The sequence below is a fragment of the Eulemur rufifrons genome, chromosome 2 (genome assembly GCF_041146395.1).
Source record: "Eulemur rufifrons isolate Redbay chromosome 2, OSU_ERuf_1, whole genome shotgun sequence".
Lineage (NCBI taxonomy): Eukaryota > Metazoa > Chordata > Mammalia > Primates > Lemuridae > Eulemur > Eulemur rufifrons.
Genome location: NC_090984.1, coordinates 14,805,029 through 14,926,924, shown reverse-complemented (window position 1 = coordinate 14,926,924; position 121,896 = coordinate 14,805,029). Strand labels below are relative to the sequence as shown.

Sequence of the window (121,896 nt, the reverse complement as noted above, 5' to 3'; positions counted from 1 at the left end):
CCCTCACCCCCATGGCTGAAATCATAGCTGGGGGGAGGAGACATCTAACCACCGGCTTGAGAGAAGGCAGCCCCCAGCGGGGCCCCACCTCTTCCCCCAACTTGGTCAGGGCACCAGGACTTGAAATGACTCTGAAGTCAGGGGTAGGGACTAGAGGAGCCTCGGATCAAGGTCTGGGGAAGCAGAGGCAACAGGCCTCCAGCCCCAGGGAACGCACCCGAGGGGAGCGGGCCCCATGAGAGTCCCCGGCCCTGGAAGGGTGAGCCGGGGAGGACCGGTCCGGCCCTGGGAGGATCTCGGGTGAACAAGGAGTGAGTCTCAGGCTCGGCACCAGCGTGGGCCGCGGCGGTGGGGGGCCGACTGGCCACGGAGAGAAAGGCAGCCTGGGGGGCCAGTTCAGCCAAGTGACCTGGCCTGCTCGGCCGAGGCCCATGCTCAAAGGGTGGACTCGGAGTCCGATGTGCCTCGGAAAACTCCACAAACTATCCCGTCTTATTTGGCAAAAGCTCGTTTTTTTTTTCAAAGTTCGAAGACTTGTTCAACAAAAGGGAGGAAGAGGGTCCTATGGGAGGAGGATGAGCTCCAGGGTGTTGACTCCGTCCCTGGAGATTGGTGATGCTGGGCAGACACCTGGAGCGGAGCTCTTGGCTCCCTGGCGCCCTGAGGACTCGCCAACCCCACATAGTGTCACCGGCCTGGAAGCCCCGGCAAGGAGATGACGTCCTTGGGACAGCAAAGGAGGACTCCTCCAAGCACCTCGACCACAAGACCCGTGGAGACATCTTAACCTACAAGCCCCACTGTACGCACCCCACCCACCCCACGTGCACTGCTGCCCCGACAGGCACACCCGAACGCTGCTTCTTGCACAGACGGTGCACACACACAAATAATATAGGAGAACTATACAGCACGGAGTCCCAGCGCGGGAGCCGGCGGAGAGGCCTGCGCTCGGTCTACACGGACGACACTCGGACGCACAGGCAGGGCCTTCTGAGGTCCAGGTGGGTGGGGGGCATGTTCTGAACCGTTTGGAGAGCCTAGGGACAGCCCCTAGCAGTCGGCCCGGCTGCGGAGAGAGACCCAGGCAGCGAAACCGTGCCACACAGCCCGCTGTGGGGCAGGGGCTGGTCCCAAGGCTGGGCGAGGGGCCCCCAGCCGCGTCCGCCTCTTCCCCTTTGGGGAACAAGGCCCATAGCTGCCTTCCACAGCAGCCGCTCTCCGAGGGGAGCCCGGGGGGCGGCTCTGTGTGGCAGGGTGCAGCAGTGCCGGCCCAGCCCCCCTCGGCCCCAGGGGCCGGGGAGGCGGGTGGGGAGCCGCCGAGGAAAGTGCAGCTGGCTGTGAGGGCCGAGGACAGGGCGGTCACTAAGGCAGTGCTGCGGGCAGGCGAGTTGACAGAGAGGAGGGCAGGCGGGGCCCAGCCGCAGCCTCCCAGGACCCCGGTGGTGGGGGGCCAGCACCCGGCCCAGGGTCATGTGGCCACAGCCTCCAGGTAGCTCTGCAGCTTACGCACGGTGGTCTCATCCAGGGAGAAGAGGTCGAAGTCGAAGGTGGTGTTGGTGACGTTGAAGTGGCCGGTCTCCTCGATCAGGTTCACGATCTGCAAGGCGGTGGCAGGGTGGCTTCAGGGACTGGGGCGCCACGGACAGGTCCACCGGCGCCCCGCCAGCCCCCAGGAGGGCGGGGCTGCTCGAGGATGCAGCCAGGGCACCCCACCCTCAGGACTCATCCGCCCAGTGCTCAGGGAGGGGCCGGTACCTGCTGCAACACGTTGCGCTCCCGCAGGGCCATCAGCCTGCGGTGCAGCTCCACCAGCTCATCCGTGTAGGCCTGCAGTGGGAGAGGGGGAGCTTGGGAGGGGCCGCGGAGGAGCTTGTCCCAGCTGTCCACCCCCAGGCCCTGCACCACCCCGGGCAGAGGTGGCCAGTTCTACCCCAGGAGGGCCCATGCCACCAGGGTGTATGTCAGCTCGGGGCTGGAGGCACCTTCTCCGGCAGTGCTGGGCAGAGGAGGGAGAGCCACCCTCGCCCAGGACGGTCTGGCTTTGGGGACTCAGGGTACTTGGGGGACTCCCACTGGCTGTGCCCCCACCTTGTCATAGGCGCCCTTCTTGAGGGTCTTCTCGGGCTTGCTGCAGGACTCGGGGCTCCTCCGGCCTGACGCCTGCAGGGGAACCCCAGATGACTGCTGAGCTGACCCATGTCTGGCCCTTGCTGCAGGGATGCCCCCACCCCCAGCCCTCCCAGGACGGTACCAAGGCCCTGTCCAAACCCGTCTGGGGACACTGTGGATGGCCCCACAGGGCAGGTTAGTCAGGGCCTGACCATCCTAGGGCCTGGCCGTGACCCTAGCGTCCCCGTGCCCACCACCCTCAGCCTCTGGGATGGGGACAAGGCCACCTGAGCAGCCCCAATGGTGGGGCACACACACGGCCTCCCGGGCTCACCTTGCTGTTGGATGGGGGTGGCTTCTGGGGGGGTGGGGGCTCACGGCCGGGCAGGCAGGAGTCAGCGCTGTTGTCACTCTCGCTGTCACTGAAGCTCAACCTGAATACCGACACTGCTTGTCAGGTCCCCGCCACCCCACCCAGCCCCCTCCTGTGTGCCAAGCTGGGTCCCCCAGACAACCCCCCTTGGTTCTGCGCAGCTACTGCTGATGAAAAGGAAAGGAAGGAAGGAAGGAAGGAAGGGAAAGGAAAGGAACGTGCCAAGCCTCCGCCGAGGAGAAAGCAGCCCAGGAGCACTGAGGCTCTGAGAGGCTCTGGGGCTGCCTCGAGCCCGGCCCAGAAAGGCCCAGAACCTGCCAGGTGCAAAGCCACTGGCCCCCAGCGAGGCTGGCTGGGTGTGTTCCTCTAACGTGGTCCGAGACTGCCTGCGGAAAACCGCCCTTCCCCTCCGCCCTGCTCTAACCCTCCCGCCAGCCGACCCGCCCACCCGTGCACTCGGGAACGCAGGCCTCCTGGGTTCCATTGGGGGGTGGGGGGATCCTAAACACAGGTGTCAGTGATGGCAACAAGCCCCGGCTCTCAGCCTCCCACCTCCTGGGAGGCGGGCCCTGCATCCCTGCCTCGATTTCCTCATCTGTGAGAGGCTGCCAGGGGAACTGCATGGGACAAACATCCACGACTACCGACGGGGAAGCGTTTGGTCACTCCACATCCAGAAACCCCCCAGCCTGAACCTGCAAAGCTCTGCTCAGAAGCCGCTTCTCTCGCTGGCCGCCTGGGACCTCACTCCGTCAGGGACGTTCTAGGCTGGATCCAGCGAGAGGCAGCCCTCACATCTGTCATCCCACAACACATTTAAAACAGGGCACATTCCAGGCCTCACTGCTGAACAAAGTACCAGAAGGCGCTGGAGGCCATGATGCTCCGGCCTGTTTCTCCCATGCCTCTCCCGTGATGAGCATCGGGGAGCATGGCTGCCTCCTGGACTCGAGGACTCTGATTGTGGCAGCTGCAGGTCTCGCCCCAGGTCTGGCTCTAGTTGCCCAGATGACGCTCCCTGCCCGCTGCTCCTGCCCGCCTCTGCCCTGTGTCCCACAGGTGGCAGCTGGGTGCCGGTGTAGACTCAGGGCCTCTCAGGGACAGAGCAGGGCGGGTGAGTGGGGCCTCTGCCAGTACTGGCTCCGACGCCACAGCCTGCGTGGCCCCTTCCCTGGCAATGGCAGCCACTGCCCTGCCCGGGGCCTTGCAGCTGCCCCTGGAGGACCTAAAGAGGCGCTTCCTTTCCTAGGCCCCTGTGCCCTGCTGTGAGCCCCTCAAGAACGGGACCATCAGCCTGTTCCCGCTCATGGCTCTCGGCGCAAGCAGAATCAGCACTGAACATCACCAAAGGAGGCAGAAGCCAGCAGCCACCACCCATCCCAGGGAAGTCACCACCCTCCTTTGGGGCCTCAGGCCTGAAGGCCAAGAGCCCCTGTGTGTGTGCCGGCATGCAGACCGCTGCCCATAGGGAGGCCTAGTCAGGGCATCACAGCCACAGCTCTCGGGAAGGCGTTTTAACCAGCATGGACACCTCCAAGGCTCCTGTGCGCCTTGCTGGGCGCAGACTGAAGAGGAGCCACTGAGGCTTGGGGGCCTCGGCCTGGCAGGGAGGAGGGCTGTACGCGCACTGGGCCACTGCCCTGGATACCCCCAGACCTCTCCCAACGCCCGTATGTCTGGGGCCAAGGTTCCTCCCCGATGGGACCATGGCAAGGGGCCAGAGTATCCAAAGGACATGCCCCAGCCCACCCTGCACCGTGCAGAGGAAAGGCCCGTGGGCAGCGAAAGCTGCTCCCCACACCAGGCGTCTGCAAGCCCCAGGCCAGGGTTCCTGGTGGGTTCTCATCTTGTGGAACACACACAGGAAACTTGGGGGTCCCCTAGCCTGAAAGCAGAAGAAGCGCTTGCTCCCTGCCCCTGCCCTCCACACAGGGCTGCCTTGGGCTGCAGGGCACAGCCTCACTCTCCCAGCCCCCTTCTCTGACGATGACTGGGCTCCTCTCTCATAACCCCCCAACCCTCACTGCCGGGCAGCCCACACCTGCTGGCACCCACCAGTTAGGATGCACCTGAGGTCCCCTACTTGGGTAACCAGGACAGAACACACGGCTCCAGCCCACCCTGATGCCTAGGCTGCCCTGAGGCTGCCTGGGGACCCCCCTAATCCTCCCATGGGACCCTCCAGCCCTGGCCCTGCCCCCTGCCTGCTGATTCCATGGCTGGTGCCAGGCCCCACACCACCACAGCAGACCCAGAGGGTCTCCCTGGGCCCCCACCCGTGCCTGCTGGCTCCCCGCTGGGCCCAGTCACCTGGAGTCCCTCCCCGGGTTTGTCTTGACGGCAGCCTCCTCGCCTGAAGAAGAGTCATCCTCGTCGGACTCCTCCGACTGCAGGTCCTCCACCATGGAGCGCAGGGGTCCTGGGGTGGGGAGGGTGGGGGAGGGGTAGAGAAGGGAGGGCTCGGCTGAGCCTGCGGCCCCTCCCCCGCAGGGCCACACCAAGGTTCCTGACACTGACGACCCCGGTGCACACACCAGCCGCTGGGAGGTGGCTCTGCCGGGGCCTGCCCACCCACTGCAAGCACTGCCCCGTGCCCATGGCCGCCCCCTTCCTGAAGCACCACCTGGATCTCCTCCGCTCCCTACCTTCCTGACCCTGCTCGCAGGCCTCGGGCCCCTGTCCTGCAGCAGGGCCGTGGGGCCCCTCCATTGCCACAGCCAGGGTAGACCCCCTCTTCTGCTCCCAGGCGCAGAGATCACCAGCTTTGCCGAGAGCCCAGGACGAACCAGCCCTCGCTGGGGAGGGCTCAGGAGCTGGAGCCAGGGCCGCAGACGTTCTGCCCGGGGACCACGGGATCCCCCTGCCCAGCCTGCACCCTGACTTGGGCCAGCCCACCCCCTCGGCAGTACCCTCTGCTGCGCCCGGCCCCCCGTCCGCCCCTTTCTCCAGAGGCCCAGGGTTCCAGTCCCCTACAGACGGCATCTTGGTTTATATTCCTGTTACCAAGGCAACAGAGGGACACAAAGCCCTCAATTACCTTGGTCACGTGATCCTGCTTCCGCAGGTTTTCGCCCCCCCCCCTTCCCAGCAGATAAGAGCACTTGGAGGGAGTGCGGCTCCAGGGCCCCATCCCCCAGCCCCCTCGCGACTGCTCGGCTGAATTCCAGGCCAGACCCCCCCACACGCCTGTCCCCCGCCCCCCCAGGACTGCAGCCTCGTGGGGAGGAGACTCTCAGTCCATCCCACTAGGAGGGAAGCTTGCCACTGGCTGACGTTGGGTGCTGGGGTCTGGGCCAGGGCTGGTGGGCTCCAGGTGGCTCGCCCAGGGCCCTCCCAATTCGGGGCAGGCTGACACAGCCAACCAGGCCTTATGCCTTCTCCCCAGAAAGCACCCTCCCCACCCCACCCAGGCAGCCTGCAGGGAGAGGGCAGAGATGCAGACAGCCTGCCTGCAGAACATCTCTGCCCCACCCACAGTCACCCAGCATCTCCAGGGCCCTAGGGAGGGGTGGGATGGGCAAAGGAGGGGACACCCCATGGAGCAAGGAGGGGCTGGAACCCAGGGTCTCTGGCAGTTGGCAGGGTCCCCATCAGAAGGGCACCAGCCCCTCATCAGCACAAGGATGGGCCCAAGGACGGACACCAATGGCCACCAGGAGGAGCAACACGCCCCAGACCCCACTGAAGGCCCAGCGACCTGGTCTTGTTTTGCTTTTATTTTTATTTATTTATTTATCTTCCCCCGATGGAGTCTCACTGTCGCCCAGGCTGGAGTGCAATGGTGCAATCACAGCTCACTGCAGCCTCCTGGGCTCAAGCAATCCTCCTGCCTCAGCCTCCCAAGTAGCTGGGACTACAGATGCACACCACCACACCCAGCTAATTTTTCTATTTTTTTGTACAGATGGGATCTTGCTATATTGCTCAGGCTGGTCTGAAACTCCCAGCCTCAAGCAATCCTCCCGCCTCAGCCTCCTAAAGTGCTGGGATTACAGGCGTAAGCCACCGAGCCGGCCTGTTTTGCTTTTAAATACAGACCCCATCAAGCCACTAAAAAGCCTATGGGCAGGGATCTGTGGGGGCCCAGCCTGGACAGATGTCAGAATGCTAAGGAACCCACATTCAGCCCAGGGGAGCCCAGCTTGGCCTGCGGCCTGCTCTCCACTGCCGCCAGCAAATTGTTAACAAGTCTTTCTGGTGGCAGCAGCAGCTTCCAGACTTGGGGTGTGCTGCTGGCCAAAACTCGGCATGGAACAGGCCCTGCTGCCAGTCAACCACGTGCAGGGGGTGGGGAGTCCTCCGACTCCTATCAGATCCCCACCCGCTGGCCTCCAGGTGGAGCGGGGCTCTCCCGTGGGTCCCCCCCTCCAGCAGCTCTCATTACACACCTTGACTGTGGTTCTGAGATGGCTCAAAGTCCGAATCTGAGCTGGAGTCTGAACTGGAGCTGGAGTTGGACGGGCTCGACTGGGCGGACTTCACCCCACGGAGGGGCGGGGGCCGGAAGGGGAGAAAGGGAAGATCCATCACCTTACAGCTGAGAAAGCAGCACTGCAAATGTCCTCTGGTAGCACTGACACCCAGCCGGTCTGTCCCAAGACACCCCCAGGGTCCTGAAGGCACCTACTCGTGCCACTCCTGAGAACCTGCAGGAAGCCCGCACCCAGGGCCACGCGCAGCCCGCAACCCACCTCCCCAGCCCCAGGACACCACCAGACTTCCTCATTGAGGGACTTCTAGGTTTCCAGTAGCGCCAGGAGACAGCTCAGAGTATCTCTGAGCTTTCCCACCTGCCTGGGCAGGAGCACAGGGGACTACACAGCTCTCAAGGAGAGAGACTGGGGCAAGGTCTGAGGTCTCAAAGGTGTATGGGTCCTGCTCCCATCCAGGGAGGTATCCCAGAAAGGTCTGGAACAGGAGAACTGGGTGTGAAAGCCTCTCTTTCAGACCCAGATGCTGTCCTGGGGCTCAGGGATGACAGACGGCTCCATCTCCCTGCCCAGGTGCTGCAACCACCCCTGGCTGCCCGAGGTGCTGATGAGCGTGTGCATACTCTGTGACAGATGCCGTGGACCAGCCTGGCCTGTCCCTCCTCCTGCAGCCATCCATCTGGGCTCAGCCACCAGGGGGCAGTAAAGGCCAAAACAATCATAACAAGGACACAGGTGCACACACGTGCATGCATGCGTGTTTGTGCACAGGAGGCCTGGGGCTGCATCTCCCCGGTGGACAGGAATCAGTCACTGAGTGCTGAGGCTGGGCCAGAATGGAGCTGCCCCACAGGTGTGTGCGCCAGGGGACTCGGCGGGCCCAGGGACCCGACGGGCTCTAGAAGGGAAGACTCTTCTGAGTCTGCAGCTGCCCTGGCTCAGAGCCTCCCAGGCCCCAGGAAGGCTGTCTCAGACCCAGCAGGTCTGGCCGCGGGCTGGGGGATGCGCAGCCCCCTCTCCTCAGGGGACCCATCTGGGGGAACTCAGTGGCTTGAGCGCCCTCATTAGGAGGAGCGAGGGGCCAGAGGAGGGAGCCAGTGGGCCTGAGGGAAGACCCTGGGAAAGGAGCCCCTCCCCACGGCATCTGGGCACAGGCAGCCCTACACTTCAGGAGCAGACACAGAGGGCTCAGCAGGTGGCTGGAGCGTGGGAGGGGTCTTCTCCAGGCTTTACTGCACCTGACCCCGCCCATGCCAGTCCCTTCCTACCAGCACCCCCACTGGCAAATGGAGTTCCCTGGGGAACCCTCCCTGGCAAATCCCATGCAGGGTTCCCACCACTCGGGGAGATGCCACACAGACCCGCCTGACTCCCCAACACATGCCGAGATGGCCAGGCCCACACACATGCACACCGGAGCGCTTGTTCTAGGGGAGGGGCAGAATAAGGTACAAGGTGACTGCCTCAGGGGCCCTGTCCTAAGCAACCCCAGCCTCCTCACCAACTGGCCTCACTACTCGGGGCAACGTGGTCCCGTGTTAAGCCTCGGTTTCCCCATCTAGAAAGGAGCTGCCAGCTGCCTGCATAGTCCTCCCTCCGCCCGCTGGAAACTTGGGGAGGGGGCACTCGTGTGGGGAGGTGGGCTGGGGGAGGGTCCTAGACCCCCTACCCCGTGCACGCTCTCACTCCCACCACCCAGGGTCAGCAGGGACAGGATGTGGGGAGGGCCCCAGACGAGATTCTCAGCTGCATGTGCCCTTTTCCTTCCACACAAACCCAAGAGGAAGGGAGAAGAAGAATCCAGAAATAGTCTCAGCCAAGGGCCTGGAGGTGGTGTGGCCAGAAGAGCTACCAGAGCACACACGGGTGCTCAGGCCACACAGAGCGCCCAGGGCCCATGACGGGCCCGTGCGTGCATAGTACTGACTGGCTCAGGAAGCCCAAGGGACAAGGAGACTCCAAAGCCACAGCTGGAGGAAGTGGGGGGCTGGGCCAGTCACAGCATGGCGGGGAGGAGGTGACTCTGATTGTGTGTGGCGGCCACAGCTCCCCAGTGGCGCAGCCTCGCACCCCCTCCAGGGAGGGATTGGCCCAGCCAGTCGCCAGGGCCCCATGGGCTAGGAAATGTCAGAGACCTCTCAGAAGTCCCTCAGCGGGTGGGATGGGCCTCTTTGGCCAAGAGGAAACCCCCAAATGTCCCCCAGCACCTCCAGCCCCGAGCACAGACACCACACATCCAGCCCCCACCTGGAGTGGCGGCCCCGAGGTAGTAGGAAGTTCCCCAAGGAACACAGGTGTCCCAGCATAGAGCAGCAACACTGCCGGGGCCAGTCCACAGGGCAGGGCCCGTGGTGCCCCAGAGACGCCACGCCTGGAGATGCCTGGTCGTGGGACAGGATGTCCCCCAGCACCTGCCCAGAGCTGTGGCTGCTGCACACATGGAGGACAGAGCAGACTCAGGCGCCACCGAGGGACCCACAGAACCTCGAGCAGCTGGGAGGGCCCATGAGGCCTGGGATTTCTGGGAGGCAGCACCAGGCCTCAGGGTCACGGGCAGGTGACACCGTGTCTTCAGGCAGCCCCGGCATGAGAAGCACTGGACACTCAGCCTCACCAGCGCTGTGGATGTCCGTGAGCCGGTCACCCCCCAGCCAGTGCTGTCACCTCCAACAAGGTGCCCACAAATCAGCGCTGACAATATAAACTCCCTCTGGCTTCGTCTCTGGGAACCACTTTCAAAGTCCCAGCAGAGCCCCAACAGCAGCCTGGGAAGTAAAGCATCCACTGGAGAGCAACTAAGGACATGGAAGCCACACAAGGCTGTCGGGGGCAGGGGCTGGGGCTGGCAGTAAAGGCGAGGGGCTTGATCCCTCACATTCACTCATTCACTCATGCATTCATTCGCACATGCACTGAGCACCAGATGCCAGACGTAGCGCTGGAAGACACCACCACCATCTGAGGCCCACACAAAGGCTGGCTCCAAGGCCGACTCTAGCCACTGGCTCTTGTGGCTCAAGTCGTCTCTGGACAGGCTACTGCAGGACAAGCCCAGAGCTCTCGTGCTGACAGGCTGCCCTCTGAGAGGGCTCCTGGCCCCGTGCTTAGAAAACCAGTGCCCAACATGTGTGTGGCAGCCAAGGGAGGGAGAGAAGGGCCGATGCTGCCCGACCCCACCAGCCTCCTGGGCAGGAGGAGCTGGGCACAGCTCAGGTGCCATCAGGAAACCTCCAGACAGAGGGCAGGATGAGTTGCCGATGCCCAGTCAGCAGAGGGAGGGACTCCTGCCAGGCTGACGCTGCCGTGGCCGGGCAAGGCACAACTGTGAGACACGCTCACCCCATGGCGGCCACCGAGACCCTGCCCGTGCAGGGGGCTGCATGAGGAGGCAGCTCAGACCCTGCACACCTGAAGGCTGTGCTTCACCAGGCCCGTCAACAGAGGAGCTCTCCCAGGGCAGGCTCCACCACCCTGGCAGAGGGGAAACTGAGGCGCGACAAGGCACAGAGGCTCACCCAGAGCTACAGAGAGCAAGTGGGATGCCCCTCCCGCCACATGCCCGCCAGCCAACGCCCCCTTTCCCTGCCCCCCGCCCCCACTCTCACCTCCGACTTGAAGGAGGCCTCGTCCTCCGAGTTGGACTCCTCCACCTCCAGGGGCTTCCTGGCCTCCCTGGGCTCGCTCTCGGCCTTCCCCTTCTCCCCACGAGTGCCGCTCTTGTCCTTGGCCGGCTTCTTGTCTGAGAAGGATGAGGAGGTGCGGGGCGAGGTGCCCGGGGCGCTCCGGGACCCCTTGGAGCTGCTCTTCTTCTGCTTCTTCGCGCTAGGCTTTGGCGAGTCCGAGGTGGCCGGCCGCTTGCTGGAAGCCTTGGGCGGGGGTGGGGGCGGTGGCCCCCCCTTGGGGGACATGCTCTCCAGCTTCGTCTCCTTCAGGGCCATCTTGGGCTCCTTGAAGGCAGCCTTGGGTGGCGGTGCCTTCTCCTCCTTGGGCAGGCGGCCCTCGCCCAGCTTCCGCGCGGCGTCCTTGGAGCCCTTGGCCTGCTCGCGCTCCAGCTCCTTGGAGGAGCTCTTGCTCTCTGAGTCCTTGCGGGGCCGCTCACGGTGCTCCTTGGTCACCTTGTGTGGCTTGGAGGCCTTGCTGCTCTCCTTGTTGGCGTCCTGCAAGGCCAAGGGTGGGGGGCAAGGGGAGAGACACGGTCACACGGCATCTCAGGGCCACTCTGCTCTGCCACCCCTGACCCCTACAAAGTATAATCCACCTGGTTCAGCCTCAGCTAGAGAAACTCTTCCATAAAGCGAAAAAATAAGGCAGCAGGTGAGTGTTTTAAATGGAGCTGTCCCTTTAAACTACTAGGAAGTGTCAGCAGGTCCCAGGCGACTGCAGACTAAGAGTCCCCTCTGAATTGAACTGACATTCCCTAAGGGGTTCAAGAAGAGCACACGTGAGTCAGACAGAGCACGGCCAGCCACAATCGCCCTGCTCCTGCCAATGCTCGCAGCTGCCCGCTGGGCCAGGGGGCCCTGGCGGCAGGCCCGCCCCTCGCTGCAGCCTCCTCTTGCCCCAGCACACAGGCTAGCTGCCCCCGCTCCGTCACTCTGGCCTGGCCCTTCTCCCCACGTCTCCACACTCCCGCTGCGCAGCCAGCTCCGCCATCCTTGGGGAGAGCTGCTCACTGGAGTCATGCAGTCAGCATTTATTGAGTGCCTACTGGGTTCCCAGGCACTGCACAGAAATAGCTCGTAGACCTCTCGGAATGGAAATTCCCTGGCTAGCCATCCTAAAGCAGGAAGGATACTCCTGGTCTCTGTCTCAGGAGGGTTTAGGGTGGAGCCTGGACTCTAGGGCTTCCCACTGGGGACAGAAGTGGGACAAAGACAGAGAGCAGCTGGAACACAGGCCCAGGGGATGACATCGCAGGACCCCAGTCAGGCGTCTCCTCTGAACGAGGGCAGGAGCACCTACCTCCCCAGTGATGGCGCAGGCCTGGCAATGAGTGCTCAACCGAGGGGGCTGCATCCAGCAATGGCGACTGACAGTAGCATAGCCCACACGCCAGCCTGAGCTTTGCTATTCGTACGTGTCCATCTTGTCCTTCCCCTCCATACCCCACCAGTGCTCCCCACAGCCGGGGCCATGTCTTCCCTACCGACACCCTGTGTCACCACACACATCCAGGACTGTGGAACAGCGGCTGGCCAGGTGCACAGGGGGCCCCAGAAGCTCTCTGGGTAAATGCTCGCCTGGCCTCCCCGGCAGGGAAACCAGCAGCAGCCAGACCCCGAGGGCGGCCCACACAGCCCTGGGCAGGGGCTCCCAGGGACCAGTGAGAGCACCAGGGAGGATGCAGGCGGCCACACTTCATCATCAGCTCAGCCCCAGATGTGCAGGAGGGGCAGGCTGATCAGGGGGCCTCTGCTACCTGCTCCCAAAGCCACCTGAGTGGTCAGGGACAGACTACTTCCAGCAAAGAACCACAGGGGCAGACAAAGCAGCCGCCACATGTCTGGTCGACTCGGTTTGCGTCTTCTTGTTACAAATCCACAAAACTTAAAGGCTTAGGGACAGCCCCAGTGGCTGTAGGGCCTCTACCACCCCCTTACCCCTGCCTGGCCTGGCTCTTACTCCCTGGGCAGTGGGCAGGGCTGCTCACACCACAAGCTCCCGTGGCCGGCCTGGCCCTGGCAGCACTCTCAAGGGCTGTGTCCCCCTTGGGGATGGCGTGGGGAATGCGGCTCCACTCCCCAGCAGGCTGCTCCCCGGAGGAGGGAGGCATGAAGCAGGGGGTGCCATATGCCTCCTGGCCCCTTCTCACAGTGGACACATGCCTGTCTGTGTCGAAGGAGCTCGGCTGATGTCACAGCCACCAAGGGTGGAACGAGAGCAAATGCACAGAGCACACCACCGGCCTCTGATGCAGTCCCCACCACGGGCTCCTGGCCGGGGGGTCAGCCAAGCCGCCACTGCCACCAGGGCCTGCCCAGCCAGGAGCCTTCCCAGGGGCATGCACAGGCCCCCAAGGCCATGGGCTCTTTGAAATTATGTGCTGAATTCTGAGCACAATGTGCACGTTCCCAGGGGTGACGATCCGTCAAAGTTATGTTCTTATTAAAGTTGTCCATGACCCCTAAATGGTTAAGAACAGAGATTTAAAGAAAGAGCAACCAGGCCAAGTGCCTGACATCAAACAGGGTGACATGGGTGTCACAGCAGCTGCACATATGCAGGTCTGGGCGTGCCGGGGGCAGGGAACTGAAGGGAGCAACTGTCCTCACAGCACGAGCCTAGGCAAGGCGGTCAGAGGAACACACTCCTCCCAGGAGGCCACGATGCCACCCCTGGGTGGGGGCAGTGAGGTGGGGACAGACGCCAGGGACCAAGTTACCTACAGCTGCAGCAGCCAGACTCACCAGCAGTCCCCAGCCCGAGGGATTCCGATCAGCAAAGCCCCAAAAGGCCCATCCCGTCCCCTCCCTCCAGGCCTCAGTAAGCTGGGCTTAGGCCTCTCTGCGACTGTCCAGGCAAAAGGTGGCGCCCAAAGGAAGGTCTCGGCCAGGGAAGAGGCGGCTCACGGGCTCACACAGCAAGGCTGATGGCTCCAACGCCGTGACTATGAGAGTAAGGCCCAGGGACTTTGTTGGACACAAGCAGCTCAGCAGGACCTCATGCTGCCTGAAAACCTACACAGACCCTCCTAAGTGTCCCCACCAGGTGGCTGGAGAAGGCTCCCAAACGCAGAGAGGGTAGAGCCGGGGGACCCTGACCACAGCTTCCTGAGCCCGGCAGACACACAGCCCTGGCCCGGGGCTCCCAAGGGTCTCAGAGACACTCCTGAAAGAGATGCCACGAGCAGCCCCGGCTGATGAAGCCCTGCTGGCTGCAGGGAGGACATCTCTTCACAGGGTTCCAGGTGACTTTCGAATGACCAGGACAGAAGAAATAGCAATGCCTTCTCTTCCTGTTTTGCATGGACTTCCAAAGAACCCTGTGTGGCTGAGAAGGAAGCAGCCAAGACCCCTAGCAAGAACTTTCATTTCACCTCCATTAGGCGCAGGGAAAACTGGCCTGGGCAGACCCCAGGGCCACGTCCCCTACTCCAAGACACTGACAGATCTGACGATTTCCGAGACCTGCTGGCCTTGTTGAAAGGGCCCAAAGCCCCTGCCTGGGCCCATGCAGAAGGCAGTAAGATAGCCGAGAGCTTTGCCTGTCCCTCCTGGGGTGCCCCAGGCCTGCAACACCCCCAGCCCCAGGCAAGTGAAGCAAGAAGAACACAGAGAGAAGTGGAGAGATGCGTGGGTTCAGGGACGTGGTGCCCAGGAGTGGCCCGAGGGCCCCTAGGGACAGCGGCACTAAGTGGGCGGCTGCCAAGGAATGGAATGCACGCTCTCGGGTTTATAGGGACAAGGTGATACCATCCGAGGGGCTTTCTAGCTCGTCCTTTGAGCAGCTGCTCTGGAACGGTTCAGAGAGAGAGAAAGGCCTCGGGAAGGCCAAGTGCCAGCTGCCTGACTGGGTCAAGATGAGCCGATAAATTGCTTCTTCCTCCTTGGAATCCGGATGGCTGGCCCCCACGCACCCCTGCCCTGCCCCCAGGAAAGCCACTGCCGGAGAGGCAAAGCCTGGCACGGCCGCACAGGGGCAGCCCAATGGCACGCGGGAGAGCCACGAAGGCAGCAGCCGTGGCCCAGGATGGAAGCGCTCTGCCCAGCAGCCCCCGGCCAGCCATCTGCAGCGCTCTTGGGGCTTTGGCCGAGCAGTCCCCAGGCCCAGCCCGAGCTCAAGGGGGAGGGGACTGGGCAGGTCTCTGGCCTCAAGACCGACGGGGCAATAGAGCCCACAATCACTTGGTTTATTCCTGAAATCATGAGGAAGCGGCAGTGAGCAGCAAGGGAGAGCACAGAGAGCTCGAAGAGGAAGACACCAAGGGAGCGAGTGCAGGTGCGGAAGGCCCAGCTCGGTGCGGGGAGGGCGCCCGGAGCCCCCACGCGACTGGGCCTTCCGCCTCACTAACCTTGGAGCCGTGGGACGGTTTGGTCTTCTTGGGGTCAGAGAAGGCAGAGAGTGGAATTGTGGGTAACATGGGATAGTCGGGGCTGGGCCTGGACACCGTGTCTGCTCCTTCGGGCATTACCATCACCTAGTGACAGAGAAGAGACAGGCGTTATCGACGGGCAGGGGCCACCCGGACAGGAGGAAGGAGGCCGAGTGGGCCAAGGCAGGGGCTTCCCCTCTTGGGGCAAGGGGAGAAGGGAGCGCCTGAGCTCCACTTCCTGGAAGAATCACAGGCGCTTCCCCTGCGGGGGCTGCGTGCTGAGCGCTCTTGGGTGAAGCAGGCTCAGTGGCAGAGAGCAAAGAGAAGCTCGGGGTCCCAGGATGGCTGGGCAGCGCCAGACCCAGGGCACAGTGGACCAGAAGGCCGGCTGAGAAGACTGGCAGAGCACGCCAAGAAGCATGAGGAGGCAACTGCTGCCAAAGTCGGATCTACACGCCGAGGCTCAGAGAGACCACAGGCACGGACTGGAAGGGCCAGAAGCCAGAGGGCAGCTGAGGCAGGCGGCTGTGGGACAGAGACCAATCTCCAAAGGGCTTGCACGGATGCAACTTTGGCGGGTCCCACATGCCCGGCGGGATGAGCCCTCCCGCTCTTGCAGGTGACTGAAGCTGACCCAGAGTGTGAGTGGCAAGGCCGAGGCTGAGACCACGGCAGGAGCAGGCCTTCATGGGGTGGGGAGCCAACATTCTCTGCAGAAGCGGCGGTGCACAAGCGAGGCGGCCAGCCTGTAGGGGGAGGCGCTCGCTCCTGGCTATGTCAGAAAGCCACAGTCCTTCCAGGAGGTACTCCCAGGAAACACCTGCCCAGGTCCAACAAGACCCTTAGGACACCGGCTGCAGGGAGAGGAAGCCCGGGGCAAGGTCTCAAAATCCCAACACTGCAGATTAACGTGACCACCGGGGCCAGTCACGCAGAGAGTCCTTCCATGTGGCCTTGAGACGGGACAAAAGCAGAAAATGCACTTAACAAAAAGTACCGAATTCAGCCAAAGCAGTGCCACAAATGCCCATGAGCACCTATGATTCCTCGGAAGCCAACCCCTTCATCTGAGGACACCGACATAACATGGTCACGGGGACATGGGTGCCCCCAGGCTACTGGGTCAGGGCTGCTCCTCAGAGCCTGTCTGCCCACACCACCATGGAATGCCAGACCCGAGGCACATCTGCCCCCGGCTGTGCCTGGACAGTACCAGTTCCCTGAACATACGCCACAGGAGACCCGCTGTGCTTTGGGGAGAGCCGCGGCCCAGCCGATGGGCTGCTCTCCGGGAGGCGCGGGCTTGCTCTCGCACGGGGCCTTCCTCCTGCTCCCGCGTTAACCCACCCTCAGTTGTTCGCAATCAATGCCCGAGACTGGCAACGACATCAGGGTAATGCAGAGCCTCTCTCTCCACTGTAACAAAGCCCCTCGGCAAAAAGAACAGGTACAGCGAACCAACGATCTGTTCCTACCTAGGACAGGGTGCTGCGTGGGGACCCGTCTCCCCGATGGAAACACAGACCCTCGAACAACGACCGACGACGGGGCAGGGACAAGAGATAGTCCTGAGGGCGCAGAGCTGGGAGAGCGGGAAGTCCCACCCTAGACACTCTGGAGGGAGCGCCTGGAGCTGTGAGGGGAGTGAGGAGGGCCGCCTCCTCCAGCTCTCCCAACACCGACAGCCATGTGGGCAGGAGCTGCGGCCACTCACTACCAGACAGACACTCTGGGCTTCAGGACGGCGAACACAGAAGCACGGTCACCTGGTCCTGGGAAGCACCTGACAAGAACCACCGTCCCATGGAGGCCTCAGGCTGCTCCTGAGGCTAGAGAGCGCCTTGACCGTCAGCCCAGGGCAAGCCCCAAAGGCCCAGAAAGTTCCTGACCGGCTGCCAGCTCCTCTGGGCAGCCCTCTGTGAGGGCGAATGGCGCCAGGGGCAGAGACCACCCACGGTGCCTGCACACCTCGCTCTGCCCGCCAGGGCCAAGGCCACTCCCTCCCCCCCTTTCCCCAGCCCTGCACACGCTGAGCCAGACCTTCCTGCCAGCCTCCTCCTCCTCCCCACCCCTCGGTGGCTGCTTTGCCCTCAGAGCCTTCCTCTCCTGTGAACAAAGGGAACCTCCGCTCACAGGAGCGAGGGCCTGGCTGCAGCCCAAGAGGCCCGGAATGCTACCTCCCAAAGAAATGCGACTACGGAGGCTTCAGGAGGCCCAGAAACACCCGGGCGAACGTGATGGGAAGTCCAGGACGCGAGAAGCAGGTGGAGAGGCAGAGGCGGGAAGGCATTGGGCCCGCGCTGTCCACGCAGGCCCGCCCAGCGCCTCCCTCACCTGCCGATTAGGATCACGAGGCGTCTTTACTAGGAACACGGCAGGACGTGCTCAAACCTCCCACCATGGACACACTACTCTTCACTCCTTCACTGAAAAGGGGCAAAGTTCATTGCAGACCCAACCGTACTCAGCGGAGAGCAAAGGGCTGCTCCGAGACAGCCCCACAGCCCCCACTCCCTCGGGACGTGGGCCTGTCCCCACCGCACCCGCAACATGTCACACACCACACACGAACACCGCACGTGACATGTCACAGACCACACACATGACACATACTGCACACATGCTGCACACATGCCAACACCACGCATAAACATGCCATGCACAACACATACCACACGTGACATGTTAACACACCACACACGACATGCCACACACACCCCTCAGGCAACACACGTCACACACGCCACACACTTTATACAACCCACGTCACACAGCACATACACATGACACAGGCGACACATGCCATACACATATGTAACACACGCCTCTCCCACATACCCCCAGATACACCACACACATACATATCACACACACACACCCACACAACCCTGGCCCCACGCCATCAGAGACGCAGGCTGACATCTAAGCAAATGCTCTGTGACCCTGGGTCACTCAAGGTGGTTGTGCTGTGCCGTGACCAAGCCTGCACACACCTCCACACGACGCCCAACTGCAGCCAGGCACCCCGTCCTCCACAAGCCGCCCCCGGCTCCCGCACCACACCCAGCCTACAAGGCCCCAGAGGCTCCACTCAGGCCACCACACGGGCATCCCACCACACAACTCACTGGAGAGCCCTAGTTCTCAGCTGACACTGGCGTCTGGCCTCACGGGACAAAGGGGACAGGCAACGCACACGTCAGGGCAGGGCCCTCCGCAGAGGAGCCCCTGCCACCTCCCCGGGTGGCCCTGCCAGGCTGGTTATGAGCCGGCTCCAGGCCTGGCCACGCGGACAGACCGGCCTCACGCCCATTCCTTCCCCGGCCACTTCCTGCAGGAAGATGCTAATTAACCTCAGCCACCCGGGAGGCCGCGGGATAACCAGCAACTCATCCACAGCCATCCACGCCCCACTCGGATATCAAGCACCTGGCCCCTTCCAGCTCCACCAGGCCCTACCTGTGCGACCTGCACCTGCGCCCGGGAGATCCCAAGGCGCCCCCCAACAGCAACGCCTCCAGCACGGGAGCCAGGCCAGGACAGCCTCAGCCAGCACAGCAGCCACTGGGCCGGGCGGGGCAGGGGCCCGCCCGCCCGCTCGGGGCACACTCACCCCGCCAGCCCTCAGGAGCTTGTACCGGAACTCAGTGGTGGGGTTGTTGAAGGTGAGCTTCTCGCAGCGCAGGTGGTTCACGGGCGGGTTGCCCTCCAGGTTCAGGAACAGGTCATAGGTGAAGCAAACCTTCCGTGGCTCCTCCTTGAACAAAGAAAACAGGGAAGTCCATGTCAGAGGGGCAGGGGGCAGGAAGCCCTGGCCGAGGGACAGGGACGGAGCTCCCTCCTCCCTCCTTCACCTGCCTCCACTCCTCCTCCCCCCAGACCCTCCTCTGCTCTGCCCTTGGTGCCTCCTCTTCCTCAAAACAACTCAACCTACAGAAGCAAAGATCATTAATAACAGTGTGCTCAGACGCTTAGCAGGAACATTCCTCCTGCTGGCAGAAGCAGCCACGAACACGCATTGCCCTTTCAACCCTCAAGGGACCCACTGACAAATGGGGAAACTGAGGTTCGAAGACACATAACTAACAAGTGGCAGTGCTGAGACCTCACCCCAGCCTCTGATCTCACCATCTCAACCCCCTTCTCCTTCCCAGCAAGAGCCACGCCCAACAGGGAGCCTAAGACACAGACACAAATGACAGGGACCAGAACGCAAGGCGTCAAGAGAACACAGAGGCAAGATCTCGACCCAGTTTCCAGCTGGCTCTGCCCCCACCAGGAGCCATCCTGCACCCTGGCCGCCCCACAAGACAGGGACCTTCATTCTGGTTGCTGCCCTACATCGCGGACAGCACCTGGCGTGGGGCAGGCGCTCGACGGATTTTTGGGACAAGCGAGTGAGGAGTAGCTGTGAGTGAACAAGGCTCTGACCAAGCGGCGTGGCGTCCACAGAAAAGGCTGGGGGCTCAGGGCACAGGCTGGCCTGCTGGGAAGGGGCTGTCTGCACCGGTTCCTCCCGGGGCCCCAGAGGGAATGCACAGGGTCAAGTTTCTGTGAACCTCGACAAAGCAAGAGACTTTCATGTAAAGAGTCCGCCTCGGGCCCCACAAAACGGAGATGTGCTCCTGGAGCAGCAATACCAGGCCAGTAAGGAAAACGGGGTGGGGAGAATGTGAGAGACTGCACTGAGACAAGCCCAAGTGTTGCACTGAGGAACCCAAGTTTGAATAGTGGGTGTTCACGTTTACGGGCAACCGGTGTTCAACGAGGGCGCCAAGACCATCCAATGGGGACCAAATCCTCTCTTCAACAAATGGTGCTGGGATGACTAGACATTCACATGCCAAAGAATGAAGATGGACCCCACCTCACACAAAAAAACAACTCATCTAGGATCAAACACCTAGATGTAAGAGCTAAGACTATAAAACTCTCAGAAGAAAACATAGGTATACATTGTGACATTGGATCGGGCAAATCTTTTTTAGACAGAGTCTCACTCTGTCGCCCAGGCTGGAGCACAGTGGCACAATCATAGCTCACTGCGGCCTCCAACTCCTGGACTCAAGCAATCCTCCTCCTGCCTCAGCCTCTCAAAAGTAACTGGGACTACAAAGTATTTGCCACCATGCTTGGCTAATGTTTTTCTTTAAATATTTTTGTAGAGAGGGGGTCTCATTCTATTGCCCAGGGTGATCTTGAACTTGCCTCAGCCTCCCAAAGTGCTAGGATTATGGCCAGCAATTGTTTCTTAGATATGACACCAAAGCCACAAGCAACTAAAGAAAATTAGACAAATCAAACTTCATCAAAATTTTAAAAGTTTGTGCTGTAAAACAGGACACCATCAAGACAGTGAAAAAGACAAGCTACAAGAAGAAGTGAACATATTTTCAAGTCATTACTCCAATAAGGTTTAGTATCCAGAACATTCAAAAAAATTTTTACGACAATAAAAAGACAAATTACAAGATTTAAAAATGGGCAACGAATGTGAATACACATTCCTCCAAAGACATTCAAATGGCCAAAAAGTGCATGAAAAAATGCTTAACGTCACCAGTCACTAAGGAAATGCAAATCAAAACCACAATGACACCACTGCACATCCACTAGGATGGCTACGATAAAAAAAACCAAAAAACAGAAAAGTGTTGTCTATGTGGAGAAAATAGAACCTTTCTGCACTCTAGAGAGAATGTGAAATGGCACGGCCACTTTGGAAAACTGCCTGGCAGCTAGCACGTCAAATACAGACTAAGCATATGAACCACACGCCCACTCCTAGATATATCCCCAAGAGCAATGAAGACGTGTTCACACAAAACTTGACACCTATGTTCATATACAGTGTTTTTTTATTTTGTTTCAGGCATTGTTTTATTTTTTTTAATTTTTTTTATTTCAGCATATTATGGGGGTACAAATGATTAGGTTATGTATATTGCCCTTGCCCCACCCAAGTCAGAGCTTCAAGCATGTCCATCCCCCAGATGGTGCACCCATTAGGTATGAATATACCATCCCTTCCTCCCCACTCCCACCTGCCCAACACCCGATGAATGTTACCACTACGTGTACACTTAAGTGTTGGTCAGTTAATACCAATGTGATGGTGAGTGCAGTGTTATAACAGTCAAAAAGTGGAAACGGGCCAGGCTTGGTGGCTCATGCCTGTAATCCTAGCACTCTGGGAGGCCGAGGCGGGAGGATCGCTCAAGGTCAGGAGTTCAAGACCAGCTTGAGCAAGAGCAAGACCCCATCTCTACTAAATATAGAAAGAAATTAGCTGGACAACTAAAAATATATATAGAAAAAATTAGCCGGGCATGGTGGCGCATGCCTGTAGTCCCAGCTACTCGAGAGGCTGAGGCAGGAGGATCGCTTGAGCCCAGGAGTTTGAGGTTGCTGTGAGCTAGGCTGACGCCACAGCACTCTAGCTAGGGCAACAGAGTGAGACTCTGTCTCAAAAAAACAAAACAAAACAAAACAAAACAAACGTGGAAACGACACAAATGTCCATGGACAGATGAATGGTGTGGTCTGGCCACCGGTGGAATATTACTCTGCCCTGAAAAGGAAGGATGCTCTGACACAGGCTACAATGTGGATGAACCTCAAAAACACTGCACTAAGGAAAGACGACAGACACAAAAGGCCACAAATTATATGACTGTGTTCACATGAAATGTCCAGAACAGGCAAATCTACAGAGACATGACGTGGATTAGTGGGTGCCAGGGGCTGGGGCAGGGGGGCATAGGAAGTGATTGCTCATGGGTATGGGGTTTCCTTTAGGGGTGACAAAAATATTCTGGAATTAGAAAAGTGTGACAATGGCACAACACTGTGAATATGCTAAAAACCACCAGATTGTACACTTTTAAAGGGTGAATTCTTTGGTGCCTATCTCGTGTTCACAGCAGTGACCAGGACCGAGGAGGGGTCTTTAACTTTATGGACAGTCAGGGCACAAAGGTGAAACAGCCACGGCAGCAGCAACAATGTGACACGTGACTGACCGTACTGTGTCACACAGCATTTGAGGAGCCTCAACCATAGCCAGGCGCGTTTCTAAGCACTTCATACATGTGAATGCTTCACAGCCCCCAACACAGAGCTCCTAGTGTCCCCATGTCACAGATGAAGAAACCGAAACAGAGGGCGGAGATCTGGTCAGCAGCAGAGCCAGGACTCGCCCCAGGCAGGTGCCCTCAGGACACCCTGGTTCTTGGAGAGGTTCCTTGTGCCCACACACATGGACGGACGAGGGAGCACAGCAGGAGGAGATCAGGCCATGCTCCTTACGGCTCCCCGGAGGGCAGGGCACCTGCAGCCCTGAAGCAGCCCATGCGCACTCTGCCGCCAGCAACGCTGCTGTGTGAGTCACAGCACGCTGAGGATGGCTGCTAATTGGTGCTCCCTCTGGGTGAGACCTGGGATCTGTGATGCTTAGGAACTCCCAAGAGGGCTGCGATTCTCTCCCTGGATGCCCCTCTGGAAAACCAGCTTCCCGAGAGGCTGGGACGTGGCAGCACCTCCCTCCAAGGCCCAGGAGCAGCTCTGTGAGGACAGGCAGAGTCACAGGTGGGCTGTCAGCTGGAAGGCCTGGGGTAACAGCCGTAGCTACTCCAGCTGGACCCCAGTGTGGCCCCACTCTAAGCACTGGCAGCCACCTGCTGGACTCAAGCATTCTCAGGCCAGGTCAGGAGGAGCCACCCACTCCCAGACCACTGGCCACAAGCCAACATCTCTCCAGCTTTGGCAAACTAAGATGCAGAGGAACTGGCCCAACTGGTGCCAGTGCCAAAAGCCGCCGCGTGCACACCCATCCACAGCGCCAAAGGGCGGGGAGTCCAGGCCATGCGCCCGGCACGCCTGCCTGCACTCCTTATGGCAAGGGGCGTGGGACCCGAGGGGCCAGGCTGGCCCCGGCGCAGGGCACACCAAGGCCAAGGCCACAGCCCCGTGGCTGCTGACCACACTCAGAGTTCCTGTCGGGAGAGGCCATCACTCCCTCCTCCCCACACCCAGAGTTACCTCCCTGCCTGGGTGTGAGAGCAGAGGAACCCGCCCTCCTGTGAGGTCTCCCGGCTCCTGACAACCCCAAGCTGTCACCCAGTCATCTCTGCCCTGACGAGGTTTGTCCCCAGGCTATCTGACATGCCCTTGTGAGGCCCTGGGGTTCACAGACATACACTGGGCTTAATAAAGTTAAACCTGAATGTGATAGTGGCTCTAGATCCAAGTGCCAGTTTATAGGAAATGCCAGGAAACACCAAAACATCACCACGGGCTGCAATCAACATCCCTGCGGGACAAACATTATAGCTTCTTCTCAAAATCGCAAGGGAGGGAGGAAAGAGAGGGAGAGAAAAAAGATTTAAAGAGGCTTAAGAGACAGCAATCAAGAGTGATACACCGACCTCACTGGAACCCTGATTTGAATAGATTATTTTAAAAAATATATGTACATATACACACACACACAGTCATCCCCCAGTACTGGCAGGAGAGCCAGTGTGTGTGTGTGTGTGTGTGTGTGTGTGTGTGAGACAACAGAAGAAATTGACATTATTGAATGTGATGATATTAAGGAACTATTGACCAGTTTCTAGGCATGATGGCATCATGGGTACGGTTTTGTTTAAAGAGTCCTCTCTCTTGCAGGCATGTGCTGATATATTTATAGATGACAAGATACGATGTCCAGGACTTGATTCAAAACACCCCCGGGGGCAGAGAAGAGAAAACATGGCACGCAAGTCGGCAACTGCTGAAGCTGCATCGGGGATGGGGGTTGCTCTGCCATTCTCTCTACTTCTACATACATACATATAGATATATATATATTTTTTTAAGATCCTTATGTTAAGAGAATTAAATACATATGCTGGGCTCTGCCCCACCTGCTTTACAGCTCAATGTCAGTTCAACATTCTGCGTCCCCCCGAGCCTGCCTGGGAAGAGGGTGAACGTGTCCTCCCCTTCCCCACCAAGGAACCCTCTGCTCCTGACCCCCCTGGAGTCCTCCTGGGCCACCAGGCTTCGCTCTGCTTCAGGAGGCCGCCCCAGCAGCAGGCACTGAGCTACGCAGCGCCTTACTCAATCCATACAATCGTTCTAGGAGTGAGTCACTGCTCTCACGAGCCGTCAGGAGAAGAAACCGAGGTTTTGTGGGGTTTGATCATTTGCCAAAGCCACGCAGAAGCAATAAAAGCCAAACACACCAGTCTACTCATCAGAAGCCGCCGCACCCTTCCTTTAGATAAAGCTCTGACGCGCTCATCTCGGGATTCCCCAGCCCACGGCAAACGGGGGCGGGTAGGGCGGGCCGACCTCAGTAGAAAGCAAGGCAAGAAACGTGGAAAAGCACAGTCCGAGAAGCACATGGCCTGTACTGAAATCCCACCCCCAGTGCGCGGCCTGGCTGGGACGCCAGCGAGAGTGCAAGCACATGGATGAGGCCACCGAGGCCCTCGTGCCGCGGGGGGGTGCCGGGCGTGCCCGAATGCCCTCAGCAGGAACAGGCCGGCAAACCGCAGCTGAGCCACGTGGCAAGGTGCACTCCACAGACAGCTCGGAGGACAAAGGAGAGCTACCTATGCCGACACGGGGACGGCCAAGGACAGCAAGTTTAAAGCTGCACATCGCTCACACCCCCACTCACATACCCACGCTCATATAGACAAAAAAAAAATGTTTTCTAAGGACAGACAACTAACTGCATACGGTGGTTACTTCAAGGAAGTGGGCTGGAGAGGATTCCAATTCCTTGCAACCTGCACAGACCCACCTTTGTAATCAGGAGAAGAAAAACTTCAGAAAAAAAAAAAAAAAGACTTAGAAAAACACCACAAAATGGGCTGAAAATTGTGGGCTTCGTTTGGGGTCAGAGACCTCCTGGGTGCTGAAGCAGCACGTCACCAACTTGCTATGTGACCCTGGCTGTGCGGCTGCACCTCTCTGAGCGTCCGTGAGAAGAAGGAATCAAACCAAAAAGAGGGAGAACGGACAATGGTGGCTCTGGCCAGCAGGACCCCTACCACGTCTGCCTTCCCGCGCTGCGGATGCGGCAGAGACTCCTGCAGGTGCACTCGGGGCCCGCCCAGGACAGGTACAGGATGGACAGTCACCACAGCCCTGTGTGAGACAGCAGCAGCAAGGTACTCACATGCCTGTCAGGAAGGGGCTGGCCCTGGTCAGGGAAGGACGGGATGTTCTCTTTTTGTTCCTCTGAACTGTGAACTCCGCTGTGGAGTCCTCTGCCGCCCCTGAGAGAAACTCGACAGGCACAGCAGGTGGCTCTGAGGGCAGGCTCTCGAGCCGAGCTGGCTCGTCCACTTCCTGTGCAGCCCTGGACAGGTCACGTCACTTGCTTGTACCTTGGCTTCCTCACCTGCACAGCGGGACTACAAGAACCCAGCCACGCGCAGGTGCCCAGACGCGCTGCGCATCTCACACATGGACTTCAACTCCCCAAGACATGCTGCCAGGACAGAGCAAACTGCAGAGCAGTGAGTGCACCCAGCCCCACTGGTGCCTCAAAGGCAGGCTTTCGATGCGAATGCAGAATACTCGGGGCATGAGATGGATGGGACAGAGTTCCGGTTTTTACTCTGCACGCTCCAATGTGACCTGAGATTTTGATAAGCCGAATACATCCTGCATCGATAAGCAATTAGACACCCAGACCAGAAAGCAGACAGGCAAGCGCTACATTGTAAGGAGCTTCCCATGGAAAACAGCCAGACAACTTTAGGCTTTAAGGTGGCTTCTCTCATCTGGAAACCTAACTGAATGATTTTTCCCCAAGCTAACACCAAAAATGGGGAGAAAGCAGCTTGAAAAAGCAGTTTGAAAAAGAAACCCAGGCCAGGTGTGGTGGCACACACCCCCAGACCCAGCATTTTGGGGGCTGAGGCAGGAGGATCACCTGGGACCAGGAGTTGGAGGCTGCAGTGAGCTGTGATAGCAGCACTGCACTCCAGCCTGGGCGACAGAGCAAGACCCCATCTCTTAAAAAAAAGAAATAAAGAAAAGAAAAGAAAGAAAGACAGACCAGAAGAAATGGACTAGAAGAAATGAAACGGAAGACAGGAGGTAGCGTCCCCAGGACGAGCCCATGATATTTGGGGAACATAACACGTGCTTCCAACCCCAAACCAATTCTTCCAGCCCCTTCTCCAGGGCCCAGGAGTTGGCATTCCAGGGGGGAAGCGCCTGTCCCTGCCATGGGGGGGCCTTGGGTGACTGTGATGAGCTGTGGCTGGGGTCTCTTGAGGGGCTTCTCCACCCGGCTGCAGACCCCACCCTCTAGGAAATCCAGCAGAGACTGGGGTCCCACATGGAGGAACAGAAAGATGCCATGGGGAAAGACAAATCGAGCCGCACGGCCGGTGCACATTCACGCGGCTTGTCACAACTCGGCAGCCTCCTGACCTTCCCTATGTGTCCTCACACAATGTCCCTTCTGTTCTGGCTCCTCACAGTCCACTAGCGAGGGCCTTCGCCCTCGGCTGCAGCACCCGGCCAATTGTCCCTGGAGGGGAGCTCCGAAGGCTGGCGGAGGGGCTGCTACCTCCTGAACTTTGCAAAGCCCTGGAGGGCCTGGGAGCCAGGCAGCAGGGGCGCGGGGAGGAGAGGGCACAGTGGGGCCCCAGAGGGCTCCCGCCCACGCCACTGGGATCAGCTCCCCTACTCTCCGTTTAAACACAGGGCAGGCAGGGGAAGCCTGGCAGCAAGTGCCATTTCCACCGTAAAGGGGGTGGGGGGATCAGGATCTGGTGACCCTGGTACCTCCCCCAGCATGTCCCCAGCCCTGCCAAACTGCCTGTGCAGCTGCCCAGGGCCCCCCAACACCAGGAACCTAGGATGTGTCCAAGAAGATGCCTTAGAGGGTTTTAAGGCTCTGAAGCCAGCGCTGTTTCACTTCTAAGAACCTTCACGCATAAAACCATGCAAACTTCCAAAAAAAAAAAGTACCACATGTACAAGACGCCCTCCCCGTGCCTTCAGATAACTGCTGTGAGCAGAGCTACGGAATGCTGACAGCTCCTGTCCAGTAACAGCTTGGTGCAGGGTGGGGGAGGATGTTTAATACTAGTGGCAAATAACCAAAATACACTTCTTTTTCACATTTTGCCATTTCTGAGCATGGGACTGTCTCTTAACATCAGTGTGTAGCCTTAACATGTTTCTTTTCCTCCTTCTAAAATGCGTCATTAAATTGATGGTGAAGGGAGGCGTAGGGCAGAGGAGGTGGAGCCACAGCAGGGCGAGTTTTCATGCCTTGAACCTCTGCTGTGGCCGCTGGGGTTGAGTTCCACGCGTGCAAGAGCCTGGCGGCCAATCGGTCACGTTGCAAACACCCACAGGGCACCGGCCGGGGCCGCAGGCCTGACGCCAGACACAGGAGTGACGGAGTAGGTCACTCTGAACTCAGACAACCTCTCTCCCGTCTCTGACGACTGATTCCCCAGCTCCTCTCGGCTTTGCCACGCACTCCAAGCCAGGAACTCACGACTGAGCGGCAACCAGCTTCGCTTTGAAAAAGACAAAAGTGGGATCTAAGAAGATTGCCCGGGAAGATTAAGTCACATCAAACGATGCCTTGGAGGAGAGCTCCTGAGGCCAACTGCTGATCTTGGCTAATGACTCAAAATGAAACAACAACAAAAAATCAACTGCGCAGAAGTCAGTCTTCTACGAACACGAAGCAGGTCCACGGTGGGGTCACCAAGTGACAAGGCTAAGGGCCCTCAAGAGGCGCACCTGGCTCAAGCTGCGAGGTGATCGTGGGTGTGGGCCACCGTGTACAGCTGCCAGGCCCCTGCCCCACCCAAGACTGAGCCCCGGACCTGTACGCCCTCCAGGTCAGCCCTGGAGCCTCTGTGGACCCTCCCAAGGCCCAGACCCTGCTCCTCACGGACCCCGGGGCACAGACGAGCACTTCCTATTTGGCAGTCACTGGACTATTTCTGGAAAAGACTGAGCCAGTCTGCTTTATAATGTGACTGATCTACTCCACAACAATGGGGGGGCAGGTGAGAGGCAGGCACCTGGATGGGGATTCTGAAGCCACGGCTACAAGAGCTCAAAGAGGCAGATGAACCCAGAGGGCTCAGAGGGCGCCCCCTGTGATCACACCCTGGCAACCCCCCACAGTGCTGAGGCTGAGCAGCCCTGTCCACCGGCACTCACCTCCCCACACCTGCCCCAGCCCGCTTCTTGGCACCCTGACTCTGCCATGGCATAGCTGTCCTTCCACCTGGAAGGGGCCTCCTCGTCTTCTCGGCTTCACGTGGTCTATAGTCAGCCTGGCTTCCTAAGAGAAACTCCTCCAACCCTTGCTAACCGCACTCGGCACCCAGCGCTGCAGCTTCCATGAGCCTATGACTTGCTCTGAGGCCGTCACTTCCTCTGCTGGATGTCTGCTCTTCCCCGCCCCGTGAGCCTGAGAGAGAGCTCCATGGGAAATGGGGCTATGTCCACTCTGGTCCTCACTGGGCCCTAGGCCTAGTGCGTATTTGTTGCGTGGATAAACCAATGAAACTCCAGCAAGTGACAGAAGAAAAGCAATTCCTCCTCCTCACTGTAAACAAACATTTTAAAACCCTCAACTGCAAAGAATAAATGAGAACAGCCTCCCGTGCTAGGTGCCATCTCCCCATCGGGGGTCCCCTCCGCTTCTCTAGGCAGCAGTCTTGTGCACGCCGCCGCTGGGCAGCGAGAGGAACAGTGTGGGCCTTGGCTGTGGCAGAGGGTGGGTAATGTTAGACACAATACCCAAAGCACAATCCACAGAAGAGAAAACAACAATAAACTAGCAAAATCTAAAACTTACGCCAGGCAAAAGATACTAGTGAGAGAACAGAAAGCCATAGACTCAGAGAAAATATATGCAAATCACACACCACACAAAAGACCTGTATCTGGAGTATATAAAGAACTCCTGAAACTCAGTAATAAGAAAATAAATCCAATTTTTAAAAAAGGGAGGAGTAAAATTCTGAAGAGATACTTGAACAAAGAAAACATATGAACTGCACATAAGCACGTGAAAAGATAATCGTCGTCAGCCACCGGGGAGACGAGATGTGAGGCAAAGCCTAATTGGGTAGCGCTTCACACCCGCCAGGGCGGCTGTCATCAAAGAGACAGAAAAAAAGTGTCAGCGAGGATGTGGGGAAACTGGAGCCCTCCTGGGCTGCTGGTGGGGATGTGAAATGGTGCAGTCATTGTGGGAAACAGTCTGGCAGTTACTCAAAAAGTTAATCACAGAACGACCAAAAGACCCAGCAATTCCACTGGAATTCGGGTGGAGAAGGTGTGATGGCTGCATACCTTGGAATACGCAAAAACCATCGGACAGCAGGCTTGAAACGGATGAACTGCAGGTTAAGGGAACTATATCACAATAAAGCTGTTTGAGAGAGAGAAACAGACACAACACACCCCATAAGCTACTGGAATAGAACACAGATGAGGTGGCTGCAAGGGACTGAGGCTAGGAGAGGGGGCTGACCTCAAAAAGGGAGCTCCCATCCCCTGGCCAACTCGAGAACAATTTGAACAAAGTAACAATGGCATTGGATTATAACCCAAAGAAAAAAACAGATATCCATGAATCCATATTGATATAAATAAATGACTGAACAAATAAATAAATAAATGGAGAAGGGACAACTCTTACACCAAAAAATTCCCATTTTTTGGAATGAAGGAACTGAATGTCACCACCAGAACACCACTGAGGAGGGCTCAATGCACGGAACTACAGGTTGAGTATCCCTCGTCTGAAACGCTCAGGACCAGAAACGTTTCGGATTTCAGAGTTTTCACATTTTGGAATATTTGCATTATACTTCCAGGCTCAGCATCCCTAATCCAAAAAGTGGAAATTCAAATACCCTAATGAGCGTTTCCTTTGAGCGTCACATTGGCACTCCAGAAGTTTCAAATTTTGGAGCATTTCGGACTTTGGGATTGGGGATACGCAGCCTGTATGAAAAGAAACAGGTCATCCGCATAGCTTCTAAGTATCCCTCCCCCCGCCAAATAAGTATTAGTTACCTGGTCGTTTTAACCTGTGCTCCTGGGCACAAGATGGAGGCCTTAATTCCTCCTCCTTGAGCATGGGCTGGACTTAGTGACTCGGTTCTAACTCACAGAGAGTGGAAAGGCACAGACAGCACCTGGGCAGTGGAGCAACCTGGCAGGCACTGCCTTAACCGGGAGATCGAGGTCAGCATCACCTGTTAACCATAAGCCACGTGAAAATCTGCCACCTCCTCCTATGACATGCAGAGAATAGCACTTCTCCTCTGTGGTCTTCTTACCAAAATCTATAACCGCAGACTAGTCGTGAAAAAATATCAGACAAATGCAAGCTCAGGGAGATTCTACAAAATACCTTCCTGATACACTTCAAAATTATCAAGGCCATGAAAGACAAGGAAAGGCTGAGAAGAGAGACGTGACAGCTTAATACAATCTAGCAACCGGGAGTAGATTCCAAAACAGGGAAAGGAAACAGTGGAAAATGGCAGAATCCCAATGGTCTGCAGTTCAGTTGCTGGTATCGCACCAACGTTAACCACTCGGTGCTGATCACCGTCAAGGGAATCAGGGTGTGCGGTCTGTGGGAACTCTCCGTACTATCCTTGCAAGTCTTCTGTTTCTGTGTCTAAGATTATTTCAAAATTTGTTAATTTAAAAAAACCATAACTATGAGACATTCCCTGTCAGGAACCATACTTGGCTTAGTTACTGGAAGATGTTTATGTATGTTTGGAGCGACTTGGGTATGTGATTCTACTTTGTGAATTTTATGGAATCTAAATACAGATCAAGTCTTTCTGATGAAACTTTTGTGTGCAAATTGACATGTACAGTAAGTACAATACACAGACCAGATCTGTAAGACTTAGTATGAAAAAAAAGGAATGTAAAATACCACATTAATAATTTTAAAACACCGATTACATGTTGAAATTGTAATATTTTAGATATACTGGGTTAAATAAATTATATTAAGATTAATTTCACCTGTTTCTTTTGACCTTTTTCATTGTGGCTATTTAAAAAAAGAAAAATTAAGTTATATGCACTGACAGCCCAGGGTCCGAGATGTAACTTACTCATTGGAACAGGAAGGGCATAAAATACCTGGGACCACTTCTGGGACAACCACCAGATGTAAAGGGAGCATTTCAGCAAGACCCCTGCACCTGACTGGCCGAAGTATACACAGGAACCAATTTATCCACCCTGGGTACCACTGCCGTGTCCCAGGCAGCACCAACGGGCTCTCGCAACCCCCTGTCAAGGTCCCAGCCCACTTTCCAAAGGAACAACTCAGCCACAGCACACAGAGGCCTCTGGTCCACGTGTGATAGGAGAGAGACCACCTGGACACCCCTTGGAGAACTGGTGCCCCCAACTCAGGGATGCTCATGTCACACATTCAGTCTGCCCAGCAATGTGCTTTGCTGGCAACGTTGAAAAGTGGCCACTTATCCAGAACAGATAAAGAACTCTTATAACTCAACAACAAAAAGAAAAACAACCCAATTCAAAAATGGGCAAAGGGCTTGAATAGACATGTCTTCAAAGAAAAGAAGTTGTACAAATTGCCAACAAGCACAGAAAAAGATGCTTAACATCGTGAGTCATGAGGGAAATGCAAATCAAAACCACTGTGAGATAGCACTTCACACCCACTAGGATGGCTATGATTAAAAACAAACAAACAGAAAACGGAAGAAAACCAATGCTGGCCAGGATGTGGAGAAATTGAAATGCCTTGCAAGGCTGGTGGCTATGCAGAACTGTTTGGCTACCGTGGAAAACTGTTTGGAGGGCTCCCAAAAAGTTAAACACAGAATTACCACAGGGCCCAGCAATTTCACTCAGGGATGCAGTCAGCCCCTGGTGTCCATGGAGGATTGGATCCAGGATGTCCCTCGGATACCAAAATCTGCAGAGGCTCAAGTCTCTTACATAAAAGGGCACAGTATTTGAACAAACACTAAGAACATTCTCCAGCGTACTTTAAATCACCTCTGGATTACCTGATACAACACCTACGCGTCATTCATTCACCTGGAATCAACGCAGTACTCTGTGTGCGGCAAATTCAAGTTTTGCTTTGGGAACTTTGTGGAATTCTTTTTCCAAATATTTTTTATCTGCAGTTGGTTGAATTCACGGATGTGGAAACCATGGATACGGAAGGCTGACTGTACACACCCCCAAAGAAGTGAAAACTGGTACTCGAGTAAATGCATGTACACCGCATCCACAGTGGCACTAGTCCCAACAGCCAGAAGGTGGGAACAGCCCTGATGTTCATCGATGGACAAAGTGTGGTTTATCCACACAGTGGGATAGTGCTTGGCCATGAAAAGGAATGAGGTTCTTATCCGTGCCGCAACATGGAAGAACTCATACATAACAGTACTCAGGAAAGAAACCGGACTCGAAGGTCACATACTGTGTTTACATGAAACTTCCAGAAGCAGCACATCCACTGAGACAGAACACAGATGGGTGGCTGCCAGGGGCTGGGGAGAGGGGGAGATAGGAAACAATTGCTTACTGGACATGGGGTTTCCTTTTTGGGGTGATGACAATGTTTTGGAACTAGAGAGAGATGGTGGTTGCACAACACTGTGAATGTACTAAATGTCACTGAATTGTTTACTTAAAATGGTCAATTTCACGTTATATGAATTTCACCTCAATTTTTTAAAAGGTGGGGGGGTGCCACAAGGTTTTTGACACATGGACATATAACAGCTACTGCCTCTGGAATGAATCTGGTTCATCCATCTGGACACTCGTTCAACAAACGTCCACCAAGTGCCACTCTGATGGTTAATTTTAGGTGTCAACTTGATTGGATTAAGGAATACCCGGAGAACTGGTAATGCACCAGTTCTGGGCGTGTCTGCAGAGGTGTTCCCAGAGGAGATGGCATGCCAGTTAGTGGATGGAGCGGGGAACGATCTGCCTCAGTGTGGGCGGGCACCAACTGACTGGCTAGGGGCCCAGAGAGAACAAGAAAAGGAGAGAATAGGGTGATTTCCCCTCTCTCCTCCTGCCCCTGCACATCAGAACTCCAGGCCCCCCGGGTCCTCATGCCTTTGGCCTTGGACTGAAAATTATACCATTGGCACCCCCGGTTTGGGGCTTTTGGACATGGAATGAATGAGTCACACTACTGACAAGCCAGGGTCTCCAGCTTGCAGATGGCCTGGTGTGGGACTTCTCAGCCTCTACGGTCACGTGAGCCGATTCCCCTATACAAAGACACACACACACACACACACACACACACGCGCGCGCGCGCGTATCTCCTGTTGGTTCTGTCTCTCTAGAGACCTCTAATAAAACCATCAATGCGTCAAGGAAGAAATCACTAGGGCAATTAGAAAATACCTTGAGATCATGAAAACAAAACCCAATATACCAAAACGTATGGACTGCAATGCAAGCAGTGCTCAGAGGGAAATTTAGAGGCATAAATCCCTACAACATGAAAAAGTAAAAATGATGTCAAATCAACAACTTTACACCCTGAAGAACTAGAAAAAGAACAAACAAAACCCAAAGGCAGCAGAAGGAAACACAGAACAGAGATAAATGAAACAGAGAATAAAAGAGTGATTCAATAAAATCCAAAGTTTGTTCTTTGAAGAGACCAACTAAATTGACAAATCTGGAACTAGATTAAGAAAAGAGAGAACATACAAATAACCACAATCAGAAATAAAAGTGTAAACTACCAACTTTACAGAAATTAAAGGAATTATAATACTATGAACAATGATATACCAACAAACTAGGTAATCTAGATAAAACTGGCACAGTCCTAGAAATGAATTACTAAAACTCACTCAAGAAGAGGTAGAAAATCTCAACAGATCTAGAACAAGAGATTGAATCAATAATCAAAAACTTCCCACAGAGAAGTTCAGGACCAGCTGGCTTCACTGATGGACTCTATCACATTCAACATGGAAAGAATGGACACCAATCCTACTCAAACTCTACTAAAATCAGAAGAGGAGGGAATACTTCCTAACACATCCTATGCGGCATTACCCTGGTACCACAAGCCAAAGAAACCACAAGAAAAATACAGACCAACATTCCTTATGAATACATATCCAAACATCCTCAACAAAATACCAGCACTCCCAATCCAACAGCACATTAAAAAGATTATACACAATAACCAAAAGAAACTTATCCCAGGAAAGGAAGGATGGTTCTACATAAAATCAATTAATATAATACATCACATTAATAAAAGGAAGGAAAAAACCTACACAACATTCTCGAGAGGCAGATAAAACCATCTGACAAAATTCAATACCTGTTAATGATTTTAAAAAACCACACAGTCAGCAAATCAGGAATAAAAGGTGTGGCATAATAAGAAATATATATTTGGTTTCCCCTGGCCCCAGCACAGAGCTTCTAAAAACCCTTGTAACTTTCTGAGGGACAGGGGTGATAGGAGCATCTTTTGTTTTAACATCTGGTCTTAGTCCTGGGTTCCTGACACAAGAGCTTCTAAGACCCTTGAGATCTCTGAAGTGATTAGAGCATCCTTTTGTAGGGCTGGTGGCCAAAAGCTCCTGACAGCTTTAGGATGGGGGCTGGTTGCCGGAGGAACCAACCACGTGACTAAAGGGTTGGAATTTTCAGCCCCACCCCTGGCCTCCTGGGCCCAATCGCCCATGGCCAGTAATTTCATCAATCATGCCCACATAATGGGGCTCCGTGAAAACCTCAAACAAAGGGGTTCAGAGAGCTCCCACGTCAGTGAGTACATAAAGGTGGTGGGACAGTGGTGCATCCAGGGGGCATGGAAGGGAAGTTCTGTGCCCCTTCCCTGGTACCCTGCTCTGTGCATCACTTCCGTATGGCCATTACTGAATTGTATCCTTCACAATAAACCAGTAACGAAGTCAAATGTCTCCCTAAGCTCTGTGAACCATTATAGAAAATTAATGAACATACAGAGGGGGAACCCCCAATTTATGGCCAGTTAGGCACGGGTGGCAACCTGGGACTTGGAACTGGCATCTGAAGTGGGGGCCGTCTTGTGAGAATGAGCCCTTAACCTGGGGGTCTGTGCTAACTCCAGGTAGTTAGTACCACAATCGAATTAAATTGCAGGGCACCCAGGTGGTGTCCAGAGAACTGGAGAATTGCAATGTGAGGAAAATCCACACACTTGATGTCAGAAATGTTATGAGTACAGAAAACAGAATTGGTCTTTCTTTTCCTCTCCACCCTTTTTAGAAGGGGAATTCCTTAACCTGATAAAGGGCATCTATGAAAAACCCACAGCTGACATCACACTAATGGTAAAAGACTGAAAGCTTTTCCCCCTGAAGATCAGAAACAGCACCGGATTCCCACTATCACCACTGCTATACAACATTGTACCGGAAGTCCTAACCAAAGCGATGAAGCGACAAGAAGAAACAAAAGACATCCAGATTGGAAAGTAAGAAGTAAAACTATCTCTACTTGCAGAGGACACGATTCTACATACAGAAAATCCCAAAGGGGCCACAAAAAAACTACTAAAGCTAATGAACAAATTCAGTAAAGATGCAAGGTAGAGGCGGGCGTGGTGGCTCACGCCTGTAATCCTAGCACTCTGGGGGGCAGAGGCAGGTGGATCGTTTGAGCTCAGGAGTTCAAGACCAGCCTGAGCAAGAGTGAGACCCCGTCTCTACTAAAAATAGAAAGAAATTATCTGGCCAACTAAAAATATATAGAGAAAAAATCAGCTGGGCATGGTGGTGCATGCCTGTAGTCCCAGCTACTCGGTAGGCTGAGGCAGAAGGATCGCTTAAGCCCAGGAGTTTGAGGTTGCTGTGAGCTATGCTGACGCCACGGCACTCACTCTAGCCTGGGCAACAAAGTAAGACTCTGTCTCAAAAAAAAAAAAAAAAAAAAAGGACGCAAAGTAGAATATCAACACATAAAAGTCAGTTGGTAATTAAAGCAATTCCATTTTACAACAGCATTCAAAAGAATAAAATATCTGGGAATAAATTTAACTAAGCAGGTGAAATACTCACTGAAAACTATAAAACACTGCTGAAAAAAATTAAAGAGGGCCTAATTAAATGGAAAGACATCCTATGTTCATGGACTGGAAGACTTCATATTGCTAAGACGTCTCAAAAGTGATACACAGAGTCAATGCAATCCTTATCAAAATTCCAATGGGATTTTTTGAAAAAAGGGAAAAGCCAAACCTTACACTCATATAAAATCACAAGGGGCCCAGAATAACCAAACTCATACTGAACGGGGGAAAAAAACCAAAACACGAAGTTGGACGATTCTAAACTTCCTACAAAGCTACAATAATCGAAACAGTATGGTACTAGCATAAGAACAGACATATAGACCAATGGAAAACAATTAAGAGTCCAGTTTTAAACCCAAAAATCTGTGGCCGACTGATTTTCAACAAGGGCACTAAGACCACTCAATGGGAAAAGAAGAGTCTCGTCAACAAATGGTGCTGGGACACCTGGAAAACCACATGCAACAAAACGAAAGCTGGGCCCTCACCCTCACTCCACATACAAACGTCAACTCAGAACGGATCAATTACCTAACCATCAGAACTAAAACTATTAAACTAGTATAAGTAAACATATTTGCCAACAGAGCCACAGATGTGACACCAAAAGTCTGAGCAATTAAAGAAAAAATAAACCAAACTTCATAAAAATTTAACACTTTTGTGCATCAAAGGACATGATCAAGAAGGTGAAAAAAACCTAGAGATAAAATATTTGCAAATTACACATCTGGCAAGGGTTTAATAGCCGAAACATACAAAGAACTTCTATAATCAACAAAACAGACAACCCAATTCAAAAATGGGCAATGCATGTATGAAGATGTTTCTCCAAAGATATACAAATAGCCAACAAGCACGTGAAAAGACGTGGAATATCTCTGGTCACTAAGGAAATGCAAATGAAAACCTCAATATGTGACCGCTTCACACCCAGTAGGATGGCTGTAACTTTAAAAAACAGAAAGTAGGCCGGGCGCGGTGGCTCACGCCTGTAATCCTAGCACTCTGGGAGGCCGAGGTGGGCGGATCGTTTGAGCTCAGGAGTTCGAGACCAGCCTGAGCAAGAGCGAGACCCCACCTCTACTAAAAATAGAAAGAAATTATATGGACAGCTAAAAATATATATAGAAAAAATTAGCCGGGCATGGTGGCGCATGCCTGTAGTCCCAGCTACTCGGGAGGCTGAGACAGGAGGATCGCTTGAGCTCAGGAGTTTGAGGTTGCTGTGAGCTAGGCTGATGCCACGGCACTCACTCTAGCCTGGGCAACAGAGTGAGACTCTGTCTCAAAAAAAAAAAAAAAAAAAAAAAAAACACAAAACCAGAAAGCAAGCATTGCTGAGGATGCAGAGAAATGGGAACCCTCACACATTGCTGGTGGAAACATAAAATGGTGCAGCCCCTGTGGAAAACCGTTTGGCAGTTCCTCAAAAAATTAGACACAAAATCTCTGTATAACCCAGCAAGTCCATCCCTAGGTATCTACCCAAAGGAACGGAAAACTGGTGTTGAAACAAGTCCAAGCACATGAATGTTCACAGCAGCACTATTCACAACAGCAAACAAGCAGAAACAGCCCAAATGTCTACCAACAGGTGAATGGATGCACAAACTTTGGTACAGCAAAGCCTCATTATCTGTGGATGCCGCATTTTCGAATTCACCTACTCGCGGAAGTTTATTTGTAAACCGCAAATCAATACTCTCAGCTTTCAGTCATTTGCAGACACGCACAGAACAGCAAAAAATCCGACTTGCCCAATGCACACATCCCCAGATGCAGAACAAGGCAATGCCATCTTCTTGTTTCAGAAAAGTTTCTTTACAACACACATATATTACTTCTGTAATCAGACGAAGCCCTCCAATTTTTTTTTCCTTGAGAGAAAGGAGTGATTTATCTGTAAAAGAGCATCCCACCAACACGTCAAACAAAACGTGGCTGCGGTTAGGTTCTAGTGCGTGAACACCACATAAAACACAGTTCCCTCATTTTGCAGACAATGCCACGTTCGAGGTCAAGCATGCTACACGCCTGAACAAGAAGAGGTGCTGTGTTTGAAAAAGCACCTTTGCTGCTCTGGTTATAGACCCAGCCCACTCACTAGAGAAGCTGGACAACATCTCTCTCCTGGCTGGACCCTCAACCCCTACACTAGGCAGTCTGAAGTCTCTGGGGCTCCCCCCTCCACCCTGCTGTCCTGCCCAGGAAACGGGAAAGAAGCCGACATCAGCTCAACAGTAACAACGACAAACACTTGGGAAATGGTTAACACGTGCCGGGTCCGGGGCCAAGTGCTTTATCTCGTGTCTCTCTCTGCAGCTTCCCGGCAGCCCTGAGAAGCAGATACAATCATGAACCCATTTTATGGATGGAGAAAGTGAAGCCCTGAGGAGTAACCTGCCCACAGCCATGCCAGGGCCTGGGATTTGCACCCAGCATGCTCCTCACTGCTCTCTCCCTCCCAGTCTAGACACCACCCCCTCCCGGACCCAGCCCGACCTGTCACTGCCCTAGTGCCTCACTACCTTAAAGTTCCACTCACCTTATCTACCGCCGACAAACACGTGGCAAACAACCAAATGCAAGCCTTGCCCACGTCACAGTAGAACAACCATCGTAAATCCACTCACTACAACCCTGTTCCAAATAGCATGCCGTATTCTCTGATCTGTACCAGCTGCTTTTACAATTAACCAACTTTTCTACAATTGTCTGAGCTTTACAAAACGTCTAAAGTAGGGACTCACATGTAAACAATCTTTGCAGAACACAATACATAAATAAAACTGTCCCTGGCACTAGGTGTAAGTAAATGCCGGAAATCATTAGGAACTATCATTGTAGGGCGTGCCTGTTTCAGGGAGGTTTTTTTTTTTTTTTTTTTTGGTCAGCTTTTGCAAACCATGTCTCAGGTATTTAAGCAACAGGTGTGTGTTTGTGCACAGCTGGTTCCAATCCCGGCTCCGCCAATTACTATGTGGCCCTAACCAAGTGACTCAGTACCCAGGGGCTCCTCCATCCAGATTGCGGCAATTACCTTCCTCCAGGGCTTGTTTGGAGACTAAGTAAGGACGTGCTTAGCACACACACGCCCACAGCTGTGATGAGCACTGTCTCTCCAGGCCTTGCCTGTGGTGGCCGTACCTCCCGGGTTCTCTGAGTGCAGGGCCCTCTAAGCTCTGTGGCACAGACGCCATCAGGGAGAGAGGAGTCCAGTGAACTGGGCGCAGAGCACAAGGAGGCAGCCAGCCTTTGTCCTGGGAGAGGCAACACTGTAATTCTCAGAACAGACTCATAGCGGAGCTCCAGCTCCAGCCACAAAGCCTCTGCAGGAATTGTTCAAAGAAATAAACACCGAGCAATGTGCCCTTTTTTTTTTTTTTTCAACAGAAAACCTGGCCTTCCTCCAACAGAGTTCAAATGAAAACACATGCTGAGATCTGAAAAACTTGCTATACCTAAAATGGGAGAATTTTACTGTATGTAAATTACCCCTCAATAAACCAGACTTAAAACATCTTCACCTGAAACCTGATGTTGCTGGGAGTAGCTGGACGCGCGGAGCCTGCGCACACGCTCTCCCTGAAGGGGCTCCTGGAGAAGTGGAAACGTGCTCGGGGCAGCGTCTAGCGCCTTCCAAAGGAACAAGGCAACAAACAGGCTCTCTGGAGGACCATGGGGTCCGTACAGCGCAGGTAAAGCCCCAAGAACCCCCAAAGAGCAGGCAGGGATACAGAGGACAGCCGCAGAAAGGGCGCACTGCCCCTCGCCATGCAGCACAGGGGAGGTGCTGAGCCCAGCAGCGTCAATCCCATGACCAGAGGGCTGCCCACTTCCTTTCCCTACCAGGGGCAGAAGAACACAGTGGAACCTCAGGGAACTAGGTCCGGAAACGGCACTGAAGTCTGGACTTCAGGCTCAGGTGAGCGCTGCAGGACACAACACATGCTCAGAATGTGCTTCCGCAACACCCAGCCTGAGGTTACCCCACTGCGTGTGGATGAGAAGCAGGAGACAAACTGCACTGTCTGCCTCAGGAAGGGAGGCCCCAAAAGTCACGAGCAGACAACTCCCTGCTGCTGAGCCAGGCGCTGGCCGGAGCCTCTTGGCAGACCCCTAAGAGCACCAGGAAGTGGAGCAGCCGCCGCCACTGCCTGTGTGGCTGACAGGCCATGTCAGGACCCAGACAGGTGTCAGGGGACACAAAAGGCCTAACTGGCCTGTGGGGCCCCAAACTGCTTCTGAACTCCAAGGAACTTGATCCAAGTCACCCTGGGGTGAGTTCAGACTGGCCACGAGGACTCTGGTACCTCAGCTGCTATAATCACTCCCCTTCCACACGCTCACCAACGGGAGCTTGGAGAACCCAGCTGCTCACCTGCTCCGGGGCTCGCCCTGGGAGGTGTCCCGGCAGACAGGCTTGGCTCTTTTCCCAGTGGGGCCTCAGCTCCCAAAAGGCCCTAGGGTGACCTGGGTTTCAGCGAACAGGCCCCGGAAGGCCTAGCACCTGAAATCCGGTCACACGTGCTGAAAGGTCACTCGGCTCCCTGCGGGGCAGCACATCCGAGCGCCACTCCTAGAGGCCTTTACCGCCAGGTGGTTTGCGGATCAGTGCGATTCCTGTCGCGCGTCTCGCATGGCCAGTGTACACCACGCACTCGGTAAGCAAGCGGGGCGCTCCGCAGGCCTCCCGGGAAGCCTCCTTCCCCAGAGACGGCGGTGTGGCCACCACGCCAGTCTTGCTGCATTTGTGGGAAAGCAGCCGGCCGTGGCCAAGCCGCCCGGAGCCAGGAAATGCCACTGCCAGCCCCTTGGTGATGGGAAGAGGAGCAGGGGCAGGCCCTTTAGTTATTTTAATTACCGGACCAAAAAAAAAAGTTTAGAAAATGCAGAGAGAAGAAAATAAAAATCTCTTGCAATCCTACCACTCAGATTACCCTTGTTAACATTTTTGATGTATGTAATTCCTTTTTCCTATAAATATCATTTGTGTAATTTGCTTCTTTCATTCAACAATATTAAGAACTTGGCCGGGTGCGGTGGCTCATGCCTGTAATCCCAGCACTCTGGGAGGCTGAGGTGGGAGGGTCACTTGAGGCCAGGAGTTCAAGACGAGCCTGGGCAACATAGTGAGGCTTCGTCTCTACAAAAAATAGAAAACTTAGCCAGGCATGGTGGTGCATGTGCCTGTAGTCTCAGCTACTAGGGAGGCTGAGGCGGGAGGATCACTTGAACCCAGGAGTCTGAGGTTGCAGTGAACTATGATGACACCACTGCACTCTAGCCCAGGCGACAGAGCAGACTCTGTCTCAAAAAAAAAAAAAAAAAAAAAGAACTCTCTCTCCCCACAGGTCATCAAAGATTCTGCCCGTAAGTTTATCTAACCAGCTGCCCACTGTTGGACATTTAAGTTATTTCCAGATCTCTGTCACTTCGTACAGCCCAGTGACTAACCTCTAGGACCATGGAGGAACCTATGTCGCTGTAGACGTGTTCTCTAGGAGACTAGACTGGCTGTGGCCGGCTGTTCCCCTGGAGAAGCGGCACCCTGGGGCACAGCCACCTGCGTCAAGAGGTCAAGAGCAATTGGATGGCAACCAACATACTTCCCGCAGCGCTCACTGGTGCGTCTGTGCGCACTGGGGACCAGAGCACTCCCTCACACGGGACAGCCAGTTCTACTGCCTCCTTTGAGCTGCTGTTGGTGTCCCTGGCCCAGGGCCTCCACTGGGGTGTGCGTCCTGCCTGCTGCTGCTCAAGGATCCTACCTTGTTCTTGAAGTGCACCTCGATGGGCATGATGAAGCCAGCGTACCCCGACTCCTCCACTTTGTAGGGGGGCTCCTTGCACACTAAAAAGAAAAGGAAAAAATGCATCCATCAGTTTCCTGCCCCATTCAAGGCCCAGCCCCAGCAGCAGCTTGCACCCCCTACCGCCACCCCACCCCACCCCTGCCACCTCCTAGCTGGGGCTCTCAGGAGGGCGGCTGTTCTGGAGGCTGAGCTCCCCAGGGAGAGTCACTGAAGGGGCCCTGGGGAGTGAAAGGGGCAGAGGAGGGAAAAGGTGACCTAGCCACTGGAGCGGTCAGCAGAGGGAGAGCAGGAAGGGGCATTATTTACCCTCTGCACCCAGGGCACCTGCTCCTGCAGCAGACAAGGAAGCTGAGGCCAGAGAAGGCCATGCAGGGGGTCAGTAAGCACGACCTGAGTGAGGTGTGAGACCCAGTGGGGCTCCATCTCCCAGGCAGGGCCGCACACCCCACCGCGACAGCCTCCGACATGGGAGCTGAGCCCCGCTCTGTGCCAGGGATGCGCACACTGGGAGATGGAGGAGGATCTTCCACCTGGGTTCTATTTTAGTGCATAATGAGAACACTCCCAAGTGATGCGAATAGAACCTTGTTAACCCCAGAGATTTAAAAAAAAAAAAAAAAGCAAACTGAAACGAAGAACAGCAAAGTGCACACAAAATAATCTCCTGTAATTTCACCCTCCAGAATAAACCATCGAAGTTTTGACACGCATGTTCTTGCTATGTGAGTGCCATGGAAACACTGTTCTTCTGCTTTTAAGAAAACAATTAGAGCAGCAGAGATCAAATCCCTTGGCCCCCACCCCTTCCTCTGCAGAAGCAACCACAACTGGGAGGTGGGAAGAAATCCTACCCATGGTCTGTAGGTGTCTTTACCCGCTCTACTGAGGTGTGACTGACACGTCGGAAGCTGCACATATTTAATATCTACGTCTCCATGAGTTTGGGGATACGCAGACACCCATGAAACCATCACCACCACCAAGGCCGTGAACAAGTCCATCGCTCCTGAAGTCTCCTTTCACCCCGTCACTGCTGTTTTTGTTTTCTAAGAACATTTAACGTTCTTAGAAATGCTCTGCACTGAGCATGCACTGCGGTACTGCTGGCTGCAGGCGCTACACCGTATAGCACATCCAGAACTCATCTCGCAGAACCGCACTCTATCATCTCCCCGCTGCCCCCTCCCCCCACGCCAGCAACCCCCACCCTGCTCTCAGCTTCTCTGCGTCTGACTGTTTTAAATTCTCCATGTGAGACCGCGCAGTGTCTGTTTTCTGTGTCTGGCTTACTTCACCTAACGTGGTGCCAATTGCTAAAACCTTTATACATATACGTCTGCACTAGTAAGGTAATTCTTAAGTGGGCCAGAAATTGCTGGAAAACAGTTAATGGAACATAATGAAACATGCTTTTTTAAATTCAGACTGTAAGATTTTTCTTTTAAATAAAAAAAAGACTCTCAAATATCTAACCTTGTGTATGTCACGTATCTATCCAAACAAAACTGGCAAGCAGCTAGGTCTGGGGTAAGTAGGGACCCTTGAAGGCAGGGCTGGCTAGACAGCTTTGCACGGGGCCCCAGTCTGCAAACTGCAGGGGAGCAGGGAAGGGGCTCCCAAGGTCTGCCTCCCCCCACCCACCCCTACCCACCTGGCCCCAGAGACTGGAGCTGCAGGGGTGGACGCCAGGCTATAAGCTGGCCCAGGACCCCAGGTCCTGCTCCCAGGGCTCCCTCCATCCCACCTCCCCTCCCCAATCCCTACCTTCCCTGAAAGCCCAGCTCAAGCCCTCCTCCCCCCACTGGCTGCCTGCCCAACTGCCTGCCTGCCCAACTGAGAGGTAAGTTCCTGGAGGGCAAGGCCTTGCACATAACTGGTGGCCTGAGTTCCTTGCTGGGGGAGGGGGCATACCCCAAACAGCCATAGGACCATGTGGCACAGCCTCCCCAAAGGCCAGCAGTAGCCCTGGCTGCCCATGCTGGGCAATCCGAATGCCATCGTCACCTGGATATCAGGGTCTGCACATGAATCATTGCTGCTACCAAACAGCAGCAAGGACCACACCCGTTCACTCATCCATTCACTCACTCCAACACTATCTGTGTCTGACAGAGTCAGGGGCAGGGATGACAATAGAGGCCCAGAGGACACCTCTGGCCCCTTGGTGCTGACTCCTGGGGGAGTTGTTACCCTCAGACTGCTGGTCAGCCCCCCCTGGAGGGAAGGAGCAGCCTGCCTGCAGAGCAACTCTGGGTCCACAGAGAGAACCCACAGCCTGCAGAAAGCTGTCCCACTGGCCTCAGCCCAGATCTCTATTTCAGCCACCTCTTTCTGCTCCTCCAATGTCCTGATCCTACCAGGGATGCTGGACAGGGATCTCCAATGAGGCCCTCCCCAAACCAACTCATCCTGCCCCTTGAACCTGCACCACCCCTAGCGTCCTCCAGCTCAGGTCCCATCACTCATCCAAGGACGAGGCCATCTGACTCCCTCTCCCACGGCTCACCTGTCACCAAGGGCTACCACGTCCACCTCCAAACCCCTCTGGAATGCAGCCCACTGTCCTGGAGCCACGCCTCTCACGTCCTGCCTCAGGCTCCCGCTGGGGTAACCAGAATGTGCCCCGCCCCCCAACTGCCCTTGGCAACCCCCAAGGAGCTTCACTGCCTTCTGCCCCGGCCCTGAGCAGCCCAGCCTCGGGTCCAGCAAGCCAGCCATGGTGAGCCTCTCAGATCACAGATCACTTCCTCTGGGACCCCTGCTTTGAGCCCCTCACCCCACCAGGTCACAGTTCCCTCCCACAGGATCCCCAGCAGCCTGCATCACTCAGCTGTAGGACTCTTTTTTTTTTTTTTTTTTTTTAAAGAGATAAAATCTCGGCTGGGTGCAGTGGCTCACGCTTGTAATCCTAGCACTCTGGGAGGCCGAGGCGGGAGGATCGCTCGAGGTCAGGAGTTCAAGACCAGCCTGAGCAAGAGTGAGACCCCCCCCGTCTCTACTAAAAATAGAAAGAAATGATTTGGACAGCTAAAAATATGTATATATAAAAATTAGCCGGGCATAGTGGCACGTGGCTGTAGTCCCAGCTACTCGGGAGGCTGAGGCAGGAGGATCGCTTGAGCCCAGGAGTTTGAGGTTGCTGTGAGCTAGGCTGATGCCACGGCACTCTAGCCTGGGCAACAGAATGAGACTGTCTCAAAAAAAAAATAAATAAAATAATCTTGGCCGGGCGCGGTGGCTCACGCCTGTAATCCTAGCACTCTGGGAGGCCGAGGCGGGTGGATCGCTCGAGGTCAGGAGTTCGAGACCAGCCTGAGCAAGAGTGAGACCCCGTCTCTACTAAAAATAGAAAGAAATTATATGGACAACTAAAATATATACATACAAAAAATTAGCCGGGCATGGTGGTGCATGCCTGTAGTCCCAGCTACTCGGGAGGCTGAGGCAGGAGGATCGCTTGAGCCCAGGAGTTTGAGGTTGCTGTGAGTTAGGCTGAAGCCACGGCACTCACTCTAGCCCGGGCAACAGAGTGAGACTCTGTCTCAAAATAAAATAAAATAAAATAAAATAATCTTGCTCTGTTGCCCAGGCTGGAGCACAGTCCTGTGATCAGAGCTCACTGCAGCCTCCTGGGTTCAAGTGATCCTCCTGCCTCAGACTCCCAAAGTGATGGGATTACAGGTGCCACCACGCCCGGCCTGCTGCAGGACTTCTGCATCATTCCTGATCCACACCTCCAGGCTGTAAGCTCTGTCTCACTCAGGTCCCCAGGGCCTGGAGCTGGGACGTGAGACTAGAAGCATTCCATAAGTACCCGTCAAACACTGCCCAGCAGACCACCTGCCACGCCTCCCTCAGGTGGTGCAGGGACAGAAAGTACTCAAATACTCCTAAACAGGGAGGCCAGGATATGGCTGTAGTCTCCATGGGGTCCCTCGATCCTGTCTGAGCAGGCGGAGAGAGGCCGTGGCATCCCTGCAGCTGCAGAGAGCTGCCTGCTTGGTGCTTCGCCCAACCACACTGGCTGGAGCACTCTACAGCCTGCCTTCCACCCCTGAAGTCTCACACAGGGTCAGGCAGCCGACAGGCACCCCAATACTCAACCTGAACCCAGGAAGGAAAGCAGAGGCAGGACAGAGAGGAAGGGTGGGCTGCTCCCACCTGTGACCCCCCGGCAGGGGAGGCCTAGACAAGGGAAGGGCCTGGGGTTTGTTCGCAGACCCCACCCTATGCCCCGTCTCCTGCCCACGCCCCCACCCCCATCAGAACCCCATCCAACCACAAGCAAAGGCCCACATCAGGACCTGTTATCCTTCCAAATCTACTCTCTCTCCCCATCCCTTCAGAGTAGGGCCCTTGCCCTGCGTTTCTCTCTCCAAAGGCCTCTCACGTGAACGGGCACTTCCAGGCTGGAAAAACATCTGTCCCTCCTGAGATAAGGAAAGGGTATGGGCGTCTAGCGCAGGGCTGGAGAGCAGGCAGACGCACTGGCCCACCCTCTGGCCTGGGTGCCCACGGGAACCAACACAGCATGAAACAAAGCCCTGAGGGGGAAGAGGGGACAGAGGAGATGCCTGCAGCCAGCACGGTTCTGGAAGGCAGAAAGGGGACAAGGGCAGGCTGGGCAAGGGGACAGGAAGCTGTGGCAGAGAGTCTGCCATGGGGTGCTGCAGGGTGGGGACAGCCTGGGCCTGGACAGGCTGGGGGGACGGCGGGAGTGAGGGTGAGAGCTAGAGGGGGAGAGGGTGACTGCTGGGGGCTGCGCTCCTTCTGGGGCGAGGGAGATGCTCTGCAATTAGAGCTGATGGAATCGGCAGTGATGGCTGTACAACTATGTGCACACACTAAAAGCACTAATTGTACACATTAAAAAGGTGAATTTTATGGTGTGTGAATTATGTCTCAATAAAGCAGTTATTTAAAAAAACAAAAAGGAAACCAAAAAGGCAAACTGCAAGGCTGTGTTTGGAACAACAGGCGTGGGGATTCCTCCCTCCCGCCTGCCCCCACCAAGAGCACAGGCAGTGTCGAGTTTCCCTGCGGGGAAACCCAGGCGGCTCCGTCTCCAGAGGAGAGCTGGCTGTTGGGGGGAGCACGGAAACTGGACTCCTGAGCAAAGCCCTCCTCATTTAGGAAACTAGGAGGCCCTCAGACCATCAAGCCTGTTGGGTAATGGAACACACCGTCCCATGAAAGAGCGCTCAGAAGGAATCCCCACCTGGGAGAAAGAGGCCAAGGAGATGGAAATAAGTTGCAGACCATAAAGGAACTTGAGAAAAAGAAAAAAGAAAAAATAAAGAAATAAATAACCTAGGAGTCAATGCCCTCGGATTCAAGGAGATACACCCAACAAATAAAACAAAGAAAGGGCTCGTAGATATTACAGATTTTTTACTTACAATTTTTTAATTCAGCAGCAAGACTAGGAAATAAAGGCAATCTCCCTGATAGTAGAGCAAAAAGATGCTTTTTTTAAAAAAGGTGAGACAAGAAGAAACAATTTGGCAGATTAGACAGACAGACAATGGCTACCATATTTAAGCACCCACCGAGCGTCAAGCGTGGGTCTCACCTTGGTTCACAGAATCTTCATGATCTTACACAGCAGAGACGATCCCTCTTGCTTTACAGGTGAAAAGACTCAGGCATAGAGAAGTTAAGTGACAAGCATCCCAGAAAGACAGAGGAAATAAACAGATGTGAGGAAACTGTCAAAGAAATAAAAAGACACTTTCCAGAGCTAACATGAAGGAACCAAATGTCACAAAACACAAAAAACAACGACAATAAAAATCCCACCACGTCATAAAGCAATGCCCTAACAAACACCCTAAATGCTTCTAGAGAAAAAAAATAGGTCCTGTGTAATGGAATGAGAACCCAGTGGCATCAGACTTTTCAGAGAGAATGAAGCAACGTTTGCAGAGCCCTAGGTGACAGCACAGGTGGACTAGTCCTCATCCCAAACGCTTGCGACCAGAAGTGTTCTGGATTTTGGATTTTTTCAGACTTGTGAATATTTGCATTCAGCTGGTTCAACATCCCTAACATGAAAAATCCTAAATCCAAAATGCCCAAATGAGCAGTTCCTCGGTAACGAGTCAGCAGCTCAAAAAGCTGTAGATTTCGGAGCATTTCCGATTTCGGATTTTCGGATTAGGGATACCCTACCTGTAATTCTCAAATCAGAAAATCACACCTGGCCAAACAATTCCTGAGTTGTGAGAAGAGAACACTGGCATTTTCAAACACGCTAGGATTCAGAGAGTTTGCTGCCCACACATCTTTCTTAGGAAATTTCTTAAGTAATTAATCTCTTGGGATATTACTTGAGAAACTGCTCTAGCAAAATGAGAAAATAAACCAAAACATAGGGCAATAAATCCCTCCAGGAGAGCAGTAGAGAAAACGTCCAGGGCAATGGCTAGAGGTGGCCTGGAGAAGGGTCCGTTGTGATTAGAGAAGTCAAAGGCAACCAGAGTGAAATACTCAGGGGGCAAGAAAAAAAAAGCCGTAATCCCAGCACTTTGGGAGGCCGAGGCGGAAGGATCACTTGAGCCCAGGAGTCGGAGGCTGCAGTGAGATGTGATGACGCCACTGCACTCCTGCCCGGGCAACAGCGGGAGACCCTGTCTCTTAAAAAAGAAAGTGGGGGTGGGCATAGCAGGGTCAAGGACACATAGGGGTACTTGTATCCTAATCTTCCTCCGTGGAGAGTCAGAAGACATTGACAAAAGCTGACAGTAGAAGAATCCATTAATTCATTCACTAAACACTTAGTAAGCACCTACTATATCTCCACAGGCACCAAGAATGTAGCTGCAAACAAACAGACACAACTCTTTTCCTTGGAGAGAGATGGGCAAGATAAATAAGTAATACACATAATATGCAAAGATGGTGCTAAAGAGAAAAATAAACCAAAACCAGAAAAAAAGGCTAAGAGGCATGTGGCTGTGTAGGCGTACTGGGCGAAGAAACTGCGATTTAGCCCCAGCAGCCAGAGGACTCCCTAAAAAGGGTGCCGTGGGACTGTGAGGGACCTCAAAGGTAAACAGGCTCACGTCATCATTCAAAGTCACAGAGACACACAATGTAAGAGCGAGTCACTGCACTATAAAAAACTTAGAGGAGAGGGTGGGGAAAGGGGTAGTTTGAGATAAATTACAACCTTTCAAGCTGGCAAGTCAATAAACATTATTTACATTTGAAAAATCAAGAAATAAGAAATAAATTAGCTAATGTTAAAAACACGATCCAGGCCGGGCGAGGTGGCTCACACCTGTAATCCTAGCACTCTGGGAGGCCGAGGCGGGTGGATCGCTCAAGGTCAGGAGTTCAAGACCAGCCTGAGCAAGAGCGAGACCCCGTCTCTACTAAAAATAGAAAAAAATTATATGGACAACTAAAAATATATATATATAGAAAAAAAATTAGCCGGGCATAGTGGTGCATGCCTATAGTCCCAGCTACTCGGGAGGCTGAGGCAGGAGGATCGCTTGAGCCCAGGAGTTTGAGGTTGCTGTGAGCTAGGCTGACGCCACGCACTCACTCTAGCCTGGGCAACAAAGTGAAACTCTGTCTCAAAAAAAAAAAAAAAAAAAAAAAAACCACAATCCAGGCCAGGTGTGGTGGCTCATACCTGTAGTCCCAGCTCTCTGGGAGGCTGAGGCGGGAGGATTGCTTGAGGCCAGGAGTTTAAGACCAGCCTGGGCAACATAGCAAGACCCTCACCTCTACAAAAAATGGAAAAATTATCCAGGCGTGGTGGTGTGCACCTGTAGTCCCAACTACTCAGGAGGATCACTTGAGCCCAAGAGCTGGAGGCTGCAGTGAGCTGTGATCACATCACTGTACTCCAGCCTGGGCACTCTAGAGCAAAAACCTGTTTCAAAAAAATAAAATAACATAAAATAAAATAAAAACACGATCCAGAAAGGGCTAGAAAGATTGCCCCTGGGTGGTAGGACCAAGGAGCACATGGGGAATGGCAACTTTGTACGTTACATGTTTCTGTTGTTTGATTTGTGATAATGTGGAACATTTGATATATAAAAGATACTTTTTCAGTACATCAAGTATCATTCCAGAGGCTGCAGCCCTGCAGTCAGTTCACTGGCTCTGAGTCCAGCAGAGTTTTACTCAATGCAACAAATAGCAAACTGGGTGTTTACTCCGATGCATCCAATGCAGGCACCCTCTGCACACTGGCTGCAGGGACAGACTTTGCAACCAGCAGGGTCCAGCTACTAATCTAAAGGCTGCCCACAAACTGCCACTTGGGGAGAAGGAGCCTCAGCCATCACCCCATTTCCAGGGACTTGGGGCTCGGAGAACGTGCTGCTTCTGCGTGACCTCAAGCAGACGACTGGGCTGCTCTGTGACCTCTGCTTCCACACCCACCTCCCAGGGATTCTGAGAGGCCCCACAAGGCAGGGTAGTCAACAGGAACACAAAGCTTGGAGCAGAGAGAAAGTGTGAGGGACGCAGACCGCCATCAATGTTACCTCAAGGAGTTGCTTGGTTACTGACAAGGCAGGGAATGAAGCTGAAATAAACAGTTTCAAAGTGGACAGAAACCACCGTCCAAGGCCCATCCCTGTGCTCCGGGGACAGAGGGAAGGGGAGGAGACGAGAGAGGGACACAGTGAGGAAGAGCTGAAGTGGGTGCTGCAGGAGACAGCCAGGCGCCCGGCCCAGGGGAGGAGGGCAGCCCCGGTTTCTGCTCCATGAAAGCAACCTCCTCGAATGGGTGTGGCCGTGGCCAATAAAAACAGACAGCCTCAGACCCGCCCACGGGCCAGCTTGCGGACCCCTTCAAAGCACAGGCAGGCAGCCTGCCCCCTGAGCCTGTTTCCCCATCTGCAACAGAGGGCTGTGGTGAGAATGAAACGCGATCCTGCATACGAAAAGAGCTTAGCAGGAAGTGCTCCGGAGATGGCATGTGTTCTCATTACTGAGGTGCTTTATAAATATCTGCGTCCTCAGGAGCCATAGCTGCCATCCTCTAAGAGGCCGAGGAAGGAAGGAAGGAAAAGAGGAGAAGGTGAAGCCTTAGGAAAGGGGAAACGAGATGGAAAGGAATAGCCAAAGACTGATGGAAGGAACCAGAAGAAAAAGAAATGGCTCCTGCGTCACTAGGAATCTTGGGTGGACGTCCCTTTGGAAGCACAAGTTTCCGCTTCTGTAACATCTGGCACTTCTACACTAGACTGTAAGCCACTTGTAAGCACAGGGCCGGGGTCCCCAGGGCTTCAGCCCAAGAACGTCACACTTGTGCCCAGCTCAGCCTGTGACCCCCCGGAACCACCTGGACCCTCGTGCTGCCAGGCAGAGGGGTCGGCAGCCCGCAGCGGCTCTCCCACTGTGAACCCCTTTGTTAAGGAAAGTCCTTCGTTCCCTTACTAATACGTCCACTCAAAGAGCACCTACTGGGCCTCTGCGACATGCCATGCTCTGGGCTCCACACTGGGGACTCAATGGTCTGAAAACCAGACATGGCCCCGGCCCCCACGGAGCTCCCAAGACCATCAACCTCAAATTCCCCACCCCGCCTTCCCCCAGGGTCACTTCCCCGGGAAGTCCCTCTGATCATAAACTGGGTGAGTTCCCGCCTCGCTGCCCCATCAGATTGTGCCCTCTAGGGAGGCTCAGGCCACCACACCACGGCTGGAGATGCTGGCGGAATACATGACTGCAGTATCTGTGTTTAACCAATGGCAGCCTGATGCCTGAAGCGGAGCAGGGGACATATAAGAGACAAGACAGCAGTGATATGAGCTGCTTGGATTCTTTCTGCCCCAAATATTATGCATTCTTAAAATGGCACCCCAACCAAACTCAGGCCCAGTAAGCAGTTTCCTGATTACTCACAGCTGGGTTAGGTCACCTTCCCATGCACTAGCAACCGGTTACATTCTCCAGCTCCTTCTCAGAGCCCGGGTCTAACTGATGACACGACAGACAGCCACCACCTCCCTTCAGAGTTTCCTACAACTGAGTCAACAGCAGGAGGAGGAGTGGCTCGGATGCCCTCACACTGTGGGATGAGCCAGAAGCTCCCTGCATGGGGGTCCTGCTGCTCCCGGAGGGCCGGATGGGGACAGGACTCTGCAGGAGTGAAGTCACATGGGTCAGTGCCACAGGGACTCAAGGCTGGGAGCCACTCACCGCGTCTGGGCTTGGGGAAGCTGTCGTGCAGCCAGAAGACCACCTTCTCCACGAAGTGCTGGATCTCACATTGCTCGGGGCCGCGGACAAACACCATCCAGTCGTGGGTGAACCCCTCCGTGGTGGGCTTCTTGCGCAGTTGGGCACGGTGCCCCAGCTCTAACCTGACCTGGACAGTGCACTGGAGGGAGAGAGAGGCGGGAACGGGGTCAGCACAAGGCCCAGAGCAGGGGTTGCCGGCTGTCCTGCCGCCTCACCTATCGGGCACTTTCAAAGCTGGGCACATTCAATAGAAAGACTCCGAGAGAGGCGATACGCTCCCAAACCAGCACAGAGAACGGGCACAGCTGCGCCCTCTCCCCTCGGCAAGCCCACGCAGGCCCTGAGTGTCCTTCCCCTCCCCCCTCCTCCGTCCCACCCGCACAGCCTCCTGGCTGGTGCTCGAATCAGCCCAGCTCATGCCTGCCTCTGGGCCACAGCACTGCAGTTCCCTCTGCCTGGACTTCCCACGCTGGCGTTTCTCTTGTCCCTGAGCTCTCAGCTTGAGCGTCACCTCCCTGACCACCCTATCCGAAAGCACCCACCACAAACCGCGTCATCTCATCACGGCGAAGTCCTTCCTTCTTAGCATTCCTCACCATCAGAAACCACCTTGCTAATGGCTGCGCCTGCTCGGCTCTCACAGGGGACTCCGTCTGGAGCTGGAACCCCCACCAAGATCTCCCTGAATACGACAGTGCAACCGCAGGGCAGTCATCTCACATCACAGATGCGGAAACCGAGGCTCCAAGAGCGAGCTGCTAAGCAGGACGCATGAGGTCGCAGGGACCAGTGAGGAGCAGGGACCAGATCCGAGCCTGGGTCTGCGTAACCCGAGGGCGGGCTCACTTGCCCACTCCATCTCCTTCCTGGCCAAGCCACCTGAGCACTTTGAGCCAAGCACTTTCATCCCCACCCATCCTGGAGGACCCTTGAGATCCCCTAAGTTGTCAGCTCAAACCGTGGCAGGACGGATGGTTCTAGTGAGAACAGAGAGGCGAGCCCATAGCCACCTGGTGACAGGTCCCCACAGCAGTCAAGCTCCCTTCACCACGCACGAGAGTGAGTTTCTGCCCTGAAATGTAAGGCAGCGCAGGCCCGTTCCACTCCACCAAGCACAAAGCCACAAGCCTTCGAAGCACTCTGAATACCTGGGTTGGCCAAAACCACTGACAGGGAACCTACGGCAAACATCCACCCTGGTCTGTGACAACCTCCCCAGGCTTTTAATAGATACAGCACAGACACCTCGTATCAAATACAAGAAAGTTACAAAATGAAGCAGAGGCCAAGTGGACACTTGTACACTTGTTTCTAAGTGCTGAGATAACCAGGAGTGAGGCAGGCTGTGGCGTGAGTTCCACACTTCCCAGTGAAACTCCCACAGAGCAGCCCGCTAGGGCCGCGCAACAGTCAGCTCTCGACTGCGCCTTCCAACCCTCCTGCTCGCCACCAACTGCCCACGTGCGTCCCTGCTGCTGCAATCCTGCAATGGCTCCCGTACCTGTTTCTAGTCTGGAATTCCAAGGCCCTGCTAAGACCCATTGCCAATGGTTGAGTGCTCCAGCGCCCGACTGGCTTCCCTCCCTCTCTGCCCTCAGTTGTCACTCGATGAAAGCTGCACAGACGGATTCTACTGTCCCCCCCATCCTTCCCCGCCCCCCACCCCCATTTTAAAGCTCTGACAACTTATGACTCCCTCAGAATCAAGCCCAAGCCCCTCGGCACACCTCCCATCTTCCACGCGTGTGTCTCCTCAGGTCTGAAATGCTCATCTTCCTTTCACGGTTTAACCCTTCTGAAGTCAGGATGCATTTACAGTCCATGGGCAAGGTTCATGTTTTGAGCCCCCCCCCCACCCACCGTGTGCGTGCACACACACAGAAGTCGTTCCTAAGCTGATGGCATGTCTTCGAGTCCCAGAACTGAGAAAACACAGGAAACGCACACGCCCTGTGTTCCAGCTCAATCTGACGCTGGCCAGCCTGAAACACTCCGGGAATGTCCACTCCTGTCTGCCTTCGTTTCTTCTAACCCTGCAGCTAGGGGTGCCCTAAACCCATCCTGAAACTCTACTCATCTCTCCGTCCCAGCCTGTGTGCTACGTTCCCCAGGGCCCTTTCTGACCCACACTAGAGATCAACCGTGCCCTCTCGGTCTCCACAGCACCCCCTTCGTCCTGTCCCTCACTCCTGGGCTGTTTACTGCTGTCCCCGGAGGCCCCTGTGAACACTTTGGCAGCAGGGACCACATCTCGTTCGTTCTCTTAACTTCTACCTTGGAACTACCTGAGGCCCCAAAACACTGGATTAATTAAACCAGAGAGCATTCCAGGTCAGGGAGTTCTCAGTGGTGCTTCCCAAGAGGAAGGGCCAAAGTGGCAGATAAGGACAGAGAGGTTCCAGTCATGGCAGAGCTGGCAAGAGAGGCTTTGGGCTCTGAGTGTGCAGCAAGCCAGGTGTAAGAAATAAGGCGGAGGATGGATGCAATTTAAAATATTAACTTAAAAATGTTATACACAATAACTATGTATAACTTTACTTGTCAATTAAAAAATTAGTTAATTGAAAAACAATACAGCAGAAAGAGTTCCCCTGGCTCAGGACAATTGTCCCTTTGGGGCTCTGCAGGGAAAGGGAGCGGGGACTCACTAGGGACCAGGCACACTGCAGAGAGAGGCGGGGACCTGAGCGGAACGTCCGGATCGGACACAACAGAAATGAGGACCAATGAGAAGTGGATGACGGAGACGAGGAAATTCGGTTTGAGTCAAAGTCCTCTGGCAATCTGTGTACCGCCTGGGGGAGGCAGACTAGGGCAGACAGGCGAGCAGTCCAGCGAGCCCAGACGACACAGGGGAAGTGGCTGGGAAAAGAGATAAATAAGCCATGCACAGTGGCTCATGCCTGCAATGCCAACTCTCTGGGAGGCCGAGGCAGGAGGATGGCTTGAGGTCAGGAGTTTGAGGCTGCAGTGAGCTACAATGACATCACTGCACTCCAGCCTGGGTGATAGAGCGAGACTCTGTCTCAAAGGGGGGAAAAAGAGAGAGAGAGAGATTAAATAGAGCCCAGAATAGGGGGAACTGGCAAGACATGAGGGTGGAGGAGATTCGAACAACTCCAAGATCCAGGCAGCAGGGAGGACAGCAACAGTAGGAGGGGCAGGGATGGGAGCTCAGGTGCCCTTATAAACCCCAGGTGCTGAGCATTTGTGGAATTCAGGTGAAAATGCCCAGCCAAAAGCTAGAGACGAGGTCTGAACGTCTGGATAAACAAGTGATACTCAAATCAACCGCAAGCCTCTATTTGAATAGCGCTGCATATAGAGACCGTTCAACACAAACAAACCCAAAACAATATTTATATTACCCCTAATAGGCTGTAATCACCATGTGCGCTTGCAGACATGGGCCTCTGCTTTCCTCCCTGACCTGTGCTCATGCTGAGAGACAGGAAGACAAACTCTCAGTTGCCGGGAGAGTTACAGGTGAAAACTAAACATATATCATCCGAACATCGCCGCCACTGCGCTGGCAAGTGGCTTCTGCTTCTGAGAGGTAACTCCTACATAATGATACCGTCTTCTAGGGATGACTTATTCAATCTGGCTGCTCAGACCGCTGCTGACTTCCCAGCATTTTTGATGACATGGAGTTCCTACCCAGGGCACACAGGCAGCAGAGCAGTTGTTGTGAAAGCACGAAAGACCACAGTTCCAAGGGAGACGGGGAGAAATGTGAGCACCAGAACTCAGCCACCGCAGCCAAAGTAAACAGGAAGGTTCCGAGGCAGCAATGGGTGATCTTTGCAGCCGGTAGGCCGTGCCCAAAGCACTGCCCAGCCGACATCTATGCCCCGGGGCTGGCGCCAGCTTCAGCCTCAACACCCCTGGTTAAGGGCACACCGCAGACTCAGCCAACAGATTCAAGGTCCCAGCACCCAGCCTCTGCACTCTGGGACCTTCTCCCCCAATGCTGGAGTCTTCTAAGAAATGAAGATGATGGGGTAATACAGATTCTGTGCCATTGTAGTAAAAATAAAAAGCAATCTCTGATTCAGTGAGACACTCGAGGTACATTCACTGGAGGCAAGAAGCTAAGCCTCAGCCAAGTACTCGGACTTGTCAAGTCATGAGAATGTATTAGCACAGCTAAGCCAATTCCACGGCCAAGGGTTACGCCCCTCCTTCCTCCACTCCACCTGGACGCCTTCCCTGGCCATTAGAACCAAAGAATTGAAGCAAATCAATTAGCTGTTTCTCCAGGAAGGGTGCCTGGCCGACGAGGTCAACTGACAGGCTGAGCTCTCGAGGACATCTTGGAATGAATGAACCTGGCTCGTCAGTAGCTGTCCCCTGGCTTGCTCACATGGCAGCCTCAACCCCAGCAAGTTCCTTCAAGGCCCCAGGACCGCCTGCTGCATGGAGACCACTTCGAGGAACCTCCAGAATGGGTGGCTGGAAATGATCCCGGGGGCTCGGCCTCAGCGGCTGCCACTTCCCTACACCTCTTGTATCACCCTGTCGTCCACCCCCCAACAGAAGCCCAGAACACAGGGGAACATTCCATGACCGCCCCAGAAAGCATCAGCCGTTTTACACGTTCAGAAATCATCAGAAAGACAGTGCACAGGGGAAGCGGCACAAAGCCTGTGAGGGCCATCTGGGGACAGTTAGGTGTGGGCAGAGGGCCTCAACTGGGACACTGTCCTCTCTCCAGGCCAGCTGGCAGAGGGCACTTGGAACTAAAGGGCCCAAATCCTAAATCAGACCAGCAAGGCAAACGGATCCTAGCGGGCGGCTTCCCAGGCACTTCTGCACTAACAAGCACAGATCTTTCCAGGTGTGGATGCAACAGCCTCACCTGGCAAAGAGAAAGGTGCCCACCTTGTTCCAACAGCTCCTTCGAGTCCAAGCCCTTTCCTCACTCAACCATCCCGCTCCCCGCAAGCCCTGCCCTAAGCCTGGGCCCCAGAAGGCAGGTCTTTAACAGCTAGTTTATCTGTTAAAATTTCCCCTAATTTTCTGGTGGGAATACTTTTCAACAGATGCCCTTTCCTCTGGGAACTCACATTTACCAAGTGGTATAATTATGCCTGGAGTTTAACTATTGCCTCTAATTCCCTCTGATGCATCAATCCCCTCCCCTCCCAGGAGAAGGGCACACTGAAGAAGAGTCTTTTCCCTCTTCAGCCTGAATTAGCTTCGAGGTCCTCCTGGACCTAGCGCGGTTGCTGGCAACAGGACCCACACGCGCACAATTGGGAAAAGGTGATGGGGTTTGCGCCATCCGCGGAGCAAGGGCAAACCAAGATCAGATAAAATACTCTTGGCGGAACTTTCTCCCTCCAGGCCCAGCGGGGGGTTCTTGGGGGTAGCCACGGAATTAGGATGTTTGAAAGATGGGAATCATGGATTTCCTCTGTGACAGTCCTCTAAAACAGAAAACAGGGACCTCTCACTGACAGCTGCCCGAGGCCCTGGTCTTCCAACCACTGGCAATCGGGGGCCTGGTGGCCAGCACAGGTGGTCCCCTTCCTTGTCCCTCCGACTCAGGGCACAAGGTTAATGACAACGGGACAAGAAGGGGTTTGATGAATTTCTCTCTGGAAACTCTCTAAGGATGGGTGGGCAAACCATGTGGATATCCAAATACACCAAACTGTCAGGAGAAGCCGGGACAGAGGACTTCTGCACAAGGTACTCACAGACGTACAGTGTGCCGAGTGTCTCCCAAGTTCTCCGGGGGCGGTGGGGGGCAGTCTTGGAGAATATTTTGAATCTGCACAACCCCAGTTAAGTCATCTGTCATCAGACCAGGTGCGCCTGGTTGCAAAGGGACTCTTATTTAACCAGCAGTTGGCAAAACTGAGTGCAAAACCTTGCATTAGACACTAGAGATACATCGGGAAACAGGACTCTGGTCCCTGCTCTCGAGTACTTTACGATACAATAACTTAAGGACAGAAAATTGGCAGGTCGACTTTCCAGGCAATAGTTTTAGCACTGGGAGCAGGGGAGGAAATCTGTCACCCTCAAGTCAGCGCCCTGGGTAGTTCCAAGCTTTTCTATGATAGGTTTGGAGAAAGAATCCTACCAGGCCTTGACCTGTCTCTCGGGACTTCCTGGGCCTGCGTTTCTACGTCTGTAGAATGGGCAGCTGGCAGCTGCTTGAGGCCACCGCTATCAGAAACAAATCTTCCCTTCCAAAGAGGACCAAGACAAGGTGGTGCTCTCAAATCCAAACTCAGGAGACACTGAAGAATTAGCAAGCGGCAATGTGACCATCTGATTTGCCTGGGCTGCCCCGCCCCAGGTGTCAGGCCTAGTCCTCTGTGAAGGGGGCACTCCCTGGTCCCTTTGGAGAACACAACCACCCGGACGCAGACACCACCTCCCAGCTCTCCGGCAACCCCGGTCCCAGTGACCGGCTCCCGGATCCTTCCCCAATCTTTTCCACATCTGCTTGGCCTTATCCATGTCACATCCCAGTTCCTGCCTCCCCCCTCCTTGGAGATAAACCACACTCCTTCCAGACACAACCCTTAAGTGAGTGAAGAACTCAATCATCCCCTTGCCAAAAAAATAACACAAAAACCACACACAAAACCAGCACAGGTTTGAGGGGCAGGCAGGGAATGAAACATGTGGGTTAGGGTTGGGGCAAGGAAACCCAAAAAGACTGTTTCCTGGCCGTGGAATGTCAATGCTAAGAAGTTGAGAGCCCAGAGCAAACTGGGAAATCCCACTTCTTAGCAGTATCTGAAAGTCCTAGAGGAAAGTAAAACATGCAAGAGAAGAGAGAATCGAAGCCTCCAGAAGCCAGTCACTTTCCACTCAGTCACACTGCTCCCACTATAATAAAGCATTTACAGGTTTGTGGCATCTGGGGGGGAGGGGGGGAGGCCGGGATTCTGCTGGATTCAAAGCATTTTCCTGGAGCCAAAAGTCGTGCTGGGGCGCTCCCCACCAACTCACCTACTTGGGTAAAAGACACCATTTTCTGCTCTTTCCCCAGGGGCCTCTGGCTCTGCCCAGAAGGGACAGAGTTCTTGGGCCTCTCTCAAATTTGCATGCAATCACAGCTGGGGAAGGAGAATGAGTCTTTGGGTCCACGCACACTTCCCTCTGGGACCGGCTTCCCTTGCAAATACTTCTGCAAAGATGTAGACCAGCATTGTCCGGTGGAACTTTCTGCAATGATGGAAATGCCGGGTCCATGCTACCCAGCGAGGTGGCTGGCAGCTCAGTAGTGGTGGTTACTGAGCACTTAAAATGCGGCTGGTGTGACCAAGGAACTAAATTTTTCATTGTAGTTTAAATTTAAAGTAACCACAGGTGCCGGTGGCTGTCCCACTGGGCAGTGCAAATGTAGCTCTCCCTGATGTTAACCTGAACCAAGACCTTTATTTCCCTCTGTCACAGACCAAGAATGCCACGTATTTCCAAGTGACAGCCGCCCAGACTTCCACAGCCTAGCACATCACAAGGAGAAAGGACACACTTCAAACGAAGACGTCACCCCTGGAAACTCAGGGGTGAGAGTTGGGGCCACACTCTACGCCTTTGTGGTACCCAACAAGACTTTCCCAGAGGTGGGCTTCGTTGAAAGCAGACACTGGAGGTACATTTTGCTCGGGTTTTTAACTCAATACAGATTAGAAGCAAGAAGCTCTGTCCCTTCAAAGAAAATCAGCTCATACCATGCTGTGGAAATCCACGAATCAACTGCTGGAAAACTCTTCTTTCCCTCTTGAGAGACAGGCAGCAACACCAAAGCCAAAAAGGAAACCATGGCTAGTGGGTGCCAGAAACACAAACCCCCCGCCTCAGTGACCCTGTGCCACAGGCGGCAGGATGGGCAGGAGAGAGGCCCCTTGCCTCTCACCCCAAAACCACACCGTGCCTTACCAGACAGAGCCGCCTCAGTGGCGCCAGAGCCAGGGACGCCCCAACCTGCCCTCGCTAACGGCGGAGATTTCAGCCGCCACCCCCACAGCACCCTTCTTGGCCTCGTGCCCCTGAAAGTTGGGGCAGCAGGGACCAGGGAAGAAATGACCCCATGTTGGGGGCAGCCGTGGTTCTAGGCTTGAGAGCGAGGGGAAGGGGCCTGGGTATCGAAGAAGAGGCAACAGAGTTAGGTGAAGGGTGTGCCAGGGGCCAGAAAGGCCTCGGGTTTAAGAGAACCAACACAGATCAAACGGAAGGAGCTGTCAGGAGAGCACAGGGAGGGGAACCCACCCTGGGTTTGGACTGAGGCTCTAGGATCTTGGGGAAGGAACAAGAAATGAGGCGGAGGGAGGGAGGGGGCCGGGGCTGAAACACGCATCAGGTGGAGGTGCCGGGATGAATGGGAAACCCTGAACCTAAGGAGAGCCGAGTGGTTCCACAGAGATTGCAGGACTGAGAAGCCAGGGACCAGATTGAGGAGAGAGATCTGGATTGGGGTTGAATGTGGCAAAGCACAAATCAGGATCCCAGGGGCAAAGAGGGCCCAAGCTGACGGGAACGGCGGGCAGTTGGTGTCTGAAGGGTTTGGGGGCTCCAGGTCGGAGAAGAAACTGCCCCTGGTCCTGGTCTCAGAGAAGACGTGAAAGAGACAGCCCCTCAGGCACTGGGGTCTGAGGGAGGGTGAGGAGGGCCTGAAACCAGAGGGGAGCTGAGGCAGGAGGGTGCCTCCTAGGAGTCTGAAGAAGTGAACCCAAGTCCAAAGGAAGGGGGCACTAAACTGGACTGAGTTCTTGTAGCTAAAGAGGAAAGGCTGGGTCCCAGGAAGTCAGAGGGAGCTCAAGCTGGGGCCAGTGTGTGAGGGGAAAGGGATGCTCCAACTGAGGCAGGGGCAGGCGCAGGTAGGGCATGAGGGAAAGGAAAGCTCAGGCTGGGCCTGGGCTCAACGAAGGGAAAGGCTGCAGACCAGGGTTCCAGGGGTCCTGCAGGGACTCAAACGTGAGCTAAAGTTTAAGGGAGGACAGGTGGCAGGTTAGGGGGTCAGGGAGGTTGAGGCAACTCAGGACGAAGGGTCCAGAGAGGAAAGGACACACAGGCTGGCCCTGGACCCAAAGGGGTGCAGGACAGATCCGGGGAGTGGGAAGGGTCCCGAGAGGGGTCCGAGGAGGCTCTGGGCCGGGCTGGGATCCCGAGAGTTGGATGTGGAGACTCTGGGTCAGGCTGGAGTTCCCAGGAGCGTCCCAGGAGGTTCTGGCTGAGACTGGGGCTCTGAGAGGGATCCCAGGGCGCTGTGGGCCAAGCTGGGCTCCCCAGGGGCGTCCCAAGGGGCTCTGGGCCGGGCTGGAGTCCCGAGGCCGGCCGTGGGGACTCTGGGCCAGCCTAAGGTCCTCAAGGGGGTCCGAGGCGCCCCGGCCGGGCAGGGGTCGCGGATGGGGGAGGGGCGCCCCCGCCCCACATAAAGGCCCGGGGAGCGGCGGGCTCGCACAAAGCGGGGCAGACAGACGCGGGGCGAGGGCGGGGAGGCCGGGACCGGGGCGGGCCGGGCGGGCGGGCGGAGGGAGAGAGGGGGCCGGGCGGGCTGCGCCGGGGCGGCGCGGCCGCTCCTCACCTGATTGTCCATGGCTGGCGCCCCGCCCCGCCCCCGGGCCCCGCGTCGCTCGCCGCCGCCGCCGCCGCCGCCGCCGCTCAGCGCCGCCCCGCCGCCCTCATTGTCTGTCAAGCGCCGCCGCCGCCGCCGTCGCCGCCGCTCCCGGCCGCCCGCCCGCCCGCCAGCCCCGCGGAACCGGAAACCACCGCCAGTCCGGGTCGCGCACCGACCACGGGCCCCCGCCGCCGAATCGGGCCCGCCGCCCCGACGGACAGCCACCTAGCCCAACCGGCGGCGCGAACGGCCGCTCGTCGGGCGGGATTTCCGGCCTGGCGGGGGCCTGCCGGGCTGCGGTCGGAGGGACGAAGCCCGCAGCCAATGGGAAGGCGGGAGCGGGGGGGCGGGAGGAGGGAGGGAGGGAGGCGCGAGGCGAGCCGGGCCGAGCGGAGCGCGAAGTGTGCGCCGCACGTGGAGGGGGGCGGGGGCGGCCTGGAGCGCCGCGCCTGCGCGCTGCGGCCCGCAGGGGGCGCTGCCGCGTGGCCGCCACATCCCAGGGCGAAAGCCTCCTGGGGCCGCAGACGAGGTTGCGGGTTCGAGGTCCGGGCAGGGAGCCTCAGGGACGCTTTTGTTTCCTGGTCACGTGTGGCTACTGTGAGATGGAATGAGCCCCTGGCTCTGGAACCGGAGAGTAATTTTCTAAACCGTGGATCTGCTTTGGCAAGTCTGGTCAGACTCCGTCTCCCCACTCCCTGAGTCTCGGTTTGCCCATCTGTAAAATAGGGACCAGGACGGTAGTACTGTGTGGTTCCGCTTCAGGCGATTTTGCATGGTGCAAATTTGAAATCGTGCTCCATCGAAATGATCGGGAAAGCCTCATTTTTTTTTTCAGTCACACAAGAGGAATAAATTCTGGTGATCTATTATTGCATGGCAAGGTTACTATGTTATGACATACTGTGTATTTTTAAATTGCTAACAGTGGATTTCGAATATTCTCACCCCAAGGAAATGAGACGTATGTGAGGTGATGGATATGTTAATTAGCCTGATTTGTTCATTCCACCATGTGTACACGTATCAAACCATCCCATTGTACCCCATAAATATATACAATGATTATTTGTCAATAAAGATAAAGTTGTTAAAGAGAGGGTCTCATTTTATCCGCGAAATTTTGAATAATTTTAATCCCTCCAAAAAACAATTTTTTTCTTTAAGAGATGCTGTCTGACCCCATCACCCAGGCTGGAGTGCAGTGACAAGATCATAGTTCTCTGTAAACTCTGACTCCTGGTCTCACTCAAGGGATCCTCCTGCCTCGGCCTCCCAGGTAGCTAGGGCGAGAGGTGCCCACCACCAAGCCTGGCTAATTTGGGTTTTTAATTGTTTTTGTAGGGACAGGGTCTCGCTATGTTGCCCAGGCTGGTCTCGAACTCCTGTCTTTAAGTGATCCTGCCACCTCGGCCTCCCAAAGTGCTGGAATTACAGGTGTGAGCCACGGCACCCAGCCTCCGAAAAAACTATTTTTAAATTACCTAGGATCACAAAATTTCACAGCCTCTTGTAAACTCTATTTAAGTTGGAAACAGGCATACCTCCATCTCTTTCAGGATCTTGTAAGCCACCTATTCCTCTCACAGTAAGACATCTGTCTGCTTGTGATTTGGGGGACCCTTATGCAGTTATTTTAAATTCCTTTTTCTAATTAAAAATTGGGTTATTTGGGTTTGTTTGGGTTGTTTTGCCCGCCACTTCTCATTTAAGTGTCAGTCAAGCACTGGTGCTTTACACTGAAGATCAGTGCTGGAAAATCAATAACTTTGGAATGGAAGTAAGTCTAGACAAAAACTCTGAAGAAGGCCAGACTGCTGTCATGGTAACACCACCATGCTTTTTAATCTAGGGCAGGTCTTGCTGGAAAGGAAAAAAAAATGGAGACCATGCTGAGAAAATAAGCAGCAACTCTGATGTTGGTAAAACTTAAAAAAAAACTCTTTTCAAATATAATGAAAGTTAACTAAAAAAAAATTTTTTTTAATCCTATAACTGGATGTAAGTAGATCAGTGGTTCTAAGTGGTCCCCAGCAGTGTCAGCGTCACCTGGGTACTCTGTTAGAAATGCAAATTCTGATCTCCTCCGTTGTTGATAGAATCAGAAACTCTGTGGGCTTGGACAGCAGTCAGTAGCTTAACCAGCCCTGCAGATGGTTTTGAGGCTCACTCCACTTTCAGGACCACTGCCCCAGGTAAAGGATCAAAAATGGGAAGGGAGATAGTAATCTGTCCGAGAGAAACTTGCAGGAAAGGACCTTCAGGTTACATTTGTTGCAAAGATGAGCTTCAGGAATTCAGTCCCCACACCACTCTGTCGCCTGGGGTAGAGTGCAATGGTGTCATTATAGCTCACTGCGGCCTCCAACTCATGGGCTTAAGCGATCCTCCTGCCTCAGCCTCCGGAGCAGCTGGGACTACAGGCGCCACCATGCTCGGCTAATTTTTCTGTTTTTAGTAGAGCCGGGGTCTCATACTTGCTCAGGCTGGTCTTGAACTCCTGACCTCAAATGATCCTCCTGGCCTCCCAGAATGCTGGGATTATAGGCGTGAGCCACCATGCCTGCCTGGCCAGAGTTTACCCTTAAATTACGTTCTAAACTAATGGGGATTTTCAAAACTGCATCCCTTGGGCTCCCACTGGCTGAGGTAGAACTCTTTAAGCATCAAAAAGAATAACATGGAAGCAACTCATGTGTCTACTGACAGATGAATGGACAAACACAATGTGGTATATCCATACAATGGAATGCTATTCATCCATTGAAAGAAAGGAAATTTGCATACATGCGACAACATAAATGAACCCTTGAGGACATCATGCTCCATGACATAAGCCAGACACAAAAGTACAAATCCTGTGTGATTCCACTCACAGGAGGTCCCTAGAGTCATCAGATTCACAGAGACGGAAAGTAGAATGGTGAGTGCCAGGGGCTGGGGAGGGGGTTGGGAGCTAGTGTTTCATGGGGACAGACTTTCAGTTTGGGAAGATGAGAAAGTTCTGGAGATGGAGCGTGGTGATGGTTGCATGATAATGTGCATGTGCTTAATGCCGCTGAACTATGTGCTTCAAAATGGTTAAAATGGGCCAGACGTGGTGGCTCACCCCTGCAATCCCAGTACCTTGGGAGGCCAAGGTGTGAGCATAGCTTGAGGTCAGGAGTTGGAGACCAGCCTGGGCAACATAGTGAGACACCATCTTTACAAAAAATAATCGATGAATAAAAAATTAGCTGGGTGTGGTGGTGCGTACCTGTAGTCCCAGCTACTTGGGAGGCTGAGGCAGGAGGATCCCTCGAGCCCAGGAGTTTGAGGTTGCAGTGAGCTGTGATGACGACACTGCCCTCCAGCCTGGGCGACAGAGTGAGACCCTGTCTCAAAAAGAAAAAAAATACCAGTACCCAGGCCCCACCTTCAAGGATTCTGGTTTTATTAGTGTGGAATAAGACAGGGATATCCTCTCCCATCTGCAGCCTGGTTTAAGAATCACTTGAGCCGCAGTTACAATAGTAACACTTTTTGTTGTTACTGTATCTAATTATATGGCTACTTTTAATCTGACAAACTCTTTGAGGAGGTGACACAATGTTTCCTCTTTAACTACATCAATGTAAACTGGGTATATTTAAAGAAAAATATATAGCAGATGATAATGTGAGGATTTGGCAGAATGCATGATGGGTGCTGTTAAATCTATTTAGCATCTATTGAACATGTTCTCCCAATGTTGCAAACAATGAAACAGACACAGAGGTGGTGTAGAAGATCTCACGGCCACAAAGTAACATTTTGGATGTTTGTGATCTGACTTCCAATCTGTTGCTAACTGCCACTACACTAAGTCTCTACCGCCCTCTTGTGGTTCAGTTTGTTTGCACCCAGGAGGGAGATTTTTTATTTTTTTTTTAATAAATTTTTTTTTTTTTTTTTTTTTTATAGATTTAGAGGGAACAAGTGCATGGATGTTGTGGGTAATGGTGAGGTTGGAGCTTTTAGTGTAACCATCACCTGAATAACGTACATCATACCCTTGGGGAGACCTTGAGATTTGGTATTCCCCTATGTTTCACCCCGTAGACGGTCCAGCTGCAGCCAGCCACAAATGTACACACAGCAATGTTGACGGTGACGAGGCTGCAGCAGAGCTCCGTGGCCAGTGAGTAGAGACCTACCCCAGATCAACTCCAATTTGGAGAAGACCCTTAATGTCATACTGGGCATACGACCCTTCTACGGAGACATGCATGGTTTTGGAGCAGAGCAAAAATAGGTAAAAACCAAGCATTTCCCCAGAAAAAAAGGCATACATTAGACATTTAGAATTTTCCCTCTCTTAGCCTCATTGCCCCCTTATTTCTGGTAATGGTCCCTGATTTGAGGGTTCCCCCAGGGCCAACGTAAGATACCTCTGTAGAAATTTAAAAATGGCAGCCCCCTCTGGGAGAGTGCCAATTCATGACAGGATTTAATGCTTGAGGGAGGACTTCAGCCCCCACTGGCTCTCTCTTCCGACTCTCAGTCAACATAGTGGGGGAAGGGGGAAACTCTCACCCCCTCCCTCCCTCCCTTCTCCCCCCAACCCAGGGATCAGATGACCAGGCCTGGCCAATCAAAGGACTGCATTGCTCCGGCTACAGGGATTGGTTCAAGGGGGGGGGGGCATGACCTAAACTCATCCATGATTGACTCTGGGAGCTTTCCAAATTTTTAATTGATATAAAATTTACTTGACCTAAAATTAAACATTAACCACATTAAAGAGTACAATTCAGTGGCATTTAGAATATTCACAGTGTTGTGCAACCACCACCTCTAACTAGTTCCAAGACATTTTCATCACCCCAAAAAGAAGCCCCATCCCCATTAAGGAGTCACTCCCCTCCCCCTCCCCCAGCCCTGGCACCCACAAATTCACGTCCCATCTCTGGATCTGCCTGTTCTGGACATTTCATATAAACAGAGTCTCACACTGTGTGTCCTTCTGTGTCTGGTGTCTCTCACTGAGCACGATGTCCTCAAGGTCCATCCATGTTGTAGCCTGTGTCAGAGCCTCATCCCTTTTCGTGGCTGAGTGATACTCCATTGCATGGCTATACCACATTCTGTTGATCCACCCATTCATCAAGAGATGAATGGAACTCATGGAGAAATGCCAAATTGTTTTCCTCAGCTACACCATTTTATGTTCCCACTAGCAGTGTACAGGAGTTCTGATTTCTTCACATTTTCTCCAACACCTATTTTCCATTGGGGGGGGCAGTGTTTGTTTGCTTTCTTTTTTTTTTTATGGCCAACCTAGTGGGTGGATGAATTAAAGGATGGTGGATGGATGGATGGATGGATATTTGTCAAACTCTATGCTAAGCACTTCACATACATTAGCTTGTTTCATCCACACAGAAACCCTATGAGGGAATGAATATTATTTCCATCTTGCAGAAAAGGTGCTTGAGCTTCAGAGGCAGGAAAAACCACTTCCCCAGGATTATACAACTAGAACATGGTGATGCAGGGGTTCAAACTTAGGTCTGCCTGTCCGCAAGCCCTGTGCTCTTAATTGCCATGGAAATCATCCTTCCTCCACCACCCCACCACTGCTCTGAGAACCTATGCTGGCCACCCTCCTCTGTGATGTCCCTGTGTCTCCAAAGCACCCAGATTGCCCAGACTGGGCCTCTGTTTTCCTCAGCTGTGAATCTGAGGACCTCGCAAGTGCACAGGAGCACGTGGGAGGGTCTGTGAGGTCTCTGCACGCACGTGTGGGTGTAGAATGAGGTGCCTGGAAGTCAGGTCTGTTCTCTGGGATGCCCCCTGCCAAGTACCCAGCCCATTGCCACGGCCAAAGACAGATCCAGGGAGTCTGGCAGTGACCGCCAATGTTTATAAGGGTGCTCAGAGAACAAGCCCCAACAAGCCCCGGATGATGCCACATCAATCAGTCATCCCAGCACCTGGTGATCCGGCCCCACCAGGTCACGTGACAGTGGCTGTGGGGAAGCTGTGGACACAGAGGAAGAAATGAAAGAAGACAGTGGGGGCAGATCATGGAGCAGGGATGTGCGAGGCAGCCCCACACCCCAGGGCCATCAGAGACGTCGCAAAATCCATCCCCTGCTGTGGGGTGGGCCAGACCAGGACAAGGAGGACAGTGAAGGGAAAAATGAAGAAAGGACCCGCAAATGTTCCTCAGGCTCAAGTCTGATCCAGGCCTCCTTCCTCAAGACACAGGCAAGCCAGCGGGCAGCTGGCTAGGCACAAAGCTGCAGGTCTCAGCACTTCTTGGTGTCACTCTGGACCTCGATGTAGGGGAGCCCCACAGGCCAAGTGTCCCGGGGCCAGTAGCGGAGTTTGAGGGTTTCACCCGGCATCTCGTAGCTGGCGTCCACCAGGGCCAGAGTGACTATGCAGTAGGGGAAGGTGAAGCTTATAAGCACGTGCCTGTGGAATGCAGGGGCAGGGCGTGAAGGTGTAACGTGCCCCAGCCTCACCCCTCCTTCTCATGGATGAGGACCATCCCAAGGGACCTTCTGGATGTGGCCATGGACTACGACCTTCTCCCCCACCCCAAGTCTCCACATCTGGGTCTCCTCCCTTTGCACCCCCACACCCATGCCCCAGGCTCCCCCCGGCTCTGAGCTCAGACACCTGAGATTCTCTCTGATCCTGGGTCCCCCGGGCCCCAGGGCAGGTGCTTACCAGATGCTGTGGAGGTAGAAGAAATGAATCCGCTGCCAGAAATTGCAGAGCAGGCGGTCACTGAGCCAGCTGGCCAGGGCGAGGGCCCACAGAACCACAGAGACCTCGACCAGGTGCCGAAGCTCCTTATTGGTGTTCCTAGAAAGGGAGGAAGGGGACCCAGGGCCCAACTCAGGGAGCAGCACCCAAAGGGGCTGACGAGAAATCCCTCCTTCCGAGGAGATGAGGCTCAGAGGCTGGGAGGAAGGAAGGAGCGTGCGGTGAGTGTGCAGGGGGCGGGGGGCATGACCCCTGCTTGGAGCTAATGCTTGCTGGTGGGTACGGGGGGCATTGCTTCAGTGATGGATGCACTGGGGGCACTGACGTCACCACAATGCAGTGTGTCAATGTAGCCACATTGCACATGTACCCCATGAATATTTACAAAGAAAAAAATACATGGGGAAAAAAGCAAAAAAAAAAAAAAAAAAAAAAAAAAAAAAAGGCCAGGCACAGTGGCTCACACCTGTCATCCTAACACTCCGGGAGGCTGAAATGGGAGGATCACTTGAGGCCAGGAGCTTGAGGTTGCTGTGAGCTATGATGACGCCACTGCACTCCAGCCTGGGTGACAGAGTGAGACTGTCTCCAAAAAAAAAAAAAAAAAAAAACAACAATCTGTGCTTCCCCTTGACAGCAGAGCGAACCCTGGTGTCCCTTGGGAAAAAACACATCAGAGATGAATGAGACAGCAACTTCTTCATGGCTAAAAGCACAGGCTCTGCCCATAGCCTAAAATGGGACAGTTTAAACATCAGAATGCATAATGAGTAAGAACTGGTGAGATCTGAACAAAGTCTGCAGTCTAGTTGACAGTATTGTACTGACATCCGTGTCCTCCTTTTGAAATTGTAGCATGATTACGTAAGATGTTACCATTGGGGGAAGCTGGGAGAAGGATACATGGGACTCTCTGCTATTTTTGCAACTTGCTGTGAATCTGTAATTATTTCAAAATAAGAAGTTTAAAAAATAGAATAATGACTGCAATGAATTGAAATACTTCAGAGCTATAAAAATCTGTGAGTTCATCATGAATCTTTTTTAAAATACACTTTGTTGGTCCCCTACTAGAGAAGGCTAAGGCGGCACCAACTCATTACGCTGGCAATAGATAAGTAAAGGGAAAGAATCAATCCACCATCCAGCCTTTCTTGTTCAAACTGTATTTCAAGGTTGATGAGCAAAAGTCCTTCTTGATGGAAGAGGTGCAGATAATAAATGCAGAAGGAATGATAGAATCTGCAAATCACCCTTTGCAACCCGTAATGAGATGATGAATCAAGGCAGCATGTACCCATGGCTGCTGAAGCCATTAGGTGGAAACTTTATAAGGAAGGGAACCGGTGACACCATCCTGGTCCACCTTAACAACACTCCATGTGGAACACTCACTCACTGCCGGGTTGTGATGGAATGCAACAGGAAGCACCCAGCACCACTCATGAAATATTCTAGCCAAAAAAAAAACAAAAAAACAAAAAAAAAATCACAAAAAAACTCCACCTAAATCTAGATCTAACAATTAATTTGCAGGAAATACAAAGAAATAATAATAAGGGAGCATGTTAAAAGACACCGCAGGAAGGTCAGCCGAATCTAGAACATGAATCACACTACATAACTAATGGCTGAGCTGCTGTGAAAAATCAGAGGTATAATGAGAGGGAGAAGGAGGAAGGGACTAATATGAAATAGGAAACCTAAAAGACCATGTTTGGATTCTGATTTCAACAAAATCAGGTATAAGAGGACATCTTTGAGAAACTGAGGGGATGTCCATAGAAACTGAGTATCAGATACGATTTGAGGGTGTGTTTGTTAGACATGTGTGAGCCATATCTCCCATTTCCCCCTCCAGGTCTATCCCTACCCTTCACCTCTTGTGCCCTGCAGGGTGACATATGTGGACCAAATCCACAGGCTCCCTTGTCCTTAGGCTTCCAGTTGGATTGGCCAGTGGTTTCCAGTGGGTAGAGCAATGGTTTCCAGTGGATTGACCAATAGTCTCCAGTTGGGTTGACCAGTGGTTTCCAGTGGATTGACCAATGGTCTCCAGTTGGGTTGGCCAGTGGTCTCCAGTTGGGTAGGCCAGTGGTCTCCAGTGGGTAGGTCAGTGGTCTCTAGTTGGGTAGGCCAGTGGTTTCCAGTGGACTGGCCAATGGTCTCCAGTTGAGTAGGCCAAGGGTTTCCATTTGGGTTGGCCAATGGGGAGCCCCACAGGAAACCACTTATTTGGTTCTGTTAGAGTATGGATTTCCCTAGCTTTCTCCCTGTGGGGCTGTCATACTGGCTGCAACCAGCAACTGGAGATCACAGCTCCTTCAAGGAGGCTCTCTTCATGGAGACCACTCCTTCCCAGTTATTACAATTATTCCCTCCTGCCTCCTCTCCCATCGCCCCCGGCCCAGGCCTCCAGATGATCATAGACTCTCACATTTATTAGCACAAAGATCATTAACAATCCTAGTGATTTTCCTACATCCCACCTCCTCCACTGTAAATAACATTTTCATTCAACTTTCCTCAAATGGCCCCACTTGTACTTCAAGTGGTTCTCAAGGAAAAAAATTTAAAAATATTTTTAAAATGGCCCCATTTGAGAGTCCCCTCTCTGTCCTGCGAACACCTATTATAGTTTGAAAAATTGATTCTTTATCACAAGAGTCAGATCCTGAACAATTTAGGGGTGAAATGGTTTGAAATCTGGAGGAAATATGGAACAGAAGTTGACAAAATATCAATGGGTGTTGTGGCTGGTTAGTGGGGGCATGGAGGTTTAGGGGACAATTATGTCTACCTATATGTATGTTTTGGGGGTTTCATCCTCAAAAGGACAAGCTCTTGGCCAGGTGTGGTGGCTCACACCTGTAATCCCAGCCCTTTGGGAGGCCAAGGCTGGAGGATCACTTGAGGCCAAGAGTTTGAGACCAGCATGGGCAACATAGCAAGATGCTATTTCTACAAAAAATAAGAAAAATTAGTCAGGCGTGGTGGCACACACCTGTACTCCCAGCTACTCAGGAGGCTGAGGCAGAGGATCACTTGAGCCCAGGAGTTCAAGGCTGCAGTGAGCAATGGTCGCACCACTGCACTCCAGCCTGGGAGACAGAGTGAGATCCCATCTCAAAACAAAACAAAACAAAAAGGACAGCTCTGCAGTCAGACAGACTTAGGTTCAAATCGTGGCCGTGCCATGCATTAGTGGATGACCTTGAAGAAGGGATGTCCCCTCCCTGAGCCTGGAGTCAAAGAGAGCTCAGTGCCTAGAACACAGTGAATATCAGAGGGGTTCAGAGTGGGTGTGGGGGCCGCCTCCCCGGGCGCCTGCCGCCTGTACTCACTTCTTGTACTCCTGCACCACGATGTAGAGGATGTGCAGGGCGATGCTGTTGAGGGCGTAGGCATTGACCGTGGGCCGCAGGAAGGACAGAAAGGTACTGACCATAGTGGTGATGAAGACCAGGCGGATGAACTGGGGCCTGAGGACAAAGGGGCTCAGCTGCATGTGGGAAGCGGAGGTCCTGGAGGGTTAGGTGGGGTCACCCAGAGACCTTGTGGCCAAGGTGGGTGAGAAAGAAGAAGGGTTCTAGGGAGCCCAGCTAGGTTCAGAAGAGGGTCCTGAGTTTCCCAAGTAGACTCAGCAGAGGTTCCCACGGAGCCCACGTGGGCCCAGGCAGGGTCTCAAGGGGAACCCAGGCCAGGCACGGTGGCTCATGCCTGTAATCCCAGCACTTTGGGAGGCCGAGGTGGGAGGATCGCTTGAGGCCAGAAGTTTAAGGCCAGCCTGGGCAACACAGCAAGACCTCTTTTCTACCAAAAAATAGAAAAATTAGCCAAGCGTGGTGGTGCACACCTATAGCCCCAGCTACTTGGGAGGCTGAGGCAGGAGGATCACTTGAGCCCAGAAGTTTGAGGTTGAGGCTGCAGTGAGCTATGATGATGCCACTGCACTCCAGCCTCGGTGACAGAGGGAGACATTGTCTCAAAAAGTAAACAAATAAAATTAAAAGAAAGGAGGACCCAGGGAAGGTTGGGTAGGATGAGGAGAGGGTCTCGCAGGAGCCCAGGAGTGTCAGTGAAGGCTCCCAGGGCCCAGGTGAGGTCAGGTAAGGCATTCAGAGGAGCCCAGGTGGGCTGAGGGGATGGATCCCTGAGCCCAGATGAATTTAAGAGACATCAAACAATGGTTCTTAGGGACCCAAGAGAGATCAGGGAAGGCCCTGGGGGCGATGGGGTGAGGTGGAGGTGGCGGGGGTGGGGGGGTCTCCTGGAAGTCCCAAGAAGGTTTCAGAGGGGCTTGGGGTGGGGGTGGGCCAGTCAGGTCAAGAGAGGGACTTGGAGGGCCCAGGAGGGTCAGATGAAAGATTCTAGGGAGGCTGGGTAATAGGTTCAGGGAGGGGTCCCTGGGATCCCCAGGTGGCTCTGACAGAGTCTGGACAAGGTCTCGGGTTGTCTGGGTGGGATAAGGGGAGGAATTACAAGAAACCAAGTAAGATCAGGGGACGGTCCTTGGAAGCCCAGGGAAGTCAGGTGGGGTCAGGAGAGGACCCGGGGTGGTCAGGGGATGGATTCCAAGGGCCCCAGAGGGGCTCAGGGGAGGGGAACCGCGTGAGGCCCAGGTGAGCTCAGGCAGGGTCAACTGAGGACTCGGGCCCCACCCTGCCCAAACAGCGAGTGCCTACTGCACCTGCTCCCCTCTAGGAAGGCGGGGAAGTAGCAGCGAGGCATCCATATGCTGTAGCAGCTGCCCAGGAGCCACAGGATGGCGATCTCGTCCAGCAGCTGCCCCAGGAAGCTGAGCGTCATGTGGAAGTACATGGAGAACAGTCCTGCAGTGGCAGAGGCAAGGGCGGGCGGTCAGGGGGCTCGCCCCTCCCTACCCCACTGTCCCCTGCCGTCACAGCCCTGCGTCTGCCTACCTACGAGCATAAAGAGGCCCGAGATGCCATGGATATAGCGGGAACGCTTCTGCGCGTAGGGATGCATCAGGAACATCATAAGTGGCCCGAAGATTAAGAAGGTGACATTGCTGAACTGGAACGGAAAGAGACATGGAGAGGGGGCTTGTCAGACAGGAGAGGCAGAGGAGGGAGGGCTGCCCCCTCTGTCCAAAACCTCAGTCGTTAGCCAATCGGTCCCCTGCTGCATTTCAGGCAATTGGTAATCATTCACCTGTGAACTTTTCAGTTGACCTTGACTGTCAACTGGTCATCAATGGATCAATTACTTGGCCGGGCAGAGTGGCTCGCGCCTGTAATCCCAGCGCTCCGGGAGGCCGAGCGGGAGGATCACTTGCAGCCAGGAGTTTGAGACCAGCGTGGGCAACATAGTGAGACCCCATCTCTACCAAAAATAGCAAAATTAGCCAGGTGTTATGGTGTACACCTGTAGTCCCAGCTACTCAGGAGGCTGAGGCAGGAAGATCCCTTGAGCTCAGGAGTTTGAGGTTGCAGTGAGCTATCATGACGTCACTGCACTCTAGCTGGGGCAACAGAGCGAGAGACTCAAAAAAAAAAAAAAAAAGGCAGCATGGCTGTTACTTTCTCATATTTTGACCACATAACTTTCTGGTTCTCGTTTGCCAGTGAGGAAATTGAGTCTCAGAGAGGTGAAGTGACTTCTCAGAGGTTGCACAGCTCTGTGGGACGCTGAAGCTTGCTTTCAACCCCTGCCATGAAAGGTGGGAGGACCAGACGGGTGGCAATGATGAAGACAGGGCTCCTCTGCAGCCTGGCTGCGTGACTCATGCCCCTGGGTCTCTGTCCTGCATCAGTAACATGGGCGGGAACCATCAATGCTGCCTGTAGGCTGTTGAGGGACACGTGCGAGGCCAGGCGTTGGAGAACTGCATTGCCATGGACGTGGTCTGGGCTCAAGGAATAGCAAAGGCTGCTGCTGTTGTCGTTATTGTCGAGGGAGATACTAACAGACCTGCCATTGGAATAGCAATTCCAAGCTCAGAGCCCAGCAGAACTGAGAAAGGAGTTACCAACAATGCCCCTAGTGTCAAAGCGAGGAAAGGGCAGTGGGTGGAGACAGTGACTAACTGGCGGCTCCAGCTCCAGGGTCTCTGATGTTATCACACTGCCCAGATGCCAGTCTCTCTCCCTGCCCTTCTGGGCTGGGCCTCCATGTTCTCCGGCTTCTTGCCCCACCGGTGAGGCGGTAGAGACACCCATCTGGGATTCTGCCCAGAGCCAGCCCAGCCCCGAAGTCTGGACATACGTGAGCTGGTCTCTCTGGGTCCCGGCCCCACCCGGTGACTTTGTCTCCCTTCATTCATTCACTTGTTCACTCATTGGTTCAACAACCATTCCCTGAGTGCCTACGACTCTATGCTCAAGGGCCAAACCTGTTCCTGAAAACAAAGCCCCTGCCTTCTTGGGGTGTGTCCAATCAGGATCTCGGGGCACAAGATGCTCCTCATTTTCCCCCTCCTACCTTCCAGGCACTGCGATGAGGATGACAGAGCTAAGTGCCATGGGGCCGGGTAGTTTTGCCTGTTTTGTCCACTGCTGTTGAAAACCTCCCCAACTCCCCCACCCATGTCTAGAACAGTGCCTGGCACATAGTAGGTGCTCAATAAGTTGTTGTAGAGAATCATGTGTGCACAGAATGCACCTAAATAATATACACAGGTGCCCAGCACACGTGCTGTAGTGGCTGTGTATTATGGGGTTGCAAATATTCTAGAATTGTTTGCTGTTTTATTAACAGTAACTGGCAGAATGAGTGGCCCTGAGAGGGGACTGAATGAATACCTTAGCGCAAGAGGAAGGGAAGAAAGCGGCCTGAATCGGCCCCTCACCTTAGCCTTGGGAAAAGGCAGTGGGGGGCCCTTTCTCATTCACCCCAGGCTGACATTGCAGCCCCCCCAACAAACAGCCTCTCTCCCCACACAGTTTCATTTCAGGATTCCAATCCTTCATTTCTTGACCTGTCTGTCTGTGTCTGCCCTCCACCACTGGACTGGGACGCTCCTGAGACAGGAGACACCTCTGTTTGATCCCCGACTGTGTCCCTAGCACCTCTCACTTGGGGCGACCTGTACGCACTCTAGAAAATTGTGTTGGATCCATTGAGTCAATAAATATCTCCAAACTCCTCCTGGCCCTTTCTCCTCATTGCCAAAACTCAAACTCTCACCACTGGCACCTGGCTTTTGTCACTGGTTAAAATCCCACACACACACCTGCATCCATTCAACACGTGCCCGTTAATGTTGGTGCCGGGCGGGGAGGGCATGGTGTGCACACCAGACACAATACACAATTCAATTGCATGAATTGAGATAAATATGATTGATTGTTAATCAGTAATCAAGTGGCCTCACAGCGCCGTGGTGAAGTGAGAGACTCTGGGACCAGCCTCTCTGGGCATTTGCAACTTTCACACACTTGTAATTTGCATGCTGTGTGACCCCGGGAAAGAAACTTACCCTCTCTGAGCCTCGATTTCCTCCGTCTGTAAAATGGGATGCATGAGAGTATCTACTTCATGGGATTTTTACAAAGATTACAGTAAGTGCTATTTGTTCAATAACATGAATAAATGTCAGATAAATTAATGAATGTCATTTTCACATCTCTCTAGGTTTACTTCTAAAATAGCTTCAATGTATTCAATGCTTAGGATGTACCAGGAGCTGTGGGGTTTTTTTAAATACATATATTTCTATTTTTAAAACTTGAGACATAACTCTTTTAAAATGAAACAAATTCGATAGTTTTTAGTGTAGACATAAGGTATGGAACCATCACCACCATCTAATTCCAGAACATTTTCATCACCCCAAAAAGAAATCTTGTCCCCGTTAGCAGTCATCCTCAATCCTTCATCCTCTCCCGGCCCCTGCAACCACAAATCCACGTTCTGTCTCTGCGAATTTGCCTTTTCTGGGCATTTCCTATAAATGGAAATATACAATGTGCAGTCCTTTGTGATTTGCTGGGCATGATGTCTTCAGGGTTTGTTTATGTTGTAGCCTGTGTCCAGATTTCCTTTTTTCCTGGCTGAATAATATTCCATTGCATGGACAGACCTCACTGTGTTTATCCACACATCTGTTGGTGGATATCTGGGGTGTTTAGCAGCTATTTTATCCCCTTCCTGGTCCTATGAGCTAGGGCCTCACAGTTGCCCCCTTTTTGGATAGCTGCTCAGTAAATATTAGCTAAAGAAAAGGATGAATGAATGAGATTTTCTTCCTTAGCACATTCTACCACCATCTGCCATCCCATAGCCTTGATTTTGGTTTAATTGTCTGTCTCCCTATCCCCAGAAGATCAGCCCCCACCAGGGCAGGCGGCTTTGTCTGTTTTGGTTACTTCTGTGTCCCCAGAGCCTAGAACAGCACCAGGCACATACCAGATGCTCCATCAGTTCTTGTTGAATGAAGAAGAATTTGTTCTCTGATCGACTCAGACCCCTCCATCAGCCCCAGGAGGCCAGCAGGGTGTGAATCACCGACATCCACTTTTTTCCAAAGGAGAAAAGAAGTCAAGAGGGACCTATCGGGTCCGGGCCCCGAGATGTGTCATGGGCTAGACCACAGGATTTGGCATGTAATTATTGGACTCATGGCGTCTGCCCCTGCCTGAGGACAGGGACTGTGCCCACTTTGCTCTCTGCAGGGCCTGGCACAGCAGAGGCGCCCGGTCATTCATTGCTTTTGCTGTGGATACTGACGAGGATGGAGGCAGAGGGAGGTGTGATTAGATCTCAAGTTGCACGCAGCCAGGGGCTCAGAGAGGGGTGCAGGTCTGCCCTGGGTCACACAGCATTTGGGGAACAGCCAGGGCTGGAACCACACTGCTCCGGCCAGCACTGAGGTGGCTCAGAAGAGGAGGCTCTCTGATTTCATCCCTTCTTTAGTGCCCCCAGCACCTCCTACTCCCTCCCGCCCCATGCCTTTGCCTATGCAGTTCCCCGTGCCAGGAATGCCATTCCGTTGCTCTGTGCCTGAGTGTCTGAGAGGGGGTTTTCTGCAGAGGATGAGATGCAGAGCCTCTGAAGCTTTAGCAGGACCCCCGGGGGAGGAGATTCAGGATCACGGCAGCCTCTGGGAGCTGGGGAGCCTCGAAACTTCCACCTGTTCCACTTGAAACTCTCCTAAGTTGGCAGAGACCCAGAAGGAGGCCACTCCTGGAGGCTACCAGGCCAACGTCAACTGCAGCTGCCCACACCTTGGCCTCTGCCCCTGCCCTGCTCGAGCCAGACCCTCCCACACCCCTGACTTCTGTTCCTACTAGATGACCCTTCCCTGCTCTCCCAGCCCACGTGCCAAATGCAATCAGGTGTCCCAGATGATGCCACATAATGCCTCTCCTTTGCTCAAGAGCCACCCAAGGCCACCAGTGTCCTCGGGATAGAGCACACAGTCCTCCCCCTGGCATGCCTGATTTGGCCCCTAGGTTGTTTAGCAGCTATTTTGTGCCCCTGTTCTCTCGAGTTCAGTTCCTCACGCACAGACAGCTGGGCTCTGGCCTCGAGCCACCAGCTATTTCCCGACAGGCTGTGCTGGCCTGTCTCAAGACGGTTACACAGGACATTAACTCATTCTTTAAGACTTGGTGTCCGCAGCGTCATTGATGCTGCCTCCCCATTCAGCAAGCAGAGGTCACATCCCAGCCTGCGGCACCCCCCACTGCCCCCTCTTTTGGCATTTTTTTCCTCCATCTGCCTCAAGCTAACCGCGGGGCTGGAGGAATCTGTTTCTAATTTTAAACCTCCCACTGCCTGGGAGCACTGAGCCACTCTGGGACCCCAGGATCACCCACCCAGCACGGGCTGATTTACAGCAAATTTTGCCTGAATGAATGAGTGAGTTCATCAATGGACACAGGGTAAATTTCAAACACTCCAACCCAGCATGCAAAACATGTTTGTCTTCATTTCTCCCCACCATCTAGTCACAGGAACAAACTTCCCCCTGTTCCCGATCTGACCAGCTCCTCTTTTCCTTCCAGGACTGAGTACATCTTTTTCCCTTCCTCTGCTCTCCTTTCCTGAACTCCTACTCCACTTGACGAACTCCTATTAATCCTTCAAAACCGAATTCCTAGGTGCCCTTTTCACCCAACACCTGGACTGAGTCCTTTGGTGTTTCCTTCTTCTGCAACCCTGACCCTGCTTCCTCAACCCCAAACTCAGCTCCTTGAAAGCAGAGCAGCAAAAATGCAAGAGATTCCTCTTCAGAGAAGTATTTTCCAACTGTGAGTGATGACTCATCAGTGGATAATGATGAAGTCAATGTGAACAGATTTTTTTTTTTTTTTTTTTTTAAATAGAGTCTCGCTCTGTCACCTGGGCTAGAGTGCTGTGGCATCAGCCTAGCTCACAGCAATCTCAAACTCCTGGGCTCAAGCAATCCTTCTGCCTCAGCCTCCCAAGTAGTTGGGATTACAGGCACGTGCTACAACGCCCACCTAATTTTTTCTATTTTTAGTTGCCCAGCTAATTTTTTCTTTTTTCTTTTCTTTTTTTTTTTTTTTTTTTTAATAGTAGAGATAGGGTCCCACTCTTGCTGAGACTGGACTCAAACTCCTGACCTCAAGCGATCCTCCCACCTCGGCCTCCCAGAGTGCTAGCATTACAGGCGTGAACCACCACACCTGGCCAATGTAAACAGATTTTAAATTTTTTTCTGCTACATATTTTGTCTAGAGCATTTTGTCTCTATCACAAGCATGCTTTTAAATACCTGCATAGTATTTCCCCAGAATGTATTCTGCCCTCCATACATCGGTGGTAATGTTACAGCTTCTGTGTTTTTTCTCATTTATTTGCTGCAATTACAAATGATTCAGGGATGACTGTATATATAAATCTTGCTTTCTATGGGGATTATGTCTCTGGTAAAAATTCCTAGAGCTGCAATGACTAAGTCGGGATGGGAAGGGCCACTTGTAAATCCATCTCCCAACATAAGTTGTCAGATTGCCCACGGGAAGCTACGATAGGTGAGTGTGCCCACGTTCACTAGACATAAACTCATTTTTAATACCTGAAGTGAGAGGCAAGAAAAAAAAAAAAAAAAAGCCCTGAACTTACTGCTTTCTATTTTGGCTATTGTTTTATATGTGAGTATATCAGAAGTTGGCAAAAGTTTTACTGGCACACAACTGTGCCTGTTTATTTATATATTATCTGTGGCTACTTCCCAGCTATAGTGGCAGAGTTGAGTATTTGCAAACAGAGTCTGCATAGCCCATAAAGCCAAAAATATTTACCAGCTAGTCTTGTAGAGAAAAAGATTGCCACCCCACTGTTTAGAACTATATGATTTATTAGCTACGGTGATAGGTTTAGGCTATTCGCAAGTTTTGGTTGAGAAAGTTTTAGGGAAATCCTTTATTTTTATTTCTTTATTTTTGTTATTACTATTACTATTATTTTTTTTTTGAGACAGAGTCTCACTCTGTCGCCCGGGCTAGAGTGCCGTGGCGTCAGCCTAGCTCACAGCAACCTCAAACTCCTGGGCTCAAGCAATCCTCCTGCCTCAGCCTCTTGAGTAGCTGGGACTACAGGCGTGCACCACCATGCCCGGCTAATTTTTGTATATATATTTTTAGCTGTCCATATAATTTCTTTGTATTTTTAGTAGAGACAGGGTCTCGCTCTTGCTCAGGCTGGTCTCGAACTCCTGAGCTCAAACAATCCACCCGCCTCGGCCTCCCAGAGTGCTAGGATTACAGGCGTGAGCCACCACGCCCGGCCTCTTTTTATTTTTATTTTTTCCTTTGAACAGCCAGCCCTAAACTAGAGACAGAACGGAACACCATCTAACATAACCCTGATGCTACTTTTCATCCCGTAACCTGTTTGGTCAGAGCATTTAGGGTGGAACAGAATAGAAAATACCCAAGTGTGTTTGCACCTGGGGAAGGTAAGTCTTGTTATGTGAAACATTTTTTTGTCCTTGATAAATACCTGGAAATGCAAGGCCAAGGTGATGACGATGTGAAATCTCCTTCCTCATAAGTGTCACAACCAGGAGAGAGTTGGAGACCTGCAGCCTCGTGGAGTAACTACAGGTTGCTCAATTTATGTCATTTTGAGATAGGTGAATGGACGACAGAGAGGAGGAGGATTTTGCATGAAATGAGAACACACAGCTATACCTGGGCCCAGCCCATACCTGAGTCAGCTCTCTCTCGGCGCCTTCCATGGGGGCCCTTACCTTGGGGCTGGCTGAACAGAGAACATTCTGGACCACAGGGGTTGCTGGGGGATCCAGAGACAAGAGCTCTGACATCCCTACCCCTCTCCCCAGCCTCTGGGGATGAGCACACTCAGCTCTCTCCCATTTTACAGGTGGGACTACTGAGGGCCAGAAATCATATCTCTGGCCAAGGAAGAACAAGAACCAAGGAGAGGTTCCATGAGGAGCCCTGATTCTCACACTCCCACCTTCCAGCCCTGGGAAGCCACAACATCAAAGATAACAGGGTCAGAACCACCCAGGGAATATTGGGACTGAGCCTCCCAGTCACCTCCCCAAAAAGTCTCCTGCACTCACCAAGTCTCAATCCTGACTCTACCTACCACGGTGACCCTGGTATATCTTTCAAACTCCCCGAATGCCTGTTTCCTCCCCTGGAACATGGGGTGAAGTCTATATCATATACATCATGTCTAACTCCCAATGCCATTGTGAAGATTGAATGAGAGGTTTCACGCAAAATGGTTAGCACAATTCCTGGCACACAGCAAGTACCCGGGAAAGGCCCGTGTCCCCATGATGGATTTGCTCACCGTCTACAGAGCGTGAACTGCGCCCAGGTCACAGAGCTAAGCACTAGGTGTAGATTACCCACCATCGCAGGAGCTCCTGGAAGGCAAACCCTGCTTCCTTCACCGCTGAGTCCCCGGGTGCCCCGCACGGGGACAGCACAGCTGCACACATATCTTTGGCCACCTGTGTCTTTCAAGCTTTGGTTAAATGCCATTGCCATTTTTGCATCCAAGATTTGCGAGCACTTCTAATGTAGCGCTTTAGCAGGGATTAGGGGAAGGGTGACCGACCCTCCTGGGATGCCCAGAACTGAGGGGTTTCCAGGGAGGTGGATCTTGAAGTACAGAAACTGAGATAGTCCCAGGCAAACTGGGACAGATTGGTCACCCTGGGTTGAGGGTGTAGCTGAGAAGAACAAGACAGACGCAGTCACCTCTCCGGGGAAGCTTTGCTTAATGGGACCCACCCTTCTGGTTCAGGGGCTTCCTCTGTCCCCCCGTTCCTGGCAGCTGCCTGTGCGTCCTCCCATTACAGCGTCACCACCTGGGTTGCAAATGCCTGAAGTCGTTTGGCATCCTCTGCCCAGGGAGGGCAGAGACCAGCTCTCTGCCCAGCCACCTGGGCTGTTTCCAAAACCTACCGCAGAGCCCGGCGCCAAGGGAAGACAGGCGAATGAATGACAGCCAGGCTCCCTTGGCTGACACTGAGAAAACCCAGGCTCAGACAGGTGAACTGCTCCAGCGAGATTCCCCAGTGAGGATGTGGAGGAACTGGGTTCGAACCCGCATCTGTCCGGTGAGACTCCTCCACCCCACCCACCCGCGCTCCGGCCCTCACCGTGTTGTAGAACTCAGCCACCACCTCTGAATACTGGAAGTTGCTCTCACACCAGTCTATCTCGGAGCTCTGGTAGGCAAAGATACTGGGCATCTTGACGCAGCGCCGGCCACCCGCTGGCTGCGCCTGGCACTGGGTAGTGGCCCACTGGTAGCAAGGGAGGCTAGGAGGGCCAGGCCCAGGGAAGGCGGGGAGAGGACAGCTCTGGGCCCCGCGGCAGGCCGAGACGAAAAACCTGCTAGGCTGCTCCCCGGTTGCACCAGGGCGGCCTGGCTGTGCAGTGGCAGTGGCCCTGGGCACAGGCTGTGTGGGTGGGGGTGGGCAGGAAGCCTCTCATCGCAGCTCACTTGTCCAGGGGCGGGAACTGTTCTTAGAACGGTAATAAAAAATAATAATAACAGAATCCACTGGGATGAGCACTCTGACTGTCCCCATTTTACAGACAAGCAAACCAAGGCACAGAAAGTGAAGTCACCTGCAGAGGGCACACAGGAAGTAACTGCAGCCTGGCATTGGACTCCAAGCTCTTAACCATTAGGTTTTACCATCTTGGCACCATTCAAAGCCCCATGTCAGGAGCAGCACACCCAGATGCCCACCCCAAGTGGCTCAGCTAAGCTCCCTTGGAGTCCTTGGGCATGTGACCCTGCCCATTCATTTCCCCTTTGAGGGTCTCAGTCTTCCCATCTGTGCTATGGAAAGTTGGGCTGGATTGAAGCCATTTCTCTTGGGTGGTTGAGATCTCATATGCTCAGAATAACCCATCTTCCACCAGGAGCCACCTTCAAAGCCTCTATGAGGCATCCAGGTGCAGTGGTGGCTCACACCTGCAATCCCAGCACTTTGGGAGGCCAAGGTGGGAGGATCACTTGAGGCCAGGAGTTCAAGACCAGCCTGGGCAGCATGGTGAGACCTCATCTCTAACCAAAAAAAAAAAAAAAAAAAAAGGTTTTTATTTTTAAATTAGCCAGGCATGGTGGTACCCACCTACAGTCCCAGCTACTGAGTTGGGAGGATCTCTTGAGTCCAGGTGTTCAAGGTTGCAGTGAGCTATGATCTCGCCATTCCACTCCAGCCTGGGAGACACAGCAAGAACACGTCTCAAAAAAAAAAAAAAAAAAAAAAAAAAACAAAAAAAAAACCAAAACCCACAGAGAGAAAGAGAGAAAAGAAAAGAAAAAGAAAAAGGAAACATTGTAACCCTACTGTGAATGGAAAGTAAATGCAACCTGCTGCGAAGACAGGCTTATTTAAAAATAAATACAAAAAAATACAATGTAAACCAATAGTGCCACTACTTTCCACCTGGATACTGTTGCTTACTGAAGGACTTCTTTTGGTCAAACAAAGGGAGTGTTAAGAGGCATAAAACATAGTAGCACAGACTGAATCTCTTTCCTCTAACTACTGAGAATTGAAAACAAGGACGTTACTGGCCACACAGTTCAGTGATTTCGAATGCAGGTCCACAGATCACCAACGTTTGTCTTCCCAGGGAAACGCTGTGTCCGTTCACTGAGTCTTCACAACAGCTCTGAAAGGGTGGGACTACTACTATTCCCATTTTACAGGGGAGGAAACTGAGGCTCAGAGAGGTGACCTGGCTCGCTGCCCGGTCCCCTTGTCTAATAGTATGACCTATAATAAATTCCTTCACTTCTTTGGGCTTCACTTTCCTTGCTAGTAACCTGGAGACAAAAACAGTTCCTCTCTTTTAGGGCAGGGAAGAACATTAAATAAGATCATACTGAATGCTGAGCACTTAGAAAAGAGCCTGGCATTGGTAAGCCATTAGTAAAAGCATGCCATTATCATTATTATTTCCACAAGGTTGCCTTAAAGTTCAAGGTCAGCTCTAATAAGAAAAGCCATTACAATTTATTGAGGGTCTACTCCGGGCCACGCAGCAAGCTAAGCCCTTGACGTGCTGTATCTCTGTGTGCCTCTGTAACAGTTGGACCGATCCCTCCTCCTCTACATATTACAAGTGAGCAAACCAAGGATCAGAGAGGGGAATTCACTTGTCCAAGGTCACACAGCTTAGGAAGGGGAGGAACTTAGAATTCAAACTCAGGCCAGCTTGACTCAGAGCTTTTCATAGTCCTTGAGTGCTCCAACGATGACTCCTAATAGGGTTTTTTGTTTGTTTGTTTGTTTTTGTTTGTTTTTTGGAGACAGAGTCTCACTCTGTTGCCCAGGCTAGAGTGCTGCGGTGTCAGCCTAGCTCACAGCAACCTCCCACTCCTGGGCTCAAGTGATCCTTCAGCCTCAGCCTGGTCTCCAAGCCACCTCAAAGTCTCAAGAACTCCATCACACCATCTTCTAACATGGGTTAACTCCATGACTTACTTAGAGACACATTGCCAGATAAAATACAGGAGGCCCATTTAAATTTGAATTTCAGAGAAGACAGGCATTGAATAACTTTTTAGCATAGATGCATTCCAAATACCACATGGGAGCCACTTATCCTAAAAATTATTCCTCGTGTATCTGAAATTCAAATTTAAATAGGCCTCCTGTATTTTTATTTGCTAAATCTAGAAACCCTAATTTGGAAGTTTCTCTTTTTTTTTTTTTTTTTTTTTTTTTGTTGAGACAGAGTCTCACTTTGTTGCCCAGGCTAGAGTGAGTGCCGTGGCGTCAGCTTAGCTCACAGCAACCTCAAACTCCTGGGCTCAAGCGATCCTACTGCCTCAGCCTCCCGAGTAGCTGGGACTACAGGCATGCGCCACTATGCCCGGCTAATTTTTTCTATATAGATTTTTAGGTGTCCATATAATGTCTTTCTATTTTTAGTAGAGACGGGGTCTCGCTCAGGCTGGTCTCGAACTCCTGACCTTGAGCAATCCACCCGCCTCGGCCTCCCAGAGTGCTAGGATTACAGACGTGAGCCACTGCGCCCGGCCTGGAAGTTTCTCTTGAATTCAGCCTCTCCCCTATTCCACCCTCCAAAAGAGAGTTTCAAAAACATTGCCACAAAATGGCATTATGTCGTTCCTCGTTGCCTCATGTCTTCCAAAATCCAGTAACCCCAAATGGGTATTCTGAGGTTACACTTCTTCTTTTTTTTTTTTTTTTTTTTTTAAGACAGGGTCTCGCTCAGTCACCCAGGATGGAGTGAGTGCAGTGGTGTGATCATAGCTCACTGCAGCCTCAAACCCATGGGCTCAAGCCATCCCCTTGCCTCAGCCTCCTGAGTAGCTGGGACTACGGGCATCTGCCACCACACCTACCTAATTTTTCTATTTTTCAGAGAAACAGGATCTTGCTACATTGCCCAGGCTGGTCTTGAACTTCTGGCCTCAAGCGATCCTCCTGCTTCAGCCTCCCAAAGTGCTGAGATTACAAGCATGAGCCACTGTGCCCAGCCGAGGGAGACTTTTTAGCATAAGCAAGTGGATGGATGAAGGAGTGACAAGGTGGGAATGAAACCAGGTTCAGACATGCTAATTCTGAGGTGCTTAATTAGACATCTGACAGGGTAGGAAGGAGGCAGGTCTGGAGCTCAGAAGAGACATCTAGATGAGGAAGACACCTGGGAAACATGCAGGTCCAACACATGCACTTCTAAAGCCATGAGGCCGGATGAGATTCCCGAGGGGTGTGTGGACAAAGAAAAGATCAAAGACTGAGCTCCGGGGCTCCCCAAGAGGGAGAGGTCTCTTCTAAGACAAATCTGACAAGAGGAAAACCAACTTTACCATCACGATGGAAACGTCCATCCACAAGGGACTGGTTAAAGAAATTATGGGTCTTTTATATCAGGGAATGCACCGCAGCCACATAAAAGGGTGATGAAGCTCTTGGTCACCGTCTGGGTTCTCAGCAAGAGGATAGTGAGGTGGAATTTGGGGTGTGAGATCTTTATTAGGACTTAAGGGCTGCCAAAAAAGGAAGTAATCAAGACTGGGAAAGGGGAGAAGGGGAACTGGGGTTGAGGCTGGAAAAAGCCTTCACCAACCAACAGGGAGCTCAGGGGGTCCCACATTAAGTCACAATGCCCAGACCTTTCTTCCTCTTCCTCGCCCAGGCCGTAGGTGTGGGCTGCCTTGGGATGGATGGGACTCACATAGAGGTGGCTCTTTGCAGCAGAGACTGAACATAACAGTGGAAGCTAGAGGCCTATGCTGGCTGTATGTCACTCAGCCGGGCAGCGAGTCCCTCCTTGAAGGGGGCATCTGGGTGACACAGAAGGTGAGCTCCACAAAGGCACGAATTTTTGTCTTTCTTTGTACTTGTCTGTTTTGTTTTATTCCTGCCGTATCCCAGTGCTGTGCACACAGTAGTTGCTCAGTAAATGTCAATGGAGTGAATGAACAAATTTCCCAGCATCCTCTATGACAAAGTGTGGTCGGTCAGTGACTAGGTGCTGGCCAATGGAAACCTCATGTGATGGCACCACCCTACTGTAGCATCTAGACAGCTGCTTGGAGAGAAAGACACTTCTATCCTATCTAAGTCATTGGTACTTCTCTCCCTCGCTGTCATACCTAGCTAATAAACCTCAACCAGAGTAGGCACTCAATAAATATGAATTATATTCCACCATATGGATACTTAATAATTTGATTTAACTTGAAAATTTAAGTCATTTAACTAGTGTCGTCTTACTGAACATTTATTTCCAACTCTCTGCTACTGTATCGTGATAGACTGTCTCCAAAGATGGCCATCATTGATTCCTCCCATCTCACTATGCCCCCTGCCACTCCTAAAATCCGAGTTTATGTCTCCTCCTCCTCCCCTTGGAGTTGGGTCTGGCCATGTGACTTGCCCTGACCAATAGACTGTGGTAGAAGCACAGCCGTGTGACTTCCAAGCCAAGTATTTAAGAAGATAGGTAGCATCCGCTAACTCCGTTGCCATATGTGGAGTAAAGACTACCATGCTGTAAGGAAGCCCAAGCAGCCTTGTGGAGAGAGAGAGATGCCAGGCCAGCCCACCTAGGGCTCCAGATACATGACTGAAGAATGTTCATCATGGATGTTTCACCTCCAGCAAACTCCATGTTGGGCAGAATCGCTTAACTGAGCCCCATTCAGATTCTCAAACCATGAGAAATAATAAGCTGTGGTTGTTTCAGACCCCTAAATTTTGAGGTGGTTTGTTAGGCTAATGGAAACAACAAGTGTATAAACAACTCCGCCATAAGCAATCTTGTGGCCAAATCTTCGTGTACTCCTTTGAGCATTTCCTAAAAAATTAATAACTAGAAGTGGACAGTGTGAATTTGAAATTTGATGTCACCTTAGTTCCCAGAGAAATTGTAGCAATGTCCACAAGCTGCTTATTGGAATATTCACTATCCACAGCCTCTTCAGTTCTGTTTTCTTTTCTTTTTTTCTTCTATTTTATGCATTATTGGAGTACCTAAGGAGCCTTTTCTTTTTTTTTTAACTTTCAATTTCTATCAATTCAATAGGCCCACCTGCATTCATCCCAGCAATCAGCTTCTCTCTGATCATAGAATGATAAAAAAAGAAGCCAGTAGGACAGGCTGATTTGCAGCTGAGAGCCAAAATATTCATTCATTCAGAACTTACTGGGCAAAGTTAGGAGGAATAAACACTCATTAAATACTTATTAGAGGGAGGTGGCTGACCCTGTAATCTTACCGCTTGAGGCCAGGAATTGGAGAACAGCCTGGGCAACATATCAAGGACTCATCACTATAAAGAAAAGACTTAAGACACATTAAAAATATATATCTTCTTTAAAAAATACACTTATGAAGTCCCTACAATGTGCCAGGCACTGTTAAAAGTTGCTTTTTTTTTTTTTTCTTTGTCAATTTCAGGTCACTACCCACTTTAATTTAAATCAATGTTTCTCAACTGGAAGCAACTCTGCCCCCTGTGGGACGTGTAGCAATGTCTGAGACATATTTATTATAATGATGTGGGGGAGGTGTGTGCTCCTGGCACAAAGCGGGTGGAGCCAGAGATGATGCTCAACACCCTGCAGCGCCCAGGACAGCCTGCCTTCCCTCTTCCTAAAGATTTCTCCAACTCAGAATTTCAATAGTGCCAAGGTTGAGAAACACTAATTTAAATGAAATGGAATGGAAAATATCAGAGGACATTGCTCCAAGTAAGGATAAGCCCTGGTACAGTGGTTCACACATGTAATCCCAGCACTTTGGGAGGCTGAGGTGGGAAGATCACATGAGGCCAGGAATTCGAGACTAGCCTGGGCAACATAGCAAGATCCCATTACTAAAAAAAGAAAGGAAAGGAAAGGGAAGAAAAGAAAGAAAGAAAGAAAGAAAAGAAAAGAAAGAAATTGGCCGGGCGCGGTGGCTCATGCCTGTAATCTAGCACTCTGGGAGGCCGAGGCAGGAGGATCCCTTGAGTTCAGGAGTTCGAGACCAGCCTGACCAAGAGCGAGACCCTGTCTCTACTAAAAATAGAAAGAAATGATCTGGACAGCTAAAAATGTATATAGAAAAAAATTAGCCAGGCATGGTGGCACATGCCTGTAGTCCCAGCTACTCGGGAGGCTGAGGCAGAAGGATTGCTTGAACCCTGGAGTTTGAGGTTGCTGTGAGCTAGGCTGACACCACGGCACTCTAGCCTGGGCAACATAGTGAGACTCTGTCTCAAAAAAAAAAAAAAAAAAAAAAGAAAGAAAGAAAAGAAGAGAAAGAAAGAAAAGAAGAGAAAAAAAGAAAGAATGAATGAATCAGTCAGGCGTGGTGGTGTGCACCTGTAGTCCCAGCTATTCAGGAGGCTGAGGCAGGAGGATCACTTGAGCCCAGGAGTTCAAGGCTACAGTGAGCTATGATCACACCACTACACTCCAGCCTGGGCAAGAGTAAGCTTTGCCTCTGAAAAAAAAGAATTAAAAGAGAGGATAAGTATCATTTCATAAAACTTTTATACTTTTGTGTACTCAGACACTATATAGGATATATTTCTCCTTGTAAGTCCTAATCAGAAAGGTTTGATGAACACTATCGTAAGGACCACAGAGATGAATAAGATAGCAGAACATTCTACAGACAATAAAAAAAATGAATTAATGGAATTGTTTTGGACAGTGGTAACGTGTAGAAGACAATTAAACAAGGCAAACATTCTAGAGAGTGCCCAGGATGTTTGCAAAGGTGGTCAGGAAAGGCATCTCTAAGGGATGGTGCTTGAACTGAGATTTACATGTTGGGAGGCAGCTAGACTCCAGGCAGAGCAAAGCAAAGGTTTTGTGGCTGGATTGAGCTTGGTGTGTTTGAGGAACAGAATGCAGCCCAGCAGAGAAGGGAGGCTGGAAGGCGATGAGGGCAGAGGTCAGCAGGGGTCCTGGGGAGCCATGGTTCAGTTTAGCTTTTTGGAGGATCACTCAGGCTGCAGGGCACAGGGACACGAGTAAAGCTGGGACACCCATCAGGGAGCTATCAGGAGGCCAGGATGGTACCGATGAAGGAGGTGAGAACTAGTTGAATTGGGCAGAGGTGAAGATGAAACAAAGGGAGTCAGGGAAGGCAGAGAGGAGGAAGCAACAAAGATGACCCCACATCCGAGGGTGAGAGGGCAGAGGGGTGTGGGAAGTGCCCGAGGGAGGGGCTGCAGGCGTGGGGTGGCAGCTAGTGGCCTGGCCCTTCTCCCTAGGGTGGAGCAGGAGCCCCTGGGGGAACAAGCTGGGCAGGGCCACCCACCTGACTCACAGCAGAAACTGGGACAGCCACTGCCCACTCACCTCCTTAGTCCCAGCTGGAGATAAAGGTGACTTTCCAGACTGCTGGGCACCACCCTCTGAGCCCAGACACCAGCTCCCCACAGGGAGGCCCTGCCTGCTAGCATTTGCCTCTGTCTGGGCCTTCTGCCTTTGGTACCTTCAAGGCCTCCTTCAAACTCTTCCACCTTCATGTCCTTCCCTCTGTCCTGCCCCTGACAAGGCTGGGAGTGTCTGTGTTCTCTTCTATTTCCTCATCAGACTGAAGTCCCCTCAAGGTCACAGAGGGTACAAAACTACCCTTATCTAGAGCGCCCAGCATCAAGTTTAAGAGTCCAGCACTGGCAGGGCGCGGTGGCTCACGCCTGTAATCCTAGCACTCTGGGAGGCCGAGGCGGGTGGATCGCTCGAGGTCAGGAGTTCGAGACCAGCCTGAGCAAGAGTGAGACCCCGTCTCTACTAAAAATAGAAAGAAATTATATGGACAACTAAAATATATATATATACAAAAAATTAGCCGGGCATGGTGGCGCATGCCTGTAGTCCCAGCTACTCGGGAGGCTGAGGCAGTAGGATCGCTTGAGCCCAGGAGTTTGAGGTTGCTGTGAGCTAGGCTGACGCCACGGCACTCACTCTAGCCCGGGCAACAGAGTGAGACTCTGTCTCAAAAAAAAAAAAAATAGGCCGGGCGCGGTGGCTCACGCCTGTAATCCTAGCACTCTGGGAGGCCGAGGTGGGCGGATCGTTTGAGCTCAGGAGTTCGAGACCAGCCTGAGCAAGAGCGAGACCCCACCTCTACTAAAAATAGAAAGAAATTATATGGACAGCTAAAAATATATATAGAAAAAAAAAAATTAGCCGGGCATAGTGGCGCATGCCTGTAGTCCCAGCTACTCGGGAGGCTGAGACAGGAGGATCGCTTGAGCTCAGGAGTTTGAGGTTGCTGTGAGCTAGGCTGACGCCACGGCACTCACTCTAGCCTGGGCAACAGAGTGAGACTCTGTCTCAAAAAAAAAAAAAAATAAATAAAAAAATAAAATAAAATAAAATAAAAATAAATAAAAAGAGTCCAGCACTTAGGCATTATTTGTTTGGTGAACTCCTACTTATATGTAAAAACCCACTTCAAAGAGACCCCCAGTCTGGGAGGACTTCTCAGCCCCCCATGGTCCCTGATATAACAAAACAATAATTAATTCAGATTCAGCACTTATATTTCTGGACCCTTTCTGAGGATGTTAGGCAGAACAACTTTAGGAGGTAGGTTATCATTACTTTGCAGATGCCTCCAAGGCCCTCTCCTCCTAAACTTCCTCCCTTATCACCTCTTCATCTCTTGGTTCATTGTGTATGTGATGAGCACCTACTGTGTGTCAGGCACCATTCTAGACTCTGGGGACAAAATAAGGGCCACCTCTCAGAAGGTGACATTTGAACTGAAAGATGAAAAAGCATCCACCTTGAGATGGTCTGGAGGAAGAGAGGTCCCAACGTTACCAGGAATCTTCCTCCTTCCACTCTTTGCCCGGTCTCATTCCTCTGCTGGGAATGCCTTTCCCCAGCTAACAAACTCCTACCCATCCTTCAAAGCCCACTTCCAAAATACCTGCTCCTCCTAGGAAGGCTTTTGCAGAGTCCACAACACCAACCTCTGGGCTCCCACTTACAAGATGAGCTGTGGGCACATTGGAGCTGATTTTTTTTTTTTTTTTTTTTTTTGAGACAGAGTCTCACTCTGTTGCCCAGGCTGGAGTGAGTGCCGTGGCGTCAGTTTAGCTCACAGCAACCTCAAACTCCTGGGCTTAAGCGATCCTACTGCCTCAGCCTCCCGAGTAGCTGGGACTACAGGCATGCGCCACCATGCCCGGCTAATTTTTTGTATATATATTTTAGTTGTCCATATAATTTCTTTCTATTTTTAGTAGAGACGGGGTCTCACTCTTGCTCAGGCTGGTCTCGAACTCCTGACCTCGAGCGATCCACCCGCCTCGGCCTCCCAGAGTGCTAGGATTACAGGCGTGAGCCACCGCGCCCGGCCCTGGAGCTGATTTTTTAAGTAAGAAATAAAAAAAGTAGAAAACTAAGAAGTGGCCAGGCGCGGTGGCTCACGCCTGTAATCCCAGCACTTTGGGAAGCCAAGGTGGGAGGAGCCCTTGAGCCCAGGAGTTCCAGGCTGCAGTGAGCTGTGATCAGGCCACTGCACTCCAGCCTGGGTGACAGAGCTAGACCCTGTCTCAAAATATATATTAATGTGTATTGTTTTTAATTAAAAAACAAACCTAAAACCAATTGGCCGGTAAAGGGACTCAAACCGGCAGATCCAAACGCTCTCCAGCTCCGCCCGGGCTCCACTTTCTTCTCTGGCTCCTCCCCCTTCAGGCTCCGCCCCATCCATCCTCGCCCCGCCCCTAACAGCGCCCGCCCTGCGTCCCGGAAGTAGGCGCCGCGGCGATCAGGCTTTTCTCCTGCGCAAAGCACGCCGGGAGTTGTAGTTCCGCCATCGAACGGAAGCCGAGACGGAACCGCGGCGGGATGTGGCCCGGAATATTGGCGGAGGGGGCCCGGCTGGCGGCGGGCAGGTGCCCCGCGCTGGGGCCTCGCCTCACCGCTCTCTTCCCCACGCAGCGGCCGCCGCAGCGGACACCCGAGAGCCGCCTGGCCCTGCCGCGGAGCCTGCACGCGACGGTGGCCCGCGCTCTCCCGCTCATTCCCATCGTGGTGGAGCAGACGGTACAGCGGCCGAGCGGGGGCTCGGGGCTCGGGGCTGCGGGGACGGGCAGCTCTCTGACCCCTCACCTCCGTCTTCCCCACCCAGGGCCGCGGGGAGCGCGCCTATGACATCTACTCGCGGCTGCTGCGGGAGCGCATCGTGTGCGTCATGGGCCCGGTGAGCGCCCCGCGCGGGACCCTCCTCTGCGCCTGTCCCGACCCCACGCGCCTCCTTCCCGGACGCCCCGACCTCTCCCCCTTGGCTTTTCCCCAGGCTCCGCTCTGGTCCCAAATCCTCCCCTCCCCCCAACTCCCCTCCCCCGCTGACTCCTCTCCTGGCCTTCGGTCCCCTGCCCCCTTCCTCAAACCCTCTGCTCCCGCCCTCCGGATCTCTGACTGCCTCTCCCTGAACGCCTAGCATCCCCCGACCATTCTGATCCTTTCCCTTCCGGTGTCCGGATTCCCCTCTTCCTGTGCTCCAACCCCCTGGGTCCTAACCATACCCCCACCCACCCACCCCCTTCTGGGTCCTGAATCCTTCCCGACCCCTTTTACTTGGGCTCTGAACCCCCTTCCTGGTTCCGTGACCCATCCCCAGCCTCTCCTCTCCCCAGCCCCCTTCCTTAAAACTCTCTCCCCGCCCCCAATCTGGGGACACCCGCCACCCTCTCTACCTGCAGATCGATGACAGCGTCGCCAGCCTTGTTATCGCGCAGCTCCTGTTCCTGCAGTCGGAGAGCAACAAGAAGCCCATCCACATGTACATCAACAGCCCTGGTGAGCAGGGCCTTTTCTGGGTGCCAGGGTCACTCCTCGGGACACACAGGAGACTCAGGGGACCAAAATCCACAGTCAGGGATGTTCGCTTTCCGAGGAAAGGGTGCATAGCTTCAGAATCCCAAGTGTCTTGAAACCGCCAAAAGGTACCTGCTGCTTGCTTTTAAGCTTAAGGGACACTGCTCAGAATCTGGCCTCTTTGATCCCACACGTAGTGTTTTGCCAACTTGACCTGGCTGACCTTTTAAAAAAGAGAAGAGCCAATTTATTTATTTATTTATTTATTTTTGAGAGAGTCTCACTCTGTTGCCAGGGCTAGAGTGCCGTGGTGTCAGCCTTGCTCACAGCAACCTCAAATTCCTGGGCTCAAGCAATCCTTCTGCCTCGGCCTCCCAAGTAGCTGGGACTACAGGCATGCGCCACCATGCCCGGCTAATTTTTTCTATGTATTTTTAGTTGTCCAGCTAATTTCTTTCTATTTTTTTTCTTAGTAGAGACGGGGTCTCACGCTTGCTCAGGCTGGTCTTGAACTCCTGAGCTCAAACGATCCTCCCGCCTCGGCCTCCCAGAGTTCTAGGATTACAGGCCTGAGCCACCGCGCCCAGCTGAGAATAGCCAATTTTTTAAAACGTTTTTTTATTTTGAATTCTTTTGTTGGAGGCAGGGTCTCACTCTGTCACCCAGGCTGGAGTATGGTGGCACAACCAATAGCTCACTGCAGCCTCAAACTCCTGGGCTGAAGCGAAAATCCTGCCTCAGTCTCCCGAGTAGCTGGGACTACAGGCAGGTGCCACTGCACCCAGCTAATTTTTCTATTTTTAGTAGAGATAGTGTCTCACTCTTGCTCAGGGTGGTCTCGAACTCCTGAGCTCAAGTGATCCTCCCGCCTCAGCCTCCCAGAGAGCTGGGATTATAGGCGTGAGCCACCACGCCTGGCTTACAGAATAGCCAATTTTGATTGAGCACTTTAGTAAGCCAGGCATTTTCAAAGCACTTCATACGTATTTAACTCATTTTTGTCCTCACAGCAACCTCATGTGAGGGTAGTATCTAGTTATCTCCAATCTGCTTGGAGGGACTGTGGCTCAGAGAGGCTGAGTCACTTGCTCAAGGTCCCACAGATGATAACTTGCCCAGCCAGGGTTCCTACCCAAACGGGCTGGCTCCAGAGCCTTCACTCTTAGCCGACACTCTCTTCTGGTTTCTAGTTGCTCTTGGAAGTTTGGTAGATCTGGTCCCGGTGGGCCCATATGCTTGTGTGGCAACAGTCAGCTGATGCTGGCACAGTGCTGTCCTTTTTGCCCCCACCTGGTTGCCTGTTTTTGTCACTTCCCTACCCCCAGAGGCATTTGCCTCTGTTACCTCTGCTTTAAAGGGCTGCTTCTACACAGCCCCTCATTCACACCCCTGCCCACAGGTGGTGTGGTGACAGCAGGCCTGGCCATCTACGACACGATGCAGTATATCCTGAACCCCATCTGCACGTGGTGCGTGGGCCAGGCCGCCAGCATGGGCTCCCTGCTTCTCGCCGCGGGCAGCCCGGGCATGCGCCACTCACTGCCCAACTCCCGCATCATGATCCACCAGCCGTCTGGGGGCGCCCGGGTGAGTGCCAGGCCGTGAGCTGCTGTCGGGATGCAGGACAGGGTCTGGGCACAAGGACTGGCTGGGCGGAAGTCAGGTGTGGGTGTCGGGGTTATTCACTCAGGTATGGTGAGGCCAACAGATCGGGGGACAACTGCCACTGAAAGGATAGTCTGTTACTCCAATCCCAAGAGGAGGGGGTGCGCCAAGCCATGGCACCCCAGGCAGGGTCACATGGAGATGCACCAGCGTCAGTCGGGGAGCAGAGGGAGTGAGGGGAAACACGGGCAGAAGCCTTTACTGTGCCGCTACAGGAAGGAACAGGCAGGGTGGGGCGAGCAGACTTAGGATTAGCTGGTTTGAATCACTCTGGGTTATAGAGATTGCCCCTAGCAGTCTGGTACTCAGCCCTGGAGAAATTAGGGCAGGGGGAGCACAGTGGCCCAGCGTGTTAGAGCCCAGTTAGGGAGGTGGTGGGGGCTGTGAGCTCTGGACTGGCTGGTTAGCATTTGAAAGGTAAAAGGTGAGTTGTGTCCTGCGTCCAAGAATTAGCTAGCCCCGGAAGGGGCTGTTCCTCCCCAGTCTGCAAGGCCCAGATGCAGAAAATAAGAAAATATACTTAGTACAGTCAGACAGACTTCCTGGTGGCAGCAGGGATGATGTAGGACGTGGAGGGACTCACAGATCCCTGTCCCGCCTGCCTCAAACTGGAAGCTGGAAGCCCAGGGAGGGCTCCCGAGTCCTCACCTCGAGCCTCCTTGTGAGGGGCTGACACTGATTCTGGCCTTTGCCCTCTCACTGCACTTGGGACGTCCCTCAGGGCCAAGCCACAGACATCGCCATCCAGGCGGAGGAGATCATGAAGCTCAAGAAACAGCTCTACAACATCTACGCCAAACACACCAAACAGAGCCTGCAGGTGATCGGTGAGTGCCCCTGTCCCAGGCAGACCCCCGGCTGCCCTCCTTTATTTTATTCAATGCGGACAGAGTTACCGGGCGTTGCTCTCAGCCAGGGCTTCCCAACCTCAGCCTTGTGACATTCAGGGCCAGATCATTCTCTGTGGTAGGCACTGTCCCGGGCACTGTCAGCTGTGTAGCACCATCCCTGGCCTCCACCCACTAGATGCCAGTAGCCTCCCCCAATTGTGACAACCCAAAATGTCTCCAGACATCACCAGGTACCCACAGAATCGCATCCAGTTAAGAACCACTATTCTAAGCCCTTTCAGAATATAGACTTAAGAATCCTCACCAAAAAGCTTCATTGAAAATAGGTCAAAAGGTTTGAACATGGTCTTCAAAAAAGAAGATTCCAAGTGGCCAGTAAGAAAAGATGTTTATCATCTTTAGTGATGATGTTTAATAATAACATCAATAGTTATTAGGAAGAAAGGGCGCGGTGACTCACACCTGTAATCCTGGTACTCTGGGAGGCCAAGGCGGGAGGATCGCTTGAGCTCAGGAGTTTGAGACCAGCCGGAGCAAGAGCAAGAGCCCGTCTCTACAAAAATAGAAAAATTAGCCAGGCCTGGTGGTGCACGCTTGTAGTCCCAGCTACTCAGGAGGCTGAGGCAGGAGGATCACTTGAGCCCCGGAGTTTGAGGTTGCTGTGAGCTATGATGACTCCATTGCACTTTACCCAGGGCAACAGACTGAGACCCTTTCTCCAAAAAAATAGTTATTAGGGAAAGGCAAATTAAAACCACAGTGAGATACCATTTCCATCCACAATGGCTAAGGCACAAAAACATTTACAACAGGAAATGCTGATGAGGGTGCGGAGCAACTGGAACGCTTAGCTATGACAGGTGGGCGTGAAAATGGGACGCCCACTTTGGAAAGCTGTTTGGTGTTACCGGCTAAGGCTAACATGCAGAAACATCCCCCTTGGTTCCCATGCTCAGTATGTGACCACGGGCACTTGTGTCCATGAAAGATGTGTACAGTGACTCGATGGCAATCTGGTTTGTAGGAGCCCCAAACTGGCCTGGTGCCAGCGGCATGGGTACCTTACCAGTGGTTTAAATGACAGAAACGGGCAGAGCTAATCTGTGCTGCTAGGGTGGGGGCAACTTGGGGCATAGGGAGGCGGTGGTGCGGATTAGTGACTGAGGGCCCCAAGTGGGGTTTGCGGGGCACCGGTGATGTTCTGTTTCTTGGTCTGGGTGCTGGTCCTGTGGGTATGTTAAGTCTGAAAATCCATCTCACTGTACGTTTATGAATCACGCCCTTTCCTGGATGTATATTAGACATCAATAAAAAGTTAAAAAAAAAATTGAAATAGGTATTCTTCTGATGGGGAAACCAAGGCTCAGAGTGAGGAAGACCAAGGACACACAGGGAAGAATTGGCGGAATGAGGACATGTCTTACTCAATTTGGACTGCCTAACAAAATACCACAGACTGGGTGGTTTGAACAACAGAGATTTGTTTTTCACAGTCCTAGAGGCTGGAAGTCCAAGATCAAGGTGCCAGCTGGTTCGGTTCTGGTGAGGGCTCTCCTCCTGGCTTGGAGGTGGCCACCTTCTCACTGTGTCCCCACATGGTGGGGAAAGAGCACACTCTCTGGAGTCTCTTCCTAGAAGGGCACTAATCCTATCATGGGGAGCCCACCCTCATGACCTCACCTAACGCTAATTACCTTCCAAAGGCCATATCTCTAAATACCTTCCCATTGGGGGTTGGGGCTTCAACATAGGAATTTGGGGTGGGGTGGTGGGGACAGGAACATTCAGGCCAGACCTGGCCCCAGGTCTTTCCTCTTACCCTCACGTGTACCATGTCCCACTTCCCCCACCAGAGTCGGCCATGGAGAGGGACCGCTACATGAGCCCCATGGAGGCTCAGGAGTTCGGCATTTTGGACAAGGTCCTGGTCCACCCTCCCCAGGACGGTGAGGACGAGCCCGAGTTGGTGCAGAAGGAGCCCGTGGTGGCAGCGACGGTGGCAGAGCCTGTCCCAGCAAGCTCTTGAGAGCTGAGCCTCATCTCCAGGGTCACAGTGAGGGACCAGGTGCAGCCAGACCCCGGTGTGAGCCCTGCTGGCCCCTCGCTGCCGAGCCTGGAGAGGCCCCTTGAGGAACTTTGCATCTGAGGGATCCCTGTGGACGGGGCAGCCTGGCTGAGACACTGTGATTTTAAATTAAACCTTCGTGTTCTTTGCTCCGCGTCTGAGGCACCTTCCGTCTCGCTCCTCGAAGGTGTGCACACGTGTGTACCTCACCAGGTGCGCACTTCACCCTCCTGCTTCCACTCTGAGCCGACACTCGGACCCTCCCTTCCTTCAGCAAACTCTTCTAGGCATATACTAAAGGCATGGTTCTCAAGGCCACAGAATACTGTGAAGAAAACACAAAAGGCTGTTCCCAGAGAGCCTCCATGCTGTGGGGGTAGACAGTTAAAAAAAATGTCAGTCCAGCGGCGGTGGTTCACACCTGTGATCCCAGCACTGTGGGAGGCCAAGGCAGCCTTCCTGTGGTTCCTCCCGCATGGCAGGCACAGACCTGCCACAGGGCTTTTGCACTGGCTGTGCCCTCTGCCTGGACTGCTCTTTCCCCAGATACTAACAAGGCTCCGTCTCTCATCTTCTACAGGTTTTTGGGTAAATGTCACCACCTCAGTGAGGTTTTCCCTGACCACACTATGTAAAACTGTAACTCTCTCTCACACATACCTGCATACCACCTTTTTTTTTTTGGAAGAAGAGTCTCACTCAGTTGCTCAGGCTGGAGTGCAGTGGCACAATCATAGCTCACTGCAGCCTTGAACTCCTGGGCTTGAAGCCATCCTCCCACCTCAGTCTCCCAAGTAGCTGGGACTACAAGCATGTGGCACCACACCTGGCTAATTTTAAAATTTTTTGTAGAGATAGGGTCTTGCTGTGTTCCCCAGGCTGGTCTCATACTGGCCTCAAGTGATCCTCCTGCCTCAGCCTCCCAAAGTGCTAGGAAGATTCTAGCTAGGTTTTAAAGGCAGGGCTAGGATGTGAGATGTATGTGACAGAGAGAGCAGTCTCCAAAACCTCCAAGCTGTTGGCCCAAAGCAGCTAGAAAGATAGACAGCCTTCACCAGAGATGTGGCTGGAGGGAGAATTATGGTCAATTTTTTGTTTTTTAAAATTCAGAGCATTGGAGAGGGGCTACATTCATCAGTTACAGTTGTTAGAACTTTTCATTATGGACCATTTAAAATATATACATTATTTAGGCCAGGCACAGTGGCTCACGCCTGTAATCCCAGCACTCGGAGGCTGAGGTGGGAGGATGGCTTGAGGCCAGGAGTTTGAGACTAGTCTGGGCAACATAGCAAGACCCCATCTCTATAAAAAAATTAAAATTAGCAGAGCGTGGTGGAGCGCACCTGTAGTCTCAGCTACTGGGGAGGGTGAGGCAGGATCACTTGAGCCCAGGAGTTTGAGGATGCGGTGACCTATGATTGTGCCACTGCACTCTAGCCTGGGCGACAGAGTTGAGAACCTGCCTCTTAAAAAAAAAAAAAAGTAGGCCGGGTGCAGTGGCTCAGGCCTGTAATCCTAGCACTCTGGGAGGCCGAGGTGGGAGGATCGCTCCAGGTCAAGAGTTCAAGACCAGCCTGAGCAAGAGCAAGACCCCCATCTCTACTGAAAAATAGAAAGAAATTAACCGGACAACTAAAAATATATAGAAAAAATTAGCCAGGCATGGTGGAGCATGCCTGTAGTCCCAGCTACTCGAGAGGCTGAGTCAGTAGGATTGCTTGAGCCCAAGAGTTTGAGGTTGCTGTGAGCTAGGCTGACGCCACAGCGCTCTAGCCTGGGCAACAGAGCGAGACTCTGTCTCAAAAAAATTAAATAAATAAATAAAAGTAGATATATACACACACACGTGCGCGCACATTATTTGAAAGCAAATCTCAGACGTTTCATCTGTATTTCAGCATGCATAGATGAGAAATCTTTAAAGAGAACCATAATGCCATTTTCAAACCTAAAAACATAATAATACTTAATACTTACTGAAAAGGGCAAATGAAATGATGCCGATGCCTCGCTTTGAACTTTGACCACAATCGCTAACTGTATACCTGTGGCCCCACCCCATAATCCTGCCCTTGACATCAGTCCCCTGACCCCTGTAACCTTGACCCCTTCATCTCAGCCTGACTGTACTCTACCCTTAACCTCTAGCCCTAGCCGACTGTATGACCTTAGCCTTGGCCCAAATCCTTCTCTGACCCCTGACCGCAGTCCCCTGGCCAGATCCTGCCCTGGCCCCTGTGCGAAGCACCGGCTAGGTTGGACCTTTACGGCTCTCGGATAATAAAAGAGGCGGTGCTAGGGTCGGCAACAGACGGACTTGTGGCACAGCCAATGGTCTAAGCCACTGCATCGTTGCTGCCCAATAGCGCGGGAGAGAAGGCGGATTCTGCGGCAGCCAACAGCTTAAGAGGGTGAGCCGAGCAGTAACCAGTAGCCCCGAGCGAGAGGCGGGACTCTGGCGAAAGCCAATCTCTGGGGGGACTGGCGCAGTCACAGCCAATGGCTCTGGGGCGGGGGTGTTGCCCTTAACCTGACAGCTTCCACGACCCGGCTCCAGGGCTATGGCCGGGAGTGGGCGGCTGGCGCTGAGGACGCTGCCCGGGCTGGGGTGGGTGCGGGGCTCGGGCCCGGCCGTGCTGAGCCGCCTGCGGGACGCGGCCGTGGTGCGGCCTGGCTTCCTGAGCGCGGCCGAGGAGGAGACGCTGAGACGGGAGCTGGAGCCCGAGCTGCGCCGCCGCCGCTACGAATATGACCACTGGGACGCGGTGAGGCCGGCGGCGGCGTGGGGGCGGGGCCGGGGCGCCAGAGGCGGGACCAGGATTTTCAAAAGCCGGAGTGGGCGGGGCCTGGGCGAAAGGGGTGGGGCGTGAGTGCTGGGGGCGGGGCGCACTGGAAGCGGTACCTAGAACGGGGGGCGGGGCTGAACCCCGGGCCGTGGGAGGGGCGGGACCTGGGGGAAAGGGACTTTGGGGCAGGATCTGGAACCAAGAGGTGGAAACCGGTGTGGCGCGAGATGAGGCAGGGCAGCTGTTGGGGACAGAGACTGGAGACTTGGTGGGATCCAGTTGTGCGCAGAGGCTGAGAATTGAATTTGGGGACAGGGCCAACATTGGGGACGAGGAATTGGAGCCTGAGAGTGGGTGGAAGGGACTGAGATCAGACCTAGATGGGCCCTGGGGCAGGGTTCTCTGTATGGATTTGAGACCTAGATAGGGTGGTGGTTGCGAGTTGAGGGTCGGGTTGAGTCAGGCTGGGAGAACCAGCCCCTTGCCCTGTGCTCTGCCCCTCCGTGCCTCAGTTTCCCTGTCCTCTCTGTGAGCTCCCAGGCTTGACCCAAGCCCTCTGTGCAGGCCATCCACGGCTTCCGGGAGACAGAGAAGTCGCGCTGGTCAGAGGCCAGCCGGGTCATCCTGCAGCTCGTGCAGGCAGCCTCCTTTGGCCCCGGCCAGACCCTGCTCTCCCCGGTGCACGTGCTGGACCTGGAGCCGCGGGGCTACATCAAGCCCCACGTGGACAGCATCAAGGTGGGCAGAAGCCAGCGCCTTGCAGTGCCCAGCTGGGGGGTGGGCAGGCCAGGCCAGTCCAGAGCCTGACCCACCACTACGCCCCCTCTTCCAGTTCTGCGGGGCCACCATCGCCGGCCTGTCCCTCCTGTCTTCCAGTGTCATGCGGCTGGTGCACACCCAGGAGCCGAGGGAGTGGCTGGAACTCCTGCTGGAGCCAGGCTCCCTCTACATCCTTAGGTACCGCCAGCCAGGGAGCCCCCGCCCCTCCCTGCCAGATGCCCACCCACTGCCTTGAGTGCTTCCCTCAATCCAGCCCCCCCAGCAGATGCTCTAAGGTGTCTCGGGAGGCAGCAGACAGGCTGGAACCTGGGTCTGCCTGGAGCAGGGGTCGCCTCCTCCCGCCCAGTCACACAGCCTGCGTTTTCTCTCACAGGGGCTCAGCCCGTTACGACTTCTCCCATGAGATTCTTCGGGATGAAGAGTCCTTTTTTGGGGAGCGTCGGATTCCCCGGGGCCGACGCATCTCCGTGATCTGCCGCTCCCTCCCAGAGGGGATGGGGCCAGGGGAGCCGGGACAGCCACCCCCCACCTGCTGACCCCGGCCGTCCCCCAGCTTCCCGCAGAGACTGGATTTGTGAATAAAGGTGGAGAATGGACAACCCAGCCACCCTCCTGCTGGCTGTTTGCCGGGGCTGGGCTATGCAGGGGAAGCCCAGCGTGGCACCTGCCTGCGGGGACCCCAGGGGCGGGGAAGGCTGAACACACAGTCACAAGGCCAGGAGGGTGGTGTCTTTTATTGTGCTCATTGCTGGCCACTCTGGGGTACCTCCCCTCTTGGTCTTCTCTGCACCTGGGCCTCCAACATATAAGTCAGCCGAGCTCCTCCGGCATGGGGCTCCAGGACACCAGGCTGGTGCCTTCACCCGCCACAGCCACAGGCAGCTGCAGAGAGCTGGGGCAGCCGCTGCCAGCGGTGGCGGTCATCGAGGAAGGCCACGTCAGCGTAGCGGGTAGGCCGGCAGCAGGGCCCACCATGGGCTCGGCCCTGGCCCCGCAGCCAGGCCAGCACCAGGCCATGCTGGGTGCGGGCACCACGGTGGCAGCTGCCGGCACAGTAGCGGAAGATGACCTTCTCCTCCGAGGTGTAGCCCAGGCCCAGCTCCACCACCGGCAGGGTCAGGCTCCATAGCTGGCACGGGCTGGCTGGCGCGCGGCGCAGGCGGGCAGGGGAGCAGGGGGCGTCTGCGGGAGAGAAGGGCGCTGACACCGGGCAGGGTCTGGGCAGGAAGGAGTTGGGAAGTGACAGGGGTCCCTGGGGGTCCTTACCCAGCCGGGTCCCTCCAGCGTCCACCGCCTGCTCAGACAGGGACTCTCCCTTGACCATCGGAGTCCCCCTGGCATTGGGGCCCCAGCCCAGGCCCAACTGCAGTGGCAGCAGCAGTAGAGCACAGAGCAGGGCCATCCCTGGGGCCATTATGACGGGCAGGTCCTGAGGGTGCCTGTGCTCTGAATTTATACCCCTCCTGGGCCGGGGAGCTAACCTCTTCCCTGCCGGCCGCCACAGCCAGAAGGCCCCATGTCCCACACCAGTTCTGCTACTGCGTCCTCTGGGCCAGGCATCGGTTCCTCCTGCCCTGCTTCCCGCCCTCCTAAGAGTTAAGGGCCCACACCCCCCAGCCCACCCCACCCCGGCATTCCACAGACCCATTTCCGACGCCCCTGATACCCCCTGATTTACGAGTCTTGTGCCTTCAGCTGGGGCCGAGCCCAGGGCAGGCAACCAGTGTCCCCACCCCACCTGCTGTCTGGAGGGGGAGGTAGGGGGCTTCATGGGTTCCTCCGTGGGGTCCCTCCCTGCTAAGGCAGGGTGCCAGGGGACAGGAGCCCCCCGTCACGTGTCGTGTGCCAGGTGCAGCAGATGTGTGTGCTGGGCAGGGCAGCTTGGCAGGTGGGTGAGCCCATCATGGCTCCTGCCTGGAGGATTAAGACATCATACCCCTGTCTCCGGGCCTGGCCAAGCCAGCATCAAAACAGGAAAAGGGAGAGGCTGGGGGACAGCCAAGGACTGGGACAAGGGGGAAGGGACTCCTGTCTCTGGAAGGCCAAGCTGGGAACCCCAAGACTAGCCCCACCCTGGGATCCAAGAGCATTGAGCCCGAGGGGAGGTAGAGGCCCTCCAGGTCACAGTTGCGACTAGCACAGTGACAGAAGCAGCAGCAGGTCACAGGGAGGTGCATCCTCTGGTAGCTTCCACGCCCAGCCCTGTGTGACCCTGGGGAGGTGATCCTCTGTCCCTTCACCAGGACAAGGGGGCACCTAAGTCCTCCCACACAGCTCTGAGGTCAGACGGACGGGTGCTTGGTGTGTAGCATAGTCTTGGGCGTTTCTGTGCCAAGGGGATGCACGTACAGACAGCGTGCGTGTGTGTGTGTGTGTGTGTGTGTGTGTGTGTAGAGGGGCTCCACCCCATGCACAGGAGAGTGGGGTGGAACTCGGAGACTGCACCCCATCAGATTGGCAAAAACCAGAGAACCTGCTTGCACACAGCTGTGGGTGACCCGGGCACTCTCCGACATGTGGTGTAAAGTCGTAGCAGCTCTTTGAATGAGCAGCTGCTCCTGGGATTGTAAATCACACCTTTCTGCCCCAGGAAACCTGCTTCCAGATTCATCCCACACAGGTGGGTGAAGCAGCCGGCACAGGGACACTCGCTGTCTTGTGTCTGTATTAGGCAGCACTGGAGGTGCCCTGAACTCCAGCCATGGGGCATTGCTGCACTGATGATGTGGCTGAAGTCCCTTGTCTGAAGTCACCCAGAATTAAGCAACAGACCTGGGATTTGACCCCAGGTGCCCCCCTGAATGCAAGGCCCCCGCCCCTAACCACTGCCTGGCCTCCTGGTGGGGAGGCCTTAGACCAAGGTCCACATGACAGGGACAGAGAAACCGCCAGGGCAAGGCGCCAGAGCTGCTTTCCTGCTTGGCAGGAGGGTGGGGAGGGAGGTTGGACTGACGGGGACATTCCTAGGAATTAGCCTGATATCTCAGGCATCCCCACTGGGCAGCCAAGGGTCCGCGGAACTGGGTGGGGAGGTTTTCCACCTGCAGTTTCCAACCACAGGCAAGACAGAAGCCTGACATCCTGCCCCCTGACGGGTCACTCAGAACAGGCGTTCTGAAGTGGTGGCTGCAGCCAAATTCTATTTCCAGCCACAGGAATTGGAAAAGCCCTTCCCGTACAGAGCGCCTGGCAATGCATAACCACACTCCGACGGAGGTAAGGGTAACCCCAGAAACATCGCTGGGGAGCTTAGAGACAGGGCCCAGAAACCAGGAGGGTAAGGATTCAGTGGCCACTTAGGGACAGAGTCCCTGAGCTGAGAACCACACATAGAATGGGCGTGGGATGGCACCCCCGGGTGGCTGGCAGAGGCAAAGGCAGTACCATCTGGAAGGACCTGCCTGCAAAGTAGGCCACGCAGGATGCTCACAGACAAAGAGCTCTCAGCTGGTCGTGAGCACCTGTCCCAAATTACAAAGCCCAAGAAAATAACAGGAGGCCCGTGAACTTCAGATTCTAGATGCCTCTGATAGACTATAAGGATGCTTAAAATTGGCCAGGCGTGGTGGCTCACACCTGTAATCCTAGCACTCTGGGAGGCCGAGGCGGGTGGATCATTTGAGCTCAGGAGTTCAAGACCAGCCTGAGCAAGAGCGAGACCCCCGTCTCTACTAAAAAATAAATAAATTAGCTGGGCAACTAAAAATATAGAGAAAAATTAGCCGGGCATGGTGGCACATGCCTGTAGTCCCAGCTACTCAGGAGGCTGAGGCAGAAGTATTGCTTGAGCCCAGGAGTTTGAGGTTGCTGTGAGCTGGGCTGATGCCACGGCACTCTAGCCTGGGCAACAGAGTGAGATTTTGTCTCAAGGAAAAAAAAAAAAAAAGGATGCTTAAAATTAAAACATGAGCCAAGTGCAGTGGCACGTGCCTGTAGTCCCAGCTACTGGGGAGGCTGAGGCAGAAGGATCGCCTGAGCCCAGGAGTTGGAGGCTGCAGTGGGCTATGATGATGCCACTGCACTCCAGCCTGACCAACAGAGCCAGACCCTGTCTCTAATATAATAATAATTAAAAAAAATAAACTATCTGAACAGAGCAGTGACCTGCAAAGGAAGCAAAGACAACTTTGAGCAATTGAAAATGGAGTCACTGACGAACTAAATACCTAATGGGCTGCGCAGTGGACAAATCAGGCTGAAGAGAGGCCCTGTAAAAGGGAAGGCAGAGCTGTAGAAGTCACCCAGAGGGGAGCACACAGGCTCAGTCAGTGGGACAGAGCTAGAGCGAGGAGGAGGAGGAGGAGGAGGAGGAGAATGAGAGGGTCTAACGGGCATCTGAAGGTTCCAGAAGGGGCTGGAGGAGGACACTGCTTAGGCTTTTTGGAATTGGTAATACCAGGGCGCTGGAACTCAGGGAGGGACGCAAAAGGGCGCTGGACATGCGGCAGTGAGCACACAGAGCCATGAAGTCGCGGAGGAAGAGCCTGTTTATTGGGCGGCCTCACTCCTTGAGCGAGAAGTGCATCTTGTCGTTGATCATCTTGCGCTCGGGGTTGAGGCGCTTGAGGATCTGGGCCAGCACGTTCACCGTCTGCTCGCTGCTCAGCCCCGTCTTCTTGGTCTGGAACTTCTTCAGCAGGTCCTTGGTGGTCATGGGCTTCCGCGTCAGGTAGCGGCGCACGGCGTCCTCAGTCACCTGCACGTCACTGCTGAGCAGACGGCAGGGAGGTGGCGTGAGCAAGGTTCTCCCTGGCTGCCCCAGCCCTCCCCGCCGTCCCGCGAACTTACCTGCTGCTGGGCGTCGACTTGCCCGACGGCGGCTGAGGGGTCGACTTGCCAGACAGGCTCTGGGGCGCCGCGTCCAGCCGCAGCCGCTTGGCTGCCGGTGTCTCGCCTGCACGCTTCCCTGTCGGAGCAGGCTCAGGGCTGAGTTTGGGGAATGGGGAGGCTGGACCCTTGGGCAGGACCCTGGGCTGGGCAGTGCCAGGATCGGGGCACAAGAAGCTCAAGGAGGGACAGGCCTCCGTCCCTACCTCTGTGTACCCTCCCAGGGCAGCGGGAGGACGCTGGGCACTCACCTTGCTCTAGTTTGTTGGCGGCGGCCCGCAGGGTGGAGGAGGTGCTGCCGCCCTCTGCACTGGGCGTGCCTGGGCGGCTGTTGCCCCTCGAGCTGCCTCCCGAGGGCTTCCGCTCCCTCTTGGGGGGTGTCTTCTTCTTCTGCAGAGGTCAAGGTGGGGTGGGGACGTCAGGCCACACCTGATGCCGGGGCCGCCCCTGCCCCCTCCCTGGCTGGGCCTTACCGCCATGAAGAGGGCCGAGGAGGCCTCGCTGTCGATGTCGCTCTCCTCCGAGCTGTCTGACTCCTCGCTGCTATCTGCAGGGGCACAGGCCGGGCTTCAGGACCAGAGCGGCCCTGACCTTGCACCCACCCTTGCCGCCGTTGCAGATGAGGGAGCCCACCCTGAGCCTCGAATGCCGAGGCCACTCCGGCCCCACCTTTCCGGCGCTTCTTCTCCTGCGGGGTGGGCGCCTTCTTCTCCTCCTCCTCCTCCTTGTCCTCCTCTGGTGGTTTCTCCTCCTCACTCTCCTCGCTGCTGTCGCTGTGCTCATCGACTCCTGGTTGGGGAAGAGGGGAGGGTGTGGGCAGGAGCGGCCCACAGGTGGCCACCCCCCAGCCCCGACAGCCCCCTCAACCCTGAAGGCTGCCGCCTACCCTTGGGGCCCTCCTCCTGCTGTGGCACCTTGGGCTTGACCCCCTCTGGCTCGTCCTGGGAGCTGCTATGAGACGGGAGCGCGTGAGGGTGAGCGCGGGCACCGCGGCCACCGTGAGTGACTGGGGCCGGGCGGCACACCCACCTCCCAGCTGCTCACCTGGAGCCGTCCGACATGTAGTCCACTTCCTGGCCCTCGAAGTCCCCGTCGTCACTGTCCTCGAAGGCCTCATCGTCCGAGCCCTTCTTCTTCTTCCTCTTCCTGCCCGCCTTGGTGGGTGGCGCCTTCTTCTTGGCCTTGGGGGCTCTGCTCCCTGGCGGGGGGTGGTGTGGGAGGAAGAGGGGGTGGCTCAGGGCACACAGGAATTGTGGTTCTCATATTTTATGGTGCTTTGACATCCCAGGGCCTGGCTGGCTGGGGACACCGCCCCTCCAGGACCAGCCAGCTGGCCCAGGGTGGCCTCTCCTACGCAAATGCCCCAGGCCAGAGCCCACACCCCCAAGCGCTTCCTCTACTGCTCACATGCCAGGCGATCAGCCCTGCCCTGAATTGCCCCCGGCCAGGAGCCAACCAGCCAGTGACAGCCCCTGCGGCCCAGAACGCCCTGGAACCGTTCACACTGGCTGACCCTACGTGGGTTCCCACTACAGCCACAGCCCTGGTGCCCTGGGAACCTGCCCTGCCTCCCTGGATGGCCTCCAGAGCCTCCTATTTCCAGCGCCACTGTGAATGACACCTTCCTTTCAGCGGCATTAACCCACCAGTCACCTCCAAGAACTAAGGCCCAGGCACCTCGGGACGGCCCAGCCTCACCTTCCTCGCCACTGGCATCGCTGTCGTCAGACGACATCTCCAGGTCATCTTCCAGGTCGTGGATGCGCAGCTCGCTGGGCTTCCTGCGGCTGCGCTTCTCCTTGTCCTCCTCCTCCTCGTCCTGGCCCTGGTCCTTGAGCCGCCGCTGCTGCATGATGCTGAAGTGGTTCAGCACCTTGTTCCTCCTGGCGGGGGGACAGCGGGGCTGACGACAGGCCACCAGCCCTGGGCCTGCACCAGGCGGGCCCAGGGGCACCGCAGCGTGACTGCAAAGGTGCTCTGACCCCACCCTCCCAGGGACGCCTCAGATCACACAGGGAGGACGACACCAGTCCTCCCTCGACTCCCTCCTGGACGGTCACGTGGTGCTGGTGTCTCGCACCTCTCTTGGGCTCACAGAATCTTCCCCGATGCATTCACATTGGTCTCTTATCATCACAGTTTATGGGTGACTTTTTCTTTTTTCTTTTTCTTGAGAGCCTCACTCTGTCACCCCAGGTAGAGTGCAGTGGCATCAGCCTAGCTCACAGCAACCTCCAACTCCTGGGCTCAAGCGATCCTCCTGCCTCAGCCTCCCGAGTAGCGGGGACTATAGGCATGCACCACCATGCCCGGCTAATTTTTCTATTTTTAGTAGACACGGGGTCCCGCTCTTGCTCAGGCTGGTCTCGAACTCCTGAGCTCAAGTGTTCCTCCCGCCTCAGCCTCCCAGAGTGCTGGGGCTGCAGGCGTGAGCCACCAGGCCTGGCCTGGGTGACTTTTTCTTTAATGATAAGGCGTACTGATGTCTCCATCAGAACACTGGAACACGGTAACATGGTCCCACTGCCCGTGGATGTTTTAAAGAATGAGACTGCATTTAATGAACTTACAAAGCAGATTTGAAAGAAAATACAGCAAATGAAACAACAAAGAACACTTCTGGAAGCCAAGAGCAGAGGCTGGGTGCAATGGCTCGTACTTGTAATCCCAGCGTTTTGGGAGGCCCAGGTGGGAGGATCACTTGAGGCCAAGAGTTCAAGACCAGCCTGAGCAAGAGTGAGACCCCGTCTCTACTTAAAAATAGAAAGAAATTAACTGGACAACTAAAAATATATAGAAAAAATTAGCCGGGCATGGTGGCGCGTGCCTGTAGTCCCAGCTACTCGGGAGGCTGAGGCAGGAGGATTGCTTGAGCCCAGGAGTTTGAGGTTGCTGTGAGCTAGGCTGACCTCACGGCACTCTAGCCTGGGCAACAGAGTGAGACTATGTCTCAAAAAAAAAAAAAAAAAAGAAAGAAAGAAAAAGAAAAAGTTCCCGGGCGTGTGTAAGCCTTTAGTCCCAGCTACTCAGGAGGCTGAGGTGGGAGGATTGGGGCTGCAGTGAGCTGTGATTGCACCGCTGCACTCCAGCCTGGGTGACAGAGGGAAACTCTGTCTCTTAAAAAAATCAAAAAAAAAAAAAAGAAAAGAAAAGAAAGAAAGAAAAGAGAAGGGAGCTCGCCCTCCTGCCCTCTCTGGTGGGGCCTCAGGAAGGGCGCTGCGCGAGCGAGCGGACAGAGCAGCAGGGAGCACTGGACCCGCAGGCCTGACGCTGCACCAGTGTGGGTTGGGGAGGACGCTGGGCCCTGCCTGCCTTTTACTTGGGTTGCTTTTGGCGTGAGTCAACCTATAACTCACTCAGAAATGTAAAAACTAAACAAAATGATTAAGCAAAGGGGAAAAAAAGCTGTTTCTTAACCTTTTGCAAGCCACAAAGTCCATCACCATCTGCTAACCCTGGACACGCGCAAATGCAGTTTTGCAGACTTGCTCAGAGCGCCCTCCTGTGGGTGCCCAGGGTGGTGGGGCCCTGAGGGGGTCTCGTCCTCAGCCTGGCATTCGAGGCCCAGTGCAGCCTCATCCCCCCCACAGTCACTCTGCTCCAGCCTTGTGCGCCACGTCCCTGCAGCCGCCTGCCAATCATTCTACTCACCCCACCTGAAGACCCCCACTGATGCCACTGTTCAGGAAGCCCCTCCCAGGACCCCCGAAGAGGAGCCGGCCCCAGGCTCGGGGAAACCGAGGGGGCAGCTGGACCCACCCTCTCTGCCGATCTGTGCTCTGGGCTCCAACACGCCCTCACAGTGCCCTGCACACCGCCATCGTGGCCCTAAGGGTCCGGAGTCTGTCTCCCCACTGCACTGAGAGCTCATGAGGGGGGTGTGGGGTCTGCCCTGGCCACCACTGAGTCCCTAGCTCCCAGCACAGGGCCTGGCAACACACTCCCTTTCCCGCACCCCGGCCCCCTCAGCTCACTCACCTCTCCCACTCCTCCTCGGCCTCCTCGGCAGTGAGCGTGCGGTGCCGGGCCAGCGGCGTGAAGTTGTACCAGTTGTGCACAGGGAAGGCCTCGAAGGCCCCGTCGGGGCACTGGGTGAAGATGTAGTAGGACGTGTTCTCTGTCACACCTCCCTTCTTTATGCCCTTGAACCTGTGGGGAGCCATAGTCAGGGAGCCAGCCCCAGCCCTGCCTCCTCCAAGGTGCCCGCCTGGGCTCTCCAAGGAAAGCCCGGACTGTATGAGGCCCTGGGGTCAGGCCCATCTAGATTTGCCTCTGGTTCCACGGCTCACGGGCTGCAGCTGGGACCAGGTTCGGGACCGAGATGGGACAGGGAGGCATGGCTGGACCTGAAGGGACACTCGACTGGGGCCACATCTCCTGGAGCCTAAATGACTGCCCAGCTTCCTTGGGGCCCCCTACCACCGCCACATCTTCTCTCCCCACTGTCCAGACAATCACATTGCTCTGCATACCCTTCCCTGCCTTCAGCCTTCCAGGGCTCCCCTGGGCCCAGGGTCCAGCCACATCCCGGCACCCACTGCCCTGCGCCAGCCGGCCCACCGTCTGTCACGATCACATACTGTTCTGCCTGGAGCGCCCTTCATCAACCTAATCTTCACCCCTCCTGCTCGCACTCCCCTCAGGCTGCCCTCTCTGAGAGGCGTCCCAAACATCACAAACCACCCTGCCTCAGGGCCGGCCACCTGGGCGTCCTGTGTTGTGGCACTCAGAGCCACCACAGAGCCAGGCACCAGCACCAGCCCGGTTCATCTGCAAAAATAAAACCTTGCAAGGGCGGAAGTGCTGGCACCCGCATCCTACAGGTGGGAAACTGAGGTTCAGAGAGGGCATCCCACAAAGTGTGCGGCACGAGGGGGGATGTAGGCTGGTCCTTGGGGCTAGCAACCCCCCGCCCCCCGCCCTGCCACTTACTTCCTGCCAGACTTGCCATTGACACGGAGCAGCCAGGGCTGGTCCTCGGGCCGGAACTCCTTGAGGACGACGCCGTACTTCTTCCTCCGGGCCTCCTCCCGGAGCTTGCGGTTGAATTCGCTGCCCGCACCCGACTCGGGCATCTCCTCCTCTTGGTAAATTTTCTTGTTGCTCAAGTCCCGCTCCAGCCGGGCCTGCGGGGGAACAAGGAGCAAAACCTCTCAGGGTCCTGCCTCTGCTCAGGCTGTGCCCCACGCCAGGAAGACCCCACGCTCTCCCCACACTGAGATCCGGAGGCTCAAAGCCAACTTCCCGCTTGGCAAGAAGGGAGCGGAACGTTAGTGCTTGGTGAATCCGGGTAAAAGGAACTTGGGGGAAGCCTTGTATTTCCAAAAGTTAAAAAAAGAAACAAGATCACTGGAGTGGTACAACAAAAACAAAAAAAATAAAAACTACCTCCCTGGACTTTTCCATTTGACTCTGCATTGCCCCATGAATTTAGATGCCATTAAAGGATGAGTTTTTTCCAAATTTCAATCTCTGGGCAAGGCCGGGCGCGGTGGCTCACGCCAGTCATCCCAGCACTCTGGGAGGCCGAGGCAGGAGGATTGCTTGAGGTCAGGAGTTGGAGACCAGCCTGAGCAAGACTGAGACCCCATCTCTACTAAAAATAGAAAAAATTAGCTGGCTGTGGTGGTGAACATCTGTAGTCACAGCTACTTCAGAGGCTGAGGCCGGAGGATTGCCTGAGCCCAGGAGTTTGAGGTTGCTGTGAGCTAGGCTGATGCCATGGCACTCTAGCCCAGACAAGAGAGCAAGACTGTCTTACAAAAAAACAAAAGGTCAATCTTTGGGCAATTTAGCAGTCTACAATGCATTTTAAAATGCACAGACTGCTTACCCTAAGGATTCTTCTAGATATAGCAGAGGTTGAAACAACATACACACAAAATGTTTTGCAGCAGCAGTCACCTCCTGCTGTGCAGCCAGGTTCCTAACAGGCCACGGACCAGTAGCAGTCCACGGCCTGGGGGTTGGGGACCGCAGTACTGCAGTGCTGCTTGCTGTAGCTAAAGATTGGGAGTGGATCTAAATGCACATCAATAAGTCTGGTTAAATACACTGGGGTTCCTCCATTCAACGGACGCTATGCAGCCTGAAACAAAAACAAAAGAGACAACTGTATGGAACAGCTGCCAAGACATATTAACTGAAGAAGACCCACATTACTTCCCATTGTCATGAGATTTCGGACCACTGGGGATAAACAGAAGATCCTGTAGGATCCCAGGGAGGAGGGAAAACAGGTTTCGTATAAAGCAGAGGTTGGCATGGGCTGGCCGCCTGTTTTTATAAATAAAGTTTTATTGGCACACAGTTATGCCTATTCATTTACTACTATCTATGGCTGCTTTCATTCTACAATGGCAGAGCAGATCACTAGGGACAGAGACTGGCCAAAAAAGCCAAACATCATTATTATTAACTGGCTCTTTAAGAAAAAGTTTGCTGACTCCTAATACATCAGATCAAGAATGAGAATGGCAAAGATTCCTCAACAGCTACAGCTTTTGAAAGCAAAAGGACAATGGAGCAATGCTTTCAAAATTCCAAGGGAAAATGATTACCAGCCTAGAATTTTATACCCAGCCATGCTATCAACCATGAGGTAAGAAAGAATAAAGCTAGTTTTAGGGACACAAGCACTCACAGCATACTTCCCACACCTCCTTTCCAGGGAGCTACTCCAGGGTGTGCTTCATTAAAACAAGGAGGCAAATAGGAAAGACAACAATGTAGGAGCCATGAAATGGGAAATCAGGGGAGACATTGGGAGAAAACCCAGGAAAAATGTCAGAAGATCCCACGCCACCCTACCCAGATGAGGCCATAGGGCAGGGGGAGCGCAGCCAGTGCAGACAGGGCAGGTCAGCAGGCTCTGGCAGGGAGGGAAAACTGGGAGGGAAAACTCCAAGGGAAGGAACTGAGAGAATACACACTCAGATTTACACAACTAGAGGAGAGTTTTGGACTGAGCTGGTGAAGCAAACTAAATGAACCGAGTTGGGTGCACTGGTTTGAGGCCAGCCTGGGCAAAACAGCAAGATCCCGTCTCAGGAAAAAAGAAGCAAAGCTAAACTAAACAAATGTTAAAATTACAGCACATGTAAAAACTCCAGGGAAAACTGAACATTGATCTAAAACCACCATATAACTCAACTGTGAGGATGGAGTACTATGGACTAAATGTTTATGAAAATCTGTTTGTTTTTTTAATAATTAATTCATTTTTCATTTTATTTATTTATGAATGAATGGACAGGGTCTCGCTCTGTCACCCATACTGGAGTGCAGTGGCTTCATCATAGCTCACTGCAGCCTTCAACTCCTGGGCTCAAGTGATCCTCCTTGGCTGGGCTTGGTGGCTCACGCCTATAATCCTAGCACTCTGGGAGGCTGAGGCAGGTGGATCCTTTGAGCTCAGGAGCTCGAGACCAGCCTGAACAAGAGCAAGACCCCGTCTCTACTAAAAAAATAGAAAGAAATTAGCTGGACAACTAAAATAAATAAATAAATATATATATATATATATATATATATATATAAAATTATCTGGGCATGGTGGCGCATGCCTGTAGTGCCAGCAACTCGGGAGGCTGAGGCAGGAGGATCATTTGAGCCCAGGAGTGTGAGGTTGCTGTGAGCTAGGCTGATGCCACAGCACTCTAGCCCAGGGAACAGAGTGAGACTCTGTCTCAAGAAAAAAAAAAAAGTGATCCTCCTGCCTCACCCTCCAGAGTCACTGGGACTACAGGTCCATGCCACCGTGCCCAGCTGAAAGTATGTTTGTATATGAATGTGTAGCTGGAGCTTCCGGAAGGCAGGGCCCCCACAAGCTTTCAAATGGATGATGACCTTCCTCCCTGGGAAGAGGATGCCCTGAGCAAACACTCACTTGCCCAACATCCACATAGAAATGTTATCACCTCTCTCAAGTACAGTTTCATTGGCTTCCAGGGATGAGGTGATATATATATATGTATTTTTTTTTTTTTTTTGAGACAGAGTCTTGCTCTGTTGCCCGGGCTAGAGTGAGTGCTGTGGCGTCAGCCTAGCTCACAGCAACCTCAAACTCCTGGGCTTAAGTGATCCTTCTGCCTCAGCCTCCTGAGTAGCTGGGACTGTAGGCATGCGCCACCATATCCGGCTAATTTTTTCTATATATTTGTAGTTGTCCAGATAATTTCTTTCTATTTTTAGTACAGACGGGGTCTCGCTCTTGCTCTGGCTGGTCTCAAACTCCTGACCTCAAGTGATCCACTCGCCTCGGCCTCCCAGAGTGCTACAATTACAGGCATGAGCCACCACGCCCGGCCAAGGCGATATATTTTAAAGTAATCAAAAGACAGAACTGACCTCACAAACAAGAGGTGCACCAGGAGTTGCCCCACTGTGGGAGAGTTTGAAGCTGCCGACTGCAGACATTGGGCTGACACCGCTGCTGAGCTGGCCCAGTCTCTGTGGCTTCAAATGCCACCCAAACACCCAGATTCTCCATCCCCATCTCCCAACTTATACACCCAAGCGCTTACTTACTACCCGCTAATGCTGTCCAACTAGCAGCTTAAATATAAGATGTCCTGAACTGAATTCTCAAAGACTCCATCCAAACTCTACTTTCTCCAAGCTTCTCTCAGTAAATGGAATCATCTATGATTCACTCTCCTTCACCCCTCAATATCCAATCAACCAACAGAGCCTGTTAGTTCCACTTCCAAAACACCCTAGAGTCTGGCCACCCCTCAGACCCTCCACTGGCTCCAATGCCCACCCAGAACTTGCCTGGACCAGTGCAGCTGCCTCCACCCTGACCTCCTGTCATCTGTCCTCAAACCCATAGTTTGTCTCCCTTTAGTGGCCAGATCATTCTACGACTTCCCAGCTGAAAATCCTTTAATGGCTTCCAAAGTCCTTTCTAGTAATGATTCATTTTTATTTTTATTTTTCCGAGATAGGGTCTTGCTATGTTGCCTGCTCCGGCAGGGGCTGAACGCGATCCTCTCACCTCAGCCTCCCGAGTAGCCGGGACGACAGTTGCACGCCACCCTGCCAGAATCTAAAGTCCTTTCTAGAGCCTCTGACAGTGGGCACTCTGGGGGTGTCTGTAGGATGTGGCCCCCAGCCCAGCCCCCTCCCTTGTCCAGATAATGCCCATCAGTAGGCACAACTTCTAGATGTTCCCCTTTAAGAAGGCCTCCTGCGGGGACTACCAAAGTTACTCACAGGAACTCTCAGCAATTCAGCCTGGGCCTCTGTCATTGTTTTACCTCCACTTGGGGAGAATTGAGGAAACTGAGCCTTAATTACTATTAGATCTGAGCAACTATTACTTAAAAGCTGGCAATGTGGATAAAAAACAAAAAGGAACAAAAAAAAGTAACTGTTACAACCATCAAGTCCAGGTTCATGTTCTCTCACCCTCCACCCCCAAGACCAGGGACTTACCTGATTCCAAGTAGCAAAGTTGACTTTATCAGCTGCATTAAATGCCATTATGTTATACTTTTTGTTTGTGTTCCTGGAGTGGGCAAGAAGAGGGAGTGTTACTTCAATCAATAAACCCACCCTAGCTCAGCCCTTTGTGCTGGGCAATGCTAGGGATTTTTAAAAGAGTACTAGGACTCCAGTCTGCCAGAGAAGCTGCACCCATCCCCTCCTGACCCCATGCAAAGAGCAGGAGGGACAAAGATTTGGGGGAAATACAAGGTGTGGGTTTAACTGAGAACTCAGCCCTGGGGAGGGAGGAAGGCAGGGTGTGCTTCCTGGAGAAGGAAAATATTGGAAGTGGGTTTTGCAAGATCAACAAGAATCCGCCCAACACAGTCAGTTTGCGGGGGTGAAGGGGAGAGGAAGGCATTCCTGGAAGAGGGAACAGCATGAACAAAGGCCTGGAAAGGACAAAAACCTGACTAGTTGAAAACAGAATGAAGAATACGTCCTTAGGGCTACAGTCCTGGCATGAAGAGACCACACAGGCCTTGAATGCTAGGCCAAGGAGCTGAATCGTGCTGTGTATGAAATGCACTGATTCATTCGTTCAAAAAACAGTGACAACCCCAAAGAGGCTTCAGCTTAACCCCAGCCCTGCCCTCCTAGTCGCTCCCAGTCTGGAGGGAGAACCACAGGTAGGGCTAGAAACGCCTAGAAAGCTCATGAAGGTTTTAATTCCTTTGTGGGGTGGGGGGTGGGGAGTGGGCGGTGGGGCCGGAGACTTACTTGGGAACACGAACGACATACTCAGTGACATTCTGGCTGCCAGGGCCCTGCGGAGAGAGTAGGCGGATGGTGAGTGCGGGGCTGCAGAGGTCGCCGCCGGGACCCGCGACGCCCGCCTCATTCATACTCACTAGGGCCGCCATGGGCAATGGTCGGGGGCTCAGGTCCGGTGCGACCCGGATTCTTTTGTGTCTGCCCCGGAGTTCACGTCCCTCAGTCCCCGGGGAAGCGCCTTCTCGGCGTCGCTTGGGGAGCGAGGACCTCAAGCCTTAGACACCACCTGTCCTGAGAACAGCCAAGCGGAAGCACCGCCCGGCCAGATCCGTCTGCGCCTTCGCCTAACCTGGAAGTGAAACCCTTCGGCGGTTGTGGCCACCCGAATACACTGTCACCTGTGCTCCTCCTCCCGCCCCTTTACAGACACAGCAAACCCAGGCCGAGTCTGAGGAAAACGAACTGCCTCCTGTCGCAGGCGCACTCTTATATAGCGCGTTAATCTAATCATCTGGGGCCGCGCCTCGTGACGTCATCGTGCGAGCCTCCCCGCCCCCTCCGCGGAGCATCCTGGGTAGGGAGGTAGAAAGGAGTCCCTCCTCGTGGCTTCCCGGGCACTTTGCGCATGCGCTACTGCCCTCCGGAAGTGAGTCCAAGGAGGCTGCATCACCATAGCAACCAAGGCCTACTCGGTGGGGTCGAACCCCACTCCTCCTGAGCATGTTTGGGGTTCATTTCCTGCCCCTGCTCTAGGGTGGGAGGGGACCCCATCGTCCCACAAAGTGATCGGGGCAGGGTCCTTTGTGACGTTGAGCTGAGCCTGGAGGGGTCAGGGCCTGGGTGGGGATGGGGCGTGACCACCCCGAGGGGCCGCCGGCGGGATGGGTCTGTGCAGGTCCAAGCTGCCCCAGACAGGCAGGCCTCTGAGGCCGCAGGAGAAGGGTAACATGGCGGGGTGGCTGGGGTCCTGGGGGAAGGGGAAGGAGGCTGTCGAGGACAGGGAGGGAGGGGCAGACCCCCAGCCATGGCAGTAACACAACTGCGCATGCTCGTGGCTCAGTCCTTCCTCATTCCCTCCGGGAAATGCTCCCGCACGTGGTGGGTTCTGGGCCCCCTCAAAGAGAGAATCTGTGCAACCAGCACCTTGTCCTCTTGGAGGTCACAGGGGGGTGGAGGCGACAGACTCATAACAGGGGAATCTACAACCCAGGAGGGAACAGAAGCAGCACAGCCGGCTCTGAGGGCTCAGGGAAGAGGGGAGGTTTCAGCTGGGCCCTGAGGGATGCATAGGAGTTAGCTAAGCAAAGGATGGAAGCAAGGCACAAAAATTGGACCATAAACGACAGACACCATAGATGTGTCTGGTAGCCTTAGACATTTATTCCTTATCCACTACTAGATGGGAGGAACTGTGCCAGCTACTGGGAATACAGGGTGAGTGCGACAGAAATACTCCCTGCCCTCATGGGGTATAGTGTCTGGCACGAGGCGGGGGCGGTGGGGGATGGGGGAACCACCAAGAGCAAGGAAACCGGGAAATCAGGACTGACTGTGGCCATTGCTGTGGAGGAAATGAAGTTCTTTAGACAGGGCTTAGAGAAGGGCTGATGGCTGAGGTGTGACCAGAAGGAACTGTCAACCCAAATAAATGACCGAGGCAAAAATCTCAATCAATGGAGGTTTATTAAGCCAAGATTTTGAGGACGCACATGGAAAAAACACGCACCGCAGACAAGCTGTTTTTCTGATGGGGAGGTTGAAACTTTCAGCATTTTAAAGGCATTTAAAGAGAGAGGATAAAGGCAGGGGGGAGGGAGGGCTGATGACGTAGTGGCTACAATCTTTCAAGGCCCAAGAAATCTACATTTTACATAAAATCTGGGAGTGAAGGAAGCATCGATTTTGTAGATGTCCCTGGGTAGGTGGAAGAATGTCTGATTCTGTTTTATCTCCCATTCTGTCACCTGTGAGAGAAACTTGTAATTCATTATTAGTGTGGAATGGGATAGGACTTAGTTTTAGGTGCTAGACATAGGTACAATTTGCATGTCCTTGCTTATGGGAGGTTAGCAAGAAATTTCCTTACAGAACAGAGCCAGGTAGATATTTTGCAGGTGGAGGAAACAGCCAGGGAGGAATGAGTTTGGCAAGTTCAAGGATCTGAAAGGAGACCCCCGGGGCTAGCTGGGACAGAGTGAAGGCAGGGGATGGGGGTATGGGATGAGCCTCAGTTTCCTCAACTGTAAAATGGGATAATAGAGTCACTGCGATGCTTCAGGGAGACACCGTGTGCAAAAAGGGCCTGCAGGTTCAAGTTCACATCTTCATCCACAGTAGCACGTACTCACAACATGCCTGGCTATACCGTTGGGCACAGACATGTACCTACAGATGCCACCCTAGGGCAAAAGAGGGTATGCCAAGAGACCTGTGTCCAGTGTCACTCAAGGACATGCTCTACTAACTAACCTGCGGTCACAATCACATCGGGCCCACTGCCCGCCCCCAACCCCAGGCGCTAACCCACCCCCTCCCTCTTTCCTGGCACCATAGACATCCTCAAGTCCCCCCTGATCATCTTCGTGATGGGTGGCCCAGGCTGCGGCAAAGGGACGCAGTGCAAGTATATGGCCACCAAGTATGGCCTCTGCCATGTGGGGCTGGGCCAGCAGCTGCGGCAGGAGGCCCAACGAGGCACCCAGCGGGGCCAGCAGATCCATGACATCATGCGGCAGGGGCTCCTGGTGCCCACGGTGAGAGCTCACCGGCTGGGGGGAGAGGGAGGAAGAGGGTACAGTGGAATAGGCCACCCAGGAAGGCCTCAGCTCCTGGCTTGGCCTTCACCTTGTCATGCCGAGCCTCTATTTTCTTGTCTGTAAAATGGGGAGACCACATCACAAGGCCGTAGAGAGGTTGGGATGACATCACCCCATCAAGCGTTTTTAGCAGAACACTTGGCACTTAAGAATCATGCAATAAAATCAGCAAGTGTTTATTCCCTGCGTGACTCTGCAATTATCACGGGCCCCTTCCAAAGCTGCTTCCTCACCTGTGACATGCAGGGAAACTCAGTACCTCGTACACTGATTAAATGACACCCAGCAAGCCCGGCGTCTGGCAGACACCCACCCAGTCATCTGTTGGCCACCCAGTTCTCAGCAGTGGTCTCCCTAGGACATCAGAGCAGACCCAGAATCCAGGGCGCTCTTAGCGGACATTGTCACCTCATCATCACCGGAGGACCAGAGCTTGCTAGGGTGACCCTTGTAGAAACTAGACACCCCAGGGTGAGGTTCGGGGGAAGAGACAGGCCCTCGGGCACTGAATCCACCCCCTTCCTTTCCAGGGCATCATCTTAGATATGGTCAGTGACAACATGTTGTCCCACCCGGAGAGCCGGGGCTTCCTCATCGACGGCTTCCCCCGGGAGCTGAAGCAGGCCCAGGAGTTTGAGCGCATCGTGAGTGGCCCCAAAGTGTGTGTGTGTGTGTGTGTGTGTGTGTGTGTTTGTGTGTCCCTCCCCACCTGGGGTAAGGCTGTGCTGCCTGCAGACAGGGGGCTGAGCCTCCGGGGAGAGGAGGTGCCGAGAGGAAAATGGAACGTTCTGTTATCAAGGGACAGTCAGGGCCTTGGAAGCTTCTAGAACCCAGGAAAGACACTAGCAAGCTCTCTGAGGACAAGGAGGAGGTTATTTCAGTATGTTCCTGCCTGGTTCCTGGCACCTGGTGGATGAATCATTTGCCCACTGAGTAGCAGGTGGGCTCAGCCTCCTCTCAATGAATGAATGAATGTAGTTATTCATTCATCTGTTTATTCAAACCCCTCCCCCCAATCTCTGAATAGTTTTTAGGACAAGCCTTGTCCTCAGGGCTGGGGGTACAGAGTTCACAAGACAGACGCAGTCCCTGCTCTCAACAAAGACATTTCTGGTCGTGGTTAAGGGCAGTGAACAACAGCAAACATAATGACGATCTGGAGGAACTGGAGTGGGCTATTTCAGGTTGTGCGGTCCATGTGGTGACATGGGGACATTGGAGCGCTGAGTGGAGGGGGAGGAGCTGGCACTGGGCAAGTTGGAGTGAATTTGAATTTCTTCAGCTTTTTTTTTTTTTTTTTTTTTTTGAGACAGAGTCTCACTCTGTTGCCCAGGCTAGAGTGAGTGCCATGGCGTCAGCCTAGCTCACAGCAACCTCAAACTCCTGGGCTCAAGTGATCCTCCTGCCTCAGCCTCCCGAGTAGCTGGGACTACAGGCATGCGCCACTATGCCCGGCTAATTTTTCTCTATATATATTTTTTTTAGTTGTCCATATAATTTTTTTCTATTTTTAGTAGAGACGGGGTCTCGCTCTTGCTCAGGCTGGTCTCGAACTCCTGACCTTGAGCGATCCACCCGCCTCGGCCTCCCAGAGTGCTAGGATTACAGGCGTGAGCCACCGCGCCCGGCCTTCTTCAGCTTTTTTACTTTTTTTTTTTTTAATTTTCACAGACAGGGTCTTGCTCTGTCACCCAGGCTGGAGTGCAGTGGCATCATCATAGCTCACTGTAGCCTCGAACTCCTGGCCTCAAGCTATCCTCCTGGCTTAGCCTCCTGAGTAGCTGGGACTACAGGTGTGTGCCACTATGACTGGCTAATTTTTCTATTTTTTTGTAGAGACGCGGATATCACTATGTTGCTTAGGCTGGTCTCGAACTCCTAGCCTCCAGTGATCCTCCCGCCTTGGCCTCCCAAATTGCTGGGATTACAGGCGTGAGCCACTGCACCCAGCCCAGGTTATTTTTACACATCAGTGTGGACTTTTTGAAAGGTCTTGGGCAAGCACCTGAACAGCAATGACACTGTGGACCTGTGGGGGATGGGGGGGTCACTTCAATTCCGTTTAGAAATGGTTACGCAGGAAAAGAGAAACTGCCCTGGAGGCCTTCTAGGCTTTTCTGGGACTTGCTAGATCCCAGTTAAAATCCCTTTCGAAGAAGTCCTGGCACTTTGATAGAATCAGAGGTCATGGGGGCTGGGACAGCAGTCCCCATGGGCAGGGGACAGGGCCCTGCCCTTTGCTCACACCTCCACTGAAGCAATTCTGTCCAGATCATTGTGATGAGGTTAAAGAACAAGTCACCTAGCCCTCTGGGAGGCTGAGGCAGGAGGATCGCTTGAGGTCAGGAGTTCAAGACCAGCCTGGGCAACAGAGTAAGACCCCATCTCTAAAAAGAAAAAAGAAAAAAAATTAGCCAGGCATGGTGGCATGTGCCTGTGGTCCCAGCTACTCAGGAGGCTGAGGCAGGAGGATCACTTGAGCCCAGGAATTGGAGGCTGCAGTGAGCTCTGATGACGCCACTGCACTCCAGCCTGGGCAACAGAGACTCAGTCTCAAAAAAAAAAAAAAAAAAGAAAAGAAAAGGAAAAAAATGAGCAAGTCTCGGGCGCCCTCTCCCGGACTGGGAGTTCCTTGAGGGCAAAGGCCAATTCATTTCTCTGCTGGCCTCAGCCCCAGGCCAGCACAGCAGGTGCCCAGCTGAAGGATTCCACAGGTGGCCGCAAAG

At 53.7% G+C, this 121,896-nt stretch overlaps 6 protein-coding genes across 9 annotated transcripts; 2 read left to right on the top strand and 4 right to left on the bottom strand.

Moving 5' to 3' along the window:
* Nucleotides 1-619: 619 nt before the first annotated feature.
* Nucleotides 620-61,719, bottom strand: MLLT1 (MLLT1 super elongation complex subunit). Of its 2 annotated transcripts, XM_069479648.1 has the most exons (12): nucleotides 61,656-61,719; nucleotides 52,061-52,241; nucleotides 41,846-41,928; nucleotides 18,561-18,704; nucleotides 14,927-15,052; nucleotides 10,521-11,072; nucleotides 6,874-6,961; nucleotides 4,796-4,904; nucleotides 2,447-2,546; nucleotides 2,092-2,163; nucleotides 1,759-1,830; nucleotides 620-1,600 (listed from the first exon to the last, which is right to left on the bottom strand). In XM_069479648.1, the coding sequence occupies exons 1-12, from the start codon at nucleotides 61,665-61,667 to the stop codon at nucleotides 1,472-1,474; spliced, it is 1,668 nt and encodes a 555-aa protein (XP_069335749.1). In that variant the 5' UTR covers nucleotides 61,668-61,719; the 3' UTR covers nucleotides 620-1,471. The 2 variants fall into 2 exon arrangements, with proteins under 2 accessions (XP_069335749.1, XP_069335759.1); XM_069479658.1 differs by lacking the exon at nucleotides 14,927-15,052.
* A 6,238-nt stretch (nucleotides 61,720-67,957) lies between these two features.
* Nucleotides 67,958-82,092, bottom strand: ACER1 (alkaline ceramidase 1). The gene is made up of 6 exons (XM_069496901.1): nucleotides 82,000-82,092; nucleotides 73,346-73,460; nucleotides 73,114-73,255; nucleotides 71,768-71,905; nucleotides 68,385-68,522; nucleotides 67,958-68,126 (listed from the first exon to the last, which is right to left on the bottom strand). Exons 1-6 carry the CDS (start codon nucleotides 82,090-82,092, stop codon nucleotides 67,958-67,960), a joined length of 795 nt encoding a protein of 264 aa, XP_069353002.1.
* Nucleotides 82,093-92,164: 10,072 nt separating this feature from the next.
* On the top strand, nucleotides 92,165-97,903 carry CLPP (caseinolytic mitochondrial matrix peptidase proteolytic subunit). Its single transcript, XM_069496887.1, has 6 exons — nucleotides 92,165-92,400; nucleotides 92,486-92,557; nucleotides 93,060-93,156; nucleotides 94,574-94,761; nucleotides 95,561-95,666; nucleotides 97,544-97,903. The coding sequence occupies exons 1-6, from the start codon at nucleotides 92,203-92,205 to the stop codon at nucleotides 97,714-97,716; spliced, it is 834 nt and encodes a 277-aa protein (XP_069352988.1). The 5' UTR covers nucleotides 92,165-92,202; the 3' UTR covers nucleotides 97,717-97,903.
* A 2,374-nt stretch (nucleotides 97,904-100,277) lies between these two features.
* Nucleotides 100,278-102,142, top strand: ALKBH7 (alkB homolog 7). The gene is made up of 4 exons (XM_069496874.1): nucleotides 100,278-100,523; nucleotides 101,109-101,282; nucleotides 101,377-101,501; nucleotides 101,698-102,142. The coding sequence occupies exons 1-4, from the start codon at nucleotides 100,320-100,322 to the stop codon at nucleotides 101,858-101,860; spliced, it is 666 nt and encodes a 221-aa protein (XP_069352975.1). The 5' UTR covers nucleotides 100,278-100,319; the 3' UTR covers nucleotides 101,861-102,142.
* Nucleotides 102,143-102,183: 41 nt separating this feature from the next.
* Nucleotides 102,184-102,738, bottom strand: PSPN (persephin). The gene is made up of 2 exons (XM_069496860.1): nucleotides 102,591-102,738; nucleotides 102,184-102,506 (listed from the first exon to the last, which is right to left on the bottom strand). The coding sequence occupies exons 1-2, from the start codon at nucleotides 102,736-102,738 to the stop codon at nucleotides 102,184-102,186; spliced, it is 471 nt and encodes a 156-aa protein (XP_069352961.1).
* A 3,029-nt stretch (nucleotides 102,739-105,767) lies between these two features.
* On the bottom strand, nucleotides 105,768-116,870 carry GTF2F1 (general transcription factor IIF subunit 1). Of its 3 annotated transcripts, none has more exons than XM_069496847.1 (13): nucleotides 116,492-116,870; nucleotides 116,361-116,407; nucleotides 115,590-115,662; nucleotides 111,084-111,277; nucleotides 110,130-110,300; nucleotides 107,850-108,034; nucleotides 107,196-107,349; nucleotides 107,038-107,099; nucleotides 106,821-106,940; nucleotides 106,625-106,698; nucleotides 106,403-106,541; nucleotides 106,113-106,230; nucleotides 105,768-106,033 (listed from the first exon to the last, which is right to left on the bottom strand). In XM_069496847.1, the coding sequence occupies exons 1-13, from the start codon at nucleotides 116,501-116,503 to the stop codon at nucleotides 105,826-105,828; spliced, it is 1,557 nt and encodes a 518-aa protein (XP_069352948.1). In that variant the 5' UTR covers nucleotides 116,504-116,870; the 3' UTR covers nucleotides 105,768-105,825. The 3 variants fall into 3 exon arrangements, with proteins under 3 accessions (XP_069352948.1, XP_069352930.1, XP_069352939.1); XM_069496829.1 differs by having other exon boundaries at nucleotides 105,769-106,033; nucleotides 107,038-107,102; nucleotides 116,492-116,869; XM_069496838.1 differs by having other exon boundaries at nucleotides 105,769-106,030; nucleotides 107,038-107,102; nucleotides 116,492-116,869.
* Nucleotides 116,871-121,896: the final 5,026 nt, after the last annotated feature.

Excerpts from the sequence above, each read along its gene's own strand:
- MLLT1 (XM_069479648.1), bottom strand. Across the intron at positions 2,547-4,795 it reads AACCCGGGGAGGGACTCCAG|GTTGAGCTTCAGTGACAGCG; the intron begins GTGACTGGGCCC and ends GTCGGTATTCAG. Across the intron at positions 1,831-2,091 it reads AGAAGGGCGCCTATGACAAG|GCCTACACGGATGAGCTGGT; the intron begins GTGGGGGCACAG and ends CTCCCACTGCAG.
- ACER1 (XM_069496901.1), bottom strand. The coding sequence starts at position 82,092 with ATGCCCAGTATCTTTGCCTACCAGAGCTCCGAGATAGACTGGTGTGAG. Across the intron at positions 73,461-81,999 it reads TGGCTGAGTTCTACAACACG|TTCAGCAATGTCACCTTCTT; the intron begins GTGAGGGCCGGA and ends TTTCCGTTCCAG. Across the intron at positions 68,523-71,767 it reads GTGGTGCAGGAGTACAAGAA|GAACACCAATAAGGAGCTTC; the intron begins GTGAGTACAGGC and ends CTCCCTTTCTAG.
- CLPP (XM_069496887.1), top strand. The coding sequence starts at position 92,203 with ATGTGGCCCGGAATATTGGCGGAGGGGGCCCGGCTGGCGGCGGGCAGG. Across the intron at positions 93,157-94,573 it reads CATGTACATCAACAGCCCTG|GTGGTGTGGTGACAGCAGGC; the intron begins GTGAGCAGGGCC and ends CCCTGCCCACAG. Across the intron at positions 95,667-97,543 it reads ACAGAGCCTGCAGGTGATCG|AGTCGGCCATGGAGAGGGAC; the intron begins GTGAGTGCCCCT and ends TTCCCCCACCAG.
- ALKBH7 (XM_069496874.1), top strand. The coding sequence starts at position 100,320 with ATGGCCGGGAGTGGGCGGCTGGCGCTGAGGACGCTGCCCGGGCTGGGG. Across the intron at positions 101,283-101,376 it reads CCCACGTGGACAGCATCAAG|TTCTGCGGGGCCACCATCGC; the intron begins GTGGGCAGAAGC and ends CCCCTCTTCCAG. Across the intron at positions 101,502-101,697 it reads GGCTCCCTCTACATCCTTAG|GGGCTCAGCCCGTTACGACT; the intron begins GTACCGCCAGCC and ends TTTCTCTCACAG.
- PSPN (XM_069496860.1), bottom strand. The coding sequence starts at position 102,738 with ATGGCCCCAGGGATGGCCCTGCTCTGTGCTCTACTGCTGCTGCCACTG. Across the intron at positions 102,507-102,590 it reads CGCTGGAGGGACCCGGCTGG|ACGCCCCCTGCTCCCCTGCC; the intron begins GTAAGGACCCCC and ends TCTCTCCCGCAG.
- GTF2F1 (XM_069496829.1), bottom strand. Across the intron at positions 111,278-115,589 it reads ACTTTGCTACTTGGAATCAG|GCCCGGCTGGAGCGGGACTT; the intron begins GTAAGTCCCTGG and ends GTTCCCCCGCAG. Across the intron at positions 106,699-106,820 it reads GGAGAAGAAGCGCCGGAAAG|ATAGCAGCGAGGAGTCAGAC; the intron begins GTGGGGCCGGAG and ends GTGCCCCTGCAG.